This window comes from Momordica charantia (genome assembly GCF_013281855.1).
Source record: "Momordica charantia cultivar OHB3-1 chromosome 1 unlocalized genomic scaffold, Mcharantia_2.0 BLBB01000001.1, whole genome shotgun sequence".
Lineage (NCBI taxonomy): Eukaryota > Viridiplantae > Streptophyta > Magnoliopsida > Cucurbitales > Cucurbitaceae > Momordica > Momordica charantia.
Window position 1 is genome coordinate 18,177,581 of NW_028275157.1, and position 112,808 is coordinate 18,290,388.

General features: G+C 33.6%; 15 protein-coding genes and 1 long non-coding RNA gene across 24 annotated transcripts; 6 read left to right on the plus strand and 10 right to left on the minus strand.

The window, feature by feature from the left end:
- Positions 1-13,849: 13,849 nt before the first annotated feature.
- Positions 13,850-16,190, minus strand: LOC111005314 (ethylene-responsive transcription factor ERF011). Of its 2 annotated transcripts, none has more exons than XM_088127146.1 (2): positions 15,316-16,190; positions 13,850-14,031 (listed from the first exon to the last, which is right to left on the minus strand). In XM_088127146.1, exon 1 carries the CDS (start codon positions 15,884-15,886, stop codon positions 15,356-15,358), a length of 531 nt encoding a protein of 176 aa, XP_087983272.1. In that variant the 5' UTR covers positions 15,887-16,190; the 3' UTR covers positions 13,850-14,031; positions 15,316-15,355. The 2 variants fall into 2 exon arrangements, with proteins under 2 accessions (XP_087983272.1, XP_022132462.1); XM_022276770.2 differs by having other exon boundaries at positions 13,850-14,055.
- An 8,761-nt stretch (positions 16,191-24,951) lies between these two features.
- Positions 24,952-32,347, minus strand: LOC111005791 (RNA-binding (RRM/RBD/RNP motifs) family protein). Of its 2 annotated transcripts, none has more exons than XM_022277424.2 (10): positions 31,960-32,347; positions 29,766-29,828; positions 29,038-29,122; positions 28,864-28,932; positions 28,528-28,600; positions 28,247-28,298; positions 26,340-26,428; positions 26,183-26,252; positions 25,429-25,514; positions 24,952-25,347 (listed from the first exon to the last, which is right to left on the minus strand). In XM_022277424.2, the coding sequence occupies exons 1-10, from the start codon at positions 32,287-32,289 to the stop codon at positions 25,305-25,307; spliced, it is 960 nt and encodes a 319-aa protein (XP_022133116.1). In that variant the 5' UTR covers positions 32,290-32,347; the 3' UTR covers positions 24,952-25,304. The 2 variants fall into 2 exon arrangements, with proteins under 2 accessions (XP_022133116.1, XP_087982159.1); XM_088126033.1 differs by having other exon boundaries at positions 28,528-28,603.
- A 1,978-nt stretch (positions 32,348-34,325) lies between these two features.
- LOC111005862 (Leucine-rich repeat protein kinase family protein) lies at positions 34,326-39,338 on the minus strand. Its single transcript, XM_022277516.2, is given in 4 exon segments — positions 34,326-35,447; positions 36,383-37,893; positions 37,895-38,007; positions 39,192-39,338. Coding segments are annotated over 4 exon segments (2,322 nt in total). The 3' UTR covers positions 34,326-34,896.
- A 5,694-nt stretch (positions 39,339-45,032) lies between these two features.
- IRX15-L (IRREGULAR XYLEM protein (DUF579)) lies at positions 45,033-46,482 on the plus strand. The gene has a single exon (XM_022276878.2). The coding sequence runs from the start codon at positions 45,287-45,289 to the stop codon at positions 46,199-46,201; it is 915 nt and encodes a 304-aa protein (XP_022132570.1). The 5' UTR covers positions 45,033-45,286; the 3' UTR covers positions 46,202-46,482.
- A 309-nt stretch (positions 46,483-46,791) lies between these two features.
- Positions 46,792-49,083, minus strand: LOC111005779 (uncharacterized). The gene is made up of 3 exons (XR_015789325.1): positions 48,845-49,083; positions 48,043-48,087; positions 46,792-46,997 (listed from the first exon to the last, which is right to left on the minus strand). It is a non-coding gene; the product is annotated as an uncharacterized LOC111005779 (long non-coding RNA).
- Positions 49,084-52,883: 3,800 nt separating this feature from the next.
- LOC111005337 (putative WRKY transcription factor 15) lies at positions 52,884-54,378 on the minus strand. The gene is made up of 3 exons (XM_022276804.2): positions 53,498-54,378; positions 53,293-53,418; positions 52,884-53,209 (listed from the first exon to the last, which is right to left on the minus strand). The coding sequence occupies exons 1-3, from the start codon at positions 54,187-54,189 to the stop codon at positions 53,050-53,052; spliced, it is 978 nt and encodes a 325-aa protein (XP_022132496.1). The 5' UTR covers positions 54,190-54,378; the 3' UTR covers positions 52,884-53,049.
- Positions 54,379-60,741: 6,363 nt separating this feature from the next.
- On the plus strand, positions 60,742-66,085 carry IRX14-L (Nucleotide-diphospho-sugar transferases superfamily protein). 2 transcript variants are annotated; one of them, XM_022277281.2, is made up of 4 exons: positions 60,742-60,867; positions 60,951-62,052; positions 62,340-62,879; positions 65,506-66,085. In XM_022277281.2, the coding sequence occupies exons 2-4, from the start codon at positions 61,310-61,312 to the stop codon at positions 65,741-65,743; spliced, it is 1,521 nt and encodes a 506-aa protein (XP_022132973.2). In that variant the 5' UTR covers positions 60,742-60,867; positions 60,951-61,309; the 3' UTR covers positions 65,744-66,085. The 2 variants fall into 2 exon arrangements, with proteins under 2 accessions (XP_022132973.2, XP_022132975.2); XM_022277283.2 differs by lacking the exon at positions 60,742-60,867 and having other exon boundaries at positions 60,948-62,052.
- A 3,017-nt stretch (positions 66,086-69,102) lies between these two features.
- On the plus strand, positions 69,103-72,302 carry LOC111005671 (cysteine proteinase1). The gene is made up of 4 exons (XM_022277262.2): positions 69,103-69,631; positions 71,048-71,283; positions 71,391-71,531; positions 71,778-72,302. The coding sequence occupies exons 1-4, from the start codon at positions 69,175-69,177 to the stop codon at positions 72,060-72,062; spliced, it is 1,119 nt and encodes a 372-aa protein (XP_022132954.2). The 5' UTR covers positions 69,103-69,174; the 3' UTR covers positions 72,063-72,302.
- Positions 72,303-72,455: 153 nt separating this feature from the next.
- Positions 72,456-74,800, plus strand: LOC111005670 (UPF0481 protein At3g47200-like). Its single transcript, XM_022277261.2, has one exon. The coding sequence runs from the start codon at positions 72,933-72,935 to the stop codon at positions 74,529-74,531; it is 1,599 nt and encodes a 532-aa protein (XP_022132953.1). The 5' UTR covers positions 72,456-72,932; the 3' UTR covers positions 74,532-74,800.
- Positions 74,801-75,229: 429 nt separating this feature from the next.
- On the minus strand, positions 75,230-77,839 carry LOC111005301 (protein RER1A). 3 transcript variants are annotated; one of them, XM_022276755.2, is made up of 5 exons: positions 77,328-77,839; positions 75,857-76,037; positions 75,693-75,758; positions 75,588-75,611; positions 75,230-75,466 (listed from the first exon to the last, which is right to left on the minus strand). In XM_022276755.2, exons 1-3 carry the CDS (start codon positions 77,705-77,707, stop codon positions 75,702-75,704), a joined length of 618 nt encoding a protein of 205 aa, XP_022132447.1. In that variant the 5' UTR covers positions 77,708-77,839; the 3' UTR covers positions 75,230-75,466; positions 75,588-75,611; positions 75,693-75,701. The 3 variants fall into 3 exon arrangements, with proteins under 3 accessions (XP_022132447.1, XP_022132446.1, XP_022132445.1); XM_022276754.2 differs by having other exon boundaries at positions 75,230-75,611; positions 77,328-77,838; XM_022276753.2 differs by having other exon boundaries at positions 75,230-75,758; positions 77,328-77,837.
- A 262-nt stretch (positions 77,840-78,101) lies between these two features.
- Positions 78,102-84,251, plus strand: LOC111005300 (phosphatidylinositol 3,4,5-trisphosphate 3-phosphatase and protein-tyrosine-phosphatase PTEN2A). Of its 2 annotated transcripts, none has more exons than XM_022276751.2 (14): positions 78,102-78,368; positions 78,504-78,623; positions 79,253-79,823; positions 80,151-80,252; positions 80,359-80,415; positions 80,572-80,637; positions 81,034-81,210; positions 81,315-81,401; positions 81,483-81,547; positions 81,621-81,697; positions 82,854-82,900; positions 82,997-83,127; positions 83,323-83,392; positions 83,509-84,251. In XM_022276751.2, exons 3-14 carry the CDS (start codon positions 79,410-79,412, stop codon positions 84,022-84,024), a joined length of 1,809 nt encoding a protein of 602 aa, XP_022132443.1. In that variant the 5' UTR covers positions 78,102-78,368; positions 78,504-78,623; positions 79,253-79,409; the 3' UTR covers positions 84,025-84,251. The 2 variants fall into 2 exon arrangements, with proteins under 2 accessions (XP_022132443.1, XP_022132444.1); XM_022276752.2 differs by having other exon boundaries at positions 79,266-79,823.
- Positions 84,252-84,605: 354 nt separating this feature from the next.
- Positions 84,606-89,602, minus strand: LOC111005697 (small RNA degrading nuclease 1). Its single transcript, XM_022277300.2, has 12 exons — positions 89,389-89,602; positions 89,002-89,184; positions 88,789-88,878; positions 88,287-88,355; positions 87,975-88,115; positions 87,661-87,777; positions 87,509-87,578; positions 86,874-86,974; positions 86,469-86,603; positions 86,271-86,378; positions 85,810-85,914; positions 84,606-85,565 (listed from the first exon to the last, which is right to left on the minus strand). Exons 1-12 carry the CDS (start codon positions 89,419-89,421, stop codon positions 85,149-85,151), a joined length of 1,569 nt encoding a protein of 522 aa, XP_022132992.1. The 5' UTR covers positions 89,422-89,602; the 3' UTR covers positions 84,606-85,148.
- A 7,717-nt stretch (positions 89,603-97,319) lies between these two features.
- CYCD3;2 (CYCLIN D3;2) lies at positions 97,320-99,502 on the plus strand. Of its 2 annotated transcripts, none has more exons than XM_088121273.1 (4): positions 97,320-98,171; positions 98,313-98,514; positions 98,636-98,766; positions 98,839-99,031. In XM_088121273.1, exons 1-4 carry the CDS (start codon positions 97,608-97,610, stop codon positions 98,896-98,898), a joined length of 957 nt encoding a protein of 318 aa, XP_087977399.1. In that variant the 5' UTR covers positions 97,320-97,607; the 3' UTR covers positions 98,899-99,031. The 2 variants fall into 2 exon arrangements, with proteins under 2 accessions (XP_087977399.1, XP_022132464.1); XM_022276772.2 differs by having other exon boundaries at positions 97,332-98,171; positions 98,885-99,502.
- Positions 99,503-100,537: 1,035 nt separating this feature from the next.
- LOC111005942 (ADP-ribosylation factor 2) lies at positions 100,538-102,712 on the minus strand. 2 transcript variants are annotated; one of them, XM_022277644.2, is made up of 7 exons: positions 102,579-102,712; positions 102,338-102,502; positions 101,689-101,759; positions 101,463-101,582; positions 101,260-101,378; positions 100,884-100,965; positions 100,538-100,758 (listed from the first exon to the last, which is right to left on the minus strand). In XM_022277644.2, exons 2-7 carry the CDS (start codon positions 102,483-102,485, stop codon positions 100,753-100,755), a joined length of 546 nt encoding a protein of 181 aa, XP_022133336.1. In that variant the 5' UTR covers positions 102,486-102,502; positions 102,579-102,712; the 3' UTR covers positions 100,538-100,752. The 2 variants fall into 2 exon arrangements, with proteins under 2 accessions (XP_022133336.1, XP_022133335.1); XM_022277643.2 differs by having other exon boundaries at positions 102,338-102,515; positions 102,579-102,693.
- Positions 102,713-103,198: 486 nt separating this feature from the next.
- On the minus strand, positions 103,199-105,252 carry LOC111005364 (microtubule-associated protein RP/EB family member 1C). The gene is made up of 6 exons (XM_022276837.2): positions 105,010-105,252; positions 104,751-104,906; positions 104,504-104,610; positions 104,025-104,241; positions 103,829-103,942; positions 103,199-103,711 (listed from the first exon to the last, which is right to left on the minus strand). The coding sequence occupies exons 1-6, from the start codon at positions 105,115-105,117 to the stop codon at positions 103,430-103,432; spliced, it is 984 nt and encodes a 327-aa protein (XP_022132529.1). The 5' UTR covers positions 105,118-105,252; the 3' UTR covers positions 103,199-103,429.
- A 2,386-nt stretch (positions 105,253-107,638) lies between these two features.
- On the minus strand, positions 107,639-109,201 carry LOC111005277 (FAD-dependent oxidoreductase family protein). Its single transcript, XM_022276725.2, has 2 exons — positions 108,282-109,201; positions 107,639-108,197 (listed from the first exon to the last, which is right to left on the minus strand). Exons 1-2 carry the CDS (start codon positions 109,168-109,170, stop codon positions 107,812-107,814), a joined length of 1,275 nt encoding a protein of 424 aa, XP_022132417.2. The 5' UTR covers positions 109,171-109,201; the 3' UTR covers positions 107,639-107,811.
- Positions 109,202-112,808: the final 3,607 nt, after the last annotated feature.

The following is a 112,808-nucleotide window of genomic DNA, read 5'->3' on the forward strand; positions in this document are numbered from 1 at the left end:
CCTGTAAGAGTGAGAATTCTAACTCACCATGAGATAAGTATCTTAACCAATTGAACAACTCAAGTTGTTCAACTACTGTTGTTTGAAGAGAGGAGTTATCTAAAAATATATCGTAAGATAAATCAACATTGAATAACCTTCCATTGAATTTTTTTATTTTTGTGTTTTTAAGGATGGATTAGGGTGGTATCACAAATGTCATCTTGTTCCAATTTTGAAAATAATTTTAAACCGCATACTTGCCTCATTTTCCAAAATTAAGGAATCAGAGTGAAATCCTAATAATCCCATTTACGAAGATTGAGCTTCTCATAGAGAATTTCTATGATTTTTTTTAATTGATTTAATTATTGTATAATAGATATAATAAATATAATAATAATATAATAAATTTTGAAACTGAGGATGATGGTGGATCGAGAATGCACCAAAAAATATTATAATCCCTATTTAAAAAAGGTAAAGAAAAGAAAAAGGAAAAATCCATCCCAACCCATTTTCATTTTAAAAGAGAATTCTCCATTCCTCTAGACTATTGGACTCTATGAAATTTAACATCTTTACTTGAGAGAGAGGATTTCATAACTAAAGAGTAAGTTTAACTAGGGGACCAAATTAAACTTATTATGCCACTCTTATTGTATCACTAAATATATCATTTTTCATTTAAGAGAAGAGAAAAGGCAAAATAATGAATGCCCACATTAAGGTGAATTGTTATTTGTGTATTAAATGAACATATATAAATTCATTAATAATAGCTCAACTCTTCTCTACCCTTCTATTTCAACAAAAGAAAAGGAGGAAGAAAAAAAAAAACTATTCCCTACCATTTTTCTCAATCATAAAGATAAATATTGAAAAACTCATCTATATTTCTATCATCATTATTTGAAATGAGAATTCTTTATTTTCATTTAGGTACATCCATTTATTTTAAAAATTTTGTCTCCTAATTTCATCACTAAAATATTTTGGATATTTGAATATTAAAAAGATGGGGTGGGTTAATATGTTTACTCAATTTATTTTAAGAAATGTTTACACTCAACTAAATCAATGAAGTTTTTTGTTTTAAATTTTCATGTTAATGAGATTTTTACATTATCAGTTCAAATTATTAATATCAATTGAATGATATTATAGAAACTTAACCTTACACTTTTTTCTTCTAAAATTTTAGATTGCAAATAAGGAGAGAGATTCAAATTTATGACAAAAGAAAATAAAAAGTTGTATGCTATGATTGATTAGAATATCTATCTGGACCTCTACCTTATTAAATTATTATTAGATTATTTTTTAAAATAAACTATCATTAGATTAGAGTTTTTGTTTAAATGGAGTGGGGTAACTAAAAAATTGTAATAAAAAAGAAAAGAGTTAGAAAAATAGAGAGGTGAGAGATTTAGAATAAGGATGAGAAAAGGGAAATTGGGAATAATAGTAAAAAAGAGGAAAAGTCCCATCCTATTTTCTCTTTTCTTCCTCGTATTTCTTGCCCACTCTCCACTTCCACGCGCCTCTGTCTCTCTTTCTTTTTTTTTTTTTCTTTAAAAAAATTATTATCTTTCCTTTTTTTAATCTCTGTTTGCTTTTTTGTTCTTTCCCATTTGGCAACTCGGTCGCTAAATATATCCAACTTGTACATTTCTGGTTTTTGTGCAATCATTGAATTCCTCAAATCTTTTTCACCGCAATCCCATCTCTCTCCTTTTTTTTTTTTCTTAACCTTTAATCATTACCTTAACTACCAAATCATAATTCATTTTACTTCTTAATTGCATTTCAAGCCACACACCCTTTAATTATTTTAATACATATCCTTATTTGTCATATAGTTTATTGGATCATTCATCATTTTGTTGAAGTTTTAATTTCTTTTGCCCCAAGTCTGAATGGATGTTAACGTTTTACATCTTCATCAACATTTTTTTTTTCTCTAAACTCCTTACTTAACGCCCATAGAACCAAATATGTCATCTTTTAGAGTTGAACTAGTTTTTGGAAATGGATTGCAAAAATTTTCTAAATTTACCTTTTTGTCCCCACCTCCAACTTATTTTTATATATATAATAAAAAATTTTAAAAATCTATCCTATAAAAAATTATCTTAGGAGATTCTTTAAAATTACACCGATTTTTAATAAATAATTATTTAATTTCATCTCGTGATTTGTTATAATGCACATACTTAAGTTGAAACTAGTTGATATAAACAATTATTTGATATCATCTTGACCATCATAAAGTTATAAATCAAAAGGATTTTAAGGGTATAGTTCAAACTCCATATGACCACTTACTCGAAATTAATTTCGTATGTGTTTCATTTATAATAGAGATAGAGGAAAACAGAATAAAGGAGGAAGATATTGTTTGTCATAGATAAAAAAAAACAGTTAAAAATTTAAAATTGTCTCTCTAAATTCTCAAAATTAAAATATTTTATATAAAAAGTTAAAACATAAAATTTTACGACTCGACCCTGAATGCAGATGCTATATCTATACTATATATAAATGGAGCTATGGAGGAGAATCTTTACCTTCCATTTTTTTCCCCTACTTTTTTAATATATACCTATTTTACCCCTAAAACTCCTATTGGACATGACTATTCGAAAATGCATGTTGAGATAAATTAATCTAAAAACGACGATGCATCCATCCACGTACATGTGTGATTGCAAATCACCTATAAAAGAAAAGAAACTCGTGTATTTTTTTTATTTTATCCAAAACTCATGTTCGAGACACGGTAAAACTTCCTTCTGAATTGTGTGACTGGACAAAAACATGTGGTGCAAGTGATTGATAATGATGAAAGAAAATGAAAATAATGAGAGTTTGAAAATTGGAGACCTCCATTGATAAAGACAACGTTGGCATCATATATCTATGATTGGAGGTTTGTTTTTTTTAACTGTTGATCTAATGTCCTATTTTATTTTAAATGGTTAAGGATGCTTCGGTTTAATTTCCTTTTGGTCTAAAACCTAAGTTTTTTATTTTCATATTCAAAAGTATGAAATAAGTTATTAGATCATATCAATTCGTAAAAGATCTTTTCGTTTATTAAAAAGGGCGAACATCACCAAAAAACTGATATCCTATCATCAACAAATTGAATACAAGAAATCTATAGAATAAAAAAAATAGAATTATCTCATTTAATCGTTTAATAACTACTCCATAACTACACCATGATTCATATGATTTGACCATGAAAACTACTTTTTTATGGATCAAGAAAAAACTTTATTGTACAATATCAACATATTTTTGAATTGTCTATGTATGTTTCACTCTTAATTAATTATAAAATTTTGACCATTGCAACGACAAAGCTCATGCTTTTGGAGATGAAAGGTTGTTTGACTTTGGAATGTTCAGACTGCTGGTTTAGTGAGTTTTGTTTGTCTGTTTTCTTATTATTTTTGCCTAAGAAAAAAATTACAAATTTTGAATTGTTTTTTATATTAGAAAAAAAATCATACCTTTCAATTGGGATGAAAATCAATAATTTTATGAAATAATTACTTAAACTAAAATAACTGTGTTAAAAAAATATTTCCTAATTTTTATTTTATTACAATTTATTTACTATGTAATGATGGTCTAATTATTATGTAATTACTTTTATCAAATTTTTTAAGAATTCTTATTTATATATAATATATATATTTATTCACCAAAAAATATTATGTTCTAAAATTTATTATATATATATATATATATATATATTATGTGTGTGTATGTTAAAAGTAATATGAGTAATATGTCCAAATTCATTTGAAGGTGTCCTATGAACCAAATAAATAAAATATTTGAAATTCATTTGGAAAGCAACATTAAAATAAAATGTATATCATAATTGAGTGCAGCTAAATAAAGAAACACAACCATTATGAAAAATAAACAAAAAAAAATGATTACTTTATATTGTTTCACTAAAAATAGATAAGACAGTTGTTAGGGAATAAAAAATAATAAAAAAGGAGGAAGAGCGTGGCAGACACCCAAGAGATGGCGCGTAGGCGAAACCCCAATCTCAAATCCCTGAAAGGCAGCTCAACCATACGATAAAACAATAGATTCGTAAGATTTAGAGAGATAACATCATCCTTGACATCATCCACATTATTATATAATTATTTTTCTTATTTTATCCATCAATTAGTAACGCATAACCGCAATAATTTTCCAATATTCTATGAACAGAAAAATCATAATAAAATACAGAGAATGAGTTGGGACTAGACTAGATGCTCAATAATTTTATAATTTCTTTTCCTGGGTATTGTACGTGCATAATTTTAAAAGATGACAGGGAGAGAGGAAAAAAAAAAAAAAAAACAAAGTTAGCTAAAAGAAGAAGCCACGTCATGATGCCCCCGACAAATTCTCGGAACAGCCCACCTGTGTGTCTCGTGAGAAACGTGTGAGAAACCTTCCCATAATGGAAGGGGGACGAGGCTAAGAGATTGGAGGTTGGATTCTGCAAATGTAAACAGTGCCTCAAAGTGGGCCCCTCCTCTCTTTCCCCATTTATTCAAGCCCAGGCCCACCTCTCACTTTCTCGGGTTCCCCTCCAGGCCCACTCTATTATTGCTCTTTAACCCCGACCTAATTCCTTTGCTTAAATCTCCCATTTCACATTTATCTCCACTTCTTTCTCCATACCAGACACTTTTTTTTTTTAACCCTAACTCTCAACGTGGGATGACATCTCGTACTTTGACTGGGTCGAGATTATTATAATGGATTCAAGATGATCGAGAATACTAACCTGAATAATTCAATTGAAAAGTCAATAGTTGAGAGTGAATAAACTTATATCGGGTTGATTGGTTAGCAAAATATATGTTAGGTTAACTTATACGAAAAGAAACTTTATGTCGACCGAAAGCTGAAGTATTTTCTTTTTTTAATATAAACTAAAAGAAGCCTTATAACATAAACATTGTTTTAAAAGATGTGAACATAAAACTTAGACTTGAAATCAAACTAATTGAAGGTTACTTGGAGATGCATTTACTCAACGTAACATATTTGGACAAAAAATAATACAAAAGGGAAATGTGAGAGAAAATTGTTGGATTGGACATATGAGTATAAATGTATGTATGTATGTCACAAAAGGGATTTGGTTGTGACCAAGAGTTAAATGTAAAGACAAGTCAATTTTAGTAAAAACGTAAAGTATGGTTTTAATTAGATGAAAAAATTGATCACATCAATTTCCAAATGAGTTGAGCAAAGTTGTATGGATGCCCACACATTTGTCTTTCCCAAAGTTGGATGATTATTGTACTTTCATTTCTAAAAGGCAATGCATTGAAAAATGTTACGAACATGGTAATTTAGTAAAAAGTAAAAATTGGCACCTATCTTTTTATCTCGGACAAGTTAACTTCATTCCATGTAAAACAAAATTTTTCATAATTATTTTGGAGTTATTTGTGCGGCTAATACAAAGTTAATATTACGAAAATAACGACTAAAAATAATTATAAATATAGAAGAATAAAGCATTGCTTTTGTATAAGTTAATTAATATGGTTAATTAGTTTCTTACATTTTTGAAGCTAAGTTTGCCATGAGTTTTCCCTACATATCATCTTGTTAGATAAAATATTATTTACTTAATTCTTAATCTTAAAAACGAAAGTTTCCAAAAATGGCAGTGAAATAAGTTTTTTAAAAAGCTACTTTGTTTTTGAAATGAAAATTTACATAAATTATAGATGAATTTGATTTGTAATTTATATAAATATGTCAAAGTGCAATGATTTTGAAACACGACACACAAGGTATTGGTAGTTGATTTTGAAATTAACATTTCATACATTTTCGTAATAATTACTACAATTGTAATATAGTAATGGTTTTGGTATTAGTATGTGTTATAGCCTAGTTGTGTGACAATAATGTTTGGTAGGAGAATTACGTTTTTGCACAAAAGAGAAGGAAGGAATCAGTGATCCCATCGCAAAGGAGGGGCTCAAAGGAGGAAATTAAGGGGAAGAAAAAGAAGAAAATGAGTTGTACCAACCCAAAAATATACACATGAAAAATACAAGAGTAATAAGGAAAACGACAATTCTTTTGTTTTCAAACTCAATAACAATAACAATAAAAAGACCTGTCTTCCATCTTAAAATGTTTTTACTTTAGGATAAGAACGCAACCACCCTAACTTTTTTGTTCAACCTCATTTACAATATAAATTTATTCATACTATCTATTTTTATAACCTCAACCCCACATCACTTCTATCCAAAATATCTCTCCTCAATCAATTTTTATTTTTATTTTTAGGATTTTTTATGTAGCTATAATTGATGTATTACTTTGTTTGCATCTCTAATATCGACCCCAATTTATCAAAAAGTTATCTCATTTACTTTCTGAGCTAACCAACAACTTTTTATTCTTAATTTTTGGTTCAAGAGTTCCTTTGTAACTTAAGCAATTCAGTAAAAACAATTTCTATTCTTTTATTAATTAATTTATGTATAGGATTCTATACCCCATGATATTTAAGAACTAAGAATTGATTTTGTCTACAAATAACAAAGATTTTGGATTTTTATAACGATCCAATTACTGTGTACTAGTGTCTTTTAATTTTATTTAGTTAATTTGAACATAGTTTAAGTTGATAAAACATTTATTTTTATCATCTTACTCTTATCATCATGGAACTATATTAATAATTATAATAACCCAGTTCAATGGTCTCCCAGAGATAGCTTGGATAGCTTGGAATCTCAAAGAATATTCTTGAGGTCTCTAGTTTAAGCCACATGGGACGGGTATGCAATCAAATAAAAGAAATATCAAAATATTAGTTACATACATATGTATTTAACCAGAAAAAGTGTAATTTAGAGACAAAACCTTAGAGCCATTCTAATAACAACTTTGTTTATTGTTTCGTAAAATAAATGATGCCAGTAGGTATGCATGTGACATTTAAATAGAAATATAATCTCCTTAGTATATATGATAAAATACCAACAGTACACATGATGTATGGGATGTAATAACATTGAATTAAAAGATATGGTGATTTTTCCTAGGAATTGTATGAGATTTTCCCTTCTTCCAAACATGATGTGGGAAAATTAATGATAGATGTGGTTTGGATTTAGTGAAATATTTTGGGATATGAACTATTATCAGTGTTGTATAATAATTTGTAGGTCTTTTCAAATGGACACCAGATAAGTGCTATATATAGGAATAAGATGCATGTCCAATTCAAGAAATTATTTACATTATTGGAGAAGCCAGTTGTGTTTTATTTAATGCACAATGACTTGACCATCACGTGCCTATGGTCTCTTTCTAAAAACGATATTTTCTTTTCTTGAGAAAATTAGAAATAAATGGAAAAAAGAACAATATATTATTAATTGACTAAAGATATTTAATTTCACGTATAAAATTTTATAAAACAAGTATTGATATTTAATTATTTTGCATATTCAATCATAGATATTTTATATCTATACTTGCTAAATAAAGTAACTCTGTGATTAATTCGATTTCTTATTTACTTTCTGTGCTATATTATTTGGAGAAAGATGAATAATGGAGAAATCATTCAATATGATATTTCTGTAATTCATGCTCTAGCACACTATTTACATCTATTTTTAAGGTCATTCAAAATCTCTCAAATTGTTTATTATAAAAAAACTTTACATAAATCAAGGGAGTTGTGTTTTCATGAGAGGCTAGAATAACTAATATAGGAAAAGTTTAATTAGAAAATTTAGAAAAATGTGATCGGGATAAAAATACAAGAGTTTTTTTTTAAAAAAAAAAAATTTCACATACCTAAAAACAAAATGACAGCTACAAGTTTCAACATCCAAGTGGAAGGATTTTTTTTTTTTTGAGTAAAATTTACCTATGAACACGGCTCTATATGTAGAGGAAGGTTATTTGAGAGAGCAAATTAGGTTAATTAGCTCGTCTCTCTCTCATTTATTTGTTCACGTCATTATGTATCCCTTCAAATGTTTATATAACAAATTTTGTTTTATTAGGTTTATAAAAACCACTCTTTTTTTTTTTAAATTACAACATAAGCATGAGCTAAAAGGGTACTTTTTTTTCCACTAACTATTCGAAGACTTCCGGAACCATTTTTATCAAACACTTATATTTTGTGGTAGACGTAATATGAGGGGTTTTTTTTTTCTCAAAACTTTGGAAACAAATATATATATATATATATATATATATATATATATAAATTTTAAAAGTACACTTGGTTGAACAAGTACTTAGAAATTCTTTAAAAGGATTAAGTAGTTTTAGAAAAATGTATCTATAGTTAAAATTTTTTATTAAACAATATTATTCCATTATCTTATCAACTCGATGTGAATGATAATAACCAAAAATATATATATATATATATATCAACATGACAGTAAATCATAATAAAAATAATGGAATTAAATGGACATTTCTGTTTGATTTTGTGAATTTTATTCAGAGTCTTAAAATTCTCTGATCTCGGTGTATTCCAATAGAAAATCCATGGAATTTGAAAATGGAGAAAAGCTCCTTAGAAATGGATTTTTTAATGCATATTTGAGAAGCAATGAAAAGATTCTTGAATTGGCAGTTTAAAAATTTCTTCTGTGATATAAAAAAAAAAAAAAAAAATTCACCGGTTATTGAACCAATTAGGAAAATGCATTTTTTAAGCATTTTTAGCACGAATGTCTATATCGTTTGAACCAGAATACGTTGTACAAAGCTTGAATGTAATCTCAATAATTATGTGTGTGGTTTGGAAAGTTTTGAGAAATTTTTTCCGGTTGCAATGGGCTGCTGGGTTAGTAATAAATACTGTAAAAATGCTAACTTTTAATCTTGATGTCAATATACAAAAGTTATTCTCACATGAATTTACTTGTTCGTTTTGTTTTTTTAACTATCAACTTCTTGTAATTTTTAAATTATTGAGTGATCATATCACCTGTCATATCAACATAAATAATGTTAACTTTTTTGAAAGTTCCAACTAGTATTTAAGACTATTAATAATGGCCCAAAGAAAGTTTTTGTTTTATGGGCTTGAAGAAATAATCAAGTCTATTAATTCTTTTGGATTTTGAGTGTTTTATGGGTTAGAAGAAATAATTATGTCTATTAATTATACACACGTTCCGGTATCAAATTTTCTTATGTTTTAGTCCTTTATAATTTGTTGGTTTTTTAATGTCATTTATATTTTAATATTTTTTTTAATTTACCCTCGATAAATATTAAAAGCAAATATTGGCAAAACTTTAAGGGAGGTAAAGGCGAAGAAATTTTCTAGTTTCTCTTCCGAATTTAAAGAAGTTAGTAGAAATTTAAGGCTTGTAATTCATGACCTACTGATAAGAGACATGCCAATTACCACCTAGTTAAACTCATTTGGGTGAGTTATTTGAAACCATGTTGAAGTAATTTAATATGTTTTGTACTAGATATTTAAAAAAAAAAATTGGACTATTATGGTCATTGTTTTCATATCATATTTATATTGTTAGGAGGATAGATTTGCTGTCTAATTGATCTAATTATTGTTGGAAATTTTAAACATTTTTTCTTTTCAATTTGTCTGTTGCCATAACATATAGGTGATATTTTTTTTATAAATTGAGCTGATATATTTTTACTTACATTTTTTCTGTAAAATATATATATTTTTTTGTTGTTGTATGTGGATGTATGTGTTGGATCTATCATTTTACTTGTATATTCAAAATAGCTAAAATACTAATAAAATAAATATATTTTATTTGTAAAATAAAAAAAATGATATAGATCGCATCCATTATACACGATTTTTTAATTTGACCAATACCCAAACTATTTTTTTCAATAGTTTGGATGCCCAACTTAATTTTATAATTTATTTTATTATTATTTTGTCATTTGTTTTTTAAAATTACATCATTCTTAAAATCAACCCAAGATAAAACAACCCCTCCCTCAAAATAATACAAAATAAAATATAAGTTATTTCTTGTTTCATATTTGTTACTTTTTAAAACAATTTTTTACCAATAAAATAAATAATGAAGAAAAAAATGGTTAAAATGGCATGTTTTAGAGGAAAAGAAACAAAACATAATTACCGATTAGATTTTCTATTTCTTTTTCAATAAAAAACAACAAGAAATAAAAAACGATTGTCAAACTAGTTTACACCTTTATGTTTCTTGGAAAAAAAAAACGTAAAAATTTGACTTTTTATGGAGGAATATTGCCAAGTAAACCCCATAATTCGATTTCTAAATGTAAGTGTAAAAATGTTACAAAGTCTCGCACATTAACAAAAGAGAAGAAAGAAAGTCCATGATATATAAGTAGAGAACAACATCTTGTAATTGAGTGAAACTAAAAACAAATGTGGCCGAGATTCCCGCTATGGAAGATGGAATGGTAGGGAATAAGGAGGAAGAGAATGGAGGGAAAGAAAAAGAAGCCAAGGCCAAGGGTATGGTTTGGGAAAAGGCAATCAGTAAGAGATGGTTTGTTTTTACATTCATTTTTGTGATTGGTTTTGTCAAGTTACCAAAAAGTGGAAGGGACCACACCCACCCCATTTTCCATCATTATAATTTGAACACAAAGCCAAAGCCTTTTGGCTTTTGTGCTGCAATTGATTTGTTTGCTGTTAATTTCACATATATGCCCCTTTAGTTGCCATTTCCTCAGCTTTAATTTTGCTCCTCATAATTGAACAGCCAACACCAACAACAAGCCCCTCTTTCACTCCTCATTCATTCATATTTCATACGAGGAAATAAGGCATTTCCCAAAACCACAATTACTCTACTAGTAGTGGGGATCTTTTGTCTCCCTTTCCACTCCTCCTCGAAAACTAATTAAATGCTTCTTTTTTCTTTCCCTTTTCTCAACCAAACCCTAATTTGCTATAACTGCTATCTTTATTTTTTCATATGACTCTTCTCCTCGTTGCCTACAAACCATTACAGAGGATGATAATCAACTTTCAAGTACAGTTCAAATGACAAGTTCAATGTAACCGTATTTACCTTCTTAACCTATAAAAAAAAAATTTATATTTACTTTAGATGTGTTCTTAAAATAATTTTTGACTCCAATAAACACACTTACTACAACACAAATACATACAAATTATGAAATCGAAATGCACACAAATATAAATAGAAGACTTATATTTTCATTCACACGTGTGTAATAATAACATTGTTGAGATTGTCGTCCCTTGAATCTTCCAAGAAAATCTTTTGAATGACCGGAACCTATACACCAAAGTAAAAGGTCAATTTTGTAAATTGATGCAACAATAGTATGCTTTTAATAAATGATCAATGTACCATATAATCAGTTGCATATATGATTATTATTATTTTGGCAATCAAATAAAAAGGTGTAAAAGGGTATTTTACTATTTTTAATGCATGTGTGTATACTATTACTGGCTGGGCTGGGCTTGATTGTAACTGACTGGACAATTTTGAAATATTTGCAAAGTGTTGGTTCATTTTTTTTGAAATAGGATTAGTACTTTTAGACGCTATCTAATTTGAATGATATAAAATTTACACTTTTATCATCAAATAATTCCATTTAAAATAGTATCATCACTTAATTTACTAATATATCTTTTTTATCTCATCTCAATATTAATTAATTTTTAAAATCCAAATTTGGTTAAAATCCTTTAAATTTTCCTTAACTCGACTTTCAAAAGTAAAAAATATCAAATCCTCAAAATCCTCCATTATTGAAAAAATTTGAAACCTCCTCCCTCCGACTTTTCTTCTTCCTTGTTGTTTTGTTTCCGTCCATTCCTTCGTCTCCGGCCGCCATCTGCATTTCTTCGTTTCCGGCCGTCGCCTCCGTTCTTCTTCGTTGTCGGAATAGTTCGTCTAGCTTCTCCTTCGTCTCCGGCCGCCCGTCCATTGTTTCCGTCCGTTTATCCCGAGGTTTCTTTTTTGTCACCGGCCGCCCGTTGACCATTCGAGCCTTCCATTTATCTCGACCATTGTCTAGTCGTCAACTGGAAGGTTTGTGAGTTATTTGCTTTATTTGTTAATTGTAGAGAGATATAGTCGTATATACTTTATAGCTAGATATATGTTATATCTCCATATAAATGTATGTTATAATATATCACCATTATTAAGTATATGTTGACAAAATCAAATTTGGAATATTAATCTTTTACATTTAAATAAAATATTAATTATAATTAATATAAATACCATAAATAAGAGTAAATTTGGCATTTGAAAAAAGTTTTAAATCCAGAAATCTAAAACGATAAAATTTGTAAGCCATGCTACGTTTTCTGAAAACAAATTTCCAAAATAACTGATCCAAAGAGATTATATGTTTTGAAATTGAGTTATGAGACTAGTTGTCTAAACATAAAGCCCACAGCACCAGCCCACATCTGCAAAGTCATACCAAATATTTTAGAACTCACACTACATATTTATGTTAAATACCTTTTAATCTATTTTTTCTTCACTTTTGGCAATGGTTTTGTGACTAAATGAGTGTTTAAATCTCCACCAAATATATATTTTTTAAAACTTCACAACTTTTTAATTTTTTTTTTTCAAATATAAAAGTGCTAGTGCTACTGTTATTAATGTGTTTCATATTGCATTTGATTGGATAGTACTATTCTTGTAAAATTTAAAATATATCATTTTTCCTAACTATTGTTTGCACGCCATTCCACTTTTTAATTAAGGCCATTAACATTTCCTCAATCAAGAGAAGACAAAAGAAAAAAAAAAAGGTTTTTGCAAGATCTAGAGAGAAACTTCTCATCCTCTTATTTTGGAAGCAAAGCCAATTGTATAACAAACTTTAGTTATCATCCTCCACTCTTCAAGAAAAACTTCAGCTTTAGCTGAACGTTTTCTTCGCTTGGCCACTTCGGTGGAGTATGTTGGAGCTTTAGCACTCAAGGAAGGTATAGACTTGGCAAGGGAGTTAGGCATTCTGCAGGAAAGACTATTGCGAGAAGAAATCCAACTTATCAATGATGAAATCATAAATCAACGAGAAAAGATGAGTTTGAGGGACTAACTCTTACTCACCGGCAAATTCCCTCCCTCAGTGTGCACTTACATATCAATGGGCTAACTCTTCAACTATGTTTTTACTTCCTTCTTTTGTACTAAAAAGAACAACCTCTAATTCTTAAACAACTAGTATTTACATTGGTTTGCAATAAGAAATGTTTGATTATGAGTTAATAGAGCTCATATGCTATAATTCAACTTGTGGTGAATACCAAAACTACCCTTGTAGTCTAATATAATAGCTTCGGACAGAAATGCCCTCCAACGAATAGAAATTAATTAAGAGATTGGTTGATGTTGGACGTACAATTTGACAGCTTAAATGCAATTCACCAAGTTGATTGAAAAGTTGAAGGGCGAGCCGTTACCTTTTTCTAAACCGAAATTTGATACGCCAGTTGCAAAATTCCCACATTTGGCCATTTTTGCAATTTTTGGATCTGCCCAAAATTTTGAACGACGATCTTGAAGCGGGGGACAACGCAAGACAAGTCGCATTACAACCCATCAAAACCATCCTATTCTTTAATTTTCTTTTTTTTCCCTTTTGGGATTTGCCCCTTTTTTATTATTATTTTTTTTTTTCATATTTTCTCAGTGTTTTTACCTCATCCTTATCTCCATTAAGATACACTTTTGCTTTAAGAGCAAACTAGCAAAATGGAACTGGGTCCCCTCGTTTTAAAAGTTTCAATTTAGTTGGATTAAACCGTGACCCAATTGAATTAACAGAGACGTGAAAGTATAGAGTTGGAATTTGATAAAATGAAAGTAGAGGCGTAGAAATCCAGATCCTTGTAAATGTATGAAAACTACAAAGGCTGGGACCTGGCGCACAACCCACCTACCGGACTGTACTGGCGCTCCTTTTTAGCGTCCGGCTGGAGCTGGACCCTTGTCTCCACTTCATTCAATCAAACTATCATATTCCCAAATAAACAATCTATAAAAAAAAAAAAATTCAATAATTCAGCCAAACAACATCCCCTCCCACAACACGGACCAATTTTAAAATATTTACATAAAACTAATATTACACCTTAAAGTTACCTCTCCGCCATTTCTGGACCAAACATTGTCCTCTAAACAAAACATTCAATTTCTTTTCTTTTTCCCCTTAATTTTGTAAACACCAGATGGAGGATGGATGATGGACAACAGCTAAGATGGAAACCAAAAACAGCGCACAGCTCCAATCTTATTGGCTGGTTGATTGTTCCAAGCAATTTTTATTTTTTTTACCACCTTCTTCGCTAATTACAATACTAATTCATCGAATTCCCACCCTCGATCGGGAACCAAACAAAAACAATACAGTACGGTACAATAACCCACCAACCCTCTAACCCCACGCTATTATGTCTTTACCTATCCTCTACTATTTTTATCCCACAATGCCCCTACTCCTTCTATGATATTTGACTTCTCATATTATGAAATCATAAGCATCATAATTTTGGAAGCACCTGAATCCCATTTTGCATCCACTCCACAACCCCACAGCATCTCAAAATTTGCAGGTCCTAAATCAACTTCAGTTTGAGCGCTCCTTGATGAATTGAGATGTCGGTTGATCTTGGTAAAAACCCCCCACCAAACAGCAAGAGATTCAAATGAAATCCCAAAAATCATGATCAAGAAACAGTAGCCAACCACAAAAATACCTAACTTCTCAAAAATCTTATCACTTTAGTAGTTATAGCTTTAGTTGTTAGTGAGGGCAGGGCAGGGCAGGGTCTTGGAGCCCCAACTGCTTGCTTTTTGTAGGCCCCCTGCTGCTCCCTCCTTCCCTTGTCAAAATTTTCCATTACTTTTTCCCCCACTTTTCCTTTTCCATCCCTTTCTCGAGAAATTCAATTTTCATTCTTCTCCCCTTCCACTATAAATTCTTCATTGATTTCTCACGCCCATCCTTCCTTCCCTTCCCCCTCATAATTTCCCAACAAAGTGCTTCTTTTTTCCAATTAAACAAAGGAAGAAATTGAATATCATCATCATTAATAACTGGGTTCCTAAGTTAATGTACATTCATTCATAATTTCTACACGGGCCAAAATTTCTTTTTTGGTAAAAGAAAAAACTCATAGGAAAAGGAAAAGAAAAATTGAAAAAAAAAAAAAAAAAAGTAAACCCTAGATGGAATGGAGGCTAATTAAACAGAGCCAAATCAGACACAAGGGCATGATCATCGCCCGTCACATACCTTGGCGGCGCGTGTTGGCGCCTCCACTTCCACTTCCACTTCACTGTCTCTCCCAATCGAACTCCCCATCCGCCTCCTCTTCCGGGTCGGGTAATTTGTTCAAGTCGACCCGATCCAGAAACCCGCTGCAACTCTTGAGCTCTGGCGGAGACGCCGATTCGTGTGGATCATGGCTCCGATTGAGACTGTGGTGGTGGTGATGGTGATGCCCTAAGGAACTCTCGAGAGCATCCACTCGAGCCCCCACCTCGGTGGCTTTCTTCCGTATCGAAGCGGCCGACATGTCGCCGCCGCCGGCGCTAATTCCGCAGGCTTCCCCGGCTAATAGCTCAGGGAAATTAAGCCTGGCGGAGGGACCTCTGAGGTAGAAGACGGCGGTGTCGTAAGCCCTGGCCGCGGCGACGGGAGAGGAGTAAGAGCCGAGCCAAATCCTGGAACGTTTATTGGGTTCTCGAATCTCAGCCACCCACTTTCCCCACTTCCTCATCCTTATCCCTTTGTACGGCCTCTGATTATCCACCCCTCTTTTCCTCGTACCCTCCCGCCCTCCCTCTCCTCCTCCGCCCTCCATGGTCGCCACCCAAACCAAACCTAAATCTCCACTCTCGCTCTCGCTCTAGCTCGCTCTCAGAAAACTACCCGCAAATCAAAATCTTCATGAAATCAAAAAAGAGGAGAAATCGAAGGAGGGTCAGATTGAGGTGGATGTGCGTGAAATTGGCGGAAGAAGAGAAAGGGGTTTGGGTTTGGGTTTTGGTTTTGGTTTCGGTTTTGGTGCGTCCATTCCCTTCCCTTCCCTCGCTGCTACTTTGCCACCAAGTTTGTCATCTCAATTAGCCTCCACGTTTATTTTTCTTTTTCTTTTCCGTATCTCAAAAAATAAATAATAAATAATAAATAAAAGGGGTTTATATTTATGTGAGCCAATGTGAAATTCACCGACAAAATCTCACCTCCTTATCCCTTAATTTTTTTTTAACATTATTATTCTAAATATTTAATTATAAGTTTATTACCTACTTTTTCTTATTATTTGTATAATTATGCGTACAAAACAACATGATATCATGTATAAAATGGATGCAAATATGCAACTTCAAATGAATGCACAGTTTTATTTTATAAAACTATAATATATGTATTTGGACGGTTCCATAAAACATTCATTTTAAAATAATTTTGTCACAACGTGACATTTAAGTGACTCCTCTTACCTTGCGAGTTTTCTTTTTTTTTTTTTCATTATATATATATATATAATATATATATTTGGTTTGACATTATTGTAAATTTTACAGGCATACAAAATTTTAATACTCAGTTAATGTAGAAACTCATTTTCATGGCTTAGCCATGTTAGGGGTACTGAAAAACAATGTGGGGTCTATTAAATCAAACAAAATTGTGATTGATTTATATCAAAGTATTAATGAAGGAAATAGGCAAGCCATAAGTACTTTCTTTTATTTTTTTTTTCCAAATACATCTCTCACAATGGAATGCTAAGTTTATGAAAGAAATAATAATAATGAAAAGTAATGCAGTGGGTTAATTATTGAGGACCATTTCATAATAGTTATGTTTTGGTCATTTAAATTTTAATTGTATTTAATAGATCCTTCAACTTTTAAAATTGTCAAAATTCTTCACCCTAAGTAATATCTACCTAAATGTCGTATTCAAATCTTCGTATGAACTTAATAATAAAAGAAAATCTTTTATATCTCCGAACCTTGAGACACTGACTTTTTTTAAAATAAATTCTTTAAAAATCATTTGGACACAATTAAAAATTCAAAATACTTATTAAACGAAATCCTCAAAATTGATGGATCAAACCTGTAATTTAATATTCTTTTTTCATTTTTATACTCTAATGTTTAGGTTTTTTCCTTAAATTTTTAATTTAGGTTTAATTTTCATCTTTAAAATTTTAGAATATTATTTTCTTATTTCCAAAGCTGTATTCACTATCTTTTTTTCTTTTTCTTCTTTTTTTTTTTTTTACTTTTTAGTTTTCATTAAATTTCATGGGTAGTTTCTGACTGTCATAAAGATCTTATCCTGATTTGCTAACATAATGTAAGACCATTCGTTATTTACGTCATATTTGATTATAATTATTATGATTATGACTAAATGTGAGGTTGAAATCAGAGAGTTTGAAAGTTACCTTTTGTCTTTAGTTTGTAAAATTTGACTTAGATTTTAAAGATACTTTTAAATTTAAATATTATTTTTAACGTTAAAACTTTAAGTTTGTTTTATTTTAATTTTTAGACTATTAAAATATGTGTTTCAATTCTTAAACTTAAAAGAAATAACAATTTTGCTTATTGCATTTTTCTACCGTAAGTTGTTTAATGTATGAATTACGTGATTTTAAATATATTTATAATGTATTGACGTGAACATATATTAAAATGACATAATTGTTGTTGAAAACATGCAAATACACATTCAAAACCACACCTCTATTAAACAACTTAGGGCAAAATATGAAAATAACTAAAATAGTTACTTTGTAAAGTGTAGGGACTAAAGTAGGTATTAAAGTGAATAAATCATCACTCAACCCAAAAATTTAACCTATGGATTAAATTTAATTCACATATGAGATATCTCAACACTCCCCCTCACCCCAAATAACAATTTATGAGTTGGAACACAAGACCTCGTTTTGATAAGATGAATAAATCACTGTTCAAGCTTAAATTTATGAGTTGGGAAAATGTAATTTATATAAAAAATATCTCCAATAGACATTTAAAATTTAAAGAAAAAAATTGAATATAAAATTTTAGAGGTCAAAATTATATTAATTTTTTTAAATATGAAAAGAAATTATGATTAAAAAGTTAATTTAAAATCAAATTAATATTGACCTTGTGAACATAAATATTCATTTCTACACTATGTAATAAGGCGATATTCGGGATCTTTTTATCTATATAAAAAAGAAAAGGAGTATAGTGTATACTTTGAGATTTTCTAAATAAATATTAAAAATTTGAACCGAGGGATAGGTTGATTTGGTTATCTTTTCGAAAGGTTTTTACTGTTAAAAAATCTGTACTTTTATTGTTTCCGTAACATTTCGATGACTTTTTTGAAAAAGAAGAGAGAGAGTCAAACCTGATTTGAACTAGTTTCTGTGGATTTTGTTATTTAATATATGATGGGCATTACTAAAAACAAAAACGAAAAAAGAAAAAAAGAAAAAAACAAGAAGAAGAAGCCATGCTCAGATTCTAAAATTGTATGTATTTAGTATTAACTTTTGTTATATTTAATTATTTAATTTAATTGGTGGTGGTGGCGGTGGTGGATGGGTGGTGGGACTGTCGTCATTTTGTATGGAAGGTGAAGTGGACTTCAGAAAATATTTATTACTTTATACTTTAATTGTTAAAGTTTATGGTGAACTAAGATAACAATAATAATAATAATAAATAATAATGTCAAAGTTGATGGTACACGCAAGTTATTATTACTTTAGGAATTACTTAAAAGGGTTAAATATGGATTTCTTTTTAATCTGTTTTTAATTTTAGATCTTCTTCATAAATTTTTATTTATTATTTTTATATTAAAATATACTTTTAATATCTAAAATTTGAGTTTGGTATCGGTCCTATATCTCAAAAAGAACACTTTAGTCTACTTAAAAAGAACACTTTAATCTTTAATGGACTATTAAATGACTTAAAAGGATGATAAAATGACTATTGTTTGGAAAATAAATTAACTTCAGCTAATGAGAGGTGTTAGAGAGAGGGAGGAGATCCACCTCATGATATAATCACGCAGTATATATATATATATATATATATATATATATATAAATATAAGTTATTTTACCCAACCAGCAACCCAATTAGAAAATAATTTTCATGTGTTATTATCATCAACCAACAAAAACCATTATTTAAAACCACATAGACTAAAATGTTTCAATCAAATAGATACCAAATTCGAATTTAAGGATTAAAAATATTTTTTACTTTTTATTTCAATTTTAGTAAATTATGTCTAGATAAAATTATTTATTTTCATAATTTACTGTCAAACATATACTTAAAATCTATGCAAATTTTGAAAGCCTAAAAATTTTTGAAAAGTTTTCTTTGATTTTTTATAATTACTTTATAAACTTGGCTAAGTATTATTTAAATGTATTAATTACATTTATTTAAGTACTTAATTATAATTAATTTAATAAAAAGCGGAAGATAAAATTCGAAGCTTTAAATGAGTATAGCTAACATCTACTTCTTCACTTCTTCTAGTAAGATTTGAAGTTCATATTCTCATAATTAAAAAAGATCGAACATAGAAAATAGGTTTAAGGATGAGAACCCAAAACATATTCAAACAGAATTTAGAATAATTAAGCTCCATTAAAAATTGATGTTGTAAAAAATATAAATAATTGAATTAAGAGGGAAGGTCGGTCGGTGGTCGGTGGTCGGTGGGCGGATACCGTTGGGCGGATTGACTTTTCGTCCACACGATAACGATATCTGTGGAAGGACATTTTTGTTCTTCCCAATTCCTGCTTCTGTTGGCATGATTGAGGGGTAATATGGGTATTCTGTTCACAAACCCTGTCGTTTAACTGAGATTTTCGGAGACGAAAATTCCAAGAAAAATCGCAAAGATATTTATTAATAATGTAATGTGCAGCAAAGCAAGGCGTGGAATACTTTTCTACATGTCTCATAAACAATTGGTGGATTAGCGTCAATAATTATTTCAGATAAAATTAATTATTTTTATCCATGGCACTTGGCTCAATGACGCATTCGATGCTTTTTAACTAAGTTTAGACATTGTGTTAGCTGAATTTGGGTATTCTTTTACCTACTTAATTTTGTCAAAAAAAAAAAAATGTAATTAAGCAATTTGATTTTAAGCGTTTTATTAGTTGGATATTATGTGACGTAATTTTTTTAATTAAGTTTTGGAAAATTATTAATTTTGTCCAATATTCAAATGTAGGATTTAATTCAATAAAATTAAGCTGATGAAACCTCACGTGGTAACAAATGAATTTTCCATTATTTTTTTTCTAATTAAAAAAAGCTATATTCAATTTCATAGTAGAGGTAGTGTAAACATTGATCTCTTCCATTTATAATCTAATCTAATTAAATAAAATGTGTGTTACTCAATAACAATTAATTTTAAAAATTTGAAACATACTTTTAATTTTAATTAATGTTTCGTTAACATCAATAATGAGAAGAAAAATGATTTCAAATTTCAAAATTTTAAAGAAGATAGATGAATTAAAATTCTTCTGGGATAATCTTTCGTCGGCATGACATCCCATTCCCCTCTTTTTTATCTCATTTTTCCTTCTATTTTTGTCTTTTTCGCTACTTAAGTTAAAGAATTCACTCATAAATACATGAACTACTCCTTTCATTGTCAATTAGTCTTGAAATAAAACTTTATGAATATTAAGATGGTATCAAAGTTCAATAAATTCATTTAGTCTAAAAAAAATCTAGCCAAGATTGATGAGCCTAAAAGAGCCACCATTTCGAATGGCATGTTAAGGGATTGAATAAGATTTATAAATACATGGGTTAGTTCTCTCCGAGATGGAACCTATGAATATTAAAATATCGACACATAGCACCCTTCCATCTCTCAGTTGTTAGTACACACATCAGAAGTTTTTTTTTTTTTTTTTTGGTGGATTAATTCTACATCATTGGAATGTGGTCAACTTTAATTTAAAATCCTACCAAATCCAACATTTATTTTGGATGAAATTTTTTTTTGGGACAAAACGAGATTTCAAATCATATTTGATTTCAAATTCTATCCTTTTTATTTAAGGAAAACACTGAAAATAAATTTCAAATCATTTTGATTTGCAAATATGGTTGGAAATCCTGGGTTCCATACAAAATTAAGTAAAAGTTTGGGACATGTAATCCAAGCACATGGGGCCGTGGATTTTTTTTACCCATTTAGAAATGGTACAAATAAATATTGTGAAATCAAACGTTAAATTGAAAACTTACAGCCAATCTTTAATAGTTCTAAATACTATTATTTATTATAATATTTATACAACGCAATCTTTGTCTATAAATTTAATTCACTTAAAACATCAAATGAAATGAACTAAACTAAGAAAATTGGTATGATTAGAGAGTCTTAATGTCAAATATATATAATGGACAATTTCATTAATTACCTGCCAATTAATAGACAATTTCATTACATGACGAGATAAGACATATAACATGGTAGTGCAAATATAATAAAGGTCAAAATTACATAATACTAAACACGTGCTTATACATAGCATCTTCAATTATCTTTTCAATAACTCACTATAGTAAACTAAAATATGTTAGAAATGAGAACATACTCCTAAACCAATTAGAAACGGAAATCTTAGATACATAAATAAGTGCGTCCCTACTCGTATATGAATCATCAGAGACTCCAAAATAAAATTATGCAACTTAAACTAAAAATTAAAAATGAACAACATTATATCGTTTAAAATATATAAATAGTTACGTTTTCTCAAAAACGACAATAATAATAAAAGCTCTTTTTTTCCCCTAATTACTCTTCTTAAAATTCAAGCCTTTGCAGGGTGTACTTCAACGAGACATTGCAATGATGTAAATGTTGATATTTATGATCCTCTTTTTCTTTCTCACTAGCAGAGGGAGTTCAATTTTAGCAATGTCCAACTGCCTTACAAAATATAAGTTAAAACTATCAAAGAGAGATGGACCAGTAGGCATTGGCAGTAAAACTAGTTTTCTAGCAGTAAATAAAGAAATACATAAATAAATAAAGGTAACCTTGATAAGGTAAGAAAAATACACACATATTTATCATGTGATTCCTTTAAAAGTGAAAAAATGGAACAAGGTGTGACAATAAAGCTTTATTTTTTTTTTTTTCGAAATTGGTTATTTGAAGGAGAAAAGCATTAAAATAGAAAGCAATAAATAAAGTGGTTAGGAGATGGATTTTAAAGAAATGGCTTTTAAAAGGGCCCTCAGTTATGAGTGCTTCAATGTATTTGACTTTGAACTTTCAAATTAGGGAAAAAAAGTTTTGCTGGAAATTATTTTTTTTATAATACAAAAAGATTAAATATAACTTTTAAGTTGTATTTCGAGCGAGAGTTCCCATTCAAAACGGTTTCAAGTCATGGAGAAGGGGGAAAGAAATTATTGATCTTTTTCTACCTGCAAGGAATCCTGCCTTAACCTTGATTTCTAAAAAGTGCTAACATTGGTTTAACCATTTTGAAAATCTTAGGAGTAATAATAATAATAATAATAATTGAATTTAAGTACTCATTTGAATACATATTTGTAGAAAGTGTGTTGTTTCCTTTCTTTTCAACTCATTTCTATACCATCGTTTTTTGGGTTTTGGCTCAATTAGGTGGGATAGCCACGGATATTCAAATCGAGCAAAACCCAATAGATTAAAAACACAACACCAAAAATTCATTTCAAATATAATCTATTAACTCTAGATATTATAATAGTTATGGTTAAGGTGGGTAGATCTCTCCATTGCAATAAATTTACAACAAAACTAAATTAGAATATGAAAAGAAAAATTAAAATTGTTTTTATTTCTTGTTTCTCATTTATCATTTCTAGTTTTTTTGAAATATAAACGTTTGATAAGTGTTCCTATTTCTAATTTCTCATTTTTAAGAAACGTATCAAAAAATTGTTAAAAATTTTAGAAAGAACAAAATTAAAGGTTCGTTTGATAACGTTTTTATTTCTTATTTCTTGTTTCATTTTTTTAATAAATAAAAATATAATTGCATTTAGTAACTCTATTTCTTATTATGTACAAGTCAGAAAATGATAAAATAGTGTTTTTATTTAAGTTTTGGAAGAAACCAAATTTTGTTATTTGTAAAGTTTCTATACGATTCTGGGACCCTTTCTAAAAAATGAGAAATAAGGAACATAAATAGTTGTCAAAATGCTTAGGTTTCTCAATACAACTAGAAACAAGAAACTCAAAAGTTACCAAATGGGTCATAAGTTTCTTGTTTCTAAATTTTTTTTTCCCCCAAAACATAGACAAAAGACATTGTTTTATCATTTTGACTTATAAAATGCATAATAAATATTAAAATATATATATAACATAAAAATATTGAAGATTTAATTTGAAAATAAATAAATTTCGTAAAATAAATTTAAAATTTTAGAGAAAAAAAATGGTTATTAGATATATTAAGAGATAAAAATAGCTTGTCATGTGAAGGTCTAAAAGACCCAATTTCATAGAATATCATTAAGGGAAGAAAGACTTTCCATACTTCCAAATTCTAAGTAGGACGAAGGTTTCCCTACCCAGAAAGTGCTCACCCAACAGGCCAACCTTCAGCATGACATGCCCAATCGTCAGTCGATATCCATATTAAGCACTTCATTCCTGCCTCAAGTATCATATTTTAGTTCAATCTCTATATTAAAGTCGAATTAAACTGACTCCAGCATCGGGAGTATTTGTTCTCTTATATAGGTCATTCCTTGTCAAGCGACTCTCCAATTCTTCTGCACTTGCAATCTCCCACAGTCAACATATTTTGACCCGATTGAACTTGACCGACTTTTGTTGCACAAACAAAATATATTACTTAAATTGTGCTTTTTATTGGAAAGGAGGAAACAAAAATTAGACGAGCTCTAAATTTTTAATTCCTAAGGACCAATCAGGCATGAAATATGAATTACGTAAGAAGTAGATAGAAAAAAAGAAATGGGGAAGTCATAATTGCAGTGAAAAAGGTCAAATATTTGGTAGACAATATATCATAGGGCTGAATTCAATGCTTTTGACTCATACCAGTATTCATTAAAAATCTTGTCTCACTCTGGACTTTGCCACTCAAAAGTCGCACCTATTGACTTTTCTAGTCATCTCTTCCACAGAAGTAACCTCATCCCTTCCCATAAAAACATCAGACGTTGCTCTCAATTCCAATTTTCTTGTTTTTTTTTTTTTTGGAAAAACAAATTTAAGATTTTTATTTTTTTCCAGCATTTTGGCTTAAAATATTTTTAGATATCTCTTTTATTATGATACTTGGGATTATTACTTCTATAAAAATCATGTATGCTTTAAAAGTAATTTGAAAATGATAATAACTTTAATTTTTAAAAGCTAATTGATCACAAACAATTGGAAAAAAAAAGTAAAAATAATAACTGTTTAACGAAAATCTTGTAGACAAATCGCTGGGTTCCATGATTTTTGCATAAAACAGATGTGAAAAATAAAGTGCACAAGTTTTGAAAAGTTGAGACGATGGTTGCGAAATGTCAAAGCTAGCTAAAGCTGATCTGAATTACACTTACATTTCTTGAGAAAAATTCATCGTCCTGCTTGAGTTGGTCAATTTAGGGTGAAATTAATATTCTATTACATATCAGGATCCAAATTTGGATAAGAACTGATAAATTATTCAAAGTTCAACAACAACAGAATTAAGCAACAAAAAAGGAATCAAGTCGACACCAGGACAAACACCTAACACCATCGAAAAATCCCGATTGGTTTCACCACTCAAAGGACCTAATTAACCCCTAATCTTGGAATTATCGATTGGCTCAATTTCTGTTCAATCATAAAATTTAGTCAGCTTTATTTTAAATACCTGTTCCAATTAAGAGAATTAAATTTGATTCATTCGACTCCAGGAGAAAAATTTTACGTGCTGGACTGAACGTAATACCACAATTCCTATTCTAACAGCTTTTTCTCCAGCAGGACATGACTTCTCTCCTTTCAAGAGTTGATGACTAAGAGGGCAGCAGCATTTGATACAATGAAAAAAATGGGTTATGCCATATGTTGCTAATTTACTCATCTACATAGAGTACAACTGATGCACTTCCTCTGGCTATAAATTCATGTGGGAATATATGGTCTCATGGCCTCTGCTCAATCGTGTCTGCAAGTACGATTCATTTCAATTTCTTTCGCATACCCATTCGCGATTTTGCGTACCTAAAGTTTGGATTAAGCAAAACATCTGAAGGCAAGATTTAGCAATACAATGTAAAGAATAAAAATATTGTAGAAGGATACTCCAATCGCATGCCCTCCCCAGGAGGTGATGAGTACAGAATTGAACCTTGCAGATGGTTCAGTGCTCCAGTTGAACAGGCAGTATCCTGTATATATTGCGAGCGCACATTTCACACAAGATAACAATAGAATACGTAAACAACTCACATCTAAAATATTTATTATGCCCATTAAAAATTCTTATCCTATGTGAAAGATTAATGATAATCCCATGATATGGGATTATTTGAGTATATTTCCTTACTTTTAACTGGATAAAGAATTGAGTAAAATGTCAGGTTCTGCTTTTTTTGCTTCTTTTCTTGGCATTGTTAGTGTAGGAGTCAAGTTTTGGTCTTCTTGTCTTTTTCTTGCTAATCTTGCTTATTTTATATTACACTTCAGGTCTTTTTAGCCTTGTTTATTAAGTCTTTAAGTTGGAATCTTAAGGATCGAAAAGCAATTCTGTCTAATTTGCTGTGGAACATGTAATAATTTAAGCAATAGACCATTATACTAGTAAAATAGTTCCCTGGAATGGAATATCTAAAAGCACACGTCTTGTGAATGGCCAGGGATATAAAGTCCAGAAAGATTCAAAGCCTTAGGGTGGTGATAACTATTGTCGGCAGTGCAGAAAGTCTCCATCTAAGATTCTAACTAACGCAAGTAAACACAGAACGTGGAGTGTCTAATTCCTGAGCTTCGATGCTAAGTAGGATAAAGTTTATGAACTACAGAAGAATACCATTGAGAAGAGAAGGACTCTGCTAACCTGGAAATCAACAAAAGCAACTGGGGCCCCATATGTGCTCTGCATCTTCAGTTTCAAAAAACCCGGGCATCTGGAAGGAATCATCAAATAAACAGATCATGCAAGTTCTTCGATGTTCAGAACATGACCCAAAATACTGTGCAGCAAGATTACCAACCTCGAAAAAGTTTGAATTAGCTCTTGCTCTGTGCAACTTGGCCCAAGATTTGCCACAAAAAGTGTTGGACATGGGGGATTTTGAGGAGTCTGTGGAATGAAGTTATGAAGAATTATTCTGCCAAAGTTAACAGGATTTACCAAATAAATAGCGCTAAGAAAGGTCAGTCAAGCATAACTCAGATGAGTTCACCTAAACACAGCATGAATTAATGGCTGAATATAAAATGAGTGGAAGAATTTGAATGCAATTACATATATTTAACGATCCAATAAAACTTGTTCATGGAAAAAGCTTTAAATTAACCAGTCCTAATACGCATCAAAAGCAGCCCTATGCCCTGAATTGCCCTCTTGCCTCCAAACGAGGCAACAAAAACCGAAGGAATACATGCAAATATTACTTTAGAACTTCAAGGTAGATAAATTTTGCTCTGTGTTTGTTCACAATATGTTTATCCTGATTTTCAAGTGAGAGTTTTTTTTTTTTTTTTGGGTAAAATACTATTTTGGTCCCATTTCCTTTCGGCTTTGGTTCATTCTGCTCCTGTATTTTCAAAATGTTCAGTTTAGTTTCTGTACTTTCAACTTTAGTTCATTTTCGTTCTTGTACTTTCAAAATGTTAGTTTTGATCTCTGTGCTTTTAAAAAGTGACCACTTTGGTCTCATAATTCCAGCATGATACTATACTTAATATATTTTTTGAAATGTAATCATGACTTTATATTAAATGGTTCACATTATGTATAGATTTTGTGTTAAACTTTTGCAAATGATCACTTTTAAAATTACATGAACCGAAACGAACATTTTAATAGTATAGGAACTAAAAGAAACAAAAGTTGAAACTACTGGGACCACAATGAACATTTTAAAAGTAAAGAACTAAATTGAACCAAAGCTAAAATTACAAGACCAAAATATTTTAACCTAGATTTTCTTAATGGGAAAACTAATGCTTACAAAAAGAAACTCATAGAAAGGCCAAAACAAAAGTGGGCAATACAAAGCAACTTACAAGAAAGACCAACTTTTGGTAATATAAAAATTGCAGAAAATTTTTGAATAACGAACCCACAGGAAGGAAATGTGTCGATCCCACACACCTTCCCACAACCTATCTATCCGAAAAAACATTCTTCAACTCTAAGACACAAAGGTACAAGTTATAGAACATATTGTGTCCAAGTAAGACCGTGCCCTAAAAAACATCTTCTATTTCTTTTTAACAAAATAAACCACAGAACAACATGAAGCCCATAAATAGGCATTGAACTATAGGATTATCCCAGTGATAACTTGTTATCACCTCGACAATAACCATACAACTGCAATTTCAATACAAATACTCGTCTAAAACATTCATATGCACCAAGATAGAGCCTCAGACATATCAACTCCTCAACAAGAGTAAAGAATTTACAGCAAGTTGAGTAAATTGCATCTTGTTGGGAATAAAAAATTCTAATAGGAAAATGCATATCCAAATTTCAGGTCAAGTGGATATAAAAATAATTTCAGTACACATACTCGTCTAAAACATTCATATGGATGAACCAAAATAGAGCCTCAGGCATCAAATCCTCACTAAGAATGAAGAATTTACAGCAAGTTGAGTAAATTTCACCTTTTCCATTTCTTTTCTTTCTTTCTTTATTTCTTTTTTCTTTGATAGGAAAATGCAAATCCAATTTAAATTAACAAATGAACATTGAAACAGTATTTTAGCTAATGTAGTGAAACGTTATCCCAATTTGGGATATAATTATGCGCACAACTTGATTGCTACTTCTATTAGGATAAGTAATTCAGTTATTAATCATATAGTGCTTATGGAACAGGAATAGAGTATGCAAGTAGCTTATAGGGACTGAAGAACCACGGATAGCAACAAAAGGTAACCTTACCACATTTGCAGCCACTGTATCATTTACACTTTTGTTATCAAAGCTTCCATGGCTGATGGTAGAAATTACACATTAATTAGAACATATAAGAAGAAAGATAATGAAGCAAGTGAACAAAACTTAAAAACCCAACACAGGAGTCAGGGCGTGTAGTAAGAGCTTTTTACTCAAACCCTTGAACTTTCTGCTTGTGATTACTCTTATACAATAATGTATAAGCTTCACGTAAGCTTGTAATTAACCATTTCAATAATAAAAATGTGCTAAGTAGTGCAGATGACCTTTGTGCAGATGGATAACCAATCGTGTTGTAAGCAGAATTACCCATTCCAGACATGTGAGTGCTGCCAAGACCTGCTAGTGCCCAAGCGTGCAAAACATGTGCAAAGTGAGCTTTTAGAATAATGTGTCCTCTGCGTGACTAATTAATTACTACTTACTCCAAGAGGTTATACAAGCACCACGTAATTATCCTCAAATAAATCAGAGGGGCAAGATTTATATATTAAAAAAATCATTATAATAGTTACCATAGGACCATCAAGAGGACAGAAAATAAGAAAAGCTTGTGTAAGAAATAGTTCACAGCCCTAAATTATGCCAAGAAATCGTCTTACCAGAATCAGGTGTACTCCTTGAAAACATAGATACTTTAGCTTTCTTATCAGATCCATATCTTTCATCCTCTAATCGTGTGATGAACACATCAACAAGACCAATTTCAGATTAGTTATACCACTACATACAATAAATAAGTAAAATCATGAGTGGACAGCCAACAAGTTATGGACCTGTCCTTGTCCGCTTTGATCTTGAATTGGATTTAGCTAAATCAACGTATAGTACTGACTGCTTCTCAAGATCAAATACCATGCCCTGCAACAAATGTGATATTAAATTGTATTGCAATGTAGAAAAGAAATTTACAATTCCCTAGCATTTCAAGAGGCCTAGACTTTCCACCTAAGTATCTTGAGAGGCTTGGACTCTCCTAAAATTCTTACTACCCAACTCCTATAAATGACAAATCCGCCCCTCAAATATTCTAATATTAACCCTAAATTTCCCTACTAATATTCCTAATCTTGGCCTTGTCACTTCATTACTTCAATGAATTTGTTTGGAAGATTAGATTCCAAGAGGAGAATGTTTTGATACATGCTGAGCTTTGTTTTGGCAGCTTTGTTCAGAGAGCAACAAAAGTTTGAATAACATCATTCTCCAAGCTTTATTTGTACCCATATGTGTGTGTAGTACATACGATACATAATCAAAGGGGGAAAAATATATGATCACTTCACTAGGTGGAAGACGTCATTCTCTTACTAGTATCTAGATGGTGCTCTTTATTTTAAAAAGGTAGTGACTGTACTCCTACAATTAAACCGATGGAAATATTTGTGTATCCTTCTAGCAAAAGGCAGGGCTACATTCTTCCTTTTCCACGTTCCTGATGTGTACCTTTTTTATCATTGATATAACTTTCTTGTCCATACAGAAGTGGAGCAGAAATACTTACGTTTACTGCATGCATTGCACCAATGGCAGACTGCTGGTCCGAGAATACAGCAAATGCAAATGGCTGTAACCACAACAAACAAAATTGTAATAAAATCCATGCATTATGCTAATCAATAAAATATAAGGTCTACAAATCAACACAAATGATGATATGGTATACTGTCAACTGTATGCATAAGATATTCCATGAGACAGTGGGAAAAGAAAAAATCAAGCTTTTAGAAGTTACAGTGACAGCCATAAGCACTGAATACACGTCTTTGAAGAGTACTTGCATAAAATTGTTACAATTTATTGCAGCAACGGCAGATTGTTGGTCAGAGAATATGGAAAAATTGTAAATTTCCTATACAAACAAAGGTCCCAACCTTTCTATGTGCATTGGACTTGAGAAACAGGAGATTGCAGCAATTTTTCAGTAGAAAAACATGGGATATTAATATCCCAGTTTATAGTCTCAACAGCTCTGAACTTGGCCAGAATACAGAGACTATTACCACAATGACAATCCCTGGACCTGAGATTATGTTGGCTAACTTAAGAACCCTTAAACAAGGACACCAATAACATAATACAAGCCTGTTTTGGCATTGCCAACAAAAGTTTCAGATTGCTATCCTGACAACAAGATATGTATGCATAATTCGTAAGGCACAAGTCACTATCAACCAAGTAAATGGTACAAGAGAAAGCAATGTAGAATATTATTACCTGTGTCAATGCATTAGCAACAAAATAGCAATTTTTTTATGAGGCCAAAATGTTCAATAGAAGTTAGGGAACACGACTTTTTACTGAGAAATTTGAGCAAAAAGATTGGGATTGGTCCATAGTTGCATTTAAATTACGAAGGAAATGAGCTTTTGCATCCATCAAAATGACACCGACCAAGCCATAATTATTGTCCACACAATATGGAAATCTTTCTGGTGCTTCTTAGCTAAGGCAGATAAGTGGAAGAACTCTGCTCTCCTTGCCCTTGACGGGAAAAGAGATTTTATTGAGGAAGGGTCTATGATGTGAATGAAGCAAAAGCTATAGCTCCAAACATGACAAAGGTCTCTGAACTTGCTAGGTAGCAACGTATTTTCATTATTTGGGTTGTATACTTATATGGTAGCATGACTCTCAAGGATGGGGTGACCTACGCTTCCACCACCATTTTCGTGGTCGTGGGAAGTAGAATACAGTTGTGATCAGGAGCAAGGGTGAAAAGTTAGTGGACGGCCTTGAAACTGAAGAAAGGGATTACAAGTTGGATACCGACTTGCATTTAGCAGTAGCGAGTAATGGGGGTTACAAGTTGGTGAAAACCGGATCAGTGCCTTCTTTAATGCTAACTTGCATTTAATGGTTGGGAGTATTGGGAAATTCTACTATAGAGGTCTTCCATATTATTCATGAGAAATTACGAGTGAAAGGAGTTGTTGAAGAAATTTTTGTTGATGTCATTTGCATTCCACCAAAACCCAGCACGGCAATAGAGTCACTGATATGATTTTCCACATTCGCATTGGTATTAGCATTAGCATTTTGGCATCAACATTGACATTGGTACAGAAACATCATGCTTCAGTTAGAATTAAACACATCGCACTCATCATTTAGTTAGAAAACTCACAATAGATACCATGAGTTTGAGGGGACGTTAGATTATGTTTTCTTAATGTGGCTTTTTTTTCATTTAAATTGTGATTTGACGTTTATATCTCTCGAAGGAAAACTGGATTTTTATTTAAGTTTATTATATAAATAGATTACTAAATGTATTCTTTGATTAAGGTATTAGAATAGAAACTTAGCTGTGTTATTATTTTATCTATCTATTTTATTTTCTCATAAATTAACATTTACGTATTTGATCGAGATGAAACTTCAAATGAACCTCAACAAACCAGGTCCAAGTTAATTTTGTTTAACCATGATCTAAGAACTTCTTCAAAAGCCAACTATTTACAGTAGCCTAACCAGAATCCTTTACAAGGCGGTCCTTAATCTCCTCCTTTGGAACTAAAGCAACTCAATGCCCACGAGTTTACTCATGACTCTAAAAGCTAAGAGCATTTTTCATGTGTAAGCATCCAGGCACCCTAATTAGGGACAATTGTAATACTCAGAAGAAAAATAAAATCAAGGTTACACAAATGCCGCAAGAATCAACAATTTTGCAATTTTCAGAGTAAATACGACACCTGCGTCGTCTGCGTGGGGCTCCGAAGATGAGAGGACTCGTATCCCGGAAACTCCCGGAAGAGATTGTAGATTTCTCGGGGCTTGACATCTTCAGGAAGGCCGGCTATGAATAGGGTTCGGACCTCATTAGGGGACGCTGCGTGAGGTAAAAACGGTAAGCCATACGTAGCGAAGGTGGGCGGGTGTTGAGCGAGGTAATGCTGAGACGGCGGTGCTGAAGAAGGAGGAGGAGGCACCTGGTAATAGGGATAGTGAGGAGCTTCAAGACCAGAAGGCTGCGGCGGTGGTGCTTGCGGTGGTGGCGGATAGAAACTCGCCATGTCGTCCATCGGAGTGCGATCCCGACAAAGGAGAGAGAGAGCTTGAGCCCAGCTTTTTGGGTCGGATTGCTTCAATGGTGATAAATCATTGAGCTCAAATGGGCTGAGTTGGACCCTAAAGTCCAATCCGGCCCAATTTCGCTGTTTACGAGACGAGATGGCCCATTATGCTCTCTAAATATTTGCAGATTTGTTTGTAATTTTAATAAAGTCGCAAATTGTGTCTTGTTTTATTTTAATTTAATACTGGAATTTTGAATTCTTCTTTAAATATTAAACTCAATTATGAATTTTTATTTTTATTTTTCCATGTTTTCTTGCCATGTATTTATGACAAAAATATGCATTCAAGATAAGTTTAGGGAGCCACATGGAATCTCTAGTGTCAACTGGTAGGAATCCACTAATTTGTAAAGAGAGTGAACTAGACCAACGTCGAGCGTATTGGAAAGTGAGAGTCTAGTGCATCGTATAGATGCTCAAATGCAGTTAGAAGTACCCCGACAAACTCATCTCGTAAAGCATTAGATGCGGTGTTAGGCGACTACCCAAGACGTCGCGAGCGCCTCACTGTAAATTGGTAGGAGGAGAACAATGAATATTGGGAGAGGTCCCACACTCCGAGGCCTTCTCTCTGCTGCTCTCTCTTTCCGTATAAAAATTTCATGGAACCCTAATCTAGGTAAGCAAGCATTTCTATGCAACGTCATACATGAATTCGGCACATTCTCAAGTGAACTCTCACAAATCTTTACTCTACTGGCTTCATACCCATTTGTTACAATCTTGAATTCTTACTAAGACACTAGAATACATTGAGCAGAGCACCACACCAATAATAAATTTCTAAATGTAGGTGAACCTTGAGCTAGGAGATAAAGACGTTAGTAAAACTTACGTGACCACTTGTTCGAAAATCGACAACAACACTATATATATTAGATTTTAGAAGACATGAACGTGGAATTCATGATAATTTTTAGTTTAAAAATAGATTTACTAAAACTAGATTGAATAGGTACAAAATTTAGAGGGGAGAATAAGTGTTTGACCATGTGTAATTTAGGTTTAATTTATTGAGCTATATTCGGATTAGTTAAAATAAAAAAAAAGTTTAGTACGACAAATGTAGATTATAAATATTTGAACATCCAATCTTAAATAAATAAATGAGTAGATGTCATTATGGGTGAGGTATGCTCATTTTGCATATTAAAAGTTTTTTTAGTACAGCGCGTGGGGTGGAGAGGATTATTTTAAAAGTTTAAACTACCTAAATCCTATAAATATTTTCATAAATGCTTTTTTTAAGCTTATTTGATAAAATAGTGCTTAATAATCACTACAATTATATTTTCAATTTTGAAAAAGAATTGTAATGAAATATAGTTTAAATGATTAAGTGGTTAGTTGAGGTTGATGATTAGATTTGAATTCTCTTCCACTTATTTATAATATAACATTATTTGAAAAATAAAATTTTAATTAAATCATAAATGAAGTTATAGTTATACAATCTCCTCCCGTTCATTTCTTGTTTGAATTTTTAATTTTTGTCTCGTGGTTTTACTTTTTAAGTAACCAAACTCAATCCCATGCTTCCATTTGCTTGAATGCAGGCCGACCGTAGGAGTGTAGCAAACATGTGAAGATGGCACTAACTTTCACAGTATTTTTTATTTTGAGATGTTTTACTCAGAAACGGAAAAACAGTAGCCAGAGTTTTCTAAATACGAAATACAAGGTTTCTAACATTTGTGCATGGACAGTGATAGACGGAGGAAATGACCAAACTTAAAATGAATAGTATCATTAAAGTTAATACCAATATAATAAATTTATACTATCAAAAGAACTAGAGAGCATTTTGAAGTCTTCAATCATTGAATGAACCTTTGTAAAAATATAATTGGTGCATCTTAAACCCTAAGTCACAGACCAACTTTATATGTGGGTCACAATTGTGATAGTTTATTTGGTGTATAAGATGCAATAGAATCAGTCACCAGTCACTTTTAAGATGTAATGACCGTGGGCATCTAGGGTGATGAGAAATAACACCCGGTTGGACACTACATTTTTAAGTTTCATAATGGTCATACCATATTCTTACATACAGTCCAGTCCATACACCACAACCAACTCCCCAGTTTCCTCCTAAAATACATTAATGAACAAAAACCTACTCGTCAAAAACAATAAAATCTTGTTTCATTGAAATAAAAACTTGTAGATAGTGATTACAATTCCTTGTTTCTGTTATTCTGAAGATCACAAAGCCACTTCTCTGAGAGCCTTCATAATGACGCCTCCAGAGTTCTTCCAAACAAACAAAGCCATGTTTCTCTCTTGCCAAAAACACTGTAGTAAGCAGTAAGATGACATCACCGGGTCGATCTTCAAGTCGAAGATCGTTGCACCGTAAATGTTGGAGCTTTCTTTCATCTTAGATTCCTGGAAAACTCCATCAAAGACTCTACCTGGAATTCAATTTTTATGGAAATCCTCGTACTCAAGCCTAGATTGTTCAGACCGAGCTGTCGAAAAACTTGACCGAGTGAGTCCAATCGGAATATACAGTTGATAGTTTCTCTTTTCTTTTTTGTCAAAGAACCGTTAAAAGCCACTAGATTCACTGTCCTCTATCATGACACTCTCTTTGATCTCCAGTATCATTTTCAAAACTTGCCACATGGCTGGCCTCTGTTCAGGGGACGTCGTACTACAGATGCTAGCCACCTCAGTAAGCATTCCAAGCTGGTTACTATCAGCACCATCGTCTTCCCTAACTGCTCTTACCCAGTCTGGCATATCAGTTGGCTCGAGGAATGGATGGTGTGAAGGATGTTTTCCTGTCAAAAGCTCCAACAAGAGGACGCCAAAGGTGTAGACATCACTCTTGTGTGTGGAATTGCGGCTGGACTTGCGAGTTTCGGGGGCTTGGTAGCTTGAAGAATCTGGATCTTCAGAAGAGTCTGCCAGAACAGAGAGGCCATAATCTGTTAGACAGGCCTCAAAGTCTGCTCCAAGAAGAACGTTAGTAGACTTCAAGTTGCCATGGATTAACTTAGAAGCTTGATGTATATAAGCAATGCCCTGAGCTAAATCTTCTGCAATCTTCAAGCATGATGTCCAGTGCAGAGGCTTAGCCCTCGCTGATCTCGAACCTATCCAACATTTGCAGCTGATTGTAAATAAGTAAACTGAAAAGACACAAATAGAAGAGCTGTGCAACTATTCCATATGGAGCACGAACCACAAGATTAAATTTGCAGGTAATATTTTTCTGTACGTTCTCTAAGAACAACAAATGATTGTCATTTACTCAACATCTATCTATATTATGCAACCACTGATAGCATCGTTAAAGCTTTCACAATCAGGACAAGACTATCATTCCAGCAAGGCTCTAGATATACTAATATGGGCGATCAGAAACAGTTTAAATGCTAAGGGTGAGGGGAAGTGTTGCATCAAAATAGCAAGAAAGAAGGAAAGAAAAAAAGAAACTCTGACTACCAATAAAAGACCATCATGTTGGCCGTCCAGGATTTAAAAGTAACCAACCATTAGGCCAGAACTGGAATTTGGAATCATTCTTTGGCAAATATGCTATGAAATGTCATTTGGCAGTAGTAGGACACTTCCCATATGCAAAATCTTTGCAGCAGATTCAAAATCTGCAACGCAAGACAATTTTCCAACTTTTTGGATGGGGAGAAGGGCCATATATCCACCAATATAAAGAAATTTGGATTTATTTTACAGCCAGGGAGCGATTTGTTCCATTCTTTGGCGTCATTGCCAGCACAGGCAAAATTGCACATACAGCCGAGAGGGGCATTATTAAAACCAGAGCTGTTTCTGCAACAGTTTGGCAGAGAACCAGCATCACCAACTCATCCAATGGCAGACACAGATCTACTATACCATAAATAATCGTGTAATCACAAGTCAAGAATAAGAATAAAGAAAAACTCTTATTTCTTTTTTAGGACCCACCGGCTTGCTTCGTGCATTTCAGAATTCGACTCGTGAACACTCACGTGAATGAAATCAAACCCAGAAAGAAAAATCAACAGTATGTTTTTAGCTAGCTTACCGTGAATGAGATTGAAAAGACTGCCGTTAGGTTGGTAATCGTAGACCACTAATCTCTCTCCCCTGGCTTGAAAGTAGGCCCTAACTGGTACCAAATTAGGGTGACGAAGCGCACCCACTGCTTCCATATGCCGGTCGAAAACTTCGCTGCTAGTCACGGCGGTCTTAGTAGCGTCGAGGCGCTTCACAGTTACGATTAACTGGTTGCAGAGCACGGCTTTGTATGTAGTTCCCATTGTACCTCTACCGAGCAGCTCCGCCGATGCCCTCATTAACTGCTCTAAGCTGAACAACTCGGACTCACCTTCACAAAATATAAGATTACCACTCTTCTGGTTCTGAGCCTTTGGCATTTCTTCGATTTCTTTCACTTTAGCTTGAAATTCGCCCTTCCCATCGACTCGGTCGGTGATTGCGGAAGTCGTGGAATAAGCAATTTCGGTTTCAAACTGCGCCATTGCCGGCTTTGACGTGGTTTGTCTTCTTTGAGTTCTGGCAGCTGCATAGAAACACAGCAGACCTGCTACTAAAACTGCAGCGCCGAGGGAAAGCCCCAAAATCATTCCGGTTTCCTTGTGCTTGTCGTGAGAGACCGGAGAGAGAACCACGTCCTGCGATTCAGTGTTCTGGACAGAAGGGAGAGACGGAGGAGTGGCATTGGAAGCTTCGAAGAATGGAGCACGTGAATGGCAGGCCTTGTTGATGATCTCGCCACAGAGATCTGGGTTCCAGAAAAACGACGACGTGTTGAAACGCGAAAGAGTGGGGGTCACCGGAATCAGTCCGGTCAGATTATTCCCCGTGACATTGAAGACCTCGAGAAACGACTGATTCAACGGCGGAAGGCTTCCATTGAAACCATTCCACTCGAGGCGGAGCGTAATGAGGCGGTCCAACGAGGAGAGCCTCGCCGGGAGCGGACCAGTGAAGTTATTATAGGAAAGATCGAGAGTCTGAAGACGGTGAAGAGTGAGAATGGAGGGCGGAAAAGCTCCGACGAAGGAGTTGCGGCCGAGGAAGAGAGATTTAAGATTGAAGAGTCCGGAAAGATCAGGAATGGGTCCCTGGAGCGAGTTATTGTGTAGGCTGAGGATCCGGAGCTGGTCGAGCTGAGACACAGTATTGGGAGCCAACATCCCTCGGAGACCAAACGATTGAAGAACCAGTCGAACAACGCGGCCCTGGACGCACTTCACGCCCTGCCATTGACAGTAATCGAACCGCTCATTGAGAGTGTAGAGAAGCCTGTTGTCGAGGTCGGCTTTGGACTTGAATGAGAGAAGAGAAACGGCGTCGGACGGCAGCAGCAAATCCTCCGGGGGAACAAGCGCCGGCGGCGGAATTTGAAAGGAGGCGGGGAGAGAGAACAGGAGAGCCGAAAAGAGAAGGAGGAATGTGGGAGCGGGGCGATTGGGTCTCATTGTCGGGACCGGAGCTCCGAGCTGAGACGGCGGCGGAGAGAAAGAAGGAAGTGGTGGAGAGAAAGGAAGGAGGGTAAATGCGGAGCAGCTGGCCCTTTAGTAACAGCACTTTCTGGGTGGGGATCACGTGAGGTGGGTCGTAGGGAATGGACCAAAATTGTTGGGAAGCGCTTGACGCCAATGACTTCAACTCAAATTCTATTTGCTTCAATTATTTTAGTCTCTTCCCTTTTTTCAAATTTTCATGAACTTTCTTTTTTCTTCCTAAATCCGTGTCAAGCATTTCAAAAAATATATATCAAATTACCTTTGAATTTTCAATTTTACATTTCGAAAATTAAGCAATCGAGTATAATTCAACTTATTAAAGTAAGAATTGAATCCACGCCTCTTACACATGTAAGGTTCAAATATTTGATAATACATGGCTAAATGCATTAAATTTACATAATCAAAATAGTTACCTATTAAACAAAATTACAAATTTCAATATCTTATTAAAATTATTTTTTTTTCTTTTATCGTCAAACTTTAATATAACTCAACTAATTAAAACACATATATCTCATAAATAGATCGTCCACGGTTGAAGTAAAGAAAATAGTAACTTAAGATATTTTTTATTTTATGGAAATAAAGCTTAAGGAAAAATGACGAGAGTGATAAATGAGATCAAAATATTATGATGTATGACTCTCCCATTAGCTCTACTCAAAAGTTCATAAAAGTTGCAAATTGAACTTTCTTATGTGAATAAATTTTTAAAAAATCAAAATAAGAACAAAAATTTTACTAACAAGTTGTTATAATTTGAAACATTATTTCTAATGGTTGCCGATGGTTGTATTAAGTAGTTAATTATTTGCTAAGTTACATATAATTTAAGCAAAAAGGATAAAGTTTGCCTCAAAGATTATTGAGTACTCAGTTACTAGTTAGTATAGTCTTATTAATGATGAACCAAATATATGCCATCAGAAAACTTGAACTATCTAATCATTTATATATCATTTAAATGTACTCGCGCTTTTTTAATATAAAAAAGGCTTATGCTCGTTTGCACTTAAAAAGGAAACCTTTTAAAAATTTCCAAACCTCTCCTAACGTAGATTAGACATACCAGAGTATTGACGAATTATTAAATTTAGTGTAATCTATCCTCTAATTTAGAGGCAGTTTTAGATAATATATTTAGAGTGACACATTATTTCATAAAAATATAATAACAAATATAATCAGTAATATATCTTTTATATAAATTAGACGGAATTACTGGTAATCAAAATGTGCATGAGATATAATATTTATTATATAAATCCTAAAAAAGAGGACATATTTGAGATGCATTATATTTTCTTAATGTAATAAGTGGACATTCAAACTTCCAACGTTCTGACGAGGCAAATCAACGCTCGAACTACTCCAATAGTAATCTGCAGCAGTCCACGCGAATAGCAGTAGTACTCGGACCACACTATAGGTTGGCGACGATATAACCCAAATCGACAGGGACCCAACGACTACAGACTCTGGCATCTACAACAATCGATTCAACGATGAATTTAGCAGATATGATGCTCCTTCACAACCTCCGTCAAATTATATAACAATTTTGTAGAAGAAAAGTAACGTGCGATTCATTTAAACTACAATGTTATTACAACAAAAATATTTTATATCTCTCCGGTCAAATTATATAGCAATTCTTAGATCTAAAAATAATTTTGTAAGTATATTATTTTTTTCGAAATATTTAATCCCTTAAAAAATAATTTCAAGTTTAAATCTTTAATTTTCTTCTAATATCCCTAAAATTTTTAGAATCCAAATATTATATATGTAAACTAAGTCCCTCCTTAAAAGAGAGCTTGACACTTCCTTATTTCTAAATATCCTAATTTTCAATTGGTGAAACACATAGATTGAAAGATAAATCAAGATCTCTTCTATCAAGATTTAAAGATAAATCAAAACTACTAACATATTACTAAACACATTATCACACATATGATCAACATTGTAATAGTATGATTGAGTGGGAATTAATGGAAAACTCTAATATTTTAAGAGTAAAATTAAATACCTCAAAAAATGAGTAAGATTAAAATGTTGAAATATTATAGATCAAATGAAGAATATATTTCTTAATTTATTTTCCTATACACTTTAGAACAATATATATTTAACTTTTTTCTACAAAAAAAGAAAAAAAAGGAAAAATAATAAATTATATATATTTACTATTTAGTCATAAAAGTTAAAACTCGTTCACGTAGGACGTGTCCACCCACTCCACTCACTAATGCATCTTGTTCAGTTTCCTTTTCTTTCTTTCTTTCTTTCTTTTTTTTTTTTTTGAAAAAATGTCATATCTCTTTATTACTTGAAGTTTCAATTATTCCTATTTTTTACTCTGTATCTACATGATAAGACATTGCTTAATTAAATGTAGTGAAATTTAACTAATTATTAATATCTAAATTAGGATTAATTAATATGTAAACTATATCCCGAGTTTTCATTTCGAGATTATGCTAAAAAAAAGTACAATGAATTCCTTCTTTGGGGATTCACCTTATGTTTGAATAAAATAAGTTTTTTTAGATTGTATAAACTATATGTATGCGAAAACCATTTCTATAACACAACAGTATGATATTTTGAATTTGCAAATTACAAAGTATAAAATGCAATCATTTCCTTTATGATATTATAGATATGTTCTTACTTTTTCCCTTTCTTTTTTAAGCCCATGTTCTTTCTTTCTTCGATTAAGGTCTAGGGCGAAGATAAAATATAAAAATATTTCCTATTTTCACGTGAATTCTTTAAAAAAGGTAAGAAGGGGTAAATATTTCAGTAGGAATTTTGTTGAAATGGATAGTTTTCCATGTTTTAATATATAACAATTTTATTAAAGCGACCCTAGTTTAACGGTAATTGACATATATCTTCAACAAATAATTTGTGAGTTCGATCTCACATCCTCGCATGTTGTACTACAAAAAAATATGTAACATTTTTCTACGTTTTTTTATATATCAGCTTAAACTTTTAGGTTAATTTATCATTTAATTATGTTTAAATGATACGTATTAGAGCACCCATGTATTGTATTTTCGACCCATTTAATATTAATTTCTATAGTGATTTAGTCATATTTAAGATGATGTTAATATGGTGTTAAAGTATAAAGTCATGTGTTTGTACTTTTATATTGTCATTGTTTGTCTATTTAATATTGATTTTCAATTAAATTTAAATCGTCTATATAAAATACCTAACATTTTAAGTATGAAAATGGGAGATAGGGAGTTAGATAATTAATTATAGGAACATATATAGAATATATTAACCCATCTTGTTTGTATTAAAAAATGATTCTCTCCATTCTTGTCTCTTTCCCTATTTGAAATAAGATCAAAGTGGTTCCTCCTATTCCCCATCATAAAATTTCAACACTCCCATCACAGTGTCTCATATAATTTTTGACATCCACGTCACAATCATCCTTTAAAAATAATGCTTACTGGATTATTTATTAGATTTACCTCTTTCAATATATATATATATATATATATATATATATATATATATATATTAAAACGATCAATTTGGTATAAATATACTAATAGGAGTATAAATAAATTTTTTAAAAGGTAAAATGATAATTTGTAATATTTTGATTCCATTATTATATGATTGTGAAAGCGAACTCAACACAATATACATATATCTCAAATTAAGAAGTTCTGAGTTCGTTTCTCCACCCCACATGTTATATTAAATAAAAAGTCCATTAAATGATTTATACGGTCTAATGTATATCAATTTTCTATTGTTTAAATTTTGAATAAATTTACCAACGAAGTATTGCTTAATTCACAAAAGCCAATAAGTTGGAAAGTTTATAGGTAAATCCTTCGATCTCCAAATCTACCACTGAAAAATACACAAGATCTATTATTTTTTTTTCTTTTTCTTTTTGGGTTGGGCAATTTATTAATTTATTAACAAAAGGTAATTAGAATTCAGGACATGAAAAACGAAAAGTTAGAGAAGAGATGACACGATGGTGAGGCAGTAAATATTAAATAATTGGTGGGTGAATGCTGATGGCAAAATGAAAAATAAAACTTTCCATATTTAATTTATGCTTTCCCAACATCCTCCAACACCATCTTTTTAATAATAATAAATATTGGTGTAAGATATTAAAAAAAAATTATTTTTGTTAGTACAACAAACTTGAATTCAAACTCATAACCTCTTCTTTATAGTCAAATACTAATTATTGTTTAATTAAATTCATGTTGCTAAAAAAATAAAATAAAATTGAAGTATAAACTCATAATAAGAATTATTATTATTGTTATTGAAGTGACTTATACCATTGTGATTTTTAAAAATAATTATAAAAAATATTTTGAAAAATAAATAGTTGTTTGAAAACTGACCAGTTGTAATTGTTAAAAATAATTATTCAACTATCATGGGTCCATAACTTTTTTTTTTCCTTGAGAAAATATCAATTATTTAAAAAGATACATTAATATTATAGATTTATAGAGAAAAATAAAATAGAGAATTAAATATATTGCAAAAGTTTCGAAACCCGAAACTATGAAAATAGGCGCTTGCCTAGAGATCCTCTTAGGTTTCTCTCCGCCCAATCAATCACCGTTCCGTTTCCACTCCCCAAACAGGCGGTTTATTATTATTATTATTATTATTTTGACTTATTCCTACAGTAGAAATTGAAGGTTCTAATTTACTTATACCTAAACTTAAACTTATATACCTGTGACCCATACATACACATACACATATATATCTTTTTCATTTTTCTTGAAAAAGACCATCGAGTCTCCTCTAAAATAATCATCTATTCATCTAAATCTTATGTCAATAGTTTGTTCTTATTTAGGCCAACTTCTCTTCTTCGAATACATACTACATGTCTGATAAATCTCGATCACAAATCGCACTATCTCTCGAATCAACTTCATTTCTCTATATATCTCTTTTAGGGAGCAAAAATCTTTTTATAGTATCTCCTCTCCAATCTAATTGCTTAAGTACAAGAGATGATATGAGAATTTTCACAAAATTGATTTGATGCATGAATATTAGATATATATAAACACAATCTGTTTTCATTATTAGAAAACCATCTATTTTAAGGACATAATGTACCTTTTCTATTTTTTCGTTTGAAATGTATCTCTATTTTTACCTAGTTATTATATTTGCAAGCGAGTCTCTCTTTTGTCTTCCTACCGTACTTATTGTGCCCTGTGCCCTAGCTAGATCGATGAAAGATTTAAAATCTTGTAAGAAAGAAGTTGAGAAAAAGAATTGAAAATGAAATGAAATCAAGTGTCCAGTGTCCAGCGTGGTTATAGTTTGGAGTGGTGGACAATTTGGAATGATATAGAGGTTCCCTCAATTCTTTGTTTTAAGATGAACAACATGTTGGTACAAAAAGGGTCCCTCCCTTTCATTTTGTCTCCGATATTTAAATTTGAAGGTTGTCCTCTTTTTTGCGTTTGGAACTTTCTTCTGTTGCTTTTAACCTGATATGAATTATGAAGTACTATATTAATTAATTTCCTTTGCAAAAAATAATCAAATAAAAAATCCATGTATTTTTCATTTTTATTTCTGAAATATACCCATATTTTATAAAATTTATCATATATGGTCCATTTACTATATATATTTTTAAATGTTGTAATTCGAAAAAAAATAATACAAATTTGATTAGGAATGTTTTTCTTTTCTGTATTGTTTTTAAATTAAAAAATAAAATACAAAATTGTATGGTAGTATAATTTACTTACACTACTTGCGTAAGTGAAAATAATGAAATTTTTAAGGCCACGAAATGTATATTAGTATAATTCAGCCTAATTCTATAATTATTTATTTATTTATTTTTATTACGATTCTATATTTATTTCATTATATGTATTTTTGTAAACATTTTCCAAACTAAGGCTAGATATTAACGATTTCATACACTGTCCGAAGACAATTTCGATCGGTTAGGTTAGGTGCTTTACAGCCCAATGGGCTACTGCCACATGCATTTTAGGCCCAATTTTCACTTAAGATATCATTTGGTTTCCATTTTCATATAGGTCAGATTTTTTTTTTCTTTTTTAATTTTAAAATCATCTCTCAGGCGTCGTTATAAAGATTTAAGATTTGAATCTCGATGAGCTGGATTAAAGAAAAAAAAAGTAACAGCAATTTCTTTTTACCTTCTTTAAATAAATAAAATTAGTTTCAATTAATTTAAAAGTCAATACTATGGTCACAAAAATTTATGTATTTATCATTTAACAAAAGAAAAACTACACACTAAAAAAAGTGAAAGAGAAATGACTCAATAGGCATTTTTATCATTCAAAACTATTATGGGGTAATTCCCACATGGCATGTGGCCTCTCTTGATTGGACACGTGTGCTTGGGCTCCAGTTTGGACACCCCAAAGTAGAGGTTGAGGAAGCTTGGCTATTGACACCTGTAAGTAGGAAACACGTTGACATTCGATTGGCTTGTCATGATACCTTTCTTTGGGCGGCTGGTGTGGAGGTGTGGGTACTCCTCACCTATAAAAGACACAGTCTCACCATTTTCAAAGATACGCAAATCATTGCAATCCAATATTAGGAATCATTACAATCTAATTTAGTTAGACACATTTATATAACTTTCACTAAGTACTTGTTTAAGCATTTGGCTGGACTTCGCACCAGAGATAGTATTTGTTAGTAGGTGTGTCTAAAGAAGAACACTAACGTGCATATGCAACTTGTTCGAAAATGTGCATAAACCAAACCGATAAGTATGTGGTAAATTTAAGCATGTGAAAATATAAACGTGAGAGTAACATCATCATAATTCATAAAGAAGGCATGCCAAATTGAGGTATGATTTTAAAAAACGTGCATGAGATGAAGATGGGCGAGTGAAATTAAATTAAAAAAAAATGAAAAAAAGATGTGGTTGGTCCACTCAGAACAACATATCAAAAATAAATTAAAAATATATTGCTTCCAATCTCATTCTTTTTAGAGGTTCCTTGAGAACTCAAAAACTTCATGCAATAAGCTAAAGCGACTTCTGGTCTGTAATTAGTTCTTCTGTCTATTCATCATTCCCATTTGCCCACCTCTTAATCTACCCAGGTTTAAAGATTCTACCTTTAATTTACACCAACAATACAATAATTAAGCACTTCAATTCCCAACCGATAAAGTAAATAATCATTCCCTCAATTTATTTCGGTTGGATTACGATGTGGTGATTGTAAATTGCAATTGCAATCCCCCCTCTCTCTCTCAACTCTAATTTTCTCCCTGTTTGCTCAAAAGCAACACTTCTTTATAATCCAACCCAACATTTTTGTGAGACCAGTTCGTGGAAAAATCTTGCTTCTTCTTCTCCAATCTCCAAAAAAGGGAAAAAAAAGAAAATGAAACCCAATCCCAATAACACGAGGCTGATTCTCCTCCATCCGTACATCCAAAAACAGGGCACCTCCTCCAAGATTTGGCTTCTGGCCTTCCTCTCCTTCTTCACCCTCACCTTCCTCCTGGTGCTCGTGTACTACACTCGCGCCTCCACTCCCATGACGGCCTCCTCCACCGCCGCCGCCGTGGTGTCGTCCGCCCCCTCTGTGCTACCGACCACCGTGATCAACACCCTGCTCTACTACGCCTCAAAATCGAACGACTCGTTCCACATGAGTCACTCCGAGTTGAAGACCATCTCGGACGTGGTGAGGAAATGCTCGACGCCGTGCAATTTCCTGATCTTCGGGCTGACCCAGGAGAGCCTTCTGTGGAAGGCGCTGAACCACAATGGGCGGACGGTGTTCATCGACGAGAACCGCTACTACGCGGCGTTCATCGAAGAGAAGCACCCAGAGATCGACGCGTACGACGTGCAGTACACGACGAAGATAAGCGAGTTGGGGGAGCTGATTGGGACGGTCAAAGAGCAGATACGGAACGAGTGCCGCCCCGTCCAGAATCTGCTGTTCTCGGAGTGCAGGCTGGGGCTCAACGACCTCCCCAACCACGTGTACGAAGTGGATTGGGACGTGATTCTGGTGGACGGCCCACGCGGGGACTGGCCCGACGCCCCCGGCCGGATGTCGGCCATCTACACGGCCGGGGTTCTGGCGAGGAGCAAGAAGGGCGGCAACCCCAAAACCCACGTTTTTGTGCACGATTTCTACGGGGAGGTGCAGAGGGTGTGCAGCGAGGAGTTTCTGTGCACTCAAAATTTGGTGGAGGCCACCGATACGCTTGCCCACTACGTTCTCGAGAGGATGGATCCCAACTGCTTCCAGTTTTGTCACAATACGACGTCGTTCACCTCCTAGTTACCGTTTCTCTCTCTTTCCAAATAAGACGGCGTCGTTCCTCGTCCCCAGTGTCAGTGAAATTCGTTGTTTTGTTTTGTTTTGTTTTCTTATAGTTGGATAATATAATGGTGCGAATTGCGAAAGAGAGGTAAATGAATGATGTGGGTATTTATGATCAGTTTTTTCTTTCTTTTTTGGTTTGAATTGGGGTTGGATGTTGGTTGAAGGCTGAAGCATTGGACCTGTAAAAAATAATTCTTTTTCTTCAAATGCAAAGAGGAAGTTCATTTCCTTTAAAAGGTTTCCTTCGCGTATGAGTAAACAAGCTTTCAGTTTTCTACCTCTAATTACCTACAAAACATAAAATTTCGTTTTAAATGAATGTTTGTTAACCGGAACAATTTAAAGCCTTGGCTTCTAAACTTGTTTATCATATGAGAATTCATTAATTGTTCTTACCACTTAAGTTGTTATATGACACGACCTGTCCTAAACACTTACTAGCCCTAGAACGAGTCGTGTCGACCACAGACCTCGACTAACTACGAAGTCAGTTGTCAACTTCTTTCTTTCCTTTGACCTGAACTTTGACTAACAACTCCGATGGATGCACAATGAAATATTAATCTTAACCAAACAATCATTCTTACATCCATTCGATACATTCTTTTCCTATCAACAGAATGCACATAAAATTTCTTACAAACCAACTAAATTACATACAAAGGGATATGCAACTCTTGAACAACTCGGGGTGGCAGAAGCTGAACTAAATTCTTCTTGAAACTCAGAAACTCAGATACTCAGGTTCAGCCTGGGGGAAAACAAAACATAAACAGTGAGCTGAGAAGCTCAGTGAGTGGTAAATTAATAAGAAAATATTGTCGTCAACTCCCTTTCATAAACAACTGAAAATTCAGCTCTTAAAACAAACATTATAAAACTGAAGTAATAATCATTCTCATTAAAATTCCATAAAATTCGAGTAAAACTAGAGCAACGTTATACATTTCATAAAACTCAGTAAACTTCTCAAAATCAAACTTGTAACAACAATTTCTTTACAGGCAAACCGAAAAGACAGCGCTCCCAAGTCCAGGATTCGGACCAGGGTTCGGAATCCGGATTTGGCCCTTATCGCCCCGGCATTCCCTGCAACCTAGTTATGCGAACTTCTCAACATGCTCTAAAACACATTCTAAAATATATAAAACATTCTTCTTCAAACATAAAACAGATAGATAAAACTCAACACCACACATGTATCCACATTCTATTCTGGTCTACTGGCGTAGAGTAATCTCAATACACACAGCAGAATAATTATGGTCTATTAGCATAGAGTAATCTCAATACGCATAGCAGAATAATTCTCTCAACACGTGGAGTAAAATGGTCCCAAAGACCTTCTATTTCTGGGTATACTATAGAAACACATTCATATAGGGATACAATAACATGGTGGTTTGAAAATTCCTTTCTCGATCTCATAAATTGTTCTAAAATTCTTCTTTCTTTCTTTCTATGAACTTTTCTTTCTTTCTCAAATCATTTCTAAAATCTTTCTTTCTATGAACATTTCATGAAATTCTAAAATTATTTTTTGAAATCTCTTTCTAAATATCTTTCATAAGCTTAAACCACTTTTTAAACTCATAAAACATTTCTAAATTTTCATAAACATTTCTAAATTCTCGAACAAACACATTTTCTTTCATTCTTAGTAGAAATGCTAAATCATACATAATATATAATTTCTTAGAAATTCTATATCAGTAGGTATCTAAAACCATTTAATAAAATAACCACTCACAAATTCCAATAATAATATTCAAAACATTTAATAAATTAACCCTCACAAATCCTTCAAACTCGGTCGTCCTTCGTTCCAATTTCTGCTTCACCTGAAATATCGATTCAATACCAAATGAATTCATGCCTTAATCCAATTTAACTTCAACATATTTTTGTTTCCAATTGAAATTACATTATCTTCCAAATTAATCCACATAAATCCAATTTTATAATTCATTCTCCCTCTTCATTAACAACCCACCATTTTTTTTTCTCATACCATTACTAGTGGCTCCACCAAAACCCATTGAATTTATCTTCGTTTCACCTTCTCACGTGATTTCCCCACTCTTTTACCGATTCATTCTTACTTTTCTTAATTCATTTTTATCCCAAAATCCCTTTCTCTCTCCTCTGTTCAACAACCCATCTTCTCTCTTCTCTCTTCTCCTACCAAACCCACGGCCTTTTCTTCTTTCTTTTTCTTCCTTCTTTTTCTTCTTCTGCAACTTCTTCCTTCTCTTATCAATTACCCTTCTCTGTTTTCCTTTTTCTTTTCATGAACTTCTCTCTAAATTCCTACTCTTCCAACTTTCCAAAATTCCATAAACTCAACCTTCATTTTCCTTCCTCTTCTTCACAAATTTTCCTCAAATTCCACCATTAAAGATACCCATAATAACATTTACGTTTTCTGTAAAACGATTATTAAGGTCAGAAATTCTAATTTTCTTCTAAGCAATTCTTGAAGACAACCACAAAAATCCACAGATGCACAGAATTTCTAAAGAAGAAAACCCCCAAAATTTCACCTTAAAAAGTCCTATAACCCATGATTTCTCCTACTTAGTTTTAAAAAAAACTTACCAAACTATGAATCTATAACTCCGTACCACTGCTTTTAAAACAAATTTCTTCAAACTCTTCTTCTCCACTTCTTTCTCTTCTTCACCATCGTTCTCTCTCCCTCCTTTTTCCTTCTCCATTTTCGTTTCACCCCTCTCTGTTCTTTCTTTTTTTTCCCTTCTTTCTTCTTTTCTTTTCTTTTCTTTCCTTTTCTGTTTCTCTCTTTTTTTTTTAAAACACGTCACACACAACTTTCCTAAGGCAACACCACACACACGCGTGTCACCTTTAAAATTCAAACCAAATTCTTTTTTTTTTTCTCTTTTCTTTTAAGTTAAAAGACCAATATACCCTTTAACTTCAATCTTTAATATTTCCCCAAATTTCTCTCTTTTTTTTTTTACAAAAAGAATAAACAGTCCTTACATTATAAGCTTTCACAAACCATAAGGATTTAATTGAAGAAAAACTAAAATTTAAGGGGCAAAATTATGCTCTTTCAATATTAGGGGGTGAACATTAAAAAATATATTAACAAAATTCTTCAAGGAAGTTCGACCGATGAAGAAATTTGTGATTAAATAAGACAGAATTAACTTTGGTATTTATAGGTGGCTTGCGGTTAGATTTATTTTCAACCACATAATGATGAGTGGCGAGTCGAGGAGTAGTTTATACTTAATTTGGTTGGCCTATCTTTGCTCTTCAAAGATACGTTGACCACAAAGGTAATGATAATGTTTTTGCATGTATTAGTCTTTCCAATTTTGTTGAATATTTTATAGTTTGTTGGAAGAATTACTAATTTAGAATTTATTTAGTATAATTTTCAAAGTAGTTTTATATCACTAAAAAAATTTTTTTTTTTAAGTTACGATGTCCAGTAATAAGTAAAAAAATATTTTAAAAAAATAGATTGCTTTAAATTTTATTTGAGAAAAAATATATTTGAAAGGTGATTACCTAAAAAAGTTATTTCAAAGTGTGATATTTTTAGGTATCCCGGATTTTCGGGGAGAGTTAGTTACACATAAAAAATAAAAGAAAAGTGATTGATGAATTAAAATATATACCAACCTCACTCTTATTTGGTTGAATTTGGATGTGTAGTTGCTAAATTTATAGATCTTTTTTATTTGATTTTTTGGCAATGTTCAAATATTTTTATGATTGGACATGAGAATTAATATTTTGTTAGTTGTCCATTTGCGTTGAGTTTGAAGGTTGAATCTCCTCCCACCACTCTGAAAAAATGTTGGACAATATTTTAAGATTAAGTTGTATAGGGTAAGGGTAAAAATGTTATTTTACAAATATGATGATAACATGTTTGGTGAGAGAGAATTTTAAATTGACTATTAATCCCCTCCTAGAAATTGAAATTAAATCAGTGATCTTTTCTCCTTGAAATTGAAATTGGAGATATTACTTGAGATATTTCATTTTGAAATTGAAATTGAACTTAAAAGATCTTTCCATAACTAAAATTAAACCCAGAGATCTTTTCATAACTGAAATTGAAACTCGAGAGACGAGAAATTTTTCCATCTTAAAATTGAATTGAGCCTAGAAATCTTTCCATTTTGAAATTGAAATGAACTCATAGAATTTTCATCTTACTTAACTGAGATAATAATAAAAAAAACCCCTTCTAAATACATAAATATTAAATATAGCAAGATATATAATGACTTTTTGGAACTGCACTTGACGTTGGTCTTAATAAGTTGGTCACTGCTGCATGATCCAGAGTTTTTGGAAAAATATTACGTGAGACGATTTTTTCTATCTGTAAGTCGTATTTTGTCCTCCTAACACTTATCACTTAAACATAATAGAGTATAATAAAAGTCTAAAAATAATAACAAACCAATAAATTGGAATGCTCAAAACATGAACATTTTAGATTCCTGCAAAACAAACTTGACCAAAGTTGTTGTCTATGAAATTGTTTGATGTAGGAGAATCTTTTGTACAAAATTTTATTAAGTGAAATTAAAATTTATCTTAAAAAAAAAGTGAAATTAAAATTTAAAACTATTATTATTTATTTAAAAAACCCCATAAGTATTTCCTTCGCTTTCAATTTAGATAACAAAACAGAACATATTCCATTAGAAACCAAAAGGTAATTACGCAATGAACAAGCAAAAAATAATTGTTTGTTTGACTCTTCATGCCTATGGCTTAAACCTCGATTCATAATTTACATTCATTTGGTGGAAATTCAAAACCAAATCCAAAGGAATTTTTGAAAAATGTTGGCGATTTCTACCGATGCAAACAAAGTGGTAACAAGAATTTCTTAACCCAATTCTTAAAAGTTACAAAGAAACTATCAGAATTGGATGCCAACATAATTTAAATCTTAAAATAGGAACATAGGATACCTTAATATCATCAAATCCAATGCTTACCATTTACCAAATAGACAATAAAGATTCCCCACAAAATATACACACCACTTAAAACAATAAAAGTTGAAAATAATAATTAGGAACCCACTCCATTGAATAAAAACAGCAAATTTTCGTCAACGTAGCTAATAGTGTATTGATAGATAAATTTGTTGAGAGACTTGAAGCTTATCTACCAATATATATTTATTCAAAATTTTAGATTGGACAATTTATATATTTTTTTAGAAAAAAATAACAAAATCTCACGATCATCAAATAGGAAAAAGTTTCCTGGTTATAATTGAAGAGAGGACCAAAGTGAGAGAGAGGAGAAAAATCATTTGACTACATGTAAACAATGGAATGTATTCAAAAGAAAAAGAAAATGATAAGATAGAGGTGGAATTGTATGTTGGGAGTCCACCCCCTATCATTTAGATTCAAATCACACTAGCTTTGCCACCAATTTACTCAATCATATATACACTCTCAAATTATCGTTGGTTTGGAACGAAAGACAAATAAATTCAATCATTTTAAATAGAGGCGAAATTTAACAGCTCACGTAGACGTAGACATAGCTCATTTTCTTTTGAAATCTTTGAACTCATGAACTTAACACATTTTATTCTCTCTGGTTACTTAATTGTGATGAATTGATGGTGATTTGAAATGAAGGTAGAGAAATTGGATTTTATGATCGCTGGAGAAGTTTGAACTGAATGATGGGAGTGTGGAAGGAAAAATAAAACGGGGGACCAAAATTCAGAGGAAAGTTGACGTTGAGACGAAGGCAAGGCAAAGCTGTAATAAACAAACCCATCCAAATGGCCCCCACATTTTCTAATACTTATCAATTCTCTCACCCACCCATTTTGACTTTTGCCCACCATTTCTTCCACGCCAACCAAACCATGTCTCTCCAGCTCCCCAGTTTTAATGGAATGATATTTAAGAAAAATAAAAATAAAATCTTCTTTTTTAAATAATGGGTTATACTTATAATCTTACATTTTCAAATAATGTTTTGAGAAAACTGTCGGGAACTTTTGTACGATAAAAGGATATAAAGTTCTTTAGTTAATTAACGACAGCTCATCATCTTTTTAGATTTAACTCTACTTCTGTAACAAAAGGAAATCAAAATAATAATTCGGTTTGTATTCTGGTTAAATAGATGTGCATTAATTTATAATTGGAATAAAGGGGAAACCATGGGTCAAAATCTTAAAGCGCTCTCAGAATTTAATTTAAATTTGTGTGGAGAGTAAAAAGAGAGGGTCCCATGTAATATGGTTTTTAGTCAACGAAGGACGACATCACATCCAGGTCCACTTGTTTCAACTTCTTTGACCCATCCACTTTTATTTCTTCTCTCTCCACTTTATTTTTTTACCTACAATAATATAACCTGCCATCCCACATCTTACAAATATTATCTACTCACATACAACTTAACTTAATTAATTACATGTCACGTTTACTAATGTTAATCATCCATAATTTTTTATCTAATTCCATTTCCTACACAATAAATTTGTGAATATATAGAAATGAATTAACAAAAAAAAAAGAAAGGGTTAAGTAGGAATTAGTCGGCGTGGAAAAGGAAAAAGGAAAACAAAAAATCAAAATGAAGAAAAAGGAAAAAGGCGTCCAACTAATACCAAATCCACAATCCTTTCCTTGCTTTTTCTTTAAATAAAATATTAATAATAGACAAATTCACATCGTTCAAGAAAAGAGGGAGAGAAAATCCATTAAATATATTTGATAAATAACGTGGAAAAAAACTGACCCTCCGATCTCCTTCGAGATGACGATAGCCTAGGAGGACTCTAGGATGAGATTAGCGGTTTCGGGCGCAGACAGAGTGTGATTGTGTTCTCCTTCGTAGGTCACCACTAGCATCGCCGGATCGTCTACGGCCCGTTCTACGTGTTTCCGGGCTGGGCACCCTCTCACGCTGCTACACTTGTAATAACCTCTGTTTCGAACCGAGTTATTGTTGTGTCACCCACTCAGCGAGTCGAAGGAGTTTGAAAAAGTCAACAAAATGCAAAAATGTACCTCGGATGTGGAGACCCTTTAATCGGCTTTTGACCATATTTTCTCCACGAATAATCGTCCGGTGGGATGTCCGCCATTTTCAAGCTTATCGCCGGAACTCTAACCACCCTCTTCAACCTCAGTTTTCTGCCCATCCAAATTTCCGATTTTATTTTAATTAATCAAAATTCTATAAATCAAATGAATGAGAGAAAGAGAAGGGGACCTTTTCTTCGAACAGTGGCATCGGCCGGCGGAAGAGCCACCGCACTTGCCGGATCCCAAGTTATCGGAGCTGCACTTCCTCTTGAGCGAAGAAGTAGAGAGGGGGGGTTTTCCGGCGGAGGAGACCTGGGAGAGGTTAGTGATCTGGAAGGCGGAGGAGGAGGAGGAGGGCTGAAGCTTGGTGTCGGCTTCGGCGTCGGCGGTCAACGAGGAGATGAAGGAGCCACGGGGCGATGAATAGGAGAAATTAAGAGTGGTAGTGAAAGGGTCGTCCTTGTTATCGACATCGGCGGCGGCGCGGGGGTGGTGGGGCGGGATCTGCTGGATCGGGGTCACGTAGCGGACTTGAGGGAGAGGCGCTCTTCTGAAGCGTGCGTGACCGAGGCGATTGCGGGCGAGAAGAGAGATGACTTTCTTGAACTTGGAGACGGCGGCATCGGCGGCGGCGCGGCAGTCGTTGTCGATGTGGGTGGGGATATCGAGGGTAGAATTGGAGTTGGAATTGGGTAAGGAGGAGTTGTGTTGGTGGGCGTTGGAGAGCAGGCGGATGAGCTTCTCGACGCTTTCGAGGCCGGAGGCGGCTTCTTGGACTGCGTGGGCTTCCATTTTCCGGGCAGTGGAAGTGGAAGTGGAGACACAGTAGTGGGGCTGGGGTTGAGGCTGCGGCTGCGTGTTCATGAGCTGGACGGCCATATCTACAAACCCATCAAAGACTTGGGATCGTGAGAGAGAAAAAAAAAAGAACGGGAGAAAGAGAAAAAGGAGGGAAGCTGGTGTGTGTGTAAAAGTAAACAAATTAGAATTAGAGCAGACTCAGAGTAACGTTGGATTGATAAAGGAAGAGAGAGACACAGAAATGGGGGGCCGGGGGTGTCTCTGGTCAAAATGGTTTATCAAATTCGGCCATTAAACTCTAATACACCTCTGTTTCCACTCACCTCTCACGCTACGGCCTACGGGACTTTGTTCTCGAATCCTAACATTTTTCATTTTTCCTAAAAGATAAATTTATACATCCCTTAATTTCACTTATTTCAAATCCTAGCCTAATAATTTCATCCATTCAAACTCTAAACTTGATTTAGTCACTTGTTATTTTATATCTTCTATTAAGAAAGATGGAAAAGAAAACCTTAACCGAATATATGATGATTATAATTCTCTACATTGCTAGAGCAAGAGCACAAACTCTCCTACTATTAAGACAACAATAACAACTCATTTATCATATCCTCTTAAATGATAGCAATTCGCATTCGTACAAAATAGAATGCGAACCATACCAAACACCATAAGATACATCAACAAGAATGTAGAGAAGATGAGGTTAAGAAGAGTAACAAGACTGCTGATCAATAACATTAGGACGAAGACAACAAATTCAATCCAATTATATACTAAAAGACCTTATTACTCTTCAAATGAGGGTTCCGTAGTGCCGAATTAGGATTAAAATCGAGTTATGTCCTACAATTGTCAGCATAAAGATTTTGGAAGCTGCTGTCACAACTTCGCCTAGTTCCATTTTTGAACTACTCAAGAGTTATACCAACTTAACTGTATTTCACTGGTAAGATTAATTTTTTAAATTGTTTCTATACTTTTCTGAATGTTCCTCTAAATATTTTCAATATTTCATTTAAACAAACAAAGCAGTCAACATGCATATGGTCGTTTTCCCTTTTATATATATATATATATATAATGTAAAATATAAATGAAGCCACGTAAATAAGATGGTCATTTTCTTCAAATTAGAGGGACAGTTTTGTCATTTTGTTTACTTAGCTCACTCCCCATTGAACACGTGACATGCATCGTCGGCTGTTGACTAATAGACAAGATTTGAATCGGATTGACTATGAATAGAGTCGAGACGTAGAAAATATTTATCTTAATATTTAGATGATTAAGTAAATTACTTATCCTCACCCCATTTCGTCCTTATGTTTCTCAAAAAATTAAAAAATTAATTTTATCGATAAACTGTAATCCCAAATTATTTAATTAATTCATTCCCCATTACGATGGGATAGGAACAAAAAATTCCAACAAAGTCGAAGACCATAATTGATATCACATCACTCTTGTTGTCAATACTCTAAATTATTTTTTCAACTTTCATACAAATCTAAGACTAAGAGTATGAATTTAATAGCTAATGTTTTTGTTTTTATTTATGGAAAATAAAACTTCAGTAACACCATTTTCTTTTTCGTCAAAGAAAATTTTGATCAAAATACAAGCATGTTTATTTAAAATAGCAACTAATACTATTGTTCGTTTTATAGATTTGGTAATGATTTGATAAATCGTGTCAATGCCGAAAGTTAAATATCGGATCTAAGCTCAAAAGTTGTCAAAATCACGATTTAACTAGACATTAAAAGAAACCATATTTACAATTTACGAAATAAAATATTTTAAAAATATTAACTAAGATTTAAAGATGTGTAATGGTGAAAAAGAAAAGTGACAAAATTATTGATGAACGTGCAGAAAAATAAATTGAAAGAAAAAAGAAAAAGAAAAAAATAGACTCGGAATCCGATGCTGGATGTCGAGAAGCTTGACCTGCAGTTTAAGTGGGGGCCACAAAAGTTAATCTGGTCTAGAATCTAGATGGGAAAGAACAGAAGGACAAAAGATAGTGATTAGGTCAAAGATGTGATTGCAGCCGTTTGATCTTTGACCACTTTTAAATGTGGCCACGAGTGATCACTCGATCCCACCCCCCTCTCAAATACAGCACCCTCCAGTTGACTTTTGTGTTTCCCTACTCCATAATAATCCATTTTCTACTATTTTTAATTTTGTTATTCCGGACAAATCAATATATATTTTGCCTTTTTTTTAATTCAATAATTTCGGGTGAATATTTAAACCTTCACCCCTAAAAAATAACGAGGTTCTCAGAGCACAGAACAGCTCATTAAAATATTATAATTTTATTATTTACAAAAAAACAAAACTGCATTAAAAATAAATAAGACCATTAAAAATTACAATTTAACTCAATTAAAGGTTTGAGAGAAAACGCAGTCTCCAACAGAAGAATAACGAGAGGAGTGGACATTCCCTCTCCATTTTTTACTCTAACTCTTTGTATAAACTAAGTCTTCACATAGATTGAGAGAAAAAGTTGCAAAAATGTCTAAACTCTATTTTCTAATATTATAATTTTATTTTAAGATAATGTGTTGGACTTTAGATTGATATTTACCTTCAAATACAATATATAACTAAAATTGAGATCGTTAGACTTTATTTCTGTAACTACTACGAGCATGTCTTTCTTGAACATAATCACCCAAACGATACATCTCTTATATTTAGTTGATAGACATATTAAAATATATTTTATCAAATTTTCATTCGTAAAATTAATTAGTTTTTAAACTTGGCAATCGGACATGGTCTTGAAAAGATACCCAATAAATTTCAATTAAAAAAAAAAACAAATAGAAACAAACCCAACAAATTTAAATGACTGATGAGATGTTTTGTTATTTGATTTTAGAGTAAGTATAATATACAATGAGATCTATGTAAATGGGGTTTTAAATAATTTGCTCACTTCTGTTACTAAAAGAAATTGTATAAAATCTGTTCAATCAATAAAATAAATATAGTAAATGTAGAACATTAAAGTAAATCGAGACAAATTTAGAATAGGGAGCTACAAAAGTTGTGTGGACCATCTGGTAGTGGATGTAACATCAAGTGGAAAAATGTTGACAAAACATTAAATTCACTCTCAAGAATTGTTCATTTCATTTACAATAGTTTCTTCTTCTTCTTCTTCTTCTTCTTCTTTCTTTTTCCTCTCTCTCTCTCATATAAAATATAGCTAAGGACCTAAAGATGGCGGGCTGGGGGCAAAATTAGGAAATTATGAGGACAAAAATTAACTAAAAATTTAACATGTCTATTAGTTATCTTCAAGATATAAAATAAATGGGAAATTTTGGTAAGCTATTATAATAAAATGCGGAAACAAAGGAGAGATTCTTTATGAACTTGAATATCATAAATATAAAAATAAATTGAAATATTATATGTTATTTTAGTAATATTAGGATTTATCTCATAATATTATGCTAGTGGGTTGGGTACTTATCTAGTTATGTTATTTGACTAAAACAATATATAAATATCTAGTTTTTTTTTATTATTAGTTAAAAAAATTTATGATTAAGAATCTTCACTACTAAAAAAAGTTTGGTTTATAAATAAATGATTTACTTAACACACCAGGGAAAATTGAATAGTATTAATATTTATTGGAAAAATATAAATTTTAATCATGAACAATTTATTGCAGATCCCACAAATTTTTTCTTAAAAAAAATTCCTTTTAAGAATAATTAATTAAAATAAAATAAGTATTGTTATGTCAAGTAAAGGGCGCTCCGCTCCGTGTGATTTGAATCGAAGACAATATTTCTTGAGCTCCAAACTATCCTTGGGACCATAATTTATAACCCTATTAGTAGTAATAGCAATTTGTAATTTATTTTGATATTTTGAAATCCTACATGCATTGATAACAATATTGTTAGAAAAGTATAACCCATGAATTTTAATACAATCTTTTTCTAATATTGTAAGTAAAAAATGCCCCACATCCGTTAATTTTGTTAATAAAAAATTGTCATTATATTTAATCTTAATATAATTCCAATAGTTTTTTTCTAGTACAAATATTATTCTAATAGTTAAATATAATAGTTATGAATGGACTATTTTGTTTTATTCATAAAAAAAGTTTCTATATTTGAAAATATTTAATTGTTTCATCTTTTCAAATATTAGTTTCTTAATATTGATAATTCAATTTTAAATTTAGATGTGCGGTAAGAATTTTCTTTAACGTTTATATGAACATTTAGTAAAACTTTACCATTTATATTTTTTATTACAATTAATATTTAAGTTGAGATACTAACGCTAATTTAGATATTTGAATTATAAGGAAATCGTTATTTGGAAAAATTCTCTATTTTCTGCAAATTGTGTAAATGGTTTTTATTGATGAGAATAACTTTTTTTTTTTAATAAAAATCTAGCCCTCTATTAACATGTAATATATATCAATTGTAGATGTCTACAGCTCATTTAAGGTTGAAATTCAAATCTTCCCACCCCATATTTATTGTACTAAAAAAAACGTCATTTTTTTTTTTGAGTATAACATGTCAAGGAATGAATTCGAACTCGTAACCTTTTGTTTGAAGGTATATGCCAATTACCGCTAAGCTATGCTCGCTTTGACAGGGTAGTTTTGATTCTAAACTTTATTCGTATTTTTAATTTGATTGCTATAATTTAAAATCTTCTATTTCGCTTCTATTCTTTACGTGATTATTGAATACACGTTAACATAGCTTTTCTCAATTTTGATGCAAGTGATGTATAATAAAATATTCAAACCATTAGCTTTTACACTAGAATAATAAACACAATAACATCAACTTTTAATTAAAAAAAACCTATTTTATAGGCCCCAAAAAGTGGGTTGGGTCGACCTAATAGTCCCACATCAATTTCATAGCCCGAAGTTCTGAGGCTTGGCCCGCTTTCGGGCCTATCTATCCGCCCCAACAATTCTTTTTAGAGGTATACTCTCTCTCTTATATTCTCTTTCTGTTTTAGTTTTGATTTAAGTATTTTAATCAATTGAACTATATTCTATGTTTAATTCACAAAATTGTGAATTATTTTATTTTCATCGGCAATAAATTCTCATAATACAAGCCTCTTATATATACATAACTCTCGCTTGATAATTACTTAACAGAAAATAATTGAATTAAACTTTGGCAACTCATTCAATTGTTTCGAAACTGGATAAAAACAAACTTATGTCATATGTAATATGCCCTTTTACTGCATTAGCTAGTTAAGTAATTTTTGCTGTAAAAATAAGGTTTACTGCTGACAAAAGAACGGAGCATTAGACCGATTTGGGTGAAAATAGATTCTACAGTATAATTTCAATCATTTTTATGAATTGGACATGAATTTATTTGGTAATTCAAAATATAATATAAGAAGCTATAATATCCTTGAATTGTTTTTTTAGTTCAACATCATTTGGGAGTGAAAATTCGAAATTCTAATTGATGATGAAAAAAATGTCACTCCATTTGATTAGAAAATAATGATGGTTTGAACTAAATTTAATTCTCCTTTTGTTATTTTGTTTTTATTATTATAGGGAGAGGGGTAAAAGGTAATGAATGAATGCATAATAAATCGCATGGATTTTGGTTGCCTCACTTCAAAGGAAACAAAAAGGCAATTGAATTGATGTAATGGTTTTACCAAAACCCGTTTGTTTTATTTTGGCCACTTTTTTAATATTGGTGGGTTTGTGGTTTCGGATCTCTCGCATTGATCACAATTGCCAAAGTCTCATACCTTTTAAGAAATTGCTTCAAATATAAGAAAAATGATTTGTGAATTGATTGCTTCTAATTTTTCCTAAATTACCATTTTGGTTGGCTTCTAGATATCACAATTCTTGTGCTTTTGTACTACATTCTCCATCGCTGTTCATTTCAATACTACTATTTATTCATTCGTACTCTCAAATTTCAATATAAAAAATCAACTCTAGTATCATTTTTCTAAAATTTTGTTAATTTTTTACTAGACATATATTTTGCAATTCATAAATATACATGAGAATACTTATTTTTATACGGTTGTTCAGAAGGTAAAAATTATTACAATTATTAAAATTTAAAAGTAAATATTACAATACTTTTTTAAATTTAAGGTAACTATTAAAATATGTATTTAAGTTTAAAGTAGGAGTTAATGAAATAAAAGGCTTAAAATAAAAATTATACCCTTTTTTTTTTTTGTGTTTGTTACGTTCTTTGTATTATCAACCGGTAATAAAGTGTTCATTGTGTTTATTAAACAAATCTCGAAAGCTTCTTCAACTAATTTAATTTATTATTATTATTATTATTATTTTAATGAATCAAGCTAAGAAACACCTAACATTAGTCACGAGAGTGAAATGAGACAACAAGTAACGAGAGTAAAGCAAGTTTAAAACATTTAAAGAAACAACCGCGATTAATTTTTACGATTTTCATGGTTTGAGTGAGTAATCATTTCGGGTGAAATTTGCCGAAGCTCGTAAGTAGCAAGAACTAGAACTACAAATTCAATTCTTACTCCAAAGTCCAAATCTTGGTTGGAAGGTAAGAAGGGAATTTTTAATTCCGAGAGCGAGAGCGAGAGCGGTGGGTATCAACTCAAGAAAAGAGGTCTCAACCTGTCAACCACTGGTTGGAAAGCTATGCGTTGAATTCTACTGTTCTAATCCGGCTTCAACAACCAACTACGGCCATGGTTGCTTTTGCTTGAGCAAGCTCTTTGTCTATGTTTAATTTCTTCACATTTTCTAACATATTTCCTATTGCTGTCCCTTTCAGGCATTTCGTCGAGCATCTGGGGCCCCTTCATATTGGCCTAATATCGCCTTCTTCACCGCGGGTGTAGACTCAGACAGAGACATTATTGAAAGCTTTTCATTCTTCAACTCAAAGTAATTCACCCCTAATCAGTAATCAACCCCCTTAAGCCTTAAGCTGCCTTCCTCCAACCCACCACCATTCCAATTCTCCAACCTCTCTTCCTCTCCCATGTCTCTTGCTATCTTTACAAGCCAAATCGAATCTGAACTTTAAAGCAACTTCAGAAATAGCCCCTTTTCGCGATTTGTCCAGTTCTTCGGACCCAACCCCATCTTCCTTCTGCTGGAGCCGAGGGGGGTTAGTGGGGCAGGCGCAGAATGAAGCTTTCTGCATTGCAGCAGACCTATGCTGCCCGCCGGGCCAATAGCTTCAGGGGATCGCCGTTGGATTCATCGGCGGATAGTCCAATCAAGTCGCCGGCGGGTATTTTCTGGCTGATTCTCCATGGACTTTGTTGCCTCATCAGTCTTGTGCTTGGATTTCGCTTCTCTCGTCTCGTCTTTTTCCTTTTCGTTTCTACTTCCACGACCACTAACATCTATTTGACTCCTTTTCGATCCGCCGCTGACCTGAACATTCACTCTACTTCGCTTCCAAATCCGACTGTAAATCTTGAAATTCCTGTGAATAAGACGACGCCTACGACCATTGCCAGTTCGAGTAGCCGCGTGGTCGTGGGGAGGCACGGGATCCGAATCCGGCCGTGGCCGCATCCAGACCCTACTGAAGTCATGAAGGCTCACCAAATAATTGAGACGGTTCAGAGGGAGCAGAGGCGTCAATTCGGAGTCAAGAATCCTCGAAAGATAATTGCTGTAACGCCAACTTATGTGCGCACTTTCCAGGCGCTCCACATGACTGGTGTTATGCACTCGTTGATGTTGGCCCCTTACGAGATTGTCTGGATCGCGGTGGAGGCCGGTGGAGTCACCAACGATACTGCTTCAATTCTTGCCAAGTCTGGGCTGCAGACTATCCACGTTGGTTTCAATCAGCGGATGCCAACTTCTTGGGAGGGTAGGCATCGAATGGAGGCTCAGATGAGGCTTCATGCCTTGAGGTTATTTTTCCATACCTGCCTTTTTCGATTGCTTGCTTGTTTTTAGAAGAATTAAGAAGTTAGTTAGACGCTCCTGTTTCTTTCGAAACAAAGCTGAGTTCTCGAGTACGATTTTACTGTATATGATTTAGTTAGTAAGCTATTAATGGTGGGGCAAATAAAGTAAAAAGATCAGAGATTGTGCATACTTTTTTATCTCTAATTCCCCATTTTTCTCTTAATATTACTGAGCATTTTAGGTTAGTTTTAGAATACGAATTTGATTATGTAGGTATGAAATGATGCAGAATTGTGAGCAAAAGGATGCTGGATGGAACTGTGATATTTGTGGATGACAGTAATATGCATAGTATGGAGTTTTTTGACGAGCTCCAGAATGTAAAGTGGTTTGGTGCTCTTTCTGTTGGAATCATTGTTCAGTCTGATAAACAAGATGAGTCCCCACAGGAGGTGGAGAGCCCACCAATCCCTGCTCAGGGTCCTGCTTGCAATTCTTCCAATAAGTTGGTTGGTTGGCACACCTTCAATGCACTTCCATATGCTGGAAAGAGTGCTAAATTCATTGGTGACAAGACATCAGTTCTTCCGAGGAAGCTTGAGTGGTCTGGGTTTGTGTTGAATTCCAAGTTGCTATGGAAAGATGCAGAAGATAAGCCAGAATGGGTCAATGAGTTTGATACATTGAATGTTGGTGATGATGATTTAGAGAGTCCACTGTTTCTTTTGAAGGATACATCAATGGTTGAGCCGCTCGGAAGTTGTGGCCGCCAAGTTTTACTCTGGTGGCTCAGAGTTGAAGCTCGTTTCGATAGCAAATTTCCTCACGGGTTAGTACCTTTTCTTCTCGTCTTTATTTGATGCTCTCCTCCCTATTACTTACATGGAATTCATCTACCTGTGTTAGATATATGCCTAAACAACAGACAACGTGAATTGAAATTTAAAACTTTTGAAACATCTAAAAATGGCTTGATCTCGTGTCACTCACTCGGGAGATGCAATTACCAAACAGGCATCTCTGCTAACCATGCATGTTGAGATTGTCAGTGCGTGATCCTTTACCTTAATGTGTTATATAGCCCTAAGGATGCCTTGATCACCTCTCCAAGTCATGTTTCGACATCTCAAGTGGTTTTGAGATCTTCACTGGTCATGATGCACTTCGTTTTTTTTTCTGCAACTTCTCTATAGATTTAATGTTTTATCTATGCTGTCTCTCTAGTTTTAGTTTCTGCATGATATCTTTTTTGCTATGGAAGTTACAATTGTCTGGTGCGTACGAATACCTGTTACGAATGGCTAATTTACTTGAACATTTGAAGATCCTTAGAAAGGCAACTATTTGAATGTCGGAGCCTATAGATTTTGGTGTTAGTTTTAGGGGGTTTGATCTGTGCTTTTAGTCTGATGTGATTATTAATGATATTATATGCTGCTGCATATGGTGGTCATACAAATTCTTCTGTGCAAAACTGTAAATTGATCACTCCATTTAACCTGTAAATTGTATCACATCATTGCAATTAATTTTTGTGTTGCATCAATGACATTCAAAGACTCTGAGGACATTCAAATAGATCAGTTTTGGAGAGCTTGATCCATTGAAGTCTAAAATGATATTATCATAATCAGTTTTTTTTGGGGGGGGGGGGGGGGGGGGGGGGTTACCTTCCAATGTCATAATCATTTTTGGAGCATTTTTCATTATACCGTTTATTTAACAGAATATACGATTCTTATGTTTCATAGTACTATAATCTGTTTATTTAACCGATATACAATTTTTAGATGTTCATATCATTATAATAGTTTCTAACAGAATACAAGATTATTATGTTACTTTGTTCACAACCAGAAGATTTATTTTAGATTTTCATGTTATGTTATAAACTTTTAAAATGTACCATTTTTCCATTGACTTTATTTCAACGTTCCTCTAAGAAATATCACAACTATCCTAGTTTCTAAGATATCAAAACCTACACCTCGTGTTCCCATCAAACTTTCGACATTTGACAATGTGTGCGAGATGGCCCTAGTGTTGGAAGGAACTAGGAACACAATCTTATAGATTTCTAATCATTCTATTGAATAAGAGGTTATTATACTCTTTCGAATATATCATGGTTTAAGCTCGTACAAGAGTTGGCCCATCGTGTTACACTCTTTAATTATCATTGTAAACGTTGTGAAGAGTGGAAGAATCGCTAGCTCTCACCTAGAAATTCTTTTTGCCTAGTAATTGTTCTCTCTATTTTGAGTTTTGACCACCATTTCGAACACCTATTGAACAAAAACCAACGCTACTCTCTTAACCTGTTATTTTTTCCAAGACCTGTTGCTTAATTATGACGGTCAAAATGGTCTTTCCCATTTTCTCTTTCGCCATTTATATTTCTATTGCTATAGCATTCTAGATGTTTCGCGGGACCTTTTTTTTTTCTTTTCACTTCTGTTATTCACTTTTACTTGAGAATTTGACCTCTAGGATCCAAGATCTGACGAAGTATTCCCAAAATATTATTTCTATTCCATCCCAGTTAGGCAGTCACGGTTCGGTGCCACTGCAACAAGATCAATTTACAATATATCCCATTTTTGTGAGTTAATTGGAGCTTTTAGTAATATAATTAGATGTTCCCTACATAATTTTTTTTTCTTCCTGGAAAATTTCCTTACAAAATTGTAGTACAAGAATCCTCTTCTTTCTAGGAGATTCCAGAGGTAATGTGGATTCAGGGAACTTCAGTGTTGTTTCTATCTTGAACAGTTGATGACGAAGGACATCATTCCGCAAACTAATTGAACACTCTCTAATCTCTAGGAATCTAGGGTCATTCATGGGAATTTGAGGTCCGGCTGCAATACAGTTTCCACTTGTCTCTTCTGTGACTCGAGGCTCGTCAGATATTTGGACTTGCTTCTAAGTTTCCAACATTTTAATAACTTAGATAACAACCCTACTGCTTAAATGACCTATGGATAATTCCTTTACTCTGTCATCTTGCCACAAAAAGGTGTCAGCCATAAAATGATCATCTTGTTTGTATTCGCTCCGACTATGAAATGCCGTGATCCCTTACTGTTCAGCGGCATAATCCTCTTTAATCTACCTTGTTATATCTCTATTTTCTCTATAATTTGTAAGAGATATACAACTTCACTATAATTTAGCTCGTAAAAAGGGCTCAATACATTTTCATGTATGGAAGGATCAGGGTAATATCTGGCTAACTTTTTTATTCTGGCACCCCCTTTTTATTTTTTGTTTCTAATCTTTTCCCGTTCCTTTTTTGTGTTTGCATTTGCATACATGTCTGTGATATCTTCTTCACATAGTTTGTTTTACTTGGATTCTAAAGTTAATAGTTGGTGTTTGACCCCCTCGTTCATCCTCGAGCTTGAATGTTGGGTTTTATATTCACTTCATGCTTTCATTTTTATTTCATATAGGTGGTTAATTGACCCTCCTTTGGAGATTACTGTACCTGCAAAACGAACACCATGGCCGGATGTTCCTCCCGAACTCCCTACGGATGAAAAAGCTCTGATGGGCATCCATGAGGAAACAGCTAAGCTTCCTGCAAAGACTCATTCATCCAGATCCCGGAGAAGTTCCCGAAGCAAGAGAAAGCGACACGAACCAAAAGTGGTTGATACTCAAAGCTCAGTGAGACATTCTGAGAACTGAAAATATATTAACCCATGGCATCCATGAACTTTCTGCCGTTAAAGCTTTAGATGATAAGGAAATTCAGGGAAGACATGATTTTTGAAGCAGATAAAAAGGCTCATGGTTTTAATGGGAATGTGAAGACAAGCAGGGCTATGCCCATGTATACAAAGAATTCAGTTTTGATTTCAGACTCAGTTACATTTTTTTTTCTTTTAAAATCTTTATATTTTTTTTCTTTATGGGGTGATTGATGCTCTAATGTGATGAGAAGGGAATTTGTACCTGCTACTGCAGAAAGCTTGTATTCAATATCTTTCAAAGTTTTATACACGATGCTCTGATTAGGAGTTGTGAGTTCTTCTGCTTAATCATAAACAAAGGATGAAAAGTTGCTGAGAATCTTTTCATTTCCAATTGACCATGTAATCAAACTCTGAATTGTATTTTTGGAGAATCATGCGAATCACATAGGCACGTGATTCCACATATTGAATATGGAACCAAAAAACTGAATAAAACAAGATGACAAGAATGATATCATAAATAAGAAGTCATTCTCTATTGTTTAATAAATTTAAGCAAAATCAGAGCGTTCCCTACTAATAAACATGGCCTAACAATCTTGCTTGCTTCTTAATGATTACTATGGCTTGCAAACTTCTTGAATGCCATGAGGACTTGCAACAAAATTTGGGTTATTTATTCATGGAACTTAAATTTAGAAAAGCTGAATGACAGAGGATGGCACATGATATTCCAATTGGGGTATGAGAAAAAGATTTAGAAAGATAAAGGAATGAATGAATATTGATAATATTAAAGAGGAGAGAGAATGAATGAATGCGTAATCCAGAGATAGATTCAAATTTGCATTCCCGAGACACCTCTGTTCTTTCATTCAAACTTTATTGGTCTTTTTTTGGTTGGTTCAAGTTCAAGGAATGGCCGCTGCCTCACCGTCTCGGGAACAGCACTCACGAATCCCCTCTCATTTCCTTTTACTTCCGATTTAAAATGATGAATTTGTAGTGTTAAATTTTGAATAATAAAAAGGGGATAAATTATAATAATGGAAATGGGAAGTGGTGGTGGTGGTGGTGATCTGATGTGAGCTTCTCCTCGTGTATGGGAAATGGCACATTATCCCATGCTCTCATTTCATTCAATCGGTTGCAAATTATTTTTGTTTATCTTTTTAACTACCGAAACTACAGCCCCCAACTTGGAAGTTGGAATCCCATTTTTCCCCTTCCCAATTTCAAATCTACTTATATTTCAATACAATACAATATAATTATATAATAATAATAATAATAAAAAAACAAGGTAGAGTTTGCAAAATACAATACGTAAATACTAAAGACTTACAAATTTCATTCCTATTGCTTTTATGTTAAACTACATGTTTACTTCTTCCATATTTTTAGATTTTTGTTCGTTTAGTTCATGTACTTTAATAAATTTTTAATGGGTAGTTAAAATTTTTCAAAATTATGTCTATATAGTCCTTATTGATCTATGTGGTTAATTTTTTTGTTTACACCTATTTACGTCATCAAATGTTTGAACATTTCTTAAATCTACTATCACGTTTTAATAATATAGCTACCATACTACGTAAATATTAAACTAATAGATTAACAATAGAAACTCTATTAAATACAAAATTAAAAGGTTGTCATGATCTATTAAAAACTATTTTTAGGTAAAAAGGTAAAATAAACACCACTTTAAAACACGATCTTAAATATATAACTTAACCTTACTTTTATTATCTTTATTCATCTCATCTATTTATTGATGGCTTTTATATATAAAAAAGTAAGATTCTTCTCCGATTTTCAACTCAATCTTTTATAATGGATTGAGACAGAAATACCAGATGTATACATATAATGTGGGTGGTGGCGCACTTTAGTTTTGTGTAAAGAAAAAAAAAAAGAATTAAATGCACATAGAAAGTTAAAAACGTAGAAAAAAGGATGCATGAATATTTTGACACTTGGAGGGAGAGAGAACTTGGGCATTAAGACAATGAAAGGGGAGGGGTGAAATTGACAAAACACTTACAAATTAAACTTCCACTTGAAGTTCCTTTATCAATGGAAGTTTGTCCCCTAGTTCTACTACTGGTTGAGCACAGAGAAAAAGCCAGCCCTCAGCCTGAGCCTGAGCCTGAGCCTGAGCCTCACTCAGCCACACCCATAACTCCCACTTGCTAAGCTTTTCTATTATTTTGTTCAAATAATTGCAAATCACTCGGCCACTCCCATGGAGGAGTATGGTCACCTTACTCTTATGTTTAAATCTAATTGGTTAGGTAGGATACTAATTTTATACTTTTATTTCTGTCCTGCTATTATGGAATTTCAAAATGTTATATTTTAATCTTTATACTTTAGAAGAGTAACTATTTTGATCTTTATTTGTCTTTCACATATGGATAAGGTGATTTAATTTTACTGTATATCTAAAAATCAAGGTGTGATACAATTTTTAAACAATTGAAAGACGAAAATAAGATTTAACCGTAGAATATCAAGAATATAAATATATAATTATTAGTAACGAATTGTAATTTACTTAAAAGTATTAAAATTTAATTTAATAACCTAAAATAATTAACCTTTCTTATAAAATTCTACCATTTTTGGTAAGCTTTTAGTTGGAAATGCAACCAAAGTCTCATATTGGTTAAATAATAATAATAAAAAGAAATTGTTTATGCGAGGGACAACATCTCTATTGATATGAGACATTTTGAAGGAAAAATAAATAAAATGGTGCTTATGTCCAAAGCGTATAATATCTAATTCTTGGATAACTATATTCGAGGAGATTCTATGCCATGAGATAGTCACGAATCTATCACACTCCAAAACAAAAAATATAATTCTTTTTCATCAAGTTTTCTTTTTTCTGTCGCTTTCTATTTTACCTATTCCATCACTCCACACAGATTCCATGAAATTAAATAATCACCCTCCATCCCTCCAATTTCCAAAAGATAGAATAAAAACAAGCTTTTTTTAAAATTTTATTTTATGGACAATAAGTTGAATGATTGGAACAAAGAAATAACCTCTCTATTATTTGAGTAGTTATAAAGAGTTGATTAAATTATTAAAAAAATTTCCTTAAACAATGTGAAATAAACTTTTGGTGTAAAATTTAAAATATTATTTATTATTCGGAAAAAGAGACAGTTAAAAAAACTCACACACTGTAAAATCGAAACATCATTTACACACTCACCAGAAAAAAAAGGTAACTTTCGGTGAAGAATTAATTCATTATTTTTTAATTCTGACACTTTGATTATTAATTAACCCCATTTCACATTTTCAGTTTTGAGGCTATAAATAGGCATACCCACTTCCCCACTTCCACCACACTAGGAATCCATTTTATCTATTCCCTTTCCCTGTTCTTGAAGTAACCTCGCCATGGCCACCGCCACTTCGCTCGCCGTCCTCTCCTTCTTCTTCTTCTTCCTTCTTTCCGCCCTCGCCTCCGCCTCGGACATGTCCGTGCTCAGCCGCCGGAGAGACGGCGAGGTGAGAGAAATCTACGACCTGTGGCTGGCGAAGCACGGCAAGGCCTACAACGGAATCGAAGAACGGGAGAAGAGATTCCAGATCTTCAAGGACAATCTCAACTTCATCGATGAGCATAATTCCGAGAATCGGACGTATAAGGTCGGATTGAACAGGTTCGCGGATTTGAGCAACGACGAGTATCGGGCCGCGTATTTGGGGACCAGGTCGAATCCCGTGCGCAGAGTCATGAAGGCGATGAAGGCCAGCCGCCGATACACCGTCAACGCCGGCGATCAGTTGCCGGAATCCGTCGATTGGAGGGCGAGAGGAGCCGTTGGTCCCATCAAAGATCAAGGAAGTTGCGGTGAGTTTTTTAAATATCAACCTCTGTGGAGAGTCGATACTCTTTCGAAATAATAATTTAAAATAAAAACATATATATATATATATTTTTTCTTGTACAATATCGGGGATATATATTTTCTTGTAAGTTGCTTTTCGTGTATTTTCAGAAATTTTAATCTGTTTTATACGGTTCAGAAATAAAACGATTGTTTAGGCATTTTTTTTAAATCCCTTTTTATTGTTAATCTATTTTCTGTTTCTTTATAAAACGTGTTTTTATACTATTTTTTAATTTTTTAAAAAGTTTTATGTACTATTGTTTTTTCTGTTTTTTTTTGTATCTTCATTTATTTTTAAAATTTATCTAAAATAACAACAATTTTGTATCTTTATTTTCAGATAATATTGATAGGTAAAAAATTTACTTCAAAAAAATACACATGAAAGCAATAAATATTAATCTATTTTTCCTTTCTTTTTTTTAAATATATTTTAGTAGCAAAGAGAAGCACTACTTTCATTTCAACTATTAAAAATTAGTTAAATGAAAAACTATAAAATATTAATATTAATAATTTTTTTTAAATTAATTTATTTTGAATAGTGAAAGCTCCTTGAATAGATACGTATTTCATTTTTTAAAATCTGAAGACTGATTTTAAAATCAAACCAAATGTATTTTTTATATTAATATTTTGAATAAACTATCTAATTGAAAATCTAAAGTAAGCTTTTAAACTTTATTTTCATGCTTGAAGTTTCTTTATTTATTCTTTTTTTTTAAATTATTTATTTTCCCTTTAAAATAAGATAATTAAACATTGTTTTCTAAAATAAGATAAAATAAGAAAGAAAAGAGAGATAAAAGGGTTTTTTTAGGAAAAAAAATGAAAAGAAAAATATGTGATACAAAGTACGGAACTTTTTTTGATTAATAATAGTTTAATTGACTGAAAAAATCAATTTAGAAAGGCTGAATAATTTTATGATCTAAAAAATTTATTCAGAATTCAAACATATAAAAGAGCAATGAACTTTTGGCCTTATAACGAATCAACATTTATAATTTTTGTTGTGTAAAAAAAAAACACTTATGATTTTTGTAGGCTTTAACAACTTTATTGTTCAGATACTGTAGTCACCAATGATTAATTAAAGATTAATCACAATCATTCAGAGGTGTAGAAAAATGGAAGATCCCCTTCGTAATATGACTTGTTTTATTTACTTAAATTGTGAAAGATCGTGTAAGAGATATAAGTTGCATTTCGTTTCAAAAAAAAAATATACAGAGAGAGATATTCTTGAATTTGGAGCATAATATAATTAATGGCGGACCTTGGCATTCTGCAAAATCCAATTACTGTTTGAAACCAGTGAGGCCATTAATGCGAAATGTTTGAGCTCTGAATTTGGAACTGTGTTGGGAAAACAGGAAGCTGCTGGGCATTCTCGACCATAGCAGCTGTGGAAGGCATAAACCAGATCGTCACCGGAAAACTGATCTCCCTCTCGGAGCAAGAGCTTGTTAGCTGTGACACAGATTATAATTCAGGCTGCAATGGAGGTCTTATGGACTATGCCTTCCAGTTCATCATTGACAATGGCGGCTTGGACACCGAGGAAGATTACCCTTATGAAGGTCTCGACGGACAATGCGATCCTACCAGGGTGAGGCTGTCCTCCCACATATCTGCTTTTGTGTTCAACTTTTACTTGGCTTGGTCTTAACTCTTAACTCTTGAGTTTCCTCTCTGACGTTGGATGCCATCTCTCAGAAAAATGCCAAGGTTGTTAGCATTGATGGGTACGAGGATGTCCCTGTCGGCGACGAGGAAGCGTTGAAGAAGGCCGTTGCTCATCAGCCCGTGAGCGTCGCCATTGAAGCCGGTGGCAGGGCTTTGCAACTCTACCAGTCTGTAAGCAAATCTCTCTTTTTCTTTCTCAGATTAGAGTCTTCTTGATTCTTTATCACTCCACGGATCCAAGTCCATTATAAATACTTCTGTCCATGATCCTCACCACTTCAAAATTATGTGAAACTTTCAAACCAAAAGATCTGAAAACCTTGTTTGAAATGCCTATCTATATTTCCCTCCCCCAAGGTTGATCCACAGCTCACCTTATCAACTTGTGATTGATCAATATATAATCCAACTTTTCAGGGGGTGTTTACTGGCAAGTGCGGTTCAGATCTTGACCATGGTGTGGTCGCTGTCGGGTATGGCACAGAAAACGGAGTTGATTATTGGCTTGTAAGGAACTCATGGGGCACAGAGTGGGGTGAGGATGGCTATTTCAGGCTAGAGCGCAATGTGAAGAACACATCCAGTGGCAAGTGTGGAATTACAATGGAGTCTTCTTACCCTGTTAAGACTAGCGACAACCCAACGGGTTCATACTTAGGTTTGGAAAGAGCTGGGGACAGGATCAAGATTAGCAGTGCTTGAATTGAACATCTTGGGACAGAAGAAAAACGGGTGAATTGGGGAGAGGTGGGAAATGGGTTACTACTACTAGTTTGATGGAAGTTGATTATCTCTTGGTGTTTTAATTAATTCCTGTTGGTCTAAAGTTTGCCCTGTTGCTATACCTAGGAATATCAACGATTGTTGTGCTTCTTGTAAATGATTCGTTTCAGTATCAATGTTCCTTCACAGTTTAATGATATTTGTGGGATTTAAGATGGAGCTCTGTGTGTGTGTTGTCAATTGTCATCCATCCCTCTCTATCCAGCACAGAATATACAATTATGATGATAGAGCAACTTTCCTCTCATAGACCAACTAATGACATTACCCATTTGCTTCCACCTAATGTTATTATTGGGGTCAACTGTGGAGTGGCAATATTAAATAACGGAATTCCAGGGAAAGTTTCATCTCTATATATAATAATACAAGGTAAAAGGAGAGAGACAGAGAGAGAGAGGGAGAATCGTGCACATCTGTTAGAACATCACAAGAAGGAAGAGAAAAAGATTGAATTGGATTTTAAAAAAATGGTAACTTGATTTTCCAATGAAAATCACGTTCACATTCACACCAAACCTCTATATGGAAATTCAAATAAACATTCCGAGTAAATGGGTCCGTTTCATTTTGATGATCTACAATTGCTTTACGCCAATTGAAAACTTAAAGCATCAATAATTCGAATATTACCCTTCTGGAATTGACGTTTCGCATATCATCTTCTCTCTTAATTATTATGTCTTAGTTGTCTTTGTTAACGGTACAGTGATTTTGTTTTCCTGGGATAAGATTATAGTTCTTCAAAAGCAGTCAAAGTCCAAGGGTTTCAGTTTTGTGCTAAAAGAAATGGTGGCTGTGTACAACAAAGAGCTATTGAGCTGGTACCTGATCACCCTCAAGCTTAGAGAAACTGTAGAATCTGGACTTCCCAGAACCTCAAATTCTGCAAACTCTGTTGATTCTCATGGAAAACCTGCGCTGCAGCAGCTTCAGGAACAGAAGCAGATTCAATCAGAATCCCATCATATTGCAATAGAAGATGAAAATCAGAAGCTTGAAGAAGACCCAGAATCGCCGGAGTCAGAGTGGGTTATTACCATTAAGGAAAAGCTCGACCAAGCTCATCAAGATGAAGTTGAAAGTTCATGGGCGAAACTCTGCATTTACAAGGTCCCCCACTACCTAAGAGATGGAGATGACAAAGCTGTAGTTCCTCAGATTGTTTCCTTAGGACCTTACCACCATGGAAAGCGCCGGCTCCGGCAAATGGAACGCCATAAATGGCGGTCGCTTTACCACATCCTCGAGAGAACAAAGCATGACATAAAGCTTTATCTGGATTCCATGAAAGAACTTGAAGAAAGAGCCCGTAGTTGTTACGAAGGACCGATCAGTTTCAGCAGCAATGAATTTGTGGAAATGATGATGCTCGACGGCTGCTTCATGCTCGAGCTCTTCCGAGGAGCAGCCGAAGGATTCAAACAACTTGGCTATCCTCGAAACGATCCGATCTTCGCAATGCGCGGCTCGATGCATTCGATTCAAAGGGACATGATAATGCTCGAGAATCAGCTTCCCTTGTTTGTGCTGGATCGGCTGCTAGGGCTTCAGCTTGGTGACCATTACCAGAAAGGGCTCGTAGCCGAATTGGCCCTCAGATTCTTCGATCCATTGACTCCAAACGATGAGCCATTAACCAAAAGTAGCTTGAACAAATTAGAGTCATCTCTCGGATCCGCAACCACTTTTGACCCGCTCGGTGATCACGACGGCCTTCATTGCCTCGATGTTTTTCGGCGAAGTCTCCTCCGGTCCGGCCCGAAATTAGCCCCGAAAGTGTGGATCAAACGGTGGTCAAACGCGAATCGGGTAGCCGATAAACGAAGGCAGCAATTGATACACTGCGTGAAGGAGCTCAAAGAGGCAGGGGTCAGATTCCAGAAGAAGAAAACCGATCGATTTTGGGATATCAATTTCAAGAATGGCATTCTGCAAATTCCGCGGCTATTGATCCACGACGGAACTAGGTCACTGTTTCTCAATCTAATAGCGTTCGAGCAGTGTCATCTCGATTGCAGCAATGACATAACTTCCTATGTGGTTTTCATGGATAATTTAATCGATTCTCACGAAGATGTTGCTTACCTCCATTACTGTGGAATAATAGAGCATTGGCTTGGGAGTGATGAGGAGGTCGCTGAACTCTTCAATCGTCTCTGTCAAGAGGTGGTTTACGACATCAATGATAGTTATCTCTCCCAATTGTCTGAGGATGTGAATCGATACTACAACCATAGATGGAATGCTTGGAGAGCAACCTTAAAACACAATTACTTCGGCAATCCATGGGCCATTATCTCGTTGGTTGCAGCTGTAGTTCTTCTGCTGCTTACTTTCACACAGACCTTCTATGGAGTTTACGGCTATTACAGGTCCCCAAATTGACCCACAACTCAGAATCAGAACCGACCCTCTCTCTCTCATTAAAAGTTTCTGTTTTGCAGTTGATTGTTCTTTCTTCTTTCGATGCGTTTTACCAGTTCAAATTGCCGATCGAACTGTGCTATTGGTTTTGTAATACACAAGTTTTGGTTTTCATCATGTAGTGGATGGAGCTTCGGCTGCCTTTACATTTTGGTCCCACTAATTCAACTAATGCAATAAATTCTATTTTAGATTCAAGCTTTTCTGAGCTTTGGCCATAATATTTTCAACTCTTTATCTTCAGTTTTTGTATCGAGTTAAACACAACATCATCTAAAATCACAAATCCAGAGAAGATGCTGTTTTTTGTTTGCATATAAGACTTGTTTAGGAGTCCTTGGATAAAAGTTTTTAGACAATTCCAGTTTTTTTCCGTTGGACTAGAAAGCAAATAAAATTCCAGAATCTGAAACCATGGTTAATACTTAATATTTGCAGCCATAAATTCTGATAAGAAGCTCAAAGCTATGGCAATAACAAGACTGGTCATGAGCAAAAGCTGCAGCCCTAAGTTCAGTAGGGTACTGAGCCATAAACAAATCAAAATACCAATAGGTTCCACCAGCTCAGACATTAGCAATAAGAACTAATGAATATCGCGGGACCTGAATACGATATAAAAACTCTTGCTACATTGAAATTAAAAGGAGATACGGATGTAGAGCAGGCAAATCTGCAAAAATTTGTTTGGTAAAATCTCAGAATATTCATCTGATAACAAAACCAGTGCCTTTTTTCTAGTGGTTGGGGGAGACATTCTTGTTGATTCTAACCAAGTGCAGATCAGGAATGGCTTCCCCATGAAAAAGCTCAAAAACTTAAATGGTCTTAAATTAGGCTTCCTAGAGATGTGATGGGAACATAGTAAATTTTCCATCTCTACAACTGGAGCATATCTGCCATGGAGAGAAGGGGAAAATTCAGAACCATATAATCTGTCCGATTTACAGAGATCAGGGGAAATGAAGAAGCAGCAGATGATCAGTCTAACTTATCTTCATAACAATTATCTCTTACCGCCTTCTCCTCATGTAGAACTGACTGTCAACAAGAATACAGCAGAATAAATTAAGTTTACAAAGATCTCCTACTTAACAGAAATAATTACTACTGCTAGTCTACCCAAAGAGTTCAATCCTTCAGGACACTCTTGTTTTCGCTTGAAGCTGCACCCTTTCCATCATATCGCTATCAAGAAATAAAGAAAATTTTTAGCTTATTATTGTATGGACGTGATGGCATTGAATAAGATGAAGAAAACAGAAAGAGTATGAAAAAGAATTTACCTGTTTACCAAAGGAGAACGGAACATATTTATATTTGATCATGTGTGATATCTGTCTCCTCATGGTGAGAGTGAACAGCACCACCCAATAAAATAGAAGGATAGGCCAAAATACAGGTACATCAAATGCACTGAAGAAGGTCATCAGAAAAGCAATACAGAAGGCTTTTGTGATAGAGTACCTTCAAAGTGGAAAGGAGAGGAACATTACCAAAAGTTTGCATTTTTTTCTATGGTTATTTCAAACAGCAGCTCCATAATCAGGATAAAGCCCATTCAGGGTCTATGAAATCTTCCTTTTTCTCAGTTAAATTTGATAGTATATGTCCATCTTGATTAAGAAATTTTATCGGATTAGGCATCCAATTAAATTAAAACCGAATCTTTATAAATACAGGCCATCAATATGCAAGTTTTTTTTTTTTTTTTTGGAACAAGAAACAACTTTTTATTGATATATGAAAATGAATGACCATCAATATGCAAGTAAACAGAGGATTTGACCGATAATACTGAATTTTGAGAAACTTTCTTCCAAGTATTCTAGTCTTGGGCTACAAAATTCCAGGTTTAAAAGCTTAAAGATTGAACCTATCCATACTGCTTGAATGCTGCTGGAAATAGTATATATGTTGAAGATGGAGGTCGAGAACAAAGTTAAGAAAGTTGTAAAGTAAACAACTACAAACATTGTAAAAGAAATACCAAAAATACTGGGGTTCTATCACGAGGCTAACATGCACAATATTTGACACTATACATCTTAAGTTTTATGCCAGAATCTTTTAGATGTTTACCACAAGTATAAAACAACTTGGTCAAAGTTACCATGGAACGTCACCAAGGTTCTCTGACCTTCTTTTCCTCCTTCAACTTTTAAAAAGTAGAGGAGAAATTATTCGGTGATGCACAGTGAGAGCCATATTGTGCCAACCATATCAGTAACTTCTTGGGCTGGAGGGTTGAGGAAGCAATGAAGGTCCTCTCCAGGACCCCAAGCACAAACCTTTATCACATACCAAGTTCAAAGCAAGGTACGAATATCAACAAATTTCTGATCGCAACACTTCGAGTTTGATCTCCCTCAACATTGGAAAGGTCTGGGGCTAATAACTAAATGAGATCGAACTTAGCAAACATATGACATATCAAACGCGAAAATCATCTCGAGATCCCAGCACCAATCCTAATCGAATCCACATCCTATAGGTGAAAAGTTGAAGGCAAAAGAATACCGACCACCCAATTGTTAACAAACGATTTACGGAGAACTATACGAGCTCGAGACTTCAATCCGACAATTACCCATATTCAAAAAAGCCGAGGCAAACCTCGACAGTCTATAATTGCACTACCAATTCCTGATCCCCTGGTTTACATATATATCAGAAAGTATTCGATCAAAAGGTACTGCGATGGCTCAAATTGAAAATGGGAAAAGAAATTTCAAGCAATCGGAATTATGAACGCACCAGAACTTGAACTCCGGAAGCCTTCGAACAAAAGGGCGGAATTCGTCGGATTCGCTGATGGGGAGTGCAGGGCCAGTGCCCTCATGGAGATCCGGGATCTCAGGATCCACTTGGGGCGAGAGAAACCCAATTAAAAGGTTGAGGATGTAAATTCCTAAACCGTAAGAGACGATGTAAAATCCTTCGATCAGGTAAACCCGAAGAACATAGATAGAGGCGATGGCGAAGCAAGCGATCCAACGGTAGAAGATGAATGGGGTGCACCTATCGAGGAGATGCTGATAACGCCTGGAAACGGCATGGCTCCACCGTGAAACGATAGTGGTGGAAGAGAAATCTTCGGCGGCGCCGAGACCAACGCCAGCCGCTACGCTTTCCATTAGGACCCACAAGAATTGGCCACCGTCGGTTGTCCAATTTATATACTTGACTTGATTTTTTTCCCCTTCCTATCTTTCTGAGAATTATTCTATCTCCCTCTTGCCATTTGCCGATGTAGGGTTGACGAACGAACTGGCCGTTATTCTCGGCCTGATTCCTTCGGCTTTTCTCCGACGTTGTCCGGTTCAACCAAACCGGTCCTTCACGCTTCTAATCGTACGTCACGTGTGTGTTTGCCATATTGCCAAATTTGCAATTTGCAAATTTTCTTTTTTACCAAATTTATAATGTTATATTTTAAATAAGAAAAAACAAAATCTTACCGTCGTTTTTAGAACATGCGTCGTAGTTAATTGACCAGAGACGACGTGTCGTTTCATTGACATCGAGATGAAAAACAAAAAAAACTCGGTTGTAATTGAATTACATCATCCGAACAGATGAAACGAAGGTGAAATTAAACCATCGATCGGCAATTTTATTGAAGTTATTCACCTGTAGGTTTTAATCTCCAGCAGCTATTTCTTTTTCCCTCGTATCCATTTTCGAACTGTGAACAGAAAGCACCTTCTCGGAGATCTTAACTGGACATCACCTTCTTCGGCTCATTCCCCAATCTTTTATTCGAAGAGATCGAACAGAATTTTTCAATTTGTGTCTGTAAGTTACCCTGCATTTTCTTTTTAGAGTCGTTATTTGCGTGTGTAATGTATGTAAGTACACATCGCTCGTGATTTGTTACTCATGCGATTAGATTCGTGTTTCGTCGTGCCAATTTCCCGCGTTTACTTGCAGATCTGTATCTCTCCGTTGACGTAGTGCTTTCTTCAAAATCTGGTTGCTGAATCTTAATTCCAGCTTGGCACATTTTCTTGGAGCATGTATAATTACTTCAAGTGACGGGTTTTACTGGAGGTATGTACAAAATGCAGGCTGTTAATGGAGAACGATGATTTGAGCAATCTAATGCTTGAGTATCCAATATTCAATAACTCTTACTATCTTTTCTTAAATGCACCAAAAGGATAATGCGTGGACAGAAATTTAATGATGCGTCATGATAGAAATATTCTTTTATAGCTTATTTAGTTCATTATTCACCCCAATCGTTGATCGGGGACGGTGGTTTTTGAGTAGTTTGACCCAAGACAATTGTTCCAGTGATCAAACATAATCAAGGTTGGTCTTAGATATAAAAAAAAAATTATTAAAACGGTAAGATTTTCAAGTTTTATTTCTAATTTGCTCTAAATTTTCAAAATTGAAAGATTATATATAAAAAGTCAAATTGTTAAACTGTTTTGCCCCTCCCTACCTGAACATAGTCATGTGTATTCATCTGGTCCACTGTTGAACGGTGGTTGATAACGAGTGCCAACACCCATCTTTGAGAACGGGCTATGGAATTAAATTACTATATGGGACTTCACGATCAGTTTTTCTGATGATGATATAATGAATAACAATTTCTTCCTGAACCCTCCATTTAGCATTATGGCATGAGAAAAAATATCAAGCGTGTTCATAGGATTAATATATTGCAGCTTGGAATGTAAGGATTAACTGCGGACAGCTGGAACTTCATTGTGGATATCCCTACTGGTCATCAATGGTTTCTATTTGAGAAGCTGAGATCCACATAGTTTAGTCTCAACCAGGATAGTAGAGCAGCATTTAACCCAGATTCATTCGTATGATAAAATGGATAATGGAACTTCTAATAGTTCAACACAATCTGCAGTCAACAATTCAGCTCCAACTGTCCAAAGACGAAATAGTAAAGGAGATCATTCAACATCTATTTTATCTACATCTGGCATATCATCTTGGGCTAAGAGTTTCAGAACTCCGCAATCACCTGAAGCAGCAGAAAATGACTCCAAGGCAGGAAATTCTGGGATGTCAGCAATTGCACGTTTCGGTAGTGGCTTTGGACTGAGGATACCTTCAATGTCCCCAGTACGAGGTGATGGTGCTGCAGATTCCAAATCCGCAACACAATCTGGTGTTTTTGAATCCTTCACAAAAGGTTTAGTTGACACATCCCAGAGTGCAGTAAAGGCTATGCAGATAAAGGCACGCCATATTGTCTCTCAAAACAAACGAAGATATCAGGTAGTTCATGTGTGCTACATTTTCTTCCATTTTATTGTACTTGTTGTATCTGTAAATTGTAATGTGCTCTGTTCATATTTCTTTTTGTACTCATTACAAGTAATAAATTGTAATATTACATTACTCTAAGTCTAAGCCAATGAAAATGCATCATTTATATACCTAATGAGTTTGATCTAGCTAATTAAATGAATGAATGAATATTATATATATATTTGTTATATAATTTTTTAATTGGATGGCCTACAAGAGAGTCTAAAAATTCTCTTACTTTCTTCTTTCTTAATATACTGAATATATTCATAATATTTCTTTTTTCTTAAACAGGAAGGAGAATTTGATTTGGATATGACGTATATCACTGAAAACATAATTGCTATGGGATTTCCTGCTGGTCACATGAGCTCTGGTTTTTTTGGATACCTTGAGGTAAGAAAGAAATATTTGATAAATTCAGATTATTTGTGCTTATGTTCTTAGTAAATGAGGTCATTCTTTGCATATTGAATAAATATAATTGGAAAATTTGTTGTAGGGATTTTATAGAAATCATATGGAAGAAGTGATCAAATTTTTCGAAACTCATCATAAGGTAAATTTTAGTTTCACTTATTTTCTGGTATTTTATGATTCCATAGAGCAGCACACTCGAGGAAGAAAAGAGTCAAGATCAGCATTACTGATTACTTGCATGTCAACATCTTGCTGATTGTAAATATCCACAAATTAAAACGGTGTTTACATGCAGGGAACATACAAAGTTTACAATCTTTGCTCCGAGCGTTTGTATGATGCTTCATTATTTGAGGGGAAGGTAAGGTTTCAGGTCAACAATTGAGTTTTCTCACTACTTTCAATCTTATTTGATGGTACAACAAAAACTAGATTAGCTACCTTTTCCTCTGGTTGATCTGAAGTACTTATATTTGGCATTGTTTGTCCATCTAATGACAATCAGTTATTCCAACATACTTAAGATTGGGGTATGTATAAGACCCACTGACCCAGAATACTTTCTTATCTGTAAAATTTAGGAAGTATAAGTCGACTATCCTTGTGTTGCAAGTATTTAGTCCAAATCTTATTTTCTGAGTGGCTTTGAATAATGGACAGACTGAAAATGATGGATGCTGATTTCTCGAGGCAGGAAATGGGAACTAAATTGTTCTGATGGATTATTTCTTCAACTTGAAAATTTTGTATATTTCAGGTTGCACATTTCCCGTTTGACGATCATAATTGTCCCCCTATCCACCTCATAAAATCATTTTGTCAAAGTGCATATGCATGGTTAAAGGAGGATATTGAGAATGTGGTTGTTGTTCATTGTAAAGCTGGTATGGCTAGGACCGGGCTAATGATATGCAGCCTTCTTTTATTCCTCAAGGTCAGACTTTATAGTCAATATCTCTAAAGATGGGTAGATTTATTTTCAATTTTACCTCGTCTTTGGGCTTGTTTACTAGTATCTTCTTTTCCATATTGATCCAGTTCTTCCAAACATTCGAGGAGGCAATTGATTACTATAATCAGAAAAGATGCGTGGATGGGAAAGCTTTGGTTCTTCCTAGCCAGATTGTTAGCCATTCAGTTTCATAAAGCTTTTTTCTTTTATTTACTTTTTTTAACATGACTCTGATGCTTCTTTATTTGATTCAGAGGTATGTCAAGTATTTTGAACGCATATTAACACATTTCAGTGGAGATACTCCACCTGGACGGAGGTGCGTTATTGATACTTGTCATGGAGAATACAAGTATGACCACCAAGAGTTTACTGATATTAAAATTTTACAGGTGCATGCTGAGAGGTTTCCGGCTTCACAAGTGCCCTTATTGGGTTAGGCCTTCCATTACAATCTCAAATCACAGTGGTATTGAAATTTCTGCAGTTTTCATTATATTATGTATGTTTATTTTATAAGATTATACAATATATGTTAACCTCTCTTTCAGATAACTTCTCGTTAGGAAGGCTTTTTTGTCGTACACCCCCACAATTTTTATGTTTCAGATATAGTTTAATTTGATATGAATCGTTGCTTGTGGTCAAGTTTTCTTTCTTTAATCTCTTTGATTCCTGAACTTTCACGTTTATTTCATTTTTGTCTCTAAAATTTCAAAATTATTTATTTTAGTCCTGGAACTTAAAAGATAATCATTTTAATTCTTAAATTTTCAAAATATCTATTTTTGCCCAGAACTTTTAAAGAGTAACCATTTTAGTTATCGTTAAAATATTCTCTCACCTAAAATTTGCACACCAAATATTCACCTTAGCCAATCTATATAGCTGTACCTATGCAAGTAAGTTAATATATACACTCAAAAGACATGTTATTCAGTATCCATTTGTTAAAAAAGTAACAGCAAAATAAAATCAAATACTAAAAGAGATCTTTTGAAAGTTCACGGATCTAAATAAAATAAACTTGGAAGTTTAGGAACTGAAATAAAGATTTTGAAAGTTGAGAGACCCAAATGGAATATCCTGGAAATTTAGGTGCCAAGATAAATTTTAAACCATTTTTCATGGAATATAACATGTGGGAGTGCAATTTCAAACCTTCAACTTAAAACAATCATTACTATTTATTAACCAATTAAGCTTACATGAGTGAAAGACATATAACTCTCTCTTTTGATGTTGGAGGTTCAAATCCCTAACTTCCCCACATCTATGTTTTAATCAGATGAGTTATGGTAGTCTCATGACCAATTATTATATGTATGAAAAAAGGGAAGGATTTGAAGGACGTCTCTCATACGTGTATGTCATTATATGAATCTGCAATTCTTTTTCCGTCTGAATGTAACTAGTCTCATCATCGAGAGATATAATGAATGGTATATTATCTATTTGATGCATGTTTGCAAAACTGCAATCCTTTGTTTTCTTTTTCTGATAATTTTGATAATCCCTGGCAATGTTGTTTCAACACTACCTTCTAGGTTTGATGACTATGGATTTAAAGATATTTTTATGATATATACATTGAATTCTTACGGAAGTTTTTCCATAATCTACAGAGATCTTGTTCTCAACAAAAAACCATCCAAAGACAAAGAATTTAATGGTAAAAGAATAGAAGTTCAATCTCTTGGTTTAGTTACCTTAAAACATATTAGGATGATTTCCATCTCCTGTCTGAGTTCTCCAACTTATGCTGCAGCCAGAAGATTTCTGGATGAGGGCACCAAAGAAAGGATTTGTGGTCTTTGCGCTGCCAGGTGAACCTGGTTTGACAGAGTTGACTGGGGACTTCAAGATTCATTTTCATGACCGCCACGGAGATTTTTACTGGTAAATTAATTTCCTGACAACTTCCAATCTGGCTTATTAGTTATGGAATTCCTTTGAATAGAGTCTGGTATTCTACCCAGATGATATCATGAATTTCATTCCTACCACTTTCATGTTCCACTTGTACGCCATAGGGAGTAAATCGTGGCATGAGTTGTGAAGTTCTTTAACCCTTTCCCCCTTTACTTTTTCCAGTTGGTTAAATACAAGAATGACAGAAAACAAAGTATTATTAAATGACACAGATCTTGATGGTTTTGATAAGGTAATCAACACAATCTACCCGAACTTCCTTTATGCTACAAGTACTTTGACATTGATCATGGTATCTTTTAATGCAATCCATTACTGAATTATAATATATGTGGTTATCATTTGCAGAGAAAACTTCCTACACCTGGATTCCAGATCGAAGTTGTGATGATAGACTATGATGGTACTTTGCCAAGACGATTGAAAACTGATTCTGCTGGCAAGGGATCTGATCGTCGCTCTATTCACGATCAGGCGTCTGGTCATGAAGCAGAACAATCCAGCAAAAGTAAAAATCTCGGGGTTGAAGAAACTGACGACAATGTATTCTCTGATAGTGATGAAGAAAATGGCGACACAAAAACCAGGCTAGATCAGTCTACTGCAAAAGCAGATCATTCATCAACAGCAGTTGCTTCTGAAAAAATTGGCACTTTAGCACATGAAACTAGTCATTTGTCGCTCAGGAATGAGAAAAGCACACAAACGAATGCTTCAAAAGAACCAAACTTTGATGGTGCAATACAACCGTCAGGCCTTGACATCCCAAATCTGGATTCAGCAAGGGCAAGTGATTTCAAGGCAATAGCCGCTGATGCATCGGTTTTCACGTTTGGGGATGAAGAAGACTTTGATAGCGAATGAAGAGCATGAGTTTGCCGCAACTTAGAACCATATAATATCAGAAAAAAGTTGGCTTACCAGAAGGCAGAAGCTGATATTTAAGGTAAAATCAGCTTCCAATTGATTGTTTTCCCCTTTTCTGATGGTACCGCCCCGCTCCATATGATGGAAAAATAAAATGGAATAGAAATACTTAATTGTTTGTATTCTTCAAATTTCTCTGCCGCATCATGCGATTCTTTTTTTCACTTGCTCTTCCCAAAGTTCGCATGCAGGAATGAAAATGTAATGACCGAAAATAGGATGATTGCATTTGATTGAAAGGTAAAGAAAATTATAAATGTAAAATATGATTTAGTCATTTATTATATAAAATTAATCAATCCTATGAAACTATGTTAAATCTAAGAGTTAACCGTTGCTAATTAAAAATGAATAATTCAAATCACGTACAGGAAGATGAGTAACCTTTATTTTAATATTTTTTCTGGAGTTTAAGACGTTTCGTTGACATTGATGCCTAAAAATAGTGTGGTTGCATTAGATTTGGTGTGATCACCGTACCTCTTTTGCTGAATTTCCTAAGGGGCAATTAGTACATCTAATTGAATTGAATACTTCCATAACTGAGACAAATTGTGTCAATAAAAAAGAATATATCTAGTAGAAAATAAGCAACCTGTGACATCTGAAAAAGTTAGCTTATAAAAAGAAAAGTTGAAGAATACATGAACTTGACTCTCAAAAGAAAAAATATAACAAAATAAAAATAACCTCGCAAGGGGGGACCTACAGACCATGAAACCGATCTTCGGCAATTGCACCGGGAATTCGAAGCTCTTTTCCTCTTTGCCACACGAGCTTGGCTCAATCAATCCTTGAGTAAATCATGTCAGACTGTTCGCTCCATGGCAGGTAATTGGTTTGGCAGCCAGGTGGTCAATCATCCCAATGAATCTCTCAAGTGTAATAAAATGATGGAACTGGTCTGTGCTGAGCTGATCTGATAACTTCACTGTAAACCCGTTCAGATATCACTGGTATTTAATAAAATGGGGCACCCGTTCCTTAGATTATAAACCAAAAGAGGAATACGAGCATAATCAAGGCTAGAGATGTCAACTGAAGTCGATGCAGGGCAAAATTTACTTCTTCTTTCCCTTTCTCTTTTTGTTATCCTTCTTCACAATAGTGATAGCCTTATGCAGGATACTAAGTTCATAATCCTTCCTTCTCAATTCTTCCTTCAGGCTTTCAACCTCTTTCAAGTGATCACAGCAATGACTTGAGTCCTCCTTTTGTTTCAATTCTTGCTTCAATCTTTCAATCTCTTCTACATGGTCGCAACATCTACTTGAGTTTGCAATCGTCTCCACTGCAATATTCTGGTCAGTCTTCTGTTTTTTGGACATGACTAGGTTTTCAATCACCTCCAAATCTCTCTTTTTAGACGAGAATTTCTCAGCAAAATCATTTTGTCCCATTTTACGAACGTAGATACTAACAGTGGACCCTGAACTGAGTTGAAATTTAATGAGCTTTTGTGGCCGTCCAGATGAATCCTGATTGTATGGCAGGAGTAAAGAATTTAAAATCAGTAAAACCAAGCTGGCAATTCAAATGCTAAAACTCTCGCCAGGACGTCAATTTTACAAAATATTGAAATATGATTTATTAATTTGGTGTGTGTATGGCATCGTATGAGAGAAATGTGTCAGTATAATAAGGGAATGCAGAAAGTACGACGAATGAAAAAAATAAAGCATTTCTCATAAATAGAGAAAATTTGCATCAATCTATATTTACCTTATCTGGGCTGCCTTCGACCTGTTCAAATGCCTGCTGTGCCTCCTCGGGGTTCTTAAAAATGGCAAATGCAGAATATATATCCCCTTGACCTTTCTTAGATGGCTGTAGGAAGATCAATCGTCAGAACATAAAATACATTGGTAAAAGATAGTGTAGATGGAGAAAGAATGCATACAGACACTGAATAATGGACATAATGTTTAAACGTTTGTAGCCAGGATATCTGCAAGGCTGTGCAGCCAAACATCTTAGACATTTGGTTAACGTTTAAAAGTATAAGTGGTTATCAATAGTGAATTGGATCCTAAACCTACAGTAATGAACTGTGCGTGATACTTTCATGGGATTCATCCACATATCAAAACTATCTACCACGTATATGACATGGAAATTATCACAAAAAATTAATCATAATGCATATTCTGGATTGCGTTCAAAATGAATAGAACGTAGTCAACCTTGAGTTCAATTGTGAAGTCCCCACGGATAACACCAGCTAAGTCTTCACTTGGTACATGAATTGGTACTCTATGAAGGAGTAACTTCTCCATACCAATTTGTGGTGTCTGCAGTATTAGAAGGAAAACTAATATTAATATATAAGGACATACAACATAAGTTCTACTGTGATTGAGTTGGAAAATCCCTGTTCTTACATCCTCGTCAGCTACGACAATCACATCATCAACTTTGCTCTCAAGCTTTGAGAGAACAAGTTTCATGGCAGCCTGAGCATCATGTAGACAATTATGTGGAGCACCCTCCTTCCGGAGTTCATAACCCAAGACAGACTGTCAAACAAACAATGAGCATCAAATGAAGTACCACAATTCAGGTCTTAAGGTGTATGATGAAAAATTGCAATAATTAGGGTCACAATTATAACCCCCCCCCCCCCCCCCCCCCCCCCCCCCCCAAAGAAAAAAACGCCATGTGATATATCTATAAGAGAGATGGTTTAAATTAGGCACATGAAAGCCCTTTCAGAAACATAAATCTAAAAGTACTTGGTGCATGAGTGAAATAACATGAACTATGAAAAACGTATATCTTACACATACCTTACACAGCTTATTCAAAGAAGGCCTTCTATAGATAGATCCATTGGAATACTTGAAGATAAATGAGGTGTCAATCACCCTTGCATGATCTAACTTAAGTGCTGTAGCAACAAAAGAATAAACAAATGTCAGGGAGAAGCAATACGCACAATCTTCAAGAGGCCATTTGTTTGCAAGGAATTCCGATGCCTAACATGGGAATCCTGAATCCATATGGTTATGTATTTGAGTGGCATCCGATACATGGCTGGTTTTGTTTGCTATGATACCACTGCACAATCTCTATGCTTAACTTGTTTTTATTATTTTGATATTTTATCTTCAAAGTTCAACCATTACATATTTTCAGATTTTATACCAAGTATCTTTCAAAATAAATTGAATGTAAAGTTTTTTTCTTTTAAGATAAGAAACTGTGCCTTCATTGAGATGAAATGAAAGAATATACAAAGAACACACAAGAAAAAACAAGTACAAAAAAAAGTTGAGTGGGATTCCCGTATCATAAGCATCCTAGGTTATCTGGGTATATTCTATACTTCATGCAAAACAGAGTATAAAACTCCCAAAAATAAAAATATGGCCTTAAAAATTTAAAAGAAAACAACCACTGATGAAGATCATTTTTAGCTTACCATGGAGATCATTGTTCAGACTGTGGCCTACCAAAATAGTTCCAGGTGACAACAATTTCTTCATGGATTTCTACAATTTTCACAGACAATATCAGATCTTACATGTTCAAGGAAGAGCAAAACAACCTCATAAGAAACAAATTATAAAATACCTGTATATCATCCAGAGAACAAGTAACTCCATCCAAATCCCCAGGAGAAATTCCAGTTATCTCAGTTCTGTAGTCCTTAATTGATTTCCTAGGTTTTACAAGTTCATCAATTTTCACCTGCAGAGAGAACTCTAAACTCACCATAAAATTGACCAAGAGGGACCTCATAAAGAATCTAATAAAATCTATGAGATCATATGTATGCTTGCAAACAAAAGGAATAGTTGTTTTTCAATAAAAATGTGCGTATATCTATATGTATAAAGGACGGTTTCCATAGAGGATACAAGAAGATGGAAAGGTCAAGAGCATACTTGTAAGTCACGATCCACCATGCAAACCCTCACCAAGTTTTCTGTTCCATCTTCACAGAGAACCATCTCACAATCAATGGCATACATCGAATTTGATTTTAGTGCTTTAGACTTTTGGCTGAATTTGGTAACAATCCATCCCTTCAAAAACAGACCCCCAAGTGAAAACAAACGCACGAAACAGATGGGCAATCATTTAGCAACTTAGAAAGATATTACAAATTAAAATGGCAAATTTATTAGAATCTATTGACAATAAAAGAACAATAATCCAAACCCACAAAACAAAGCCAGCAGATGTTGACATCCTACCTTATCATACGACGGAAATGAATATTCCAATGGGTACTGTGGGTGTTCAAGTGTAAGCCGAACCAGCCTCTGCACTGCCACAATCATGGGTTAAAAGGACTTACAAGAGAATAAACAAAATACAGCTTACAAAGTTACAACAGATTTAAAACTCAACAAAATACAAGGAAGGTCGAATCAATAAACCAGGATAAGTTGATCGTGAGTAGGGAAACAATGGAATTGGATAATAGTTACTGGCAACAACCCGAGACAAACAGATTATTATTTCATTAATACATTTGAAAGTGCTCAAGCTCAAAAATCCTCTGTCACAACTTTTTCACCTTGCAAAAGTAGTACTTTATGAAAGGAAAAACAGCTATTAAGAAAAACAGTCCAAATGCAGTCGAGAAAATTTGTTGATTGCCATCAGAAAAATATTGGAATCCGCAAATATACATAACTAAGTTAGACAAATTTATCGTCGTACATATTGACCCTCCACCAGAAAGAATCCCACCTGCTCAGGTGATTCTTTGTCTGAAGTGCTCTGCGATACTTGCTTCACAAAATTACGCTTCTCGTTACACTGGAGTACTTTGTCCAAAAACTAATGACAAAAACATACACGTGGTTTTTATAACTCTTAGCTTGGTAAATAATAAGAGATCAGCGAGCAGAAAACACAAAACTCCAATGGCGTATGTGATATACAGAGACAAGGATTCACTACCATCAAATCATCCTCTTTACTAAATGTCTTGAGAAAAGCAATCAACATATCATTGGACCTCTTAGACGGGTCACTCATGTTAGCCCCGAACTTAGGATCATGACTATTAAGAAACTCCTTCCAGTCTCCTTCGCCACCTCTCATTCCTCGCTTTTGGGCCAACCGCACCATCTCGACGAGCACCTACGTAGCAAACAAATTCAAGTCACTTCCATTTATATTTCCTAGGTTTCTCCCTTAAACCAACAGAGGCACCGACTATATGAGAAGTTTTAACGGATTCTATGCCTAGAACTAAAATTTACAAAATACAAAGTGAACGCTCTACGGACCAGTTGAGTAACAACACGTAAATGATAAAGGTGGCTTGAAGAACATGGAGATTACCTTCTTCTCTGCTGTAGCGAACTTGTCCTCCATTGGAACGCCGCCGGAATTCGAAGTACGACTGCAACCGTGAAGTTGGAACAGTGGGTGCGTTCCCGCCGCGTCTGTGTCTTCGAGAAACCTTTGTGATCGTGGAACTGGGAGGCGGGAGCAACCGGAATTAGGGTCGGGTCTTTGGGTTGGGTAACCTAAATATAATTCTGCTTTTTTTTCTAATTTTTTCCTTTACCTCAATATGTAGATGAAATTTGAACAAGTTGGCTTCGAATTTTTATTTCTATTCAAAATTAAAAAATTCAAATTACTTTTATACATATTTTATTATTATTTTTTAAATATAAAATCTTACAATATTTGACGAATTTGGGCATAACTCAACTAAGTATTATAACTTCCAATCAAATATTCACCCCTTGAATTTGAAAAAATAAAATAAAACTCTGATACTTGATTTTCTCAAACCGTAGTTTTCTTTAGCAAATCAAAAATTCAATTGAAATAAATGTTAAACGAAATTTATTAAATACTCGATTAAGACCATTTCTACTAGGCCCATTTTGGCGTCTTCGACCCGACCCATTTTCCAACCATCCAGTGTGAGTCCAGTTTGATTTTGGTATCGGCCCACTATTACATTGTAAATATGTTTTCAAAATCTGTCGTTGTATAAGTTATAACATTGTTTAACTTGTGCTAATTGCAATGTATCTTTTTTATTTAACTATGTTGACATAAATTTCGACGAATTATAAATTGTCACACAATTATAATAAAAAATTATGTGTCATTAAATTGGGACCAATTAAATAATGTCACATATTATTTTTAGGTATTTGAATTCGACTCCCAACAGACCGATCAAGATGAACAAGCCGTCAATAGACCGATCAAGATCAACAAGCCATCAAGAGGAAGAATTAGAAGATAAATATTAGAGATTTTACAAATCCCAAAATATCAATATCAATTGTATTTAGTCCACGATTTATAATTTCTCCATGTCGTGTGAACAATAAACTCACATATTTGTTATATTTTGTACAAGTGCTAATTATCATTACATGGATTAATATTATAATTATCATTATAATATTAGATTGTGAGCTTTTAACTTTATCATTTTGCAAATGAGTGGTAGGATACTTTTGAAATTACTCGAACCTTGGCAAAATAATTTCTTATGAGCAGACAAAAATAATTAATCATATCAAATTGTAATAATTTTTCATGTGACTTACTAGACGCACACTGCAAACATTAATTGTTAATGTGTGATGGTAGGTAGAGGACAAATTGAAATATCTCCAATGTATTTTTATAATTTATTTTAATTATTTGTTCTATAAAAAACAATCATGCCAACATGTTACAAACACCGTTAAATAAAGTTAATATAACATTCATTTGTTTATAAATTAGATGTATTTTATCGTGTATAATTATAAGGTTAGATAGACTTTTCATATTGTCGTGATTTTTTATTTTTAGACTTTTCATATTGTCGTGATTTTTTATTTTAAATCTTTTATTTATCATTATTGTAAAATATAATAAACATTTTTATTTTATTTTTTGATATCGCAAGATAAAATATATATAACAATATAATATTGTTTGAAATATTTTGACCATCATGCTAATAAGAATTGTAATGAGCAAGAATTATAATCAAAAGAAATCAATCTGTAATCATATAGAATTAGTCAAAAAGAAGAAATCATATTGGAACCAAACAACAAATTCTATTAGTTGAAAGAAAGCTAATAATAATAGCCTAATAAATATTAGTTATATAGTTTATTCAAAATTCAACAGGTAATATGTAACAAGTGAGCATGATATTTTGTCATTTAGGGGATAACATAAGAATTAAATTAGTAGGCTTTTTAAATGGCGTGTATTTAAGGCGAAAAATGGGGAAGGTGCAGAGTGTTCGGGTGTATGGGAGCGCAGAGGATTAAAGCTGAAAGAGGAGGGGAGAGAACCGTACCGTACGCCGTCTGTGTTCAGCCGACAAGACGGCACATTTATTATGCGGATTTTTTCCTCTTTCGAAGCAGCCTATTTCTTCCCTTCTTCTTCCTTAGCTTCGCCCTTCCTTTTTTAATTTTAATTTCTTTTTCTTTTTCCTTTCCTTTTTTTTTTTTTTACTTTTAACATTAGTCAAACTATACCTATACCTAGCTCCTACTTTCAAACTACTTTCCTTTATTCAATTTCAAATATCACTTTCAGATTATTCTAAAATATTTTTATATTTTGGATATATTACTTTTTTCTTTTTTTGTTCTCTCCCTTGTTCAAGTTTAAATAGTTTTATCTTTTTCAGGCGTATGGTTTTTTTTTTAATTAACTCACTAAATGTTTTTTTGCCCTTTTGACGGAGTCTGACTTTATTTCGTTTTTTAGTTCTAACCAGTTTTGATAATATATATTTTATCAACTTAATTAAGTTTATGGGTTATTTTATCAATTTCATATGAATTAACCATGATATCCCAACCTCATATATTCTACTAAAAAATATGTGACATGGTAGCAACATCATATCTCTCCATATTTTTTCTCTTGTCAAACTGATGTTAAATATTTAACAAAATATCACAAAATCTTATTATAGTAGTTATCCATTTGTCTATCTTAGATATAGTTAGGTGATTGTTCTTATTTTCCTCTCTATAACGTATTATCTCTCTAATATCTAGGTCAACTCTCTTGCATGTTCAATTATATTCAAGTAGTCTGTTTTTTTCTTTTTTAATGTGGAACATTATGCATATATGATAGAGATTAATCATGAATTATGTTTTGGGATTTTGGTGTCAACTATCTTGTAGCATGTAGGAGTGTTGTCGGGGCGACGCAACAGATGAGGATGACTTCCCTATCCGTGTCCTTGCCCTCCATTTCGTTTTCTACCCCATGAAATTTCACAAGGATCAAGTTTCCCCGCAACTAATTATTCCTATTTGTTGAGATAAATTGGAGTCAAAACAAGCAATGGGCCAAAATAGACAAAGCCCGTTAACTTGCCATCATTATATATATATATATGTTGATAAATCTCTTTTAGGTTTAGCCGTGGGAATTGAACTTTTTGTGTGGTTGCACAAAATTGAGGAGTGTGGCGGCAGTGGTTGGTTAGCAGAGAAAGAGAAGAGAAAAGAGGTTTGTAGAGCATTGTCGGCAACCAGATTTGTAGAGTGTTTGTGAGATTTAGTGTATTTATCTCAATATTATAGTAGAACTCGTTGTCGCAGAAGACTGGACGTAGCCTATAGTTGGAGTAAACCAGTATAAATTACTCGTGTCGTGCTTTCCCTATTTTTCTTAGTATTGTATGTGACTTAGTTTTCATTGACGAACTGTGGAAGGAGAAAATATTATTGGTGAGTAAATTTTTCCAACACTATTTATTATTTATTTTAGAAAATTCTCAATTAAATGTTAATTCTTCGTGAGATTCCCATCTCAACGGTTAAATTTCTACAAAAAAAATCTCTAATTAAAAAGAAAATTATAACTTTTTTAATGTATTTTTCATTCCTAAAAAGTCAAATCCTAAAAATTAAATTTCATAATTCTAAATTATCAATACAAATAAGTCCCAAAATGTAAACACCATAGCAATGTATTGTAAATTTTGCATACAATTTTTTCGTTCCTTATTTAGGTTAGGTCACGAGGACAATTTTCCTCTCACTCCCACTCGTGGGGAACTTAAATATGATTATCCTCCTCATTGAGCGCTTGACATATATTTTATGTGGAGAAAAGTAATCTCTAATTATTGTTTGTATATACAACATAGGATTCATCCATAATTCCACATGACCATATCTTTGAGACTCGTCATTTTTGGTTTGTCATCAAGGAATCCATCGACATTACTAAATCTGAGATATGACTCTGATGTCACTTATTAGGGACAATTGATCTCTCTCTATTTTGACAATTATATGATATTTTTAATTTCGAATTTTTAACCCTCGTAACTTTAGTTTTGGATTCATCTAGAATGGTTTGTATCAATAAAAATGTTGTCATTTGCTTATATAATTATGATATCTTCTTTATTTATTTGCACTCTTAACAGAACTCAGTTAAAATTGATTGTCGCCGAAATTTAATATGTTAAAACAGTTAAAATATTTACATATGGTATTTTTTTTTTCTTTTTACTTTTTTTTTAACGTGATGCCAGTAAAAATTTGATTGGAAAAGCTCAACACGTAAAGATAAGACAAAAAACAAAAAAACAATGGTAATAATAATAAAGGGTTCTCTTTTTCTTTTTCTTTTTAAACCAAAATAAAGGGTTGAAGCTTCAAACTCTACCTTACAGGGTTATATTTATAATGATGTGTATATACAGAGTCTTTAACTTTTTTTTTTTCTGAATTCCAACAAATTTCAGTTTAATTATAATAATATGGAAGCCATGGAGTTGCATACAGGACCGACTGGAATAAAATATTTTTTTAAATAAATAACTATTATGATTTGTCCATTAACTATATTTTTAAAAACAATACATTAGAATAAGTGAGAACGGTTTGGGTAATTTATCACAAGTTGTTTGGTTTCATAAATATAGTGTTTTACAATAACTAAAGTTATATTTGGTATAAAAATTATAAATATAAAATATTTTAACTGGAAACCGCCTATGATGCAACCCATAAATTATCAATCATAAAATTGATAAAAGTGTGGAAGACTCTTAATTTTATGTGATTAAAGAATTGAAAGTGTGAAAAATAAAAAATATAGGGTAAGGAATTCCATATATCTCATGTGTCATCGAGTAGTCGCTACAGAGGAGAAGGTACAATACAACTACAAGAAGAGGCCGCCTGCATGCACTGTCCTAATTCCTACGTGAATTACACTTCCATTTCTTCCTTTTCCTCTTCTGTTTCTATTTCTATAATTTCTTCCCATCTTTCGCTGCCCCACCCAAATTTAATCACTTCTATTTTCTTTTTTCTTTTCCATGCCATATCAAAATCACCAAGCATACCACATTCCATACCATACTTTTGTAATTTTACCATAATTTCCTAAAATTTTCATAAATTTATTAAGAATAAACGACCGTAAGCAAGGAGATATGAAGCTAGTTGACCTGTTTTCGCAGTTGGTCGCAGCAATGTATCCTCGTGTACAATACGTAGCATGGTGTGCATCAAAATGATCTCATTGTCAGTATAGCTACAGTCGATAGAAGTCTTCTTACTGATAAACGTTCACGCGTCGCGTGTATCAAGACTTTATACTTTCTGTTTCTTCATTGTCAACGCTTCTTATATTGATCGCGTGTAATTCACTTCCCCTCGAATCAATATGATGTTTTACCTTGTATGCACTCAGAAACTGCCACGTGGCTGCGCGTCTAGTACGGACGCTAAACTGCACGTGAGGATTAGGACATCAGATAAATAGCTCAAACCAACCGCTTGTAATTGTCATATATTATTTTTCAAAAAATACGTTTTTGCTTTTCTTTTCTTTTCTTTTTTTTTTCTTTTTTCTTTTTTTTTTTTTTAATTTCTTTCCCTTCCGAAAACGACTGATATTATTAGGGAAAAGGTGGTTTTAATTGAAGCACCAGGCTACATATTGGGCAATTCAATAATTTTGTTTTTACTTTTTCAAAAATGTTTTTTTTTCATCCCACCATTTTTCTATATTTTCTTGATAATGTGTATATGGTTTAAGAGTTGATTTAATCATCTCAATAGAATTTTTTTTTAAGTATGACCGGATACATGAACTTCCATCTACTTTTTTCCATCTTGTTTACTGGAACATAAAAAATTCCAGTCTCCAAAGTAATTGAAATTCAATAGCTTACTGTTTTAGCGGAATTCTGGTCGCCATTAAGAATAGGATTAATGCAAATATAACATGAAAAGAAAAAGCAAACGTTGTAACGCTCAAATCAATCTTAATCTGAACTAGTTAGTCTTAGGATGAGTAATCAAATTCGTGTACTTGCATATGAAGTTAATCTCCATATTTATAAGCTTATCGGAATGGACCCACTCACTATCTACTTCATCTATTTACATGTCGCATGATTCTTGGTATTATATGCGGGGTGAAGGTTAGTGGGAAGTTGAACAGCGGTTAACTGATGATCCCATGTATGACGTATTGACTTTTACTTAGATCATACGTCATCAGGAGATTTAGGTTGGATTACTTATGTCGACGTATAAATTTCAGACCGTAATTCTTCTTCCCTTACCATGTGGTGCGTTATTTCATACCACTCAACACTTACCCAAATGTTTAAATCTAATTTATAAATAAAATTTAAAATTATATACCATCACTGTTAGAATCCATATAAATGAATTAAATTTACCAAACTCATCAGTTTAAACTTTTGGGTTGAGGAGTGATTTATTCATTCTTAAGATGGTATCAGAGCGGGAGGTCCTGTGTCCCTTAACTGTTAAATTACATTCAAGTTGACATCCCTTCTCTTTTTATGTTGTCTACAATTCGTCAGAAATAAGGTTTTATGGCAATAACAAAATCTAAAGTTATATAGCGAAAGGCTAAAATTAATGAATTTAAACCTCTAGAAGCTTAAATAATATATGATTTTAAAAATCAGATATAATGTTTATGTTTATGAGATTCTAGAGAATGTGTTAATGTTAGGGATTGTTGGAAGGTATGCCACATGGATTAGTAAGAGTGGTTGATTTCATCTTGTTCACTCATCAACAACGTACCTACCAGCACCAAGCTCAATGGCTCGACACTATAGATTGACTAGCTGGTGAAACAAACCGATCTATATAGCTCACGCTACCTCATAATACTTGTCCAAGTATGAAAATTGAGCTACGGATCGAAACCAGTTACAACTGTATAACAACCTAGCATTGTAATGGTTGTAATAAAACGGTCTCTCCTCCGACTCCTATAAATATGGACTCACTCGTATATGTTAAAGATCTCACATTGAAAAGAAAAGAGACTGCATAGGTTTATAAGAGACATGAGCTACTTCTCTTATTACCAATTGATTTTGAGATGAAACCCATTAATATTGATATGGTATCAGAGCAAACAAGCTCAGACGAGCATATGAGATTTAAAAGAGTCATGATCTTGAAATAAAAGTGACGTTGCATGTAAACATGATTTTGTCTAGAACCAACTTATTTAGCTCGCATAGTCTAGATGGACTATGCGAGATAATAAATTCTTAGCTCATTGAATTATATATATATTTTTCAATAAATTTATGAAACAAACATAAGAGATGCATTCTTCCTAAACTTATTCCTACTTTTAACTTATTTATATAGATTATATACTATCACAACTCTTCCTTCTATAAATTAAAAAAGTTAAAAAAAAAATGTACAGAAACTACCCTAACAAGTAGCTATAAATAATGAAACAAAATTTATTTTAAAATAGTGGAAAATTAGCAAACAAAACGATATTTTGTTTGGTTGAAGTAAACCCCATCTCGGTTCATATTGGTTAAGAACAAAAATAACAGTATATTTAGTAATTACTTTTTTTAATCATATAAAAGAAATGGAAGTATGCTTCGACGTAAAAGTAAAAAAGTTTGATTAAAAAAATGGTTATCCAACGAACCTTAACATAGCTTAAAGTAAAAATAACTTTTGGAAAATAAAAAATTTAAAATTATTATGTGTTTTTTTAGAAAACTTACGAACATTTATTCTAGTAAAATAAATGAAATCAACTAAAAAAAAGATAGTGTTATTTGAGAAATGAAAACACAAAAAAACAAAAAGTGAAAATGGGGAAGAGAAAGCAAAGAGAAGAGAAGAGCCAAAAATTGAGAAATTGCGAGGCAGTGAGGCATCCTTAGGTCACTGTGTAGTCTACCGTTACGTTTCATTATCCGCGCCAACGCCAAACTCCAAAAAGTCTTTTCTTTGTTTTGCTTTCTTTGTTTTCCCTTCTGTTATTTTATAATCTCAAGAGTTTTCGAGGAACCCAAAAGAAAAAAAAAAAAGTGAAAAGACAACAGGCGTGCAACCTTCCCGGCATAAAAACTCTTTGTTTGTTTGCTACATTCTGGGACTGTCTCTCTTCTCTTCTCTCTCTCTCTGCTTAAATCTCAATCTCAATCTCAATCTACTGGGACTAACGGATACGGCTATGGATATGGGTTGCTTGAGTTTGACCACTCCCTTTTCTTCTTTAGTCTTCCCATGCTACAAATGAACTGCCCACCCCTTACTTCTCCTTCTAACACAAACAACACCATGGCTCTGCAGGACGATGAAGCCCAGGTTCAAGAGATTGAAACTCAATCCTTACTCCTTGATGCTCTCTTCTGTGAAGAGCTCTGCTGCGAGGAAGATTTGGGCGGAAATGGGATCCATGAAGATGGGGAGTACTGTGAAACTCTGAGAAAGGACCAGCATTTTCTCACTTTGAATTTGATAGAAAACGACCCACTTTGGGAGGACAACCAGCTGCAGTCTCTAATTTCAAAACAAGAACAAACCCTTGTTTGTCATGCTTCTGTGAGCTCTGATGGGTATCTAATCGAGGCTCGGAGAGAGGCATTGGCATGGATTTTTAGAGTCAAACATCACTACGCCTTCTCTGCTTTGACCTCTCTTCTTGCCGTTAACTACTTTGATAGATTCGTTTCAAATGTGAGATTCCAGAGGGACAAGCCATGGATGACTCAGCTCGCGGCTATTGCTTGTCTCTCGCTCGCCGCCAAGGTGGAGGAGACCCAAGTGCCCCTTCTTCTGGACCTTCAAGTATGTATGAACCCTTCAATTATAAACTTTTCTTCAAACTGTTTGAAAAAATGCCGCAGTGAAGTACTTTGTTGGTTTTTTGCTCAGTCAACCCATTCAAAACTCGGCATTGTTGCTGTATAATGTATTCTGTTTGCTTAGGTGGTAGAATCTAAGTTTGTATTTGAGGCCAAGACCGTCCAGAGAATGGAGCTTCTGGTGTTGTCAGCTCTTCAATGGAAGATGCATCCAATAACCCCCATTTCCTTCTTCCATCACATTATCAGGAGGTTGCCTTTGAAGAATCATATGCTTTGGGAAGTTCTTGGGAGGTTTCAGAGCCTTCTCCTCTCGATCCTATCTGGTAAACAGCTGAATGGCCCTTCTTCTTAGTGCTTATCCATTAATTCTTTGCTTATCAAGCAAACACAGAACTATTCTAAAATGCACTCATAATTTCTTAATCATTAATTTTTCTATACCAGATCATAGATTCTTGTGCTACCTGCCTTCTGTCTTGGCCACTGCAATAATATTGCACATCATTAGTGAGATTGAGCCATATAACTTCTCAGAATATCAGAATCAGCTCCTCAGCGTACTTAAAATTAATAAGGTACTGAACAACATGGATAAATGTCTGAATGTTTCTGTTCTCTGGTAATTTGAGTTGTTTTTTAAACTGTAGACTATTGCCAAATCCTGCCAGCTGAAACTTGGTGATATTTTTACAGAATCACCTAGATGAATGCTACAAGTTCATCCTTGATTCACTGGGCAGTCATTGCAATTTACAAAATCCTAGTAACAGAAGCAAGCAAATGTGTGAACCGGGCAGCCCATGCGATGTTATAGATGGATACTTCATCTCCGACTCCTCAAACGATTCATGGCCAACGGTATCATCTATCTCACCCTAGCCTGAAACTTCCCACCGAGAGACCGCACCATCTGCCTATGAAATTGTGCTCATTTAGCCATGTGTCTCTCGATGTTTCTAGTAGCCTTGTGCTAAAGCAATACTCTCGAAATTGTTCTAGTACTCATTTCTTCTCATGATGCTGTAACTGTATCTTCACATGCATTTTGTAACATGATGGTCCAATCCAATATTGTTTGTGGCCACAGCCTCACTGACTAAAACTAATGAGACTGAGAATCAATGCTGAAGAAGCTTATTAATTCTTTCACTGGTGAGTGAAGAGAAAGAAGTGAAGTTGAGAAGGGATGAGATCTTGGTTGGCTTTCTATGTCGAGTTATGAATAGTTTTTTCATGTACTCCACCCTGAGATATAGTACTTCAATCTGATATGATATTATTGTAAATTCAAATCCAGTAGTCTCTTTTCCACTTCCTCCTATATTTGGAACTTTGCCACTTATCTTTTGATTCAGTCTGTATGCTGCCATATTCTATTTTAGTTTTTATACTAGAAGTATCTATAGCCTCTTATGTTAATAGTTTAATATGAAATGAAAAGTAAACTAAAAGCTTAGCTGACTCCTTGTTGTTTGTATGAAAATATGATGTGGTACTAAATAGATACATTAGAAAAGACAAACTAAAATGAACAGAATAGCTCAGAACTTTAGAAGTGACGAAGTTGAAGGATTGCAACTATGATTTTTTTTAAGTCTCCCCTATTTGATCTCACGTTTCTTTTAAAATTGCAGCCTAATTGTAAAAAGATTGAGTGATATGGACACTGGACAGTGCTAAAAAGGTTGTTTGGTTCTCCAATAAACAGTTTGATGACAGTGAAGCTTCAAGCAGTCAAAATCATGCTGAAAAAACTGACAGCTGAACAGTTCTTCTGGTCATTGGGAATTCTTCAAAGCTGTAAACCTAGAACCCAGAGGTTGGTCTGCACGTTTTGGAATTCATAGCATAGTAAAATGGGAATCAAAATGAGAATTCATAACTGAAATTAGGAATTGAGTTTTAGTAAACAAGTAACAAAAATCTTGAAAGTTTTCATTATGCCATCTATGCATGCGTTCAAACAGTACCTGCTTATTAAAATTCAATTTCATGGGGCCTTTTGAGTAGAATGTCGAGATAATAATCACATAGGTTTAAACCCTAAATGAGATAACAAGCAGTTCATTGTTTCTCTATATTGAGTTGGACAACTTGACAAGATAGAAACGAATTCATCTATGTTTTTTTGTCTAAATATTTTTTTCTCTAGGAGTTTCTTACTCTGGCCCCATTATTTTTGTCACCCTCAAAAGATTATTAACAATATTCTTCCAAGAGTACATGGGGCACCTTTAACAGTGAAAGGACACAAAGGGGGTGGACAAGGAATCCTCCCAAGCCAGTGAAGATTACAAAACTATCTGATAAATCGTAATCGATTTTAATGTTACAACAAGACCCACATTTATAAATCATCATATTTATTTATGAAAATGTTATTATTGTTCACATGGTATGGGGTAGCTTTTGTACATATTTTTCTTGGATTTCAAACCAAAACTTCGCATACAAACTATGAGAATTTAATCACTGCAGATCAGAGTGCCCAGGTAGGTCAGTTACAAAGTTTTCTTAAATTCCTCCTGGCTTCATTTAAAGAGCTTCCCATCAATACAGGATTAGGCCTGCAAGAACAACCTCACAAGCCATTCATTAGTTTTGAGTATTTTTTACTGTTTTTTCATCCAGTCCAAGAAAAAAGTTTTAACTTCAAGGGAAACGAAGAGGAAGCCTGGTAAATGGAACTTGCCTTGTTTGAGATATTGCTAGACAGCCAATCAAGACCTTCATACAGTCCTTGGCCCGAAGTGGCACAAGTAGCCTGGATGTACCTGCATTGTTCCTCTCCATGTTTCAGTAAGATTCAAAATGGTAAGAGAAAAAAAAGGGAAGAAGAAGAAGAAGGAAACTTAAACATACTCTTTGAGATTGCCTGTCTTTATTGACATTGAATAAAACTTATTAGTGGTATTCACATATAATATGATAAGAATAGAGTGACTACACTGTGCAGTAAAGTTCTATCCAAAAAAATTATCAAGGCAGCTCCATCATAGTGAATAAGTTCATTGAAAACTAGATATAGTAGACCAAGAACAGGATTTTGGGGGGAGAGATATTTATACCAGCGGCGGTTTCGGAGTGAGTGAAGGCCCAGTTTATCAGTGATTTCAGCAACGGTCATAGCATTTGGAAGGTCTTGCTTGTTAGCAAACACGAGCACAGTTGCATCAACCAGTTCATGCTTGAGGGAGACAAAGAAAAAGAAATGTCAAGAGTAAAATCCAACTGAACTGTTGTGAGGGAGCATGAAAGAAGAATTAAGCACCTCACTGAGCATCCTGTGAAGCTCATCCCTGGCTTCTGATATTCTTTCTTTATCATTGCTGTCTACCACAAAGATAAGACCCTGAGTGTTCTGAAAATAGTGCCTCCATAGAGGCCGGATCTGCTCATAGCATCAACAAGAGAGCAATGAAATCAAAACTCTATTGGGTTCTGATGGAATATGTATAGAGCATGTTCACCAAATTATCAAACTAAGGAGAGAATACCTTATCTTGGCCTCCAACATCCCACACTGTAAAACTAACATTCTTGTACTCAACTGTTTCAACGTTGAAACCTGATCGGTGAAAAAAGCCCAAGATTAGAAGTGTGATTCTAGAAACAGATAAATAGAACCTAAAGTGCTTTTAGCAGTACTTCTCTTTCAAAAGTGCTTATAGAATAAGTACTTCCCTTCAAAACACTATAAGAAAGGCACCAAGCTCAACCTCAAACTCACCTTTTAACTCAATAGCAATTTACTCCTTGTATTTGGAACTTGTAATCATAGAGATTAATCAAGAGATCCACTATCTAACTCAATGATATTAATGGGTTGGAGAAAAACATGGATAAAATAACGAATGAAATAGAGTTATTATTCAATATTGGCCATTGACTCATTCAAGAACATTCATTTTTTAACATCGAAACTTAATCATTTCACATTGCTCAAACTAGAAAGACAAAAAGGAAAAGCAGAAATATGCTGTCACCAAAATCCTATCAAAGACTAAAAAATATTTGGTCATTATAAATAAAGAAGCACACAATCAAAACATAGCAGGGACAAAAGTAAAGCAGCAGAGAAATATGAAATCACCAAAACAAAAGAATTGAGAAAAAACAGAAAAGATGGTAAGAACAAGCAGATACCGATGGTGGGTATGGTGGTGACAATCTCTCCAAGCTTCAACTTATACAGAATGGTTGTTTTCCCGGCAGCATCAAGACCCACCATTAGAATCCTCATTTCTTTCTTGGCAAACAGCATCCTCACAAGCCGAGATATGGCCACTCCCATGGCTGCCTGCCCTGCAACTGCTTCACTTCACTTCAAACCACAGCTCGATCAAGATTTCGAAACCACAAAATTAACTGATTAAGGTGGAAGTACCTGTACGAATGCTTTGAAGAGGAAGAAGAGTGAACCCAAATGGAAGTTGGGTCTTTTCGGAATATTGTGGCAGATGATAAAGGCGTTAAAAAAAAGGCGAAGGGAATTGGATTCTGATGGGACTTCAGGAATAAAGGGCCTAAGTTTTGCATGAGTATTGGTTGTTTGTTTGGCCATGGCCATTTGCGTGTGGGATTCTTCAATTGCCAAGTAAGCAATGGAATAGGCTCTGTTTGGATCTCAAATTGTAGGTTCTCTCTCCCACTCTCGCACAAAGTATAATCAAATCTAGGTGCTTTTTGTAACTACATTACTTTACCACTTATTTGGCTTTGGTAAGTATTTAGTCCTTATATTTGATGATCATTGGTATCATAATTAGTTAGAACAATACTGATTGGTCTTAGTCAATCAATTTCATAGAGTAGATATTCATATGACCAATCAATTTCGTTAAAATAGACATTCAATTTTAGTTGCCCCAAAATGTATGTCTGCAAGGGTTTACAAGCTGCAAGCCAAAAGGAACCTAAAATATGATGATGACAAACTGGGGCATGGCCAAAGGGTTTTGTTTCATTTTACGAGAAAATTAAAGAATGCTGAAGAAACATCACATATAACAGAATTTTACGAGAAAAATAGTCCCGAGTATATTATATTTAAAAGGGTTTGTTACATTTTCAGGGTCTTCAGCAATTCTACATAAAAAACAACTAGATGAAAAAACTAGATCTTGGAATTAGATCAGAGCTACTACTAGATAACCCGGTGGCCAAACTCGCGTAAATTCAACAACCATACTAGTTGAATTGTATGGTTACACTACAAAAGAATGCTGTTCTCTCTCATTAATAGGTCATAAGGGGTGACCCACTGCAGTGAACATCAGAAGCATCAGATACCCTTTGCCTGGGAGACAATGTTGTGATGCCAGCAACATCAACATCAAGATTGATAATATTTTTTCTCTTCTGGGATTCTAAAGTTAGTTTCTCGTCGGAAACTTCAGCAATTGGACTCAAAATATTTGTTCTTTCCTTCTGGTGAGCGGACACCATAGCTTGAGCTTCTGCCACCACTGATGCATCATCATCTACAGCATACAGTATCTTTCTTATAGCTCCCACAACCTGTAAAACGAATGGAAATTGAAATGCTCACTTCATGGAAGAACATATGCTTGAAATTCTAGTAGGCCTAAAAGAAATTGCAGATATACAACAGAGAGAAGGAATCAGGAAAAGTACAGGCAAGTTTTCAATCTCTGGACTCTGGCAGAGTAGCTCAATATCCCTTAATTTTGCAAAATAGAAGTCCCTCTCTTTCTCAAGGCTGTCGATCGACAGTTTCAATGTTGTGATCTGCATTTTATACTCAAGTATATAGTTCCCAAGTTTCTATTGTGCTAAAAATGATATTCACGCAGCATCAAAAAGAAAATACCTGTTCATCATATGCAGTTAATCCATTAGATGGAGGTTTTGAAACATTTACTGCCTGATTTCCAGAGTTTACCGACGTGTCATTTTTACGAGCATTCTGAGAGATCTGAGGCTTGGACACAGCTGTTGAACCTTTTGCAGAAGAATGCGATGTGGTGCTTCTTTTGCTTGCCTCCTTTCCTCCCTTGGAAGCTTCTCTCCTTTCCAAAGCATTATAACTAACAATAAAAAAGCAAAAACTAAACTATCAATATATGAACTATTGTCATGAAATTCGACAATCCAGACTAATATAAATATACAATAACTTCTTCATTGTCATAACTTTTCATATATTGATGTTGAACATTGTGAGTTTATATGTAATTAAAAAAAAATCGAGATTTGAATGTCAGATACTAAAGAGAGCAGATTGGGTAATATCTCAAGGCCTGACGCAATTTGGGCGAATTATGAATGAAAAGCTAGTGACAAAATTACCTCTGCAGAACGCCTCCATTGACGGAATCACAATAACGTTTCATCCACTGCATGAACTCCAAATTATCAAGAGGCCTTCCTTTCACAAGCTTACTCACTTCGATATGCTATAAACATTTCAAGGAAATTAGTAAACAAATACAGATCATGGATACAGCAGATGCAAGAACCCAAAAGAAAATCCTAATCTGTAGGACCATTTCTTAAAGAAACTGAATTAACGGTTGAAAAAATTTGAAGGAGATACCTTGGTGATCTTTCGTTTATTGAAGACATCTTGGAGGACCTTATAATTCTGGATCATTTCGTACTCGCTCTTCGCGTCGAAGTTGACCTTGTGCATCGGCACCATCCCTGGGTGAGCCGCATCCATCAGTTGGCAGTGGACCGCACCAGAACATGCCTACAAATCAAGAACCCAATTAGCGTCATAACAAAACAAAATTCCAAAAGCTCGGGAAGATACGAATAAAAGAAGATCAAAATTAGGGGTTTCGGGAAGCAACCTCCTCAACTTTGGAAAGATTAAGGTGAAGAGTAGAGTTGATCCAGGCGAGGATCTCCGATCTTCCTACGAAGTAAGCAGAATCCATCATCCCAATATTTGTCGCCATTTCTTAACGCTCTGAATCTCTCCCGCCACGGAAATTCGTCGGAGTCTGATCTCAATTTCTCTCTACGGAGTTGCAGCGGTGGAGATGAATGATCGAATTGGGGTCGATTACCAACGGCTCTCTGGAGAGAGGAATTTAAAACAGGAGGAGGAGCGGGATTCCCAATTATTCAAAATGAAACGTCACGACGCACCCCACCTACACATGGGCCACTGGGCCCCCCTACTCCACCACAACTAGAAACTTTTTGGGCCAAGGCCCATGAAGGAAATATTTTAATAAAAGAAATATGAAGGGAATTTAATGTAGAATTATTTATGTATCATATTTAGTAATTAATTTAACATGTATTTAATACCATTTCATTTTGTATTTTATGAATAACTTTTATTTCAAAAAAAAAATTAGAAATTTGTTCTACACAGTATTTTTATATATTAAAATAAAATAACTAACTAAATAATTTTATCCAAAATTTTAACTTTTCTTAGAATACAAAATTGAAAACAAAATATGGAGTAGACTCGAGAGGTCTATGAAAATGTAAGACTACCTCTCCAATAATTGGAAAATTAAGAAAGGCCAGTAAATAAAGTTTAAAAAAGAAGGACCGATTACACAAAAGCAACAAAAATGATTGATATAGCCGGTAAACTTTGCCCTCACTGATATATTTTGTTCCTAAATTATCTATTCCTTTTAACGTGTTTAAAATCTAAGCTAAATTATAAATAAAAAAAAGGTTAATTTTATGTATTTCAAATTTGGCTAACAAAATCAAATGGGTTTTTTTTTCCGGGAAAGTGAACATAATTAAAAAAAGGGTAATTATACTAGGTAGCAAAAATATTTTTTGTATTTCAGAAAATGTCACCAGCTTTTCAAAATTTCAAAATATTTGAATATTTTTTTTCGAAATTTTTATTATTCCAATTTTACCCTCATGATATCTAATATATATCTGATGTATATCTATATCTGATATACCTCTAATGTATATTTATATCTGATATACATCCAATTTATATATGATATACATCTGAGGTAAATTTGTTTATAATATATATCAAATCTATATCTAATGTACATCCAATGTAACTTTGATATACTTCCGATATACATTCGATGTACCCCTAATATACAGTATCAGATGTACCATGATATACATTATCATATGTACTACTGACATACATCAAATATACTTATTATATATATATATATATATATATATATATATATATATATATATATATCCGATGTATTTCTAATTTATGATATACTAAATATATTTCCAACTGATATATTAAATATAAGGTATATCAAATGTTGTTTAATTTTTACTAGTATATCAACTGTTTAAATTCTAGTTTATCATTTCAATTTGTTGATTAATATACTAATATTATCAATAATTTTGATTAGTATATCACTACTATTTATTTAATATTAACATTAATTAGATACTAAATATAAGGAATATCAACTGTTTAAATTTATAAAATATATCAAAATTTTAACTTGTCTTTTTGGACGTGCATGGTTCACATAAACCTTTTATATAATAACTTTATATTTCAAAAATAAAAAATAAAAAATCTTGCATCATTGTTTTCATCTGAAAAAAATATTGGATATAATAGTATGATATCAATACACATATGTCATGGTTATATTAGTAGATAAAATGGTTATATCAGAGGTATATAAATGGTAAATTAGAAGCATATTAAATATATATCAGTATTATATTAGTGGTAAATCATATAATCATATAAGAAACGTCAGTAGATACCATAGTTATATCAGCGGTATATCATTTGTATATCAATGGTAAATTAGAGACATATCAAATACATATTACATATATATGTATTGTATCAACGTGGTAAATCAATAGTTGTCATACGTACATCAATAATAAGACATGTTAGAAGTTCAAAAGATATGATAATTATATTAGAATTAAATCAATTGTATATCATTATTATATTAATAGTATATACAAATATATATCAGATATATTAAATTGTGAATTTATAATTTTACAGTTCGACTTCCGTTTTTTCTGAAGATATCCGTATTTGCAAGTGCCCTCTAAAAAAGTGTGGGCAAGAACGCCTCATTTAACTGAAACCTAAAATAAGTTAAAATCGAAACAATTATCGAGGGTACTTAAATTGTTAAATTCTAAACACAAAGTTATTAAAAGGAGTTTGAGTAACAAATAATTAATTTTCAATTTGCTAAGAACTAGCTTACAAAACAACGTAATTATATCAATAAATTTAGGTTTGACCTTAAATATTAAATAGAAGATATATTTTGATGTTAACCTTTTTCTTCAAGTACAAATTTAGTGTAGGAAAGTTCGAACTTATGAAAATTGTTTTATGTTAACTTCATTTTTTATAGTTAGACTTTCAAATTGTTTTACCTTAATTCTTTTTTTTTTTTTCTAACTTAAGTATGAAAATTGTTCTTTTTTTTTATGAATGTAGAAAGAAGATGATTTTTTTTATAATTCTTATTATTAATTTAAGAATAATCATTTTATTTTTGAAATCCATTATATACATGTCTAGAATAATTGACTAAAAGATATACATATTTTTGAAAAATGAAAGAGCTTCCCAGAGATTTAAGAAGGGAAGAGGAGTGAAACTGAGAGTGAGAGATCCCACGCCATATTCCATTTTAAGAATGGTTCCTTCTTCTTCGTCCCACAAACCTGGCCGGGCTGAACCGATTAAGATCAACAATGGCGGATTGCCCATCCAAAACAAGCTCAGCCATGGCCGCCCCTGTTGCAGGCCCATTCAGAATTCCCCAACAACTATGTCCAGTCGCCACATAACACCCCCTCATCCCCGGAACCTCCCCGATCACCGGCAAATCGTCATCCGTGCACGGCAAGAAGCAAGCCTGCTCCGCCTTCACTTCCGCCTCTCCTTCCCCCAGTCGCCTCGACACATTCTTCGCCACTCTCTTTAGAACCTTTATTGATTCTGGATTCGCCGAAATTTCCTCTGGATCCTCCGGCACTTCCGCCTCCGCCGCAATCCCGCACAAATACACCTCCCCTGCCCATCATCCTCCCCATTCAGATTCAAAATCATAATCCCAACAAACTCTCTGAAAAATTCAAAAGTAGAAAGCGAAATCACCTGTGGGACGAGGATACACCTCTGGATCTATGGGTTTACCTCCCCCAGCCTGATAATAACTCAGAAATAGGGCATGGGGAGTAATGGCGTCGGGCTCTTTAGGTTCCAAAACTATGCTGTGTGCTTTCAGACTGTACACTCTGAACAGCGACGATAGGGGCTCGAACTTGCCGGACCATGGTCCCAATGCCAGAACCACCGCATCGGCGTTAAAAACGCGGCCGTCTTCAAGCACCGCCGATTGAACTCTGCCTTCCTCCGACGTTACCCTCTCCAATTTCCCGATCACAACATCCACTCCGTACTTTTCGATAGCATTGGAAATGAGAGTCCGAGTAAAGAGCTGCGGGTGCACTTGGGCCGTTGTTTCCGTGTTCCCAATCGTTCTCGTACTTCTCGCCGGGCCGTCGACCCACGGAGGAACGGCGGAGTCGCTGGTGGATTTGGAAGTGGAGGGAGGGTTTTGCGATTCGGAAATCGTAAGGCTGAGAGTGGTCAGGGCTCTGTAGCCGTACGATTTAGGGCCATCGAGTTCCTGTGAGAGCGAACGGTGGAGATTAAAGCTTGCGCGAGCGAGGGTGGATAGGGGTCCGCCGTCGCACCAGTCGAGAGCGAGGAACCCGCCGGCCTTGCCCGAAGCGGCGCACGCGACGGAGGACTTCTCGATGAGAGTCACTGCCGCCCCTTTCTTCGCTAAGAAGTAAGCGGTGCAGACTCCGATCACTCCACCACCGCATACGACTACTTTTTTTGCTTCCGGGTGAGTCTCCATCGTTGACGATGTCGCCGGAGAAGATGACGATCGAATCAAATTGACGGTGGAAGGTCTAGGGTTTTGGATCGGTCGGCAATATGCAGAGAACGATGAAACTGATACTGTCACAGCCATATCCGTCGATTCTCCTAAATTATTTTCTTGGGCCGACACGTGTCGATTCATTCAGGGAAGAGTCCAGGAGTTGGGCCAGGTTTTGGCCCAAATATAAATCAAGTTAGAATCAGGCCCAAAATAACCCAAACACCCAGCCAATTTGAAAATCAAAGACGTCCTTTGATTTGTGACTCCAAAGACAAAAAGCCACCATAGAATTTTTCATTAATTCCCTCTTTTTTATTATTATTATTATTATTTTCTTTTTATTTGAACCTGTGGGAGTAGAGATTCAAACCCGACCTCTTAGTCAAGGAAATATGATTTAACCAATTGTATTCAGTTTACCTCCTTTTTTATTATTTATACTATAAGATGTTTAGCGACAATTATGACTTAAATTTTTGAATAATTGTACTTCGCTCCAAATCCTAATTTGGTCCATTTGATAAAAACATAAATAACATAGGACAATATTATAAATTAAACTATTACCAATGCGAATGTTTAATAAATAAAGAGACCATCACATTTTTTTTATATCCAGGAGTGTTCAGATCAGCTTAAACACACTTCGACTAATCTCACGGGGTAACCGCCTGACTTTTACCAAACGTATATTTAATATTTGAAAATAGAACAGCCATAATTAAAAAGAAGAAGAAGAAGAAAGAAGAAAAATAAAATGTTTAGAATAACACTTACATTTCAAAAAAAAGTAAATAAATAAGGAATAGGTATCATAAATTTAATATGTAATTTTAAAAATTTCACGAAATTTCATTGTTTTTTAAAACAATCCTATTTTTTGGACAAAAAAAACCTCAATAAAGTGGGACAATGTGTGTTTGTTAAATTCTGAAAATAAAAAACATAAATTTTCTAGCCAGCTACAAACGTAGATAGATAATGGGCATGACTTTCAACTCAAATATTAACCTTGGGGGAAATTTCACAAACATATTCTCAATTATGTAATTGAATCTTTAAATGGGCTACACAAGGCAGAAAGTTTTTGGTCTTTAAAATCCACTTTGAATAATTTTCAAAAAAGAAAAAATCCACTTTGAATTCTTAGCAAAAGAATTCTTCCAATCCCAAGTGGGAAATAGTGGTTGTGGCTTGTGGGATGCTTTCCCCCACACAATCATTTCACTCAACTTATTTCCTCTATTTTTTAAAGCTTTCTTTTAGTAGTTGTGAATTATATATTTTTCTTTCCATTTTTGTCTTGGAATGATCCATAAAAGTTAAAAGGTAAATTTGTACTTTAAATTATTATATAAAGCTTTATTTTAAAAGAAATTTTAGTCTAATTTTCTAAAAAAATAGGCCATCATAATATTTTGTTTCTGCGTTTATTTTTTTCTTCTAAATCTTTTGATGTAGTTTTTTTCTTTTTAAAAAATCAAAGTAGATCTTTTAATTTTCTTAACCATCTTCTTATATTGAGTATTTACAGCACTGTTTTTGTACGAGAGGGATTTTTCTCTAGATTCCTATATACATCAATCCACCTGAAATTCTTAAAATTGATTTATAGGGTTTTATTCTTATTTTTAGTTACGTTGTATAGATGTCATATAATATACTCCATATATATGATTTTTATTTAACCACTAAAGTTTATTTATTTTGTATAACATGAATGATAATCATCCAGTCAACTACTTGTCCAACTGAACTTAGTTTAGTGATAATTGATAATAATAAATAAGTTTACGTAACATGAAAAATGTTAAATTGAGAATTCCCACAGCAAAGCTCTTATAACAAGAAAGAAAATCAACACACTAATTGAACTATAGTGAATTGATGAGAATGATTGAAAAATGTCGTCAATCCAATTTCTTTCATAGGTATTGTATACCAATGACTAGATTAATGACCCACAATGTGTCACGTAAGTATAAAACTAACAAAGGTCACCTAATTAGACTCAAATTTAAAAACTTAAAACTCTTTTTAAAATTCTTCAAAGCATAATCTAAAAGCTGTCAACAACCTAGTAAAAGAATTTTAAGCAAATAAACCCAAAAAGTTGTAATTTAACTTAAATATTGAAAAGGAGGTTAAATATCGGATTTTGAAAGGGATTGAAACGGAACAATTTTGTTTAAAAAAAGTGAAGAGAGGACTCAGAAGAAGCAAGAAGACAAAAAACAGAGACCGCCATCGGCCCTGACATTGCCTCATTCTCCTGCCAAAAAAATTCAGTACCACCAATTATCATATCATATTCATTTTCTTCACGCTATAATTTCATTTTATAAATTATTCTGTAGTATTAGTGTGGATTCTATATTATTTTTTATAAAATAAAATGAGTATTCATAATAATACTTTAGTAGTACTAGAAATTTTCACAGTGATAGTAATGCCTTCGTAAACGCTAGCGGCTGCTTTCTGTGCCATTAATAATATTACATATTATTGTTTTTGGGTGTTTGGTTGCCGAGAAAACTAATTAATTAATGGGGAGATTCTCTGGGAAAGGAGATGTGGGGTTAAGAGAGTTGAAAAACAACACAATGGGTCGGATCGGAGGAGCTGTCGTTTTTGAAATTAGACACTGACTTTTTACCTAACCACCCTTTTTGACAATTCCAATTTCGTTGCATAGTGGATGGGGTTGGAGTTTAAATCAATGAAAGCTTTGTTTTCTATTCTTTAACAAATCATATATTCTCAACCAACAAAATAAATTCCCATCTCCAAAATTTTGTCAATTACAATCAGTTTTTCCATTGTCCTAAAGTTCAAAAATATATAATAATAATAATATGAGTATTATTCTCGTTGGAAAATAAAATTTTACACTTTGAAAATTATGTGGTTTTTCACCGGTCGATTTTGGTTGGATTTTAGCATTTTTCTGTCTAGATTGGGATGTTTATGTGATTGGATTTGGTGTTTAATCTTCTTTATTTTGCTAATCAAATTAAAGTTTCATCTCAGTATCCATTAAATATGGGTTAACAATAAATGAAGCATCATTTTTTTTACAACAAATGAACTCATGATTTATTGATTAGAAATAGATACTAATTAGTGCTTATCTAAACTAATGATTTATTGATTAGAAATAGATACTAATTAGTGCTTATCTAAACTAATGTTGACAATGAAATATCATTTGTAATAAATCGTTGTCTCTATAAAATATATTACAAAATAAAAATGGAGTTTGCACTGATTTTGTTGTAACCGTCCAATGGAAAATATTTTCCATATCTAAGTGACTTTGGCGTTCTTTGAATGAGACTTAAATGTGTTGGAAATAGACCTCATACGACACCATTAATTACAAGATTCTCCATATAAAGGATTGTGTAATTAAAATCCAATTTCTCGACCCTGCCTATTTGGTAGCCATGGTTGAGAATATATTCTAGCCAATTAAATTATGGGACAATTATGTATATGATAATTTGGTCTAAAATAATATCAAATCGTAGCACAAAAGTGAGGAAATTTGTAAATATAGCACTACTTTAAGTCACATCCAAATAAAAATGGAAAATTTTTAGTTGAAATTTACACCATCACATTGAAATTTTGTCAAATGTATGGTAAATATCACGTATCGATTCAGATTGAAATTATCTCCTAATGTCATCTTTTTTTTTTTTTTTTTAACAACTCCAACCCAATAG

Excerpts from the sequence above, each read along its gene's own strand:
- LOC111005670 (XM_022277261.2), top strand. The coding sequence starts at position 72,933 with ATGGTGGCTGTGTACAACAAAGAGCTATTGAGCTGGTACCTGATCACC.
- IRX15-L (XM_022276878.2), top strand. The coding sequence starts at position 45,287 with ATGAAACCCAATCCCAATAACACGAGGCTGATTCTCCTCCATCCGTAC.
- LOC111005314 (XM_088127146.1), bottom strand. The coding sequence starts at position 15,886 with ATGGAGGGCGGAGGAGGAGAGGGAGGGCGGGAGGGTACGAGGAAAAGA.
- LOC111005337 (XM_022276804.2), bottom strand. The coding sequence starts at position 54,189 with ATGGCCGTCCAGCTCATGAACACGCAGCCGCAGCCTCAACCCCAGCCC. Across the intron at positions 53,419-53,497 it reads TGCCACTGTTCGAAGAAAAG|AAAACTGAGGTTGAAGAGGG; the intron begins GTCCCCTTCTCT and ends TTGGATGGGCAG. Across the intron at positions 53,210-53,292 it reads AAAGGGTCTCCACATCCGAG|AGGTTATTACAAGTGTAGCA; the intron begins GTACATTTTTGC and ends GGTTCGAAACAG.
- LOC111005697 (XM_022277300.2), bottom strand. The coding sequence starts at position 89,421 with ATGGAGGACAAGTTCGCTACAGCAGAGAAGAAG. Across the intron at positions 88,356-88,788 it reads ACAAAGAATCACCTGAGCAG|AGGCTGGTTCGGCTTACACT; the intron begins GTGGGATTCTTT and ends GTGGCAGTGCAG. Across the intron at positions 87,579-87,660 it reads GTTCTCTGGATGATATACAG|AAATCCATGAAGAAATTGTT; the intron begins GTATTTTATAAT and ends TGAAAATTGTAG.
- LOC111005671 (XM_022277262.2), top strand. The coding sequence starts at position 69,175 with ATGGCCACCGCCACTTCGCTCGCCGTCCTCTCCTTCTTCTTCTTCTTC. Across the intron at positions 69,632-71,047 it reads CAAAGATCAAGGAAGTTGCG|GAAGCTGCTGGGCATTCTCG; the intron begins GTGAGTTTTTTA and ends TTGGGAAAACAG. Across the intron at positions 71,532-71,777 it reads CTTTGCAACTCTACCAGTCT|GGGGTGTTTACTGGCAAGTG; the intron begins GTAAGCAAATCT and ends CCAACTTTTCAG.
- LOC111005300 (XM_022276751.2), top strand. The coding sequence starts at position 79,410 with ATGGATAATGGAACTTCTAATAGTTCAACACAATCTGCAGTCAACAAT. Across the intron at positions 79,824-80,150 it reads AAAACAAACGAAGATATCAG|GAAGGAGAATTTGATTTGGA; the intron begins GTAGTTCATGTG and ends TTTCTTAAACAG. Across the intron at positions 83,393-83,508 it reads ATCTTGATGGTTTTGATAAG|AGAAAACTTCCTACACCTGG; the intron begins GTAATCAACACA and ends TATCATTTGCAG.
- LOC111005301 (XM_022276755.2), bottom strand. The coding sequence starts at position 77,707 with ATGGAAAGCGTAGCGGCTGGCGTTGGTCTCGGCGCCGCCGAAGATTTC. Across the intron at positions 76,038-77,327 it reads CTTCCGGAGTTCAAGTTCTG|GTACTCTATCACAAAAGCCT; the intron begins GTGCGTTCATAA and ends TCCACTTTGAAG. Across the intron at positions 75,759-75,856 it reads CGTTCTCCTTTGGTAAACAG|CGATATGATGGAAAGGGTGC; the intron begins GTAAATTCTTTT and ends ATTTCTTGATAG.
- IRX14-L (XM_022277281.2), top strand. The coding sequence starts at position 61,310 with ATGAAGCTTTCTGCATTGCAGCAGACCTATGCTGCCCGCCGGGCCAAT. Across the intron at positions 62,053-62,339 it reads ATGAGGCTTCATGCCTTGAG|AATTGTGAGCAAAAGGATGC; the intron begins GTTATTTTTCCA and ends GAAATGATGCAG. Across the intron at positions 62,880-65,505 it reads GATAGCAAATTTCCTCACGG|GTGGTTAATTGACCCTCCTT; the intron begins GTTAGTACCTTT and ends TATTTCATATAG.
- LOC111005277 (XM_022276725.2), bottom strand. The coding sequence starts at position 109,170 with ATGGCTGTGACAGTATCAGTTTCATCGTTCTCTGCATATTGCCGACCG. Across the intron at positions 108,198-108,281 it reads GGTGTATCCTCGTCCCACAG|GGGAGGTGTATTTGTGCGGG; the intron begins GTGATTTCGCTT and ends GATGATGGGCAG.
- LOC111005942 (XM_022277644.2), bottom strand. The coding sequence starts at position 102,485 with ATGGGAGTGGCCATATCTCGGCTTGTGAGGATGCTGTTTGCCAAGAAA. Across the intron at positions 101,583-101,688 it reads ATGTTGGAGGCCAAGATAAG|ATCCGGCCTCTATGGAGGCA; the intron begins GTATTCTCTCCT and ends TGCTATGAGCAG. Across the intron at positions 101,379-101,462 it reads TTCACAGGATGCTCAGTGAG|CATGAACTGGTTGATGCAAC; the intron begins GTGCTTAATTCT and ends GTCTCCCTCAAG.
- LOC111005791 (XM_088126033.1), bottom strand. The coding sequence starts at position 32,289 with ATGGACGACATGGCGAGTTTCTATCCGCCACCACCGCAAGCACCACCG. Across the intron at positions 28,604-28,863 it reads AAGGAGTACACCTGATTCTG|CAGGTCTTGGCAGCACTCAC; the intron begins GTAAGACGATTT and ends CTTGGGCACTAG. Across the intron at positions 25,348-25,428 it reads GGGGAGGGCATGCGATTGGA|GTACGCAAAATCGCGAATGG; the intron begins GTATCCTTCTAC and ends TCCAAACTTTAG.
- LOC111005364 (XM_022276837.2), bottom strand. The coding sequence starts at position 105,117 with ATGGCGACAAATATTGGGATGATGGATTCTGCTTACTTCGTAGGAAGA. Across the intron at positions 104,611-104,750 it reads ATAAACGAAAGATCACCAAG|CATATCGAAGTGAGTAAGCT; the intron begins GTATCTCCTTCA and ends AAATGTTTATAG. Across the intron at positions 103,712-103,828 it reads CAGAGATTGAAAACTTGCCT|GTTGTGGGAGCTATAAGAAA; the intron begins GTACTTTTCCTG and ends TTCGTTTTACAG.